At 44.1% G+C, this 144179-nt stretch overlaps 4 protein-coding genes across 4 annotated transcripts; 1 reads left to right on the forward strand and 3 right to left on the reverse strand.

Moving 5' to 3' along the window:
- Positions 1 to 11157: 11157 nt before the first annotated feature.
- CRADD (CARD and death domain containing adaptor protein) lies at positions 11158 to 80820 on the reverse strand (the record flags this gene model as incomplete). Its single annotated transcript, XM_079549250.1, has 2 exons — positions 11158 to 11453; positions 80523 to 80820. 2 exons carry the CDS (start codon positions 80818 to 80820, stop codon positions 11158 to 11160), a joined length of 594 nt encoding a protein of 197 aa, XP_079405376.1.
- A 13354-nt stretch (positions 80821 to 94174) lies between these two features.
- SOCS2 (suppressor of cytokine signaling 2) lies at positions 94175 to 95381 on the reverse strand (the record flags this gene model as incomplete). The annotated part of the gene is made up of 2 exons (XM_079537430.1): positions 94175 to 94623; positions 95228 to 95381. 2 exons carry the CDS (start codon positions 95379 to 95381, stop codon positions 94175 to 94177), a joined length of 603 nt encoding a protein of 200 aa, XP_079393556.1.
- A 14834-nt stretch (positions 95382 to 110215) lies between these two features.
- Positions 110216 to 115184, reverse strand: MRPL42 (mitochondrial ribosomal protein L42; the record flags this gene model as incomplete). Its single annotated transcript, XM_079549256.1, has 5 exons — positions 115067 to 115184; positions 113504 to 113567; positions 112453 to 112537; positions 111448 to 111611; positions 110216 to 110261 (listed from the first exon to the last, which is right to left on the reverse strand). The coding sequence occupies exons 1-5, from the start codon at positions 115146 to 115148 to the stop codon at positions 110216 to 110218; spliced, it is 441 nt and encodes a 146-aa protein (XP_079405382.1). The 5' UTR covers positions 115149 to 115184.
- A 12563-nt stretch (positions 115185 to 127747) lies between these two features.
- Positions 127748 to 142663, forward strand: UBE2N (ubiquitin conjugating enzyme E2 N; the record flags this gene model as incomplete). Its single annotated transcript, XM_079547972.1, has 4 exons — positions 127748 to 127777; positions 141449 to 141695; positions 141871 to 142011; positions 142623 to 142663. 4 exons carry the CDS (start codon positions 127748 to 127750, stop codon positions 142661 to 142663), a joined length of 459 nt encoding a protein of 152 aa, XP_079404098.1.
- Between the last annotated feature and the right edge of the window lie 1516 nt (positions 142664 to 144179).

Consider the following 144179-nt stretch of genomic DNA (forward strand, 5'->3'; position numbering starts at 1 on the left):
CTTCTGAAAAAATCAAAGCAGTTCACAAGGAGAAGGTACAGTCACTGCCCTAATTTACAGGTAAGCAGAGAGAGGTGTGAAGCTCACAGCTGTCAGGGAGCCCAGGCTATCGAGTTCAGACAAGAAGCTCCCCAAAGAGGACGCTGGCACTCAAAGCTGCTCACCCCAATAGAAACACAGGAAGCAATGGTGAATTTTAGCCCCAAACAGGGACTTTCCCCAGAGCTGAGGGCAGGTGTGAAATGACTATTTCATTTCAATGAAGCTCTTTCCAAGACAAAAGGAGAAAGTTGTAACCCTCCTGAGTAGAGAATGAGAACATGTCTTTATTTTTTATGAATAACTCCTATGAATAACCTCCAAAGCATGGGACTAGAGAGGACAACTCCCATAAACACCTTCTTATCACAGAATCATACAATCATAGAAAGGCCTGGGTTGAAAAGGACCACAATGATCATCCACTTTCAACCCCCTGCTCTGTGCAGGGTCGCCAACCAGCAGACCAGGCTGCCCAGAGCCACATCCAGCCTGGCCTTGAATGCCTCCAGGGATGGGGCATCCACAGCCTCCTTGGGCAACCTGTTCCAGTGCAGGTTGGAATGAGGGCTCCCTTCCTTTCTTCCCTTGCCCTTGCCTCTGTGGTTCCACTCATTACTGAAGATAACCCCAGGCACACACGTGCCATTGGCTTACTTCCATATTTCTCTAAATGGTGCTCACTGTGGCACACGCCTGCTATGTAACATGGACAGATCTGTGTGTTTTTTTTTTCAGATCTATGCCTTCTAGTTCTTTTTAGATACATTAATCAAAACCTTAAATCATCATTTGTTACTGAGTTAATTACTAGTTATGACCACGCAGCAAATATTTTAAAGAACTGACAGTAGGAAACACCCTGCCGTGTGGTGTACAAGAACAGCTCTTGAAAAAAAAACACCATACAACTCTACATTAAGAAAAGAATCATTCCTAGTGACTCTTTTAGGCATCCTTTCCTCTTAATGGGTAGGCATACAGAAAGATGTGCAAAAATCAAGCATTCATTCAGAAGAAGAAGAAGCTTCTCAGAAACTTCACATACTTTTCAGAGGTAGAAGGGAACAAGTCATATTTTCTTGAGTAGCTTCTCTGGCTGAGAAAGAAGTTTTAACCTAAAGTTCAAGACTGGACTTAGAACTGTATCTTTCAAATCATACAATGTTTATTTATAGAATGTGCTGTCCTTCCCTAAGCCTAAATTCCCTTCAACTCAGTGTCTTCTGATGGGCAGAGTCAGTGCTGCTTTGTCATTTTTTGTTGAGAGATGGGTTTTTTTTACAAGCTATTTAGAAATGTCTCTTCCATTTTACTTGCTTATATATCTCTCTGCTGTCTGGCCAGCTTGTGGCTGATAATCCTCAGTGACTCACAGATAAAACCTATTTAAAAAAACCCAAAGTAGTGACGCACCAGATGTGCAGTGAAATTTTAAAAACATGCTATGACTTTTTAGGAATACATGCAATTAATATTAAACAGATGCCTGAAGTTTCCTGCACAGCTGTTTCTCTATTACGTGTCATGACTTTTAATGGCACTGAGGTGAGACATACAGACATGAGGAAATGCAAGTCTATTCCAAATTCAAGCTTCTAAAATTCTAGCAACAAAGAGGAGGAAAAAAACAACCCAACAAATCCTACCAAACCTCTCGTGGCAGAAAGTGGAACATTTTTGCTCTGGTGCTTCACAAAGCAGATGATAAAATACGTCTGCAAAGGTAACATGTAAGATGTACTGTTTTGTATTTTATCAACTTTAGTAGGCACAATCATCTTTATTGGCTCCCTCTAGTATATTTCCTTTTGAAGCAGAGATCCACTCTGTGTTTGTGGATGGCTAAGAGTAGAACTGGATTACAGTGTTCCAGAATCCCTCTTGCTGTGTGTGAGCTGTTTATACAAACTGAGTAGGTCTTTTTCCAAGGAAGCTTGTCAACCAAGTTTCAATTTCCTTTTATTGGATCTACGAGCCCTTTATTACTCCTTGAAAGGCCTCCTTGAAACTGATGCTGTCAAGGCTCCCACGGACCTCCATGACAGGCGAAGTGGCAGCGCTACTGCAGGAGCCATCTGCTCCGGCAGCCAGAACTATTGGGAGCATTGGTTCCTGCTGGGGCATGCTCTCTCCAAGGATCGAGATTTTGGGACAGGATTCATTTAATCTGCCATGAAGGATGAGGTTTGTCTCAGTAAATGTACACACCTACAGCTGAGTCAAGCATCTGTTATAGTCAGTAGGGTATGAGTCCATTCATCCTAGAAATGAAAAGTAGATGCATTACTCCCAAAAGGGTCCCACTTCTCTCTCTTGACTATGAAAGGACACAATAAGGATCAGCTCTGATGTCAGTGTCTCTACTGTAGATGTCTAAAGTTAAATTGATCCTTCCCTGGCTTTCTAAAGCCAAGGGGCTGGTCAAAGCAACTCATCTAAGTGCCTTTGATAATCAGTGGAAGAGATCCCTCTGGAACATGTCACTTTGATCTGCAAAGTGGGCTAAGCTGACCACAGTGGTGCCATCGTTGCTCTGCTGGATATGGGAGAAGCCTGGGCCATGTGTCTGATCTTCAGATGGGGAAGGTCAGAGGGGAAGAAGCCAGGTTCCTGTTTCACAGGGTTACATTGCTTCAGGATCACACCCTCATATGTGTGTCCTCACCCATCATCTCAGTCAGGCTCATCTTTTGGCTGGCATGGTGCTTTCACATTTCTTGGATACCGTTTCTCAGGTAAAGCAGGTAAAATGACAAAGGAAAGCCCCCGTCTGATAAGAAACTCCTCCGCAGGAAATAGTCCTCACCTGGAAGGCACAGTCCCCCCTCCTAACCACTACATCTCAGGAAGATTTCCTGTGGCCCCAGGTGCCTCCAGCAGCAGTTGCTGTCACTCCCTGTGTCCTTTTGGAGGCTCATTATAGTTATGATATTTGCCCTCTCGCTATTCATTGTACCTTCTATGGGGAGTCACAGCCAGTTTATCAGCTACTAGGAGCATGCTTTGTGGGCTGAAAAGCAATTTCCTTTTCTCCTCTTGTTGCAGGATCCTAAGAAGGGTTTGATTTATGCCATCAGTTTTAGATTTAAAAATCTTCAACTTCACCTAGGTACATTTCCTGGAGATCGGCAATGCTTAGTAGAGTAAGCATTTAGTAATGCTTAACAGATGAGCAATTCTGTTATGGCATATGATTGTCTTCTGCAAACTAGGCCTAGGCTTTTCCTGCCATGTTAGTAATAGCCAATGTCAAATGATGCCGTTCCTCTTTTCCTCCTTCTCTTACAAAGCTGATGTCCCCAGCAGAGTTCATGGCAGCGAACATGGCAATCTTGCTTCTGATCAGCTGCACTGCTCGCTTACTTTTGTGCAGCACTCCCACTTAGTTGCTGTAATGGCCCTTAAAAACATTTGCCAACACGCTCAAGTACAGGAGAGCACAATGGCACTACTGGAGAAGTGCTGGCTTTTTGATGGAAAACTCTGCTGTTTGCTGGGGAACTGACATTCACCACTGCCTGATAACAGACTCAACAGGGAACAGTCTTTGTTATTTGATTTCTGCTGGCCTCATCAGAAGTGCACTACAGAATTGATTACTTTTGCCATGCCTACACTGTTGCCCGGGTACAGGTGCCTGCACCTGGGCATGTGCGCAGTGCCTCCAGATGCAGTTCCTATGTTGTTATGACCAGTGAAGCCCAGGCTGCCTGCAGAACTGATCTGGCCTGGCCACCTGCCTCATTTAAGTCCTCCCAGAGGACTTTTCTGCATGGTACTGTTGGGTAGTACTACCATGGGGTAAAGAGGACACGGGAGCAAGCAGGCTGAGGGCACTGCACATGTCTTCTGTGTCCAGGAGAGAGGGAATTCCGCACGGGCGAATGGTGAAGAACAGTACAGATTGAAATGTGTCACTATGGCCCACCATGAGGGTCTGTGCAAACCCACAGTGGAGTGCCCCCAGCAAGGGCAGGCAGGCACATGCACCAAGGGGTGCTCCCTGAGGAGCAAACAGGAGCACACGCCTATGCGTTGCACCCAGCACTCGTCCATTCCTATTCCCCATGCTTGAAATGTTTATTTTTATAACACTTAAGAGAACAACCTGCATTTCTTAGATGAGACACTCCAGAAGGGCTTTGAAACAGCCAAAGTTTCTGTTGACTTTTCGTTTCCCAAGGAACCAGCTATTTTGGGTGCGAGTTTCTCCAAGCCTGGCTGTGTATTGACTCACAGTCCCACACCAGAGTTGGGCGAGTCCCTCACAGCACTCACAGCAGCGGGGAGGTTGTGTCGTCCAGTGAAGTCCTCCAGCTCCATCAGAGCTGGATTCAATGGCTCAGGGTCAGAAAGGAGGTTAAACACGTCCCCAGACTGGGGCCAAAACTCAGCAGTTGGCCTTGGATGAGGTGGCCGGGGTGGCACATGTCCCTGTGTCCCAACACTGACCTAGTGCTCATGTCCTACACGCAGCGGTGGTGATTGCTGCGTGTCCCTCATGCGGTACTGGGTGGGTAACAGCCATGGCCAGGAGCGTTTGCTGCTGGCAGTGCGTGGCAGCGTGCCTGCTGGCACTTCTCTGGGATGACGGCTCTGCTTCAGTCATTCACAGCTTGTCATTTCGCCAGGATCTCTCGCCTCCTGGGATTATCTTTTGGAAATGGCAGCTGAATGCCCTGTGAGCAATGTCCCTTCTAGGAAAGCGTGTTAAACCTGGGCTGGTGAAATCTGATGTGTTGACTGTGTTCACCTAGTGAAAGAAAAAGAAGAAAAATAAAAATCCTACCTGCTGCGGTATCTGCTAAGGTCAAGATGGATATCTCCTGACATGGGGTCTCATGGTAGGGACAAAGAGGTACTGGGAAGCAGCCTTTGTCTCCAGAGCTCATTCCCTCCTCTCCTGCTCCTGTTAAATTTGTCCCCCTGCTCTCTGTTGCCACCATGCTGACCCACGTGTTCCTCTCTGCACTGTTTGCTTTTTCTGCTGTCCTTACCAGGAGCTCCAAGAGCTGACTCACCAGAGCACAGAGCCGCCACAGAGGCAGGGACTGACAGCCTGTGGCACAGAGCCTGCTCTGGGGCTGAAGCAAAACGAAATCATGGTCCTCAAATTCACAGCAAACTGTTCAGCCCGTCTCTGGGTTTCACTTCTAGTTTGGCTTTCTTCAGATGTATGCCATTGTTCTCACGTGCTTCTGTGATATGACTTTTGCTTTAGATGGATAGCTCCTGTCATTTTTTGTCCTTTGGGTCTGCGGGACCCAAAGACTGGGTGCTGGGTGAGAGGACCCTTGTGTGTCACAAGGGGAAAGCCCTATGCTCTGCCTCCTCACGGTGCTCTGCTGAGGCTTCTGTTGTACCCTGCTCCAAAGGCAAACGTACATGTGGCAAATAACCCAGGACTTGCTACCCGTGAGTTGGGCTCCTCTCACGGGAAGTCTGCATCATTCTGTGGGTTGCAGCCTGAAGTCGTTTCTCAAATTTTGCTAAGTCAGGGCCGGCAATGGAGAGGAAGAATATTTAATTATGGAGGCTCATTTTCACATACAGACATCCGACCCGAAGGCACAGAGAGCCCAGCATGAGGCAAATAAAATTCCATCAGAAGGCTTGATTTCCCAGGTCCATACGTGGCTGGCTTGTTAATGCTTTTTCTCAGAAATCTTTATTATGGAGCACAGGGGCGTGTGCTGATCACACGCTGCTTCTTGGAACTTGCTGGGAGGCGCCGCACTGGGAGGTAGCTCGGGACGGGACTCTGAACAAAAGGTGTTGCTTAAGCATTTTCCAGAATAATCAAGCACTTGTTATGCAGTCCGCTTAATAACCTGAAAGAAGGATCCTTATCAGGAGGCTCCACATGTTCTAGCTGTTAACTGCTTTCAGTATTCAAATAAAAGCTAGCAAACGTGTCCATAAAAATAAAATTACCTTATAGAAGACGGTATCACTGAGGTCTGCCTGCTCAATTAATTGGAAGTTGTATTGTTTCCTGTTAGTAGGCCTTTATATCTTTTTACAGGGCTGCTGTGTGCCCCTCAGAATTCAAAGGGTGGCAAACGGGCTGTGTGTGCTCAGTGCTGTTCCCACCAAGGTACTCTGAAGATGAATTGGGGTGGTTGGCTCGGCCATGCCAGCCTAGGCCCAACAGAAGCCCTTGGAAATTGGGGGCTGGGTTGTATGAGCTGGGAAGCACCGCGTTTCAGCAGGAAAGGTGTAAAGCAAAAAATACTTTCTGACTTTCTGGAGTGGGACATGACAGAATGTATTGCTGAAAAAACAAAATGAACGTTGTTGGAACGTAATAAGCTCCGTGTGCTGCTTCTTAGGGAATGATACTCAGCGTGCGTGCACAAAGAAACCACGCTGCCCTGTGAGAATAACTGAGTGACTCCCTTAAAAAACCCCAAACTAGCAGTGCAACAATTGAAGATTACAGTCAGTAACAATAACAGAATGATTGAGATGGCATTTAGCAGCAACATGCAGATGTCCCGGGTGCTAGGAAGCTGTGCATGTTTTAAAGTCAGAATGGCTAACTCTGGGGCCTAACTCAGAGCCTCGTGCCATGAGTCAGGCTGGCTCACATCTGCCAGGTGGCCGACAGCAAGGATCCTCACCATGGGACAAAATAAAAAGACACTGTTCATCAAAAAATAACCCTGACTCAGGCTCTGGTCATGGCCGGCGAGACGTGTGGCTGAGCTGTGCTCCCAGCTGAGGCCTTGTGCTGCCTGGCCCTTAGCCTGTTGGTGGCCATGGCCATGGGGAAGATATGTTTGGGGCTGGGCTCATGCTCTTCATCAAGGCTTACGACAGCACTCAAAGAGCAATGGCAGCCAGCAGCTGGGCAGCTGCATGCCCTCTCTGCTGAGCAAGCTTGCTGCTGGTTTGTGAGAGCTCTGGGTCAAGGGCTTGGCGTGTTCCATCCTCTGCCCTTTTCTGCTCCTCTTTTATTTTTCCTTTCTCACGACGCTGATTTTGAAGTGCAAAACAGCACTTGAGGCAAAGAGGACCCCATAACCCAGAATGCTTTCTGCACCCACAAAAACCCTTCGCATTTTATTGCCCCAAATTCATAAAGACTGCTTTTCAAAGGGAGGTAGTAAAAGTACCACGCTTCAGCAGGTTCCAATTAGAGACAGCCTAATCCAAAGCGCATTGAAGTCAATAAGAGACTTTTTGTCTCCTTTCTTTTGGGGCCTGGATCCAACATCAGTGTCAGAAATGGCATCTGCAGCACGTGCAGGCATTTTAATGCTGTCTCCATACAGAAGTACCAGGAGTCTTCCTGCACCATCAGCTCTTTGGTAACCGCTCCGCTCCACTGAGCATTCAGCCCTCCCCGACAGCTTCAAAGGAAAATTACCAATTCATCTGTCTCACAACTAAGATGCCAGGTTCAGAAGTGAATTCAGATAAAACACATCCTTATTTTTTTAATCTGGAAAGATGTTTTGAAATTCCAGCAATTTCCAGCAATTGTTCCTCTTTCTTAGCAAAGACACTATGTTCAGGCTAAAAAGAAGCCAAATCACTAGGTCTATTTTTAGGTCTACTTATCGGGTGATAGACACCTTGAAGGTCAATCTTTTTCTCATTTGGTGAAATCCGGACACCATTTGTAAATTCACCAAATAATAATAATGAAAAGAAAAAAAAAGATTGTAAATTATTGTAAATTATTGTAAATACACAAACCTTTTAGGAACTATCTTTTCAGCTCTACTTCTGCTATGCCTCAGGATTAGTTTGCAGCCATTCAGAATACAGAAGCTTATAAATAGTTTAGCTCTCAGAGCTTGTTTTTATTTCCAGTAAGAAACAAAATTGGCAGCATGACCATATTTAGAATAAGATCAGCATGCCTTTTATATTCTTTGAATATAATGTGACTTTTGTTTGTTTTTCCAGCCTTCAGCAACATGTTTTATTCCATAGATCGATGGCTGTCGTAATATATGAGTCAAGGCAGAAACTTCCCCCACATCATCTCGGAGAAGCAGTTCAAAGATGAATGCATTTTAGTTCTCCTCTACACTCCAGCCACTGTTTAGAGCAATGTGAAGCCTAATCCGTGTGGTCATGCGGTCCCTCCTTTGTCATAATCCACGTTGCTCTGTGCAGATGGGAAGTACTGCTCTTAGCCCTTTCCTATTGCTATGCTAAGAGTTTGCCTGTACTCTCCGAGTACAAAACAATTTTTTGTAAAGCCTACTTACCTCTGAAGAGTTAAATAGGATCTGAGTATCTCCTTTATAAGTCAAGGAAGAAAAGCAATGGCTGCTTATTCCAGGAGCTAGAAGTCAAGCCATTCCTTTCTGTAGAAGACCCAGGAGCCACCTTTGCTTTCCTCTCTCAGGGCACCTAAACACTGCTGCAAACAAGTACAGAGCAATCACACCAGTTGCGCTCAAAAGCCTTTTTTGGCTTCAGCTCAGAAACCAGAACACAGTTGAAAACACTTGAACTGCCACCAGGCGAGATGACCTCTGATGGGGGCTGTTCCCATCACCGTCCCTGGGGCAGGGAGCAGCCCCTACCAGCCCTGGATTGTCACCCAAAGTGTGAAGGCAGAGATGGGGACACTCGCTGATGGAGCTGCCTCCCCCTGAACAATGCTCGAGTGCAGGCTTGCCTCAGAGTGACATTTAAACAAGTAACATTTGCTCCCAAATTAGCCAGAGAAGAATAAACATTTTAAGATCTCTTGGCTGTGCTAAGAGAGAATAAGAGGCGTTGCTTTACATCTGAAGAATTAAATTGTCTTAATTACATCCTCGTGTAAAATAAAGCATTACATACAGAAGAAAAATATTTTTAAGTAGATGGAAAAATCCACTGGGTTAAAGGAATACTACTGTCAAGTTTAATGTGTCCCTGTATTTGTGTGGTGCAAAAACAAGCCTTAATAAAACTGAAGAGTCTAATAGAAACATTTCCATGAATTTAAAAATAACAGCAATGGAAAAAGTCTCATAAAACAAGTAAACCTCTCCCTTCAGTATTTGCAGCTCAAGTATTACAGCATTAATTTTGGGCCTGGGAACGTGAAAGCAGCTATAAATTATGAATTAGGTGCTTTGTCAGGATACCTGACTGGTTAGGAAGGCTTCTTTGGCATGAGACTTCGTACCTGTTCCAAGCTCTTTTCTTTAAAATGCTGTAAATATAGTTATGTATAATCTGACATTGGCCTTATAAAAGAAAAACGTAAAATCTAAAGTTCATGCGGAGAAGTAAGTAGCAGGACCCTGTGAGCGTGCCACCCATCCTACTGATTCACTGCAGGACTGTCTGCATTCAGGCTGGGCTAACTGGGGATGGCTCCCCACGCCACCAGTCTGTGTTCAGACTTGGCCCATGTCGGCTCAGAACAAGACAAGGTCCTTCCATTTATGTCAGTCGCACACGTCAGCTGCATTCCTCCTGTAAGCCATGCTTTCTGTACTTCGTCCAGCTCCACATCTCCCTCCAAGTTGCTGCCAGGGACGCCGCTCTGCCCCTCTTCCATGTCACACTGGTGCTCATCTCGTGGCAGAACAGGTTCACAGTCCTCACACTCCTTTCTTTGCACCGTGTCTATGTGAATTTGCCAAATGTCTTTGCATACCTCTCGGAGTTTTTCAACAAAAAGTTATGCTGGCATGAAAGCATCACAAACTAGTAAAATAAGTAACACGGCCTAAATCGATTTAAACTGTTTATTTCGGACTTGTTGATAGACTTAGAGTCTGTAAATAGCTGTGATAGGATATGATTAATTAAGATCCAAATGAGGTATAACAGGATCATGATTTACTGAAGGTGAAAACTGTATGCAGAAGACTACTACCAGATCACTTCAGGACCTGCAGGAATTGCCAGGACATGTTTTCTCTCTTCATGCTTCTGAAAAGCAAGGCAGACAATGTCTCCTGAAAATGTCTTCGTTCTTCCTAATTTCCCATCTTTGGGAAATGGCTTCAAAAATCAGAGTAGAGGAAGAATTAAAAAAGAAAAAAAGGCAATAAAGCTCATTCTTTCTCTAGTAAAGATTTCTGACAAGCCTGTTAAGCTGTTAAATTATATGGAGCAGATCCTGTAGGATGGGAAGTTATTTGGCAATGACTCTGTATAGATGAAATGGTCTACCAGAACCTGCTCATAAATAGACCTGGAAACCCTGCACTCAAACATTGTTCCTCATTTACAGTACAGTAAAGTGCCTATAAAGAATTAACATGTATTTAGCCTTTTGCCATCAGGTCTCTAAGAGCAGCTGGTTGCTTCTATTGCCTTTGCACACATGCTATAGTACAAAGACTCAGCAGACATCCGTTTGTCTTCCAGTTTTCTAGCTGAGACAAAGATGGGAAACTTAGAAGTCATCTCATTTCTCAGGCACCTTCCCTGCCTATCCTTTGGTCACTTTCCTGCTGCTTACCTTCCCAGAGAATTCCCCACCCACACTTACACAGTGTCTGCCTCCTTGGAGAAACCTACACCTATTAAACTATAATGGGAAAAGACCTCACGAGCACACCAGGTTCCTGTTACTCCCTCTTAGGGCCAGTTTAAAAGGTAGAGTAAGGTGGCAGCCATCTACCCGAGCAAGAAATGATACGTGCTAAGACTCTGACCCATGTGAAATGGGTCACCTGTAGTAACTGCTGTATAATCATTGCATTAGTAACAGTGATTATTCTCATTTCTTACTGGGATATTGGGGAATTAGCATGGAACAGCAGTAAAAAAGGTTCTTAGTCCATACTGCAGAAAACAGGTTAAATCAAGTGTTGCCTCCACAGTGAAATGGGAAACCTTGCTGAACTGACTGCAGGGCCTCCTGTGTGCAAGGACTTTAAGTGTCACCCTATATCCCCACTGGAATAGTACAAGAGCAAAGAAAGAGGAAAGAGTGATCCATTTTCTAATGCCTGCTAAAAAGAAACCTGGCATGAAAAGAATTACAAGTCACAAGGTGCCACAGAAAACTGAAATGTAGAAACTTAACAAAATCACAGTTCTCAACCCTGGTTTTGCCAGTTTGATGCGCCAGATCTTCGACTCGTCTCAGCGATGTACTTAATTTAGCAAAGTACTTGAAAGCTCCCAATGAATGGCAAGGCTTTACTCAAGCATGTGCTGCATCACAGAAGGATCCACTTCTTCTGCCATCAGACTGGCTTGCAGACTTTGGATTGTTGCATTTTTCCCAAAGCGCTGTCTCCACAGCACAAATGCAGCTACTATCTGTGACTGAACGTTGTGAGGGTGATTGACTTTACATCGATAGATGTCAGTATGGGACAAACCCAAGCACAGAACAATATGCTCCCATTCGGGTCCCAGTCTCTTCGCAAGCTTGTTCATCTGTTGATCTGTTGGTGAACTCTTCAAAATACATGGGGCAATTTCGGTTGCATCTGTAAAAAAAAGAAAGAAAATGCAAACACACGTCACTAGGCAATGCTGCAAATATTAATGCAGAACCTTGACAAGGAGAGAATAAGCAAAGCTGAGGTGAAATAATTTATTAATTAGAGAAACAGCAAGGACACTCAACCGGAAAAATGAATTACATAATCAAATACAAGATTAATTAGAGGAAAACTAATGCTCAATGGACCTTATTAGAGAGCCTGGAGCTTCTGAATGCCAATAATCCAGATATCAGAATTCTACTCTGAAGTCAGAACTTTCAAAAGTAATTATAGATTTTGGGAGAGTGAACAAGAAAGGTTTTAGAGGAACATGATTCCAGCAGTCAGCACATTCTGAAAATCAGCCTTGCTGTACAAGTATGACAACGACACATATAGGACCAATAATAACTTATCACTTCGGTCCTGTCTCTCTGTTGATACACATCAGAAATAACTGATTCCTTAGTTACCAGAAAGTCTTCAGTCTCCTAGGATGCTGCTCATTCTTTGTTTGCTGTCATATATAGCAAAATCATCTTTGGATGGCCAGCTTTTGGGGCTTTTCTTTTATTTGAATAAACCCTAACAGTGCTAGGATTAATTACTGCTGAGGAGAGAAATGGGCTCTTCTAGAATACAATTTGTATATTTGAAAGAAGATGTTTAAAATAGACTAGATGAATTACTCCTCTAAAAACGCACATTTCTCTCTGTTGACTATAATAGGAGCACTGAGTATAAGCTCACATGTTGACGTCGATGCTGTAAACGCGTAAGTGCTGGTGAAACAGTTCTCTGCCTATAAATTCAAACCACAGACCAGTTGCTTTGAAAAGGTGTATCTAGAAAAGCAGCATATCTGCAAAACATATTCACTGATACCTTTTGAGATCACAAGCTGTAATGAAGGGTCAATGCAAGCTGCAATTGCTACTCTACTCTTGTCACTGAAGATACTGCGTCAAAACAGAGCAAAAATAACCTCAGGAAAATGCTAATTATAGCCTGCCAATCTGAAACAGCAGCCTCCCTCCAGAAGAGCTGCTTTGCAAAATCTAATTTATAGCTCCAATACCCTGCTCACAGTCTCTGCCACAGCAGAACAGCAACACTAGAAAGCACTACTCCACTGTCTGAAAACAAAAATTGTTTTTGCACAGAATACACAGAGCCTGTGACCATTCGTACCGTTGAAGGCCAATCACACATGAGTGTTGTATGGAGCTGCTTTGAGTGAAGGCAAAATTGCTTTCTGGAGAGCACCTAGGTGTCACGGTTTTGGCTGGAATAGAGATTTTTTTTTTCCTAGATGTTCACATGATAATGTGTTTGGGATTTTTGATGAAAATAGTGTTGACAACACATGGATGTTTCCACTGCTGTGTAGCAGTGCATGCACAGAGCTAAGGACTTTTCAGCTCCTCGTGCTGCCCTGGCAGCAAGGGGTGGGAAGAGACAGAACCGGGACAGCTGACCCAGACTGATGAAAGGGATGTCCCATACCATACAGCATCATGGACAGCAATAAAAGCCAGGGGAATGAAGGAGGAAGGGGTAGTTTTTCAGAGTGATGGCGCTTGTCTTCCCAAGAAACTATTATGCATGATGAATCCTGCTTTCCTGGAAGTGGTTGAACACTGCCTGGTGATGGGAAGCAAGGAATGAGTTACTCGCTTTGCTTCACTTACGTACACGGCTTTTGTTTTACCCAGAAAACTGTCTTTATCTCAAGTCCACGGGTTTCTGCAGTTTTCCCTTTCCAGTTCTCCCCCCCATTCCACCTGGGGAGTGTGAGTGAGCGGCTGGGTGGTGCTGAGCTGCCTGCAGGGTTAAACCGCAGCACTAGGGCCTCTCATCTCCTGGCTGCCAAAGGAACTGGGACAGTGGCTGGTTTTTGGGTAGGACACAGGTCACACAGCTTTCTTGCACAGGCCCCAGCTACAATAGCAAAGGCTGAATGTCCAGACCACCTTTCAGCTTCAGCGGCTTCTGAGACAGAAGGGTTTGTGTCAGGTCAGTGGCTCCAGCCCTCATCACAGAGCTCAAGAACACCCAAGACAGAGCTCACCTCCTCCCAAGAACGCATCTGCAAAGACAAAGGCTCTGTGGCATGCAGGCTGTACATTTTGTTGTCGATGTCAGCAGTGGCAAAGGAGCCTCCGCGGCCTGTCACCCCAGCACAACTGTCCCGAAGAAGGAAGAGCAGCACCACCATTACACACAATGCCAGTTCCATGGGCACATCGAGACCACTGAGCGCGTGTCATGAACACAAAAGCGAATGCACATATTTGATAATAGGTACGATTTACAATAAAGACAGCTACCCTGCACTGCAGCAAACAGTATTTCTTGCTATTGAACCCACGTACTATCTCAGATACTAAGCAAGAACTCTGTGCCCAGGAGGAGGACCTGCCAGCCCAAGATTTTTGCTCTCACATTGAGATTTTTACATCTCGTGTTCACTAGCAGAATGATTTTATTGTACTGAAATGTGATCAAGCAGGGAGGCCTAACAACAATATATGTCAGCTTGTCCATCCAGCCTTTGATATCAGGCAGATTTTTTTACTACAACAAGTATCTTGCCTTCAGCCTGTTATCAGCCCTTTAATAAGAATAAGAATAAAACCCATCCAGGAAATCTTTTCATCTTGGGCTAGCATCTGATTCCAATATGGATGCAGGAAATTCTGGGACAGGAGCCAAACGTTAAATTTAATACAAAGGCCTGTTACTTTAGTCCCATTTTATTTTTTGTGATAGCTCTTTTTCAGCTCACTTCTCACTGAGAAAAAACCAAGACAAGTATTACATGACAGGCAACATTATTTAGAGGTATACAGAAATATTTAGTGAGATCATTTAGTTATGACAAATGTAAAATAATATAAAGGTTTGGATATGATCTACGATTAATAACACTCTTAATTTAATAAACACAAGGGCATTTCAGGTAAAAGGGAAATGCTTTTTCTGTCCGCAGCAACCAAGCTGCTTTGAACACATTGCAAAAACATTAAAGACAGCTTGTTTTGGTTATTTTTACTGCAGACCCCCGCTTACAATCTGCACTGGTCAGAACAGGCTGAACGAGGTAGCAAGATTACAGTATAAGTTCCAATTATGCAGATGCTCTGACTGCATTTGAAATATACATTCAGGAAACTAAGACCTAAATTTGCAAAGATATGAAGCTTTTCTAGGTTTAGGTGGATCCAATATGAAGATGTCTGTGTTTAAGATAGATACAGGCTTGTGAAATTCATACTGCATCATTGGAAATGGGGAGAAGTGGGACTTGTGGAGGGTGACCTGACTTGCACCCAAGGTGCCACTGGGCTGCTTGCTCATTATTTTGCTATAGTGGCGTGAGCTGTACTTCATAGGAGGACCTGGAAGGTGCTGATGGGTATTACAGAAAAGACCATTTGCGGTGTTTCTACCTCCAGAGAGCAGGCTAAGTGAAAGACCACAACAGCTGTGGACATAGTCTGTTCTGTGAAGTGTCATGGCTGCATGCTGTGGAGATTGAGTCCAACTTTCACTGCTCACACCGAAACCACCAAGCCCCTGAGAAATGGCAAGCTGACAGCTCTATGCTGGGGAGCACGTTGACTTGGGGCAGGGCTGCTCTAATGCCAGATTGCTGGAGCAGCACTGGGACCACAAAAATTCCTTTTCTCAGGGCTGAAAGCAGGGAGGATGCTCTCCACCCTGGATTTGGAGTTGGAACTGACCCAGAGAAAGAACTATGGCTCCTCCTGTTCAAAGCTGCAGCACAAAGGGAAGCGCTTCTCCCCTTCTCCACCTGCTCCTTGCCACTGGCTCTAGCTGGTCAAGGAAGATCATTTACCCTCAACCTTAATCCTAGCCATCCCAGCTGAAAACAGAAAGAAAACATTGACAACTACCAGCCTGCGTGCTTCTGGACCGTGGCTCAAAGTGGGAGACATAGCCACGCTAGTGAGTGTGGACAGGAAACAGATCTGGATATAAATAATAGAAATTATCACAGACAGGGACCAAACAAAACAGAGCAACCCAGATACCAAAAATATGTTTGGGGCAAAAGCATCCGGGTCCCACTTTGGCATTCAGTTTTCTTTAAGACATTCCCAGTTTCAAGCACAGAACTCCAGGATGCTGTAGCAATCAGGGAGATGGAAAAAGAAACTCACCCCAGCTCAGCCCCCCTTGGTAGAAGTGAGAGGATGTAACACAAAGTCCAGCAAAGTGAGCTTTGGATAAGGGAGCAAACAAGCTTGGTTCCAGCATGGGACACAGCAGTAATAAGCACTGAGGTGTTTTTGGGTGATCTGCAAAGTGCCCAGCTGATTCCTCAGAACCTAAAGTGCTTTTGTCTGAACGACTCTTTTCTGCGTAAATATGACTTCTCTGTATGTGACCAAAAAGCATCTGTTAAGAGTTTCAAAGATCCTTCTCCCTCATGCAGTCAATTCATTTTACTGGTTTTTGCTATCTGTTGTGTAAGAAGTACTTTGATGGAAATGATGTGCCTGAATCCAAAATGCTGAAAAAGTCCCAATCAGCTGCCACCTAATCCTGGAGGACAACTCCATAGGCAGTTAAGGACAGAGTTAGGGATAACTGGGCCCACCTGTTATCTATAACTGCTGGTTAAAGCTGCCCCTTGGGAAAGGATGTTCTGGGAACTGGTCTCTGCTTCCAGCACTGCCTCTGTGTTTTATCTGTTAAAATGGCCAAGTGCACTCACTGGATAAGAAAGCAGAAGCAGTCCTGGAAGAGACTGGAATCCAGGTCTCTCTGAGCTGCACATCCCAGTGCTGAGCAGCATGATAAAGCTCTACTTTGTTCTCTTTCTCTTGATTAATAATTCCGGTAAAAAATAGAAAATTTTCCCTGTGAAGGGTTAAGAACACTTCCCAGCCTCCAGAACAGAGGCTGGTGGAGAAAGAGAAAACTCCTGGGAAGAAAGGTATGCTTAGACACAATAAAATCAAATGCGAGATCCTTGGCTGAAAGTACTAGGCAAACACTCTTATTTTTGTATTATCACCTCACAAACAGGCAGGTGATTCTGGGCTTCAAATCTTGCACAGCTGGGAATGAGACTGCAGAAAGGAATAATTTCTTAGGCAGGCTTCTGGCCTCCACATCTCCTGTTGGTAGGCGCACAGTCCTTCAGTGATCTGAATCAACTGCCTAGCCCTTTTTATTCTCTTTACACGCTTACCAGATCCTACTCATAATATCTAAAGAGTTCAAAGCAAGCATTTCAGAGTCCTCTTTAATCGTCTTTTCTGGCATCTGGAGTACACTTCTTCCCCGAGAAGTGTTAAAGCTGGAGCAAGCAGTCCCACAAGCACAAACCGAAAAAAAGCCTTGCTTCCCCAGGTATGAGTCCCATAGCTGATTGACTCCTGCTTCAGCCAGTCCTCACAGGACCTCTCTGGAGGCTTATTGATGAAATCACCCTTCTCTACTGCTGCAAGTAGGCAGGTTTCTTCAAACTGGCCAACAGGTTCAGAAGGTACTAAGGGTAGACAAGCATACATATCAGCCCTCAGAAGAGAACAGCACAGCGTTGGTTAATAGGAAACTAAATTACAGAAGACGGGCACTCCCAGTGACAAGGGCACCATAGAAAACCAAAGCTCATGTGCCAGCAGCCAGACACGTGGAGCACTTCAGCTAAGGGCTGGGCTGGATAGGGCCCTGGGCAGCCTGATTTAGTGACAGCCATGCCCATGGCAGCAATATGGAACTAACTAAGGTCCCTTCCAAATCAACCCATTCTGTGGTTCTATGATTCTATGAAAACATACATAAGAAAGAACTAGTGGCAGTCGCTGCTTCCCTCCAGCCCCCTCCAAACGCAGTGCACTTGTTCAACTAGTCAGAACAGCCGACCCAGGACTGAGCAGGTCTGGTCATGGTTGCCAGACTGTGTGCTGTGTATTTTGGCAGGTGCCTTATGTTCCAGGAATCATTTAATGACTAAGTGTCATAATAGCAAAAAAACCTGTGTATAATCATGTCGATTTGCTTTAAAGTGTAATCACCTTGGGCCGAGCATAACAGCAGAACTGGATCGTGAAGCAGAACAACACTTACAGGATCAGGCTGGGACAAGCTTTCAAGAGCTTTGAGGAGGGGCTGCAGAACCTGAATGGAAGGTGAGAGTGTAAGGCTGCTGATAACAGAGGGATCTGAGATTCTGGAGAGCAGTAGCCCTTCATGAGCTATCAGAGACCTTGGGTGAAAGGGAAATAGAAATTATGAGTCCTGAGGGCTCCTAGCAAGTAATGTACTTCACAAAATCCAAGACCAGATGATGAAAGTGGTCATGGTGGGAAGGATGGAATAAAGAGGGTAACTGCTGGGTAACCACAGGGAGCGGGTTGGCTCAAATTGTAGAAAAGGGAATGGGAGGTGATAGTGGGCCTCCTTCTGTGGGGCTGCTCTTCTGCTTTCTTGTTCAGTTCTCTTTCATCCCTGTCCTAACAGGCAGAATGGAAGGCATATGCCTGCCCTCTTCTTACAGCATATCCTAATTCATGAGCATTAAGCAGCCTCTGGCAATGAATGACGGGAGTGCTGAATGGAATGTACCATGCAAGATTTATTTGGTGGGCTTGCATGGAGAATGAAGCACTTATGCTGTCCTGTGCGAATTAAAAATGTTGAGGAAGCACTATAAGATTATTTCGTTGCTGTGAACTGTAGAAGGCCTGATTCAAGACCCATTCAAACACAACAAAGCAGCTCAAAACACTGATGAGTAAAAAAAAAAGTACAAGCAGACTATCCAGAAACCAACTCATATTGCATAATTTGGGTGCTGATTTTTTCTTTTTGCTGTTGCAAATTATACATCAAACTGATTCAAAGGCTGGGAAGGGAACACAGTAAAATGCAATGGCTTCAAATAATCATGCTCCGTGGAATATGGAAAAATATTTATCTTCTATATATCACCATATAGGTATTTTTTGTATAAATCTGTAAATATGGATCATGCAGCCCATCCAGAAGAGACTCTTCAAACCACTGTGGTCTGCTTCCTGATGTCGGTGAGTTTCAAAAACTGTTGGACCGGGGAATGAGAAAAATGGAACCATACCTTGCAGTACCTGAACATGGAAATCTGACCCCATTACAGATATTTCTGTATATAAAATTAATACACCCAGATTAAAATAATCTACAAAGGAAGACTAAAATAGAAGATCATCAGAGAAGATGTACTGACTTCTGCTTTTAGCACATGCCCAGCTGTTTGTCATGGTGGGAGAGTGTGGTCGTTGTTCCATCTGCCAATGCCTGCTGCCTCCTCTGTAGCTTTCTGCTCATTACTGAGAGTCTCACCTACCTCTTTCAACCCATTTCACTGTATCAGGGGACATCATTTAATGATGACTGCCAAAAATGCGCTGATCTCCACTTGGAAACTCCCCCTTCTTCCATAGAGTTGTATCAACACAGGAAAACCCTGGTGATGACAACCCTGCAGCTTTGCAGGAAGAATAGGCCCAGTTACCTTCCTAAGAATGCCTGGATAAATCCAGAATAAATACTATCTTCTCTAATGTAATCAAAATGAAACCTTTTTCATTGAAATACTCTGACTAAACTACAGAATGGAGTCTGTACTATAAGCACATACAAGGGCAGAAAGCACTGACTATGCTACAGCAAAACAAATTTGACAGAGAATTTTATGTTCACCTGAGTATATGCTATAGGTAGGCTTCACAGATGCAGACTTTTAAAGTTTCTGCAAGAGGGTATTTTCTGATCTTATGAATACATGCAGTCATTAATATACAGAATGTGTATGATTAAAACCAACCTCAGCAATTAGAGATCGTAAAACACGCTTACCCTTAAGTGTACTTCTATTACGGTAATTTACGTTTCCACTTCTCATAATTAAATTATCAGACATTAATCAAAATGAAAGTAAATACACGTTACAAAGATTGGCTGCGTTCTTCCACATCATGCTGGTTTTTAAAACGCGCTGCATAACAGAAAGGTCTCTGTTGTTTTTTAAACAAATATGAACCCAAAACTCTGACAGTCAATGTGTAGAAAAAAATGCAGCCACGATTCTGTGATAATCCCAGCCACAGCAACTTTAAATAGTCTCCCTCAAGTAAGATCCTACCCACCCCTGGCACCAAATTCAACTCCTTCCCACTGAGATTATGCGTTTCTACAGTAATATAAAGGTACATATATCTTCATTCACTGGTGACCTCTTCATCTGCAAGCTCTGTAAAGCTTCGTGCTTTGTGACATTAAATAAACTTGTGATATTAGAGTAGGAAAAAAAGGTGGCATAAAATTTTGTAAATCTACAGGCAATTCCAGAATGCAGATGTTTCTATTATGGCTCAGTACCAGCAACTAATTCATGTTTTCTTTATCACTTACTAACGGATGCACAGTAGCTGTGGATGTGGTAGCAGACTAGTAAAACCTGAAACATAAACATTCATGACAAAAGGTTTCAATTGTTTTCTCACTATTCAGTTCCAGTAGCTGCATGGTTTTCCAGGATTTATTATTTGTAATGTGTCTAACATGTTTTTACCTCCATGGATTTCTGCAGACTGTTAGCCTTCAGTATTAGTCCTGTTTAATCCACGTTAAACAGATTGACAGGGAAGTCCCTAAATAAATCCATGCTTTCACCCTCTTCAGGCTGCAGGAAGCAATCCCTGGGTTTGAGGAGCTGAAGCTAATCTGTTTTTCACTTTTCAATTGCTTTCTATCAGGAAGAGCAGGGATGAAGTTTCAGCAGTTAATCCCCCCGATTTTGTTCTGTTTCATGTGAAAATTGAATAATTACAACCCTACCCAGTAATTCTCTGCTGTTGCACACTGAGAAATCACGTAATTGACTGTATAAATTAAATGACATACATCGATGCGTAAGAGGAAAAGAATTCCTGTGCAAAGAAAGCACAAACACAAAAGGTTGTAACGCCTGCTCCCTTTTCAAGCAGGATCACCTAAGCATTACAGACAGGACTGGACTGAATTATACTGTGTTTTATGATTTTTCAGTTTTAGCATTATACCTTACTGCTCTAGCACCTGAAGTGGAAATAACATTTGCTTGATATTTCCCATGGATTTACGTTTATTTATTATATGCATTTACATAGAACATTGTTGTACATAAATAAGCCACACACACAGTAGTGAAGCCACAGCATCCTTGCAGTGATACTTCAGCTAAACATTAGGAAAAATATCTTCTCTGAAAGAGTGGTGCTGCAGTGGCACAGGCTGCCCAGGGCAGGGCTGAGTCACCATGCCTGGAGGTGTTCAAGAACTGTGTGGATGGGGCACTGAGGGACACGGTCAGTGGGCACGGTGGGGATGGGCTGATGGTTGGACGAGATGTTCATAAAAGTCTTTTCCAGCCTTAATGACTCCATGATTCAATGACTCTTGATTCTATGATTCTATGACTCGATGAATTGCATTAACAAGTTCAGCATGCAGCACTAAGGAAAGAAGAAACAAACATCCCGCTAATGGGAAGATTCTGAGGAACACCTGAGCTTGGAAGAACTGCATAAATACAAATAGTCAGCATTCAGATCTTGGCCAAAGATTTTTCCAAATATGCCTTGGAAAGTTTCATGGAAAGAACAGGTAAGGCCATGCTTTTGGAAGCCAAGTACAACTATGTGCTAGTACAAAGCTATCTGATAGCCTGCCAGAACAAAGACAAGAGTCCCTGGTTTATATGCCATCAGTCACACCAAGAGTCAACTCTAGAAATAATGCTGAAAATCAAATTCTAAAGTATGTCTGCGAATTTCTGTTTAATTTTGAATGCTCGGCAGTTCTGAGTGAATTCAATGGACTTTGATAATACTCACAACACATTCAACCATTAATTATGGGTCTGAACCATGTAGAGCCATAATTTCTCTCAATCAAGTCTCTTCTGTGCACTATCACAAATAGTAATTAACAATCAGTGGCTGGTTGTACAAAGTCATGACGATCATAAGGCACATTTGTATCTGCAGCAGATTTCTCATGGTTCCATAGGAAACCAGTGTTTATCCAGGTGGGCAGGGCAGCACTGACAGAAGAACTCACCACTCTAAGTGCAAAACAAAGACAGCTGGAGCAATTAATGATTATTTTGTCAGTTATGTGACAAACTCACCATAGAATTTTTGTCGAGGGATTGGCACATAACTTCTTTTGACAGAAACTACCTGAATACTGACTTCAAATGTCTTTGAAGGAGCTGAGGCACGCATTAATTCTGTTGCTCCTCTGTGTGTAAGAGCCATAGGAGGACCCACGGGATGTTTATCTACCGATAACCACAATGAGTGAGTAAATTCTTTACCAGCAACTTTCCTTCACAGAAATATTTCTAAAGGCTGAGGCATTTCAAAGATAAAAACACGCACTTGGACTTTGCTATAGATGTTTCTCTCATGCAACAACAAAGCTAGCGCTGCCAACACGAAGGACTGTTATGTTATATAACACAACTAGTCACACATTTTTCCCTTACAGAACCTAAACAAAACAGGACAACAAGCCGTTATACTTAACCCTGATAAACTGCTCATTCCACCTAGAGATTTCTCATCAAGCTGGCTATTCTTTTTGCCTTGGCTTGAGTAATCAGAAATATCAGAATCAAAGATCTGTGCAACAGATGGAACTCCATTTAGAAGAATGCCTTTGGCTCATGAAGATCTTTGCCTGGCAGGTGTCAAACCAAAATTAATACTGCACATACTATGCTTTACTGAGTTTCAGATTTTAGCAAAGTGAGACTGCGTTCCTTCCTGACCACATATATTAATAGAACAAGCTGTGCAGAGCAAGCTAAAACAGTGCTATCATTATGCTGAATTCTCCACTGCTTGGCACTTCACTTAATCATTTACACCCATGCAAAGCAAGTAATCAAAACGCTACCAATGGGTCAGCTGAGCGTCTTTCTATAAACATTTTGCACAGGTGTGAAAGACTTCACCAACTGCCATAAGCAAGATGTACTTCGATCTTTCTGCTTCTTTTTTGCTCCTTTTCTTGCAACAGAACCTTTTCCCCTAAAGGCTTATGAACTTTTGTAGAGTTTTTGACATTTTAAAATCCCCAGGAAAACCAGTTACTGGTACTAAAACGCACTGCTCAGCTGTGGCCGGGTGCTCCATAGGTACCGGTGTTCCCAAAATAATGGGGCTCAGCACCACAGCCTGCTCAGGTGCCAAGTCACATAAAGATCTGCGAGAAATGAATCTGGAATCTCGTGACTTATTTGACACAGCTGGACTGAAAGCAATTCCAGCTGACTGATAGGACAGTAATTTTAAAGGGTCACAGTCAGAGGACTTTCATTTATCTCTACGGCAAGTGGGAGATCACATCTGCGGGTGTACACATTTGTGTGTGTATATATAGGTATATGAACATTTCCAACTTTTTATTAAAAAAAAAAAAAAGAAAAAAAAAGATGAAAGTCTGAGGTATCTGCAAGTCAAATTCATCCCTTTTTTGATTTAATTTCCGCAATTCACTTTAGAGAACTGGCAAGCCTCCCTTTGAGAAATAGAAGTAGGAGTGCAGGTATAGCCTGCTGCACAAACCACTCTGCACTACAAGTTCTTGCCTTTCTTTCCCCTCTGCCTCAGTGCTGATCTCACACCCGGCAGGATGTGCTTGCTGGCACACATTGTACCTGCCCTGGGATGCAGCACTCCGACCAACTGCGCTCATCGAGGGTCCCAGGACAGTACTGAAAGTAATGAGGTGACTCACAGCTGTAGCCATGCTCTTTCTCTCTTAGGAACAGTATTTTGCCAAAGCAACTGAAGCATATTCAAAATCAAACAGGCTATAAGCAAACACTCATTTTACTTAAGATATTTATATAAGATTTATGCCAGTATTAGTGGGATAATTCATATAGCAAACCTAAACATCCAAAAAAATCTTGTGCTTAAGCAATTAATTTTCATGTCTCGTGCATGCAGAGCAATGTTCTCCCTCACAGTTTCATAGTCTACTAGCTGTCAGATTTTGATTCAGAATCAAAATTTCAGTCATTTTGGCTGTTACGCACAGCAAATCAGAAATAAAAATGTCTTAACATCAGAAATGAAAAGGCTGGAAGATCAGACAGACCATAGAAGATTTATTTTACTTGGTTTGGGAATTTGACGCAGCTCTGCTAATCTTAGTGAGACTGAAACAAAACCGAAAGGCGAAACAAGAAACTAAACAACTCTGTTCTGTCACAGAGATGCAGAAATACAAACTATGCTTGTATCCCTGGGGGAGCCAAATCTGAAGCCATGCTAGGAACAAGCGAGAAGAGTTTCTTACTTGCTCAGCAGCTGAAAACAGCTGACATCACATCTACCTCCTAGAGGTAAAAATGGAAAAGCAATCTTAAAACATGGAAATAAAAATTTTTCTTAAGCAAACATCTCTCTAGTTAAACAAACTCATAAAGATATCAGGATTTTTTATAATGCTGTCAACTTTCATGCCAGAACAGTAAACCTGAACATTTTTCTCTTCCTCTCTTCTTCAGATCTAAGTGCTAGGTGTTGGTTGGACTTTAATAAACAAAATGCATGATGCAATGACCTTTCTAACTGACTGTGGAGTCAGACAAGGAGAAATAGTTTGAACCTCACACACTCCACACTCAGTTGTGTCTATGGGCTCCTCCCAGCTGCAGTGAGAACAACCAAACGTTTCTGAAATGCAAGGCTGACAAGTTCTGAGAAACTGTCTTCAGGTTTTGATTTGAGGAATATGACACACCACATCAACATGCGCAAACTGAACTTTGCTGCGTAACAAACCACACCAACAGAGCCCTGCTACCTAACCTGACCTTCCATTTGCACTTTAGTGTGTATCAATATGTTAATAACAAGCGCAGGGGGGTCATGTGCAAAGTTTACAGGTTCAAGTGCAGGAAACAGATGAAAATCTGGCTTTCATGCTTTGGTTTTCCTTCGTTTTGTAGATCACAGCTTTTTGAGGTGATTATAAAGCCTAGGAGTTCTGTCCTGAAGATGCAGGACTAAATTATTTAAACATCTCCATTCAGTTTTTTATGTTGAAAATGAGGCCTTCTTGTCTACTTGAAAGAGGTCAAGAAGAACATAAAAGTATTTCTGACTCAGGCTTTTCAAGACCTATTATTTAGTGGTATTTATACCGTATTTACATTGTTTGAGCACTTTAGGCATGTCATGAGAAGGTCTTGCTGTGCACATTTTACAGCCTAAAGATTTATGAAGGTACTTACTTCCAAAACTGTTGAGTGAGTTTGGATACTCAAGCTGAAAACTGCAAAGAGCCTGAGTGTTTTCAGGAAGTTCTGTACAGACGGATTGCGAAACTGCAGACAAGAGCTTCAGGATGAGCATGAGAAACCAAAGCCAGGTCCAAAGCATTTGACTCAACAGACCTCTCTCTTCTGTAAACCAAGCAAGGAAAGCACAAGCCATTTTTAATACCATTCTTTGTGTCATGCAATTGTTTCCACATGCAACTGGAGAAACTCAGTCAATAAACGATGCCTCCATCTGTATGTGCCACGGGAGCGTGCTGTCTGTAGGGAACAGAAGTGTCTTTGGAGCTACTGAACTGAATGCAGCAATCTCAAGCAATGTATCAAATTGTTTCAGATACACAACTGTAAAAAAAAATGTAGCCCTGTCACCCCACAAACTGCTATTCCAAAGACAGTTTCATTAAGAAACACAGCTTGAGAATATCTATCAGAAAAGATCAGAGCTACGTGCAGGGACAGCAGGAGGCAGCTGAAGCAATCTGCAGCACAGCCCTGGTGCTCATCCGTCTCTGACCCCAGGAAAAAGTCTAATTAATGCATGAATATACCTATGAGTCTAAAAGAGAAGACCTTGAAAAGACAAAACTCTGCCTGAAAGAGATGGTCAGAACTTCTCTGCTTTTATGCAAGAATCTACAGCTCTGTTTGTCCCAATCTGATACAGTTGGTTAGACTGACAGCACAGTTTTGACTTTTATTTGAAGTTCACATTTTTTCTATGGGAATCACTAGATGTGACACGCTTGTCCTGTTGCACAGAAAAGCAAGTCTGTTTCTACTTTTTATTCCTCTGAAGCATTAATTGTGCAACATTTGATTTAGAAACATATTTGAAGATGTTTTAGATATTAGCTCATTTGTACACCATCCCAGGCTTTCCAGGAACTCTAAACCAACAGCCTTCTAGTCTTATATCTGAACTACTGTATTTTGTGGCTTCCACACTGTACTGTCTGGAAACTCCCAGTGAGACTGGCCTCATTGTCTTTAATGAAGGAAGGACAGACAGACAGTTGGCAATCCCAGCTCCTGAAAAAGGCTCTGCGTGTCTCCATTTATGTATGCAGAGACTTCCTCAGAGAGTTCAAACAGCTCCAAAGAGCTGGGCCGAAACAGGCCAAACAGGAAAAGCATCCAAAGGGATCACAGATGAGGAGCAATCCTGCTCATCCATGCTGGATTTCCTGCTCGTGAAAGGTGCCTATATTTAGATGCTGATGGAGATCCGTTATGTCTCCGCAGTTTTAATCAGAGAGGTTAATTTACGAGGTGCTAGAAATGCAAACCAAAAATTGTCCCAAGCCATCGTAAGTACAGAACTGAAGTGCTGGAATGGTCACTCCCTGCTGCTCAGCCTTTGCAGCTCACTGGGGCTGAGTGGAGGTCGCTGATGTGGCTCACTCAGAGCACTGACACCCTGGTGGTTGGCCTACAGCAACTGTGGGCCTTTGGTGCCTTCTCTTTGTGAATGCAGGTGTCGTCATGACCATTTCTCAAAGGAACTGATGCTTTCACAAGCAAGTACCTCAAGCCCATGGCTGATCTTCTGCCACAGCTGTCTGTCACATATCCCACACCAGCCAACATGCAGTCCTTTGTCCAGATGGGTGGAAGCAGCTGTGCCAAAGGTGTGTTGCAAGCTTTTCTGTAATAAAAATCCCCTCCTACTTCTAGAAAATGCATTTTTTTCTTCTTTTTTCTTCCTCCTTTAATGCTTTCTTTCCTCCTCCCACTTTTTCTAGTGGGAAGGAAAGTGACAGGGAGAATAATGATTTCCTCAGCTTCTGTTGGGAAAAAAAAAAAAAAAAAAAAAAAACACAAAAAAATTTTCCACCAAGACAGATTTTTGTTCCTGGTTTTTCTTTTCTTTTTTTTTTTTTTTTTTTTTTTTTTTTTTTCCAGTGAAGTTCAGAATCCTGTTTTTATTAAAAATTTCCTACAGGAGTGTCCAGCTAATACAGGCAGTTGGGGTGGAAGGCAGCGCAGAGCCGGTAACTATTGACCTTGTTTTGTTTATCACAAAGCCCAGCTTTACGGGTAGCAAGAGGTCAGCTTGAATTTTTCTCTTCAACTGTGTCTTTAAGAAATGCTTGTTGGGATTTTGGAGGAAGAAATCACACCCCACAGCCCAGCGTAGAAGCGCAGTGTGTGATGCTTTCCTTCTGCCAGTTGGCTCCACACGCCCCAGAGTAATCCCCACTATTTCCGCATGGTAGGGGTGGAGGGAGGGAGCACCCTGAGCTACGAGACAGCCTTCCCACGTACGGAACGACAGAGAGAGGGGTGACCAGTGAAGAGCAAGACAAACTCCCCAAGGTCACAGACTTCAACATGGCTTTGACATGCAGAGGCTCGAGGGAGTTTGGATGGTGAGGAACAAGCGTACGTACACACTGCACGCTGTGTTTGTATTGAGGAGTCAACCTTGTTCAAGGCTTTGTCTTAGCAGATGGTAAGCGTGATGGCTGCTGGGTTAACATTTTTCTGCCAAACTAGCCCCAGGCTGTTTTCAAAAATAAAGAATGTTTCTCTCTTTACCAAAGCAAAAATAGCTGTCTCTCCAATTCTTTCCGTCAAACTATTATTTTATATGTTTCAGGAGTAAGTATCTAGCCAGACGACATAATTACCGTTACACAATTTTTAATTAACTACCTACAACAATCTTCCTGCTTCAACCATTGTTGTTTTGGTTTGTTTGAGGCCATACCATAAATCTGACTTCCCTACAGTTCAGAGCAGTGCCTACACCACCAGTTCAGACTGCGACCTGCCGCTCTGGTCATACCACATATAACACCCCAACATTATTACCACTAGCAAATACATAAGGCAGAACTGTACCAGAAAAGAGTGTCCGAACCATATATTAGTTTAGCTTATTCCTTCAGCAGCTTTTCTGTTTTTGGCCAGGAGCCTCCTTATAAGGCTTGGCTGTTAACCCACTGTGCACACTGCAGCAGTCCCCATGGCAGCAGCACCTTGGGGTTCCCTTCCTTCCTGCAGTGCAGCCAGACATCCCAACACCTCCAGGTGTGACCCAGTACCTCTCCACCCTGTGGGGCGTTGCTGCCTAATGCTTAACAGCTACCTACAAAACACAAACTAAGTGAAACTCCAGCGACCTTCGTTGGCACAAGTAAATTCCACACAAACCAACCGAAATAACAGCCCTTGGAAATATGACGAGTTCTGGGGACAAACAATTCTCACACTCTTTCCTCTACGACTGAATCTGCTTGCACCTGGAGGTATGAGAGCGGGAACCCCAACCACACACACACACACATGCAGCTTCTCAGCAGACCACCAGCAACTGCTGAGCCAGAAGATGCAGCTGGAGTCCAGCAACCCTCCACAAGCGATGGAGCACCAATGGGTCAGATTTTACGGTGTCAGCCCAAATTCAGTAACAACATCACAGACTGTATATCCATCAGCCAAGCCAGCTGTTCTCCCAAGTTCCAGCAAGGCTTTAGCTACACTGCATGGAATTGCTGCTCTCCACATGGAACATGTCGTTAAGAGCAAAGTTTGCCACAGCAACTGCAACAGCACTGCACATTTTTGGTGTGATAAGCTACAGTTAAGAGTTGAAAAGTACTGCTCTGTGAGCTGAAAAGCAAATCAAACAATGAACAGTACAGTCGGAAACTTCAGGCCAAGTGTTCTTAATACCTGATGTTGTTTCCCAAAACAAAAGATCGTGTATGCACACTGTAGACACCTCTGTGTGGAGCAGTGCTAACACGTGATCTCTTATGGGCACTGCATATGAAGTGTTCTGCACCCGCACGCACACGTGAGATGGCCTGAATCTGAATCCACGCTGCCTCCCAATACCTTTCTGTATGGACAGGAACAGAAAACAACAGAGTAACCAAGCAAGCTGTCCCATTATGCAACAGATGGTGAAACTATCTGTGCCAGTACGCTGTGGTTTTCATTCCTCTGAAGGCTGCTTTCCTCCAGGGGATTCCAGTAACGGGACTAACTGAAGTGTGTTTTGACAAGTTGTAACAGCACAGAAAACCCACCTATGAAATTACATCCTGGTAGCATCTTCCAAAGTAAACTGAAGATTTGGTATCACCACTCACTTGGAAAACTACTATGCCATAGCTTTCGTTTGTTATGAGCACATAGCTTGAGGTTTTTTTTTTAGACAACAAGTGTTGTTATAGGTATTGATTTCAATCCCCACCATCACTAGGTGCTTGTACCTGCATGGGCCTTGTATATACCATCTCCTGCAAGTGTAAAAATAATAAAATAATAAAAAGATGCAGTCTTAATTTATTTTCATCTACTTTCTTTCACTCTACATAATAACAGTAAGCACAAGGGTCACACTCTTTCTGTGTCATGTTCTTAGGTTGCTCCAAAAGATTTTGCCTCTGCCTGTTCTTGGAGACAGACCTTTGGTTGCCACTGCAGCAGCTTTAGGAGCAGATAATCCATGGCATCCGCAACTGTGCTTTCCCTGTCCTGACCAACATGTGCCAGCAGAACTGGAAACAGAGGGTAGACTGGGCAGAGCACAGCTGGATCTAAGCTAAATAGCCAGTCCAGTCCTCCTTGTTAAAATGGAGATTTTTGCACCATGACTGAGTTTAGGCTAGAACCTGCTTAATGCAGGGCAGTGCCTTATATTCAAGAGATTTAGATTCACAGGGCAGATGGCTCCAGTACCAGTAACCACCTCCTCTTCCCCAGACAAGCTTTAAAATGTTCTTCGTCAGAGCATTTTAGAAAGTGAGCTACCAGAAGTATGGATGCACTGACTCAGCTCCCGCTCCTGAGTTCAGCTGCGGCTTGGACCAGTGAGCACAGACCATCAGTATCTACCAGAAAGACAAAGGAGACAGCAGCAGTGAAAAGGAAGGAAGTCCCACACTAAAACATTTCATTTTTCCATATTTTTCTTCCCGAATATCCCAAAACATAAAGCAGACACATTTTTTGCAGCAGTGACTAGGCTTTATTAAAGACAGGATATTGATATGAAACATTCATGGCCCTCAACTTAGCAGTATTTCTTCTGGATGGGGTAATGAAGCGAATTTATTACACATCAGTGCCAAGAAGCTCATAATAAAAATACAGATTATGGTTCTCAGATTCATCAACTCAAACCAGATACATTTGAAAAAATCCACTACAGCAGCAGGAACTTGAGTTACCAAAGCTGCATATGAAATACATATTTTACCCAACAACAGGATACAAAGTAAATTATTAGATTTAAAAATTCCGGAACAAAGGCACTCTGTGAAGACATGAGAAAGAGACCCTTTCTCGTGTTATCCCAGGTGCAGGGCGTAAGGAGGAAGATATATAGTTGTGTTGGACATAAACAAAGCATGCAGATTTTATTGCATTTCAAGTTGCTGATTTTACGAGACTTGATATGAAATAATAAAGCACGGATGAAGCAAGACAGAGAAATACTGCCACTTCTCAGGAAGCCTGGTTTCGGAGAAGGTTCAGGCAGAGCACAGCCACGGCAAACCTTCCAACGATTCTATGCTGATCGCTTGGGCTGCTGTTCTTCTCCATTTCTGACCTTTGCTTCTTTCTTTGCTGTGTCACACCTACTGGGGAATCGGCCAAGGAGGAACCATTTATTAAATTCTTAATAGTGAGCTGTGAATACTTCATTATGCTTCTGCCACACTCTCTGTAAAAAAGGAAGATCCCTCTCCAAAATATTCCCAGAGCTTGCCTGCATTGCATCTGCACGGCCTACACAGCCTCAGGAAGATGCAACACGTGAGCATGCTGCAAAAGAATGAGCTCATACATTTTGAGGTGTGATCGAAGGCACTGTCACTATGGAAAGTTTCCATGCATCACAGTATAAGGGACCAACCAGGTAATGACTCCACACTCTTCAGTGCCAGACGTGCTACAAAGGGGAAAAATTTATTCTCATTTTAGTGCCAAGTACTTCCAGGGCTTCTAATTCCTCACTTCTTACAGCTCACCCTCAGGAAAAACAATGAAAAGCAAAGCAAAGCAAAGCAAAATAAAACAGACAAGCAAATACCATGGTGTTTCTAATTTCTCTTCAATAGAGAACATGCAAAAAAGCATTTAAAGCTGCTTTAGTTTTGGGAAATTACGAATCATGAGACCTCTAGTGCATGTCTCTGTTTAGCAGGGAATGTAATGGAAAAAAAAGAGAGCATCAGTGACTCTCCAAGAAAGATTTCATGAAAACAAGGTGGAAGGGAGTTTGTTTGGATTTAATGTTTCCCCAGCAGCATCTCTAATCCAAACATTACAACACAGGTCAAATGGAGGGAAGCCAGAAAATGAAAAGCATTAAAAATAGCCCTTAAAAAGGAAAGTGAAAGTGACCGATCTCTCTCCACCTTTTGTGACCATGAAATACAAATTCTGTGATTAAAAACAAAAAAAACCCACAAATTTGGGCTCTGGTATCAACACTGACTGTCAGTAAATACTGCAGCCTATGCATGGGAAATCCAAGAGAGAACTACACATCCAGCTGCTAAAGTTCTTTCAGACTTAAGAGTTCCAGGCTGGTACGACTACTTGTATGTAAACTTAGATTAAAATATTTCATTTGTTGTCTGGCAGTACTGACTTAAAAATCACATTATATCAAAAAGCTGCAAGGTACTTGTAGTTTTAACGCATCAACTTAGTCCTGCAAGTCAGCGCTACAAAACAGTGATGACAATTCCACCACATCTAAAATACAATGATCTGTCCTCAGCCCTTTGTCCCAGCACTTCCAAGCTGTCTCCTCACAGACAGAAGTTCAGCAAAGTTCTCTCACTATGACTGTCACCAAGATCAGAAAAACGGCATCTGGCAGCTGCCTTGGTAGTAATTTATAACCATAAGGTTAAGTCTTAACGGCTTCATACCCCAGCTAACAGCCTGGTTCACACATTGCAATACTCAAGTTTTCTTCTATATGTTCCTTTGAACTGAAGGAAATTAACCTTTTTAATGTTTGATAACACTCAGACTTCGCATCCTGATGCCGATGCAGGCTCCTTTCTCCTTTATTGCATGGGGCCTCAAAGTTTAAGGAGCTGAGGGAAAAGAGAGCATTGTGGCAATGGAAAGCATTGACATTGTCTCTAACAGATTCTCATAGACAGGCTTAGCCACAATACCCCTCAATGCCTCGTAAACTGGCAGTATTGCAAAATGTTCATATGGCAAATTTTCTCCCTCCTTCTGCTGCTCTTTGAGAACAAGGCATGCAGCATTCAACGGAGAACCAGAGGGTTAAGCATTAAATTGCCTGGAGACAAAGCACTTGAGGTCCAAGCAAGCAAAAGCCTTCATCAAAGAAATGGCAATTCCAAACCTCTTGTCAAGCACCATTGAGGGAAAGAAGTGATCTTACAGGAAGATGAAGCAACTTGAAGCAACAAAGTAAGAAATGTTCAATTTGGGAGAATAGATTTGGGAGGTGCATTTTTGGGGGACGCTGACAAAGCCTGAGACGTCAAGTCTCTCTGGAAGAAATGAGGCTGGAGAGAAACTACCTCAGAGGCTGGGCAGGGGGACTTCTGTCTATCCTGACATGTCATCCCGACAGAACAGCAGCAAAGGAGAAAAATGGAAAAACAGAGAAAATTAGAGAAAAATAACATGTTCTCTATTTTGGAATTCACCGGGAGAGGGAAACTTGTTCAAACGCTGCAAGCTGATCACTTCAGACTGCTGAAGGGAGCGAGGTCTGCATCTCTTGAAAGGAACAGGCACACGTATACAGCGCTCGGGGGAAAAGACGTTGATGAAAGGTATTGTGCTGTGTGCTTAAAATGGAAAGAGAGAACTGCTCCAAACAGCTACGGGCTCCGCAGAGACCTGAACAAAGGGAAAGTGGGAAGTGCAGACCTGAAGGATTTCAAAGACTGAATTTTGATGGGGCTTCACACGCCTTCCTGAACACTGAGACTCCCTCAGTGCCATGCATGTGGTGAGTTGGGCTTTGGACAACATGATCCATAATGGCTGGCAGACTGACCAACAACCTGCTTACTGAGATCAGAAGTGCCAAGCCATGCTCCTCCAGAGATCTAAAGCACCTAGCAGAGGGTTACCAGAAGTCTCTGGTCAGCGTTCTCAGTCCAGAATCTTCTTCCAGATCTGGACAAACCCTTAATTTCACAGGTGAACAATGCTACAGTACTCTCTCCTAACACCTGAGCACCAGTGCTGCTGCTGACCCATTTTGTCCAGTATCTCTGGGTCTGAAGGGTTTGAAGCTACACCTTTAGGTTCCCAAAGGCACTCTGCACTCCCCTCCCTGTCAATGAAGCTGTTCTGGCTGCTGGCTGGCATAGGAGCACACGTGGCCTTCTGGCCTCCCACCGAGGTGCTCGGAGCCTTCCCCCTCGGCTGGAGAGGATCCTGACCTGCCACACAACCCTCGCCAAGCTGCACAGTTTTAGGATGATAATAAAGTCAGTTCTGAAGTCTTACAGGGCAAACATTCCCTTCAGACCTGAGGTTTCTGGAGGGTTTGCAGTGACCAGAAAACCTCTGGGCCTGAGCTGCAGAAGGAGGTGAGTCTCACACAGAGCACCACGAAACTTCCTGTCACAGCGATCCCAGCGGAAGCCAGGGAGGAAATGGGAAAATTGAGTCAATTGAGTCAGCAGTCGTGGCCAGGAATGTCTTTGGTTTCTAAACTGCCTGATTGAAAAAGGGAAGAAAAAAAAAAAAGAAAAAAAAGGCTGTGGTAGAAAAAGCCCAGTCAATCAATTAGTCAGTCATTTCCAGTTCAAATATTTCCATAAGTGCTTGGCAGTGATTTCTATGCAAGGGATGTCTACTGCTGGTGAAAGATTTCTTAGATGGCAGAGAATTCCTCTTGATGACAAACTCTCCTCAGACAAACTCCAGTCTAGGCAATTTCCCTTTGGAAGCCCTCGCAGCTTGTTAATTTGTTCAAGGATTCTGCGCCTTCTTAAAAGAAAAGCCAGTTGGCTATCGGTGGCATTTGTAAACCTGATACACTGAGAGAGAGAGACAGTACTGAAGTGTAGGAAAATTCCTAAATTTAAGACACCAGCAGCATATTACGTATTTGACCTGAATACTGTGCCTTCAGAGAAAACATTTACACAAGTCCTTGATGTGTCCCAAACAGCTCTACAAACAAGCTGTGCTTAAGAATAATTTTGTCTATCACTGAAATTCTGCTGCATCTGAATTATAATCTGGCATCTTAAAGCTGGTAACTTAAATAAAAAAGCATCTTTTATGATGCTTTTTTTATCTTTTATACTCTGATAACCTAAGCTCCCCTTTAATTTCTAAAATCTAATTAATTTGAGATTTGGTAGTTGTTTGAATGTAGGCATCTCTTTCTTCAGAAAATATTGTGGGTTTTCCATCCATTCCATAAGCTCAGTACAAATTTACAAGATAAGGAGTTCATGATCTGGCTCTGTAAGCAGGCAGCAGCGATGTTCCGCTTATTAAAGCTATATTAAAACATATATGAGCATCATGGCAGTTCTGTCACCTTTTGCTGACAGGTGACGTCCTTTGATCACCTTCAAGGCTTGCTTCACTAATCAAATTGGTCTTGCAGGTTTGCTGAAAATCCAGAAGGCTTGCCAAGAATCTAGAAGCTGTTCTCTCTTATCCACATCTTCGTCACAGCCAGACAGCTGCCTTGCAAGTCAAGCAATATGCATACGAACAGAACACGCCTGAGTCCAAACTGGAGAGCAGGGCACAGCCAGGCTCTGATTATTAATCCCAGATAGGACCATACTCCCACAACGGGATGTAAACGACAGCAAGCACGCAAGTAGGATTATGAAAACTAATGACGCAAAGACAAATTTTAATTATGGCACGTAAGTGTTTCCATCAGGCAAAAATGTTTGAAAATGCATCCTCATTTATTCCTAAATTTCAAAAAGCATTCACAGTGCCAATAATGGAGGATCTGCAATTGCAGCACTTGGTGACTTTGTCTTATTTTTCTTAATTGCTTCTGCTGGCAAACTACATATGGGGAGAAATGATAAATATTCCACATCCTGAAGAATGCTCTAATGCTTTCTTTTAAAGAGATCTAAATGATGCCATTTCTCAGAGGTTTGAGGAGGGGGAGTCGAGGGGTTTTTTTTTAGCTCTGAGATGGGAAGTGAAGAGCTCATGAGCTGCAAAGTGCTACTTTAATATTACCCATGCAACAATTACCTCCGCAATAACCTTCATCATATTAAATTACATACTATCCTTCCTCAGCTGGAGAATAAAACAAGAAAAAAACAAAACAAAACAACACTGGAAATCCATTGCACAGCATAATGTCTGTATAATGAAGATGAAGATACTTGCTGCAAGGAAGCCATGTATCTCTTAAGATCTCCTTGCCTTTGGTCAAAGTCTTTGGTAAAACCTTAGTGATGTCACCTTACCTATTCCAATATTCACCTCACTGATGCAGTGTTACTGCTGAAAATATGTATTTATGGCAGCATAATTCAAGAATGTTACCATAACCAGTCATGAGGAGTTAAACAATGAGGACAATTTTGCCTTCTTAATTATTAATAATTCTTGTAGCAACCCAAATATTCTCATGAGGTCTTTTTCCATATAGAGCAGAGGTTTATTAGTTCCCTTACTTTCTCTGAATAACCAATAATGGTCTGTCTCTTTCTATTCCATTCTAAAAATACATCTGTCTGTACTTGCTAGCTTTTAGCAAACATGCATAGCTATTAAAACTTTGAGTTTTTAAAGTGCAATTTGCTCTGGAAAGTGCCTCATCAAAAATACATTACAATTCAGTACATTTTATGCATTGGCGACTTAAGGATAAAATTAATTCAATTCACAAGGAATTCATAGGCTTGGGGGGGATTTTTGGCAATGTCTTTTCTTCTCAGTCCCATTCACTACCTACAAGCTGAAAACTCAGCTGTACTCTTTGATGTTGATAAGAGCATCTATGGAGGATAAGATCTGCATTTAAGAGAACAGCAGCGTAAGCAAAAGCAGAAAGTGATAATTGAGAAACAAGTTAATTCAGTGACACTGTATATGGAATAGTTCATAACTGCACAAACTAACAGCATTCTGGGGAAGAAAAAAAAGAAGAAGAAGAAAAAAAGGAACTGGTAGGTTTCAAGATGTTGTGGGCAGGACACGTTCCTCATTGATGGGTAATTCTCTAGCAAGGCTCTAAGAAACCAGAGCACCAGTGGTGAGGGGAGGTCGAGAACACCTGTACAACAGAGGTGGACATTAACAGAGCTGACTGAAAAGCTGAAGGGTTCTGCTCTGAGATCTGTAGCCACAGAGAGCACGGATTGAATACAGAATTATGGGTCTCCATGCACATTTAGACTGGCAATGTGCTGTGCCAGAGAAGGTGGCTCGGCATCCAGCCTGTGATAGTTCCATGCCCCAAACCGAGCTCTGATCCAGGTGATGAATCTGGCCATAGCTTTGTGAAGGCCTCCCCCAGCTGGACCAGAAACAATGACCACGTGTGTAACCAGCATGTTCACTGAAAAGAATGTAGAACTGCTTACGCTCTTTGACATGTATTTACGCTGTAAAGGAAGTGCTAGCTGCTGACGTCCCAATAGAGAGAGGGTATTGCCACTTCTGTCCTGGCTAGTTTGGATCTCTGAAAGTGATCATGGCTTTCTTTCTTCAGCCTTTAGAAATCTTGCTGAAACCAGTTCCTGGCTGAGAAAGGAGACCACATGCAGCAAGATAGTGATCACTGTCTTCCATAACATCCTCACAGATAAGCTTTGGAAGTATGGGATAGATGAGCGGACCAGTGAGCTGGACTGAGACCTTACTGGCAGAAGCTCAGAGTGCTGTCATCACTGGTGCAGAGTACATTTGGAGGCCTGTAACTAGCAGCGTTCCCCAAGGGAAGGTACTGATCTTAATCAGCAACATGGATGAAGGGACAGAATGTGCTCTCAGCAATTCTGTTGATGACACAAGGCTGGGAGGAGTGGCTGGCACACCAGAAGGCTGTGCTCAGCAGCACACATCATTCAGCAAGATGTGGACAGGCTGGAGAGATGAGTGGAAAGAAACCTCATGAGGTTCAACAAGGGCAAATGTAGAGTCCTGTACCTGGGAAGGAATAACTGCATGCTTCACTACAAGTTAGGGGCTGACCTGCTGGAAAGGAGCTCTGCAGAGAAGGTCTCAGAGGTCCTAGTGGTCTACAGGTTGGCCATGAGCCAGCAGCGTGCCCTCTTACCCAAAGAGGCCAGTGGTATCCTGGGGTGCATGAAAAAGAGCATGGCCAGCAGGTTTCTGGTGAGGCCACATCAGGAGTACTAGATCAAGTTCTGGGCTCCTCAGTTCAAGAAAGAGAGGGAGCTTCTACAGAGTTTGGCATAGACCACGATGAGGGGCCTGAAGTATCTCCTTTTTGATGAAAGCCTGAGAGACCTGGGATGGTTCTGTCTCAAGAAGACCGCAAAGGGTTTTACTGATTTTATACGTATCTTAAGTGTGGAAATCAAATGGATGGGGCTGAGTTCTTTTCAGTTGCACCCAGTGACAGGGCACCAATTGCAACACAGGAAGTTCCATACAAACATGAGGAAGAATTTCTTGATTGTGAGGGTGGCAGAGCACTGGAACAGGCTGCCCAGAGAGGCTGTGCAATCTCCTTCTCTGGAGATATTCGAAATCTACCTGGACACTCCCCTGTGCAACCTATTGTAGAGAACGTGCTTCAGCAAAGGGGTTGGTCTTGATCATCTTCTGAAGTCCCTTCCAATCCCTGCAACACTGTGATTCTGCATCCTTGAATTCATGCTCCTGCAATTAAAATGCTGGCTTTGTCAACACCTTTGTCAGCAAAGAGATCAATCGGTACCGACTTCTCAAGAATTGCCCCGCTCTTCAAATTTACAAGTTTATCTTTACCTCCTGAAAGTGAAGTGCTAACAGAGATCTCAATACAGGTTGCATCATTTCAGGAGTTCAAGAGCTCTCAGGTTCTCAGAGAAATGATGAAGCGGAATGTACTTGTTTTTCATGTCAGGTGTCACAGAGATCACGTCCATCAGGTTCTCCACTGCAGACTATTGAGGAAAGTGTGAATACAATATCATAGTTACAGGCAAAAGTTCCAAAGCTTTCATGGATGTCATGTCTTCTAAGCACCATGTCTGGAAATTATACATTCAGTGAGGCTCCCCAAAACATTCTGAAACATATAGGATTTTTGCACACACAGGGAAGGTGCTCCAGCCCAGTCACTGTGGTGGGCCTACAGTGAATTCATGCCAGTTTATCAACATCCCTCCTGCACTCAAGGGGACAAAACCAACTGCAGTATCCAGGTGTGATCCAGTGACAGCTCAGGCAGAAAACTGTTTCCTTCCATCTACAGGCCCTGCTTTGCTTGATAGAACCCAGTCTGCTGTTGCCCCTTTGCTGCTGGGGTCTACTGCTGGCTCACACACATTCTGCTTGCTGTGTGTCACGATCCTTCCAGCACAGCTGCTCCCCAGCCAGGCGGTCCCCAGCCTGTAATGCTGCCAGGAATCTTTCTTCCCACATGCAGGACTTTGCATTTGTCCCCACTGAATTTCTTAAGGTTATCACCAACACATGCCTCTAGCCTGTCGAGGCACCTCTGAATGGCAGAGCTTTGTGCTTTACATACTGACTGGTTCTCCCAGTACCATGCCATCTGTAAACCTGCTGAACGTTCACCTGGCCTCCTCCCCCCCAGCACCTGGCTATTAATCAGGTCATACCCTACGACAGATCCTGTGCTACAGTGCTTGCCAGAGGTCCAAGGCTGAGCATAACTCATTAACCCTTGTCAGAGTCCATCCCTATCTCAAACCACCACAGAGCAAGAGACTGCATCACCTATGCAAAAATGAGTGCCCTCGCAGCAGCAGTATCACAAACTGCTTTGTGGCTTACCGTGTTTCAAAAGATCATAAAAAGTATGTGCTTATCTTACTTGGACTAATTGAGTCTGTGGGCACTAAAAAGCCACCATCTGTGCACAGAATACATAATCTTCTTGAAAAGATTATTTATCCTCATACTTCCCATTTGGTAATCATATTTTTATATTTAGTACCTATCACCATGTCAGCAACACTCACTGAATACAAAGGAACAGAAAGACAGATGCAAGCCACCCGTGAGCACAGGTGCTTACCAGGTTAACAGGTGGCTTGCACATAAAAAGCAGTAAGGAAACAATTAGCTTTTTTTTCCTCACCCTACAGTTTGCCAAACTCATAGACACAGGATGTTCTGGAAGTTAAACTAAAATAGGGTTCAAAACAGATTAGACAAATTCAGAGGACAAATAGTCTCCAAAATATAGTCATCCAAATGCTGCTTTGGACACACGTATGTCCTCTACATTATCAGTGCCTCCTACCAGCCTCTTACAGAGAGCAATACTGTGCAAGGTAGGGCTACTTTTCCAGGTCAGCGCATACCTTTTACTGGCCTTTCAAATACAGAGAAATGCTTAAAAGTAGAGCCTCCCACCAAAAATAAAAATAAATCCCATCAATGGCTTCGAAATTAGATTCTGAGCTCCAGCAGAAAGATCCTACCATTGAATGAGACTTCATGGTACTTCAAACTGGTGCTAAACCTCTAACAGGCTATCATGACATTAGATGCTATGGTACAAAAAAAGAAATGAATCAATCCAGAGAACCAAGTTCAAATAATCTGAATGCCTGGGAGCAATCACAAGAATGCTTTCAGAACTTCTTGGAATTGCTCTATTAATATTAACAGGTTATGTCAGCATCTTCTAATAGCATTCACTCCTACAGCAGCTGGCTAAACTTGAGAGAAAATCTGTAGTTTGCTTCAGAAAATCATCTTTCAACTCCTTCTCGAAAATTCTCCTTTGCTTTTTGCCTACAAAACCTCAGCAGTATTTCAAGCACTGAGTTCAGTACATACCAGCTTGGTGACAGCCATCATTCTGTTACGCGCAGTGGGCCATGGTGGGTTGTTTATTTGCTAAATAACCGCACTGGTGTGAATAAAGGTCAGGATTTCTGAGGGGCCCAGCAGACTAAGACCTCAACTGGTTGGCCTAAAAGACAAATCTTTTTCTTTTTTTTTCTGTAACTCAAAAGATGGAACTGCTTTCTTCAAATGTGGTAAGAGGCAATGGAATGCGGAAAAAGCTGACGGGCAGTTTGGACTGCATCGAGAAGGTGGGAAAGATGATGTGATGAAGGATGCTGAGAGTAATTGGGTAAGACACTTGAGAGGCGACGTGGAGATAAAAAGTTTTGGTAAGAAATTTGTAAGGTCATTGTGACACTGATTATATTCAAGATCTACAAGCAGGGTAAATATAATAAAAGCGAGGTGAATACAAAAAGAAAGCAAATCTGATGGTTTGATTTGTATGATTTTTAAAAGGCCATGTATTTCGAGCTTTCTCTTTATCTCAACAGTGCGAGATCTCAGACTGCTAGTGGAGTTACACATTTTAAGGATACCTCTGATTTTAGATCTTAGAAACAAAGCATGTTTCTCCTTAGTCTAGCTAAGAACTTCAGGTATCAAATGAGTTATTCCGTGCTAGGGTAATTTATGTAAAGTATGACAGAGCAGAACCATCTGTAGAACGAAGATGATACTCTGCATTTACATAATCATCCTTGGTTATTCCCTTAGCTCATAATAAAATGCCCTGCATAAAAATAACAGCAAAAATACAGTAATTAAAGCAATATCTCACAGTCCAAAATCATCTTACAACAAATACTGATTTCCCAACAATGCCTTACTTTCTACCATCTTCTCATTCCTCTGCAGAAGAATCAGAGCTATTGCCACGTTCTTAAAACAAGTCCCCAGGAACTGTAATCTACTGATTGCTGAAATGCATTATAAATGCTGTTCTTATTTTTAGGCCGCTTATTTGCATAAACAACCTTTCTCATAGTTGGAGTTCCTACAGGAGGGCCAGATAAAAGCAGCTAATCTGCCTGGCAATTCAGGCCAGAGATTTCCAGAGAAGACTAGCAGAGCCGACAGGAAGCAGAATCCTGATGCACAGACATGTGTTTCTAAGTTGCAGGCACAACAATCTGTTCTTCTAATTCATGGGACCATGGAAACGATTCAGCCAGATGTCGGACACTCTCATTGGTTTCAGTTGGAGGACCGAACGCAACGACAGAACTATGGCCTCTCTACAGGTGTCGCAACGTACTTTGTGTTGCCATGAGAAAATAATTTCACTCAATTATATGGGTTTATTAATTGCTCAACACATTATTAACTCATATCGGACTCATCTTTAAGGCCTTACGCATCCCTGTGATCACAAGAAAAATAAACATGTATTTGTGTACCTTCCATCCAAGGATCAGAAGGTACCCCACCACAGCGCTAAGCATTTGTCAATTAGCCAAATGTTTTCTCCGTTGTACACATGGATGTTGTGAGGTACAGCATGTTTGCTCCTTGCCATCATTTCCTTGCATCTCCTCTAGAAAAGTCTGACTGACTTCACCAGAAGTTAGGAGGTTCACAGAAGAGCTACCTGTGAGCTACTTGATACACTGCTATGTGAAGTGCAGGACAGAAAGTCAGGCTAAGCAAGACCTCACCTGCCAGCCTTGGTCTTAAAACGGCATCCACGGAATTCTTCTAATCTAAGCAGACGCAAAGCTGAACAAATGTGTGTCTTGGCATAAGAGGCTACCAGCCACCGGCTTCCCCAAAGTTATACCACTTTTTGCCCTGTCTCACAATGCAGTGTAACAGAGAGTGGATGAGGGCCACATATGACCTGGAGTTAGACAGGCTAACCCACCCCGTCCAGTCCAACCTTTTGCATCACCTCAAGCTCTTTTTTGTCAGACTGTTGCTCACACACTAAGTTCAGTAACTGCTTGAATACAGGACAAAATTATGTCCGACTATACTGCATCTTTAAGAATATCCTCTAGTCTTCTCTTGCAGATATGGAGAAATATTTAATTTGCCAGCCAGCAATTTCCTCCAAAGGTTAGCCACTTCTCTTATTAAAAATACGAACCCTGCTTCTCATTTGCAGTTTTCTGGCCTCAGCTTCCAGCCACTGATTCCTGATATGTCTTCTGCTCCTGTTAAAGTGACCTTTTAGTAACCCACTATTTTAGCATTCAGTATTTTCTCCCCACGAAAGTACCTACACAGTACAGATGACCCACCACTCTAGTTTCATTTTAACAGGAGAACTCAAACTGTTAAGTTTAACTCCCTCTTTAAGTAATTGAAGGTCATGTAAAAAAAAATGAAATCTTGTTTTCCCTCATTTCTTCACACTGTTAATTAGAGCAGAATGTTAGAAATATCCTCATAAAGACAGAAATAGGCAAGATATCCCTACTTGGCCTAGTTATGCAGCATGACTCAACAGTGGCCACAGACTCGCAGCACATTAAAACTTTTATAAAAAAAGAAAAAGCACTACTTATGCAGGCAGTGAGCCAAAGTTACTCCCTGTAAATCTAGTATAGTATTGAATACTTATAAATGATTAACTAGCACAGAAGTTAGAAAGTTAAACAAGAGGAAAAAAAGACCTAACATGAATTGCAACAGTACACAAAATTCCAAACCCCAGATTTCAATGTGATTTAGCTTCCAGTACAAAAGAATTTAGTCACATTTGAAAAGCCATAATAGGGTAGTCTTATGCAGCCTTCTTGCTTTTAATGCCTAATGAGCTCATCAGTCATGATTACCAATTTGCTTGATACAAAACTGAAGAATATTTTTGGTATTGATTTTATCCACGCTACTAGGATAAAAGAATAAAGAAGAGCTTTATTAATTATTTGTTAAAATACATTTTTTTTCCATCTTAAAAGTAGTCATCTTCAGGCTTAAAACTTCATCTGACTTTCACAGCCTGTTTAGAGACTTGAACTAGTAAATTCACTGGCTGAGAAAGGAATGCACCAGTATATTGCTGCTGCTTTTATCCTTACTTCCATCATGGCTGTAGTGTGACCAACCTCAAAGTCCTCTGTAATGAGAAGACTGCTGGGTAATGGAGGGAGAGCAGTGGTGTTGTTTGATGCCATCCCCAAGCCAATCTAGGAGACAACTGACTGGCTATAGTCCTGTGCTACCTGCCCTGTTAGACCCTGCTCGCAGCAAGGGGTTGGACCGCATGATGTCCTGGGGCCTCTGCTAATCTCAACCATTCTGTGATGCTGTGAATGTGCATGCTGAAATCCTTTTCACTGGGGATATTGTTTTGCCACTCAGAGGAGTCATTTGCCCCTAGCTGCAAACCAAATGTTTTGAAATGTTCATGTTCTGTAGATTTCTTTCCCTTGATCTTCTTGATAAACAATTTTTTTCTGTGCCTCATTCACTCTGTTAAGAATGAAATTCTTCCAGTCTGAAAGAATCTAATGTGTTTTGGGGATGAAAAAACAGGAAGAGGAAGATAATACAGGATGAATGGTCAAATATAACTTGTGTTAGCAGAAAATAAAACAGGCTATATTTAGAAAGGCCAGCAAATGGACTCTTGAAGATGACTTTGTCAACACCTATGATAAGTGAGACCATCCGTATGCTTGAAGTTAGGCTTGTGATTAAGTACTCCATTGAAAAAGGGCCAGAATATCAAACAAGGGACCTCCTCAAATCCTGCTCAGCATATGGACATGGTCTAGAGCAATACAATCAGCCAAACAAGCCAAAATTAAAAATTCTCGAGTGCAGCAGTATTCCTTATTGAGTTTTCCCTGATTTTCCTTCCTACTGAAGATACTAAAGCACAACATACTAATGGACTATATCCAGCAGCCCTTTAAGTTACACCTACTAATATACTTACTGGAGTTTTTATGCCACAGACACCAATTCACAATTAATTCAGTCTATGTTCATAACACTGAAAAGAAATTATTTCCATTTCAAACTCTGAAACACAACCTGTTGGAAAAAGACAGTAAGGCTCCTGAATATGGCCAGATAGCATGAATCTATAAAAATGGCAGAACAGTTTTGCTACCAGGAAAACAAGGTAATTCTCAAATAGACACATATATGTCTTGCAATGCAAATTATGCCAAGGCATCCGTTGAAGTTCACCATAGCCACAGTAAGGTTAGAACAGGCGATATATGTACAGTATGCCATCGAAAAAGTGTATCAGGTAGTTTTATTTGTTATAGGATCATTTTAGCCAAAACAGGGCACCAGGGGATCTCTAATCTCCACTGTGCTTTAACGTAAAATTGTCCCTTAAGGTCAAGAGATCCGAGGGAAGAAGGACAGGAAAGTTCTAACCGATTTCACTACTGCTCACTAGAAAATCAGCTTAGCAACTTGCCCACGTTTTGATGTAGGTACTCCGGGGGGAAAATAAAATGAAAATCTGGGGACAGAAAACTTCAGAATAGGTGGTGATGTTGTCTGGATGTACCCCTCTGCCTGCAGTTTGGTTTGGGGAGTTCTTTTTGTTTCTGTGCATGCGTGCTGCCTTCTTCTTTTTTTATAACTTTGAGAGAAGTACCTGAGAGCTGCGTGTTTTTGTGCTGCTCAGAAAATACCACTTCCTATGGGACTGGTGAACAAATACGCCCTAACCACACTCAAAGAGCTCTTTTTTATTATTACATGAATAAAAGAAACATGGAAGGAATCAGTTTTTCCCTTGCTTGTTTTCTCTCCTTCACATAAAATACAAGACAGCCCCCAAATGAATTTTACTGTTTAAGACGCAAATTCAAAAGTGCAGCTTTCCTAACTCTCAGGTTCCTTATCAAACACCATTAAATTTTCTAAAGAAAATACCAATCACATTCCCCACGTTCTGCAGATGTCAAAGCCTGCCATTTACTTCAAAGCCCCAAGGGGCCTCCAGTTCCCCTTTTACTCTCGTAAAAGCAAACCCAAGTTCAGAGAGGAAAAAAGAGAGATTGATTCAGTGGTTTGGCCTTGATATGCAGATTCTATTAAAACGAGCAAACAAACCTCAGGGAGAAAAGAATACCAGGAATGGGGGATGCTCTGAACACTCAAGCCACCTGCTGTAGTCTCTCTAACCTCAATGGCTGCACCTAAGTTTTCAAGGATTTCTTTGCTAATGCCAGCTTTATAAAGACTCCATTTATCGCGGACAAAAAGTACTTCAAGTCACTTTAGAAGCCTAACAGCAATTCAAAAACAGAAAACAAAGCACTGACCAAGCCTGGTAGTTCCTGGTTTCTGCAAACCCCTCTGCTATTTGTATCACTCCACCAATAAAACTCACACCAAATGGATATTTTGGCAGTGGTCCCAGACACACCAAGTCACAGGCAGCTCACTGTGACACTTCTCTTACTAATGAGAAGGAGAGAGCCACAGCAGCAGTTCCTCAACATTTTTCCCTCCCCACTCTCCTGGGGGACATTCCTCCTGCCTTCCCCGGCCAGTTTGAGAAGGAGGAGGCAGGAAGGGAGGGATGGGGAACAGCAAGCTGAGGCTGCTCTTGCATAGAAAATCACAGGGAAGGCAGCAAGGGGATGGCGGGAGGAGGCCCACAGAACAGCTCTCCCCAAGCCAGTGAAGGCTTTCCCAGCCCTGCACCGACACCTGGTCCCCGGTGTTCCCTAGGCTTACCTCTCACAGCATATGGTCCCTCCTGCCACCCTATACCATCCCTGCAAGACTGAGTGTGCCCCAGCCTGGCACAGCACCACGCAGCATTGCAGGGAGAGGAGAACAGCAAAACATTATGTGGTGTGAAAAGCTGTCCGGATGGCAGGGTAGGCAGCTGGTATGTGAAAGCAGGAAGATTCAGAAGGAAAAGCTGCTGAGCAAAGCCAAGCCCGGCTGAGACACTGAGCGGTAGGCACAGCAACAGCAGGAAAGAGAAAAAGTGAAGACAAAGATCTTCCTTCAAAAGAGCTGGAAAGGATTATGTAGGATGGTGACCACATCTTTCCTCAACCATTCAGGCCCGCCTTCCAGCTATGCAGAAAAAAGGAGAGCTCATTTTTTATGACATGCAAGGAAACTCCGGAAAGCTTCTTTCAAGAAGAACGTGTATTCTTCATTAAGAGGACAAGAAACAGATTTTTCTTTTGCAGATTGCTTCAAGCACTAAGACAACTTAGGCACCGGCTTCTTCCTGAAGCCTGGGGAGAGCCCCACCTGTGTATAAAGTGTTCATAAGCTTAAGAGTTAGTCCATTCCAGAATGCAATGGGAAGAAAGAACAAACAGATCCACTGCACTGTGACAGCATGTGTGCATGTGGGGTAGAAGACTGGGCACATTTGGGAGCAGTCAGAAACAGGAATGGGTGAGGAGAGAGGCCCTTGGCCACACACAGAGCCCAGAGATCTGATAGAATGGAATGAGGGTTTGGAGACCAGGGAGTGGAAGTATGCAAGGCCTGAGGTTTCTGAGAGGGAAATCAAGAGAATTGTGAATGGAAAAATTTGCTAGAATCGAAAGAGCTCTCTAGGGAAAACAATAAAACATATACCCTTCAAGTCAGCGTTACGAGATTTTGGATGGATTACCTTATCCAGCTCTGTGGTCAATGTTTCTGAAAGGGAGAATATATTAAAGTGTTGAAGAAAAAGAGGGCTTCAGTGGGAGGTTTACAAGCTAGAGACAGACTTGCGGGTGCCGACATAGGCACTGCATGCATAGGGTGGCAATCTGCTGCCTCTTCCTGGTCGGTGTGTGAGCCCAACAGGGTGATGGCAGCCAGCACAAAGCCCAGTACAAGGTGCTCGGAAGCAGCACAGGTTCCAGAGTCCAGCATGCCCCAACCTGGAAATGTGTTGTGCAGATTGCATCACATTTAACACATTTCATCACCAGAACACACACTCTCCTTTCTTGTTTTCAGTTATCTCCCAGTACATCATTTGAATGATTACATTCCAAGACAGCACAGGCATTTTTCACACCTAGTTTCAACACCTGCTCCTAGCAGCACAAATGCAGAGATGTTTTATAGACGGCTTTTCTATTTTTTCTAGTCATTTCTAGTATTTCTGCAGCCAGTGACTTCTGTCCAGCAGGATCACGATATGCAGAAAACTCTTACCATCTAAATAAAGTAATTAATTTTAAATGTTAGAAGATTAGTCCTTAAATGACGGGAAAAGTAAAGTGCGGTGAAGAGCAGAATGGTCAGATTTAACACAGCTGGTAGCAACGCTGTGAGTGAGTCCGTGCTAAAAGGCCTACTGCTGCTCCTAGACGGGGAAAGATCTGCAGGCTGGGGAGAAAGCGTTCCTTGCAAATACAGAGCTTTGCTCCAAATTACCTGCTGCAAGGAGGTGAGGAAATGGATGTCACCCTGTCACCAGCAAGTACTAAAGAGTAAACCGAAGGCCAGTCTCCACCCACGGGTACAAGTGCCAACATGTCTAGCAAAAGTATATTTATCGACAAGAACATAGTTTTCTCGGTACTGAGAAAGCTATAATTTAATTTACCACAGTTGGCATAAAGCAAACACCAGCTATCAGTAAGGAAACTCATTTTCCTTTTCCTCTTCCAAGAGAAGAAAAAGCTCATAACCAGGAAAACGGAAATGAAGAAAATGAAATGCAAGGCAATGTTCACACCGGAAGAAAGCAGAGAGATCGACTATCTGCCCCAGCAACCTAAAAGAGCAGCATGAAATCCCCAAATGGATAACCACATATCTGGTTCTAAAAGTCCCCTCAGCACCTGACAGAAATGCAGCTGGCACGTCCTCCCAGCTGATGCCTTCCTTGGGTGACACCACACCGCCAGCAAATGCTGCGGGACTGGCTCTCAAACAGGTGAAGCGAGGAACGTGTCCAAAGACACACAGCAGGACAAGGAGGAAGGACGTGTGCTGCTCTGCCAGGTGGCACGTCTGAGCTGCTGGGCCTCTACTGAGCTGGTTTGAGGGAGGTGAGGCGCAGGCTCAGGTGAGTGGTAATGATGTTGCTGAGCCCTAGTTGGAAGGAAGGGCTATGGTCAGCCCTCCGTGAAGCTCTGGAGCACCTGCAAAGAGGCAAAGCACAGGTAGAAACAACAGAACGCTTCTGCTCAGAAGGCCAAGATGGCAGGTCCAGCCCTGCAAACTGGCCCCCACTGAGCAAGCAGTTTGTTGCGTGTGAGGTGAAGTAATGGAGAGCAGAGAAAGCATCAGCACGAGTCCTGAGAGCTGAGTCAGGTTTAACAACAAACCTGATGACCAAACTTCAAAAATCACTCACATTTCTCACGAGTAAGTGGTGGCAACTGGCTTTGCTACCGGTTGTCTGCTTCAGATCGGCTTTCACTCACAGAGCATTGGAAAGCACACGTCAGTAATACTTATTCATAAAATAAACTTGGGCTGTGATAACTAATGCATGTGTCACTGTCCAATGGCCGACTACTTGTGTTTTCAGCTGACAACTCAATTAAGCTAAGCGCAGGGTTTTCCACCAAAGGCTTTATTCACTTCCCTCAAATGGCAGAAACTGCTGTAATCCCAAGCAGGATTAGTGGAGCTGTATCGATTTACACCATGTGGGAACCGGCCTGTTTACCTTAAAATGCGTTTAACTTCATAGACTACTTATTTCATCTCTTCCCAGGAGTGATTATTGTTATACTGAAAAGAGAACGAGGTGAGCTACGATGGATATTAAAAATAAAACAGGAGAGGTCTGGCAGCTGAGAGAAACACTGCAATAGCAGGGCAAGTGAATTCCTGTTCCTAAAAACAAGCTGAAACTCTGCTGATATGGTGCCTGCTTGTGTTTTGCAATTACTAGCCTAGAGATTCTTTCCCTCTCCTCTCATATTTTTTCACTTAAAATAAAATGAAGCGGGAGCATTGATAATCAGTTTCAGTTTGCAGCATCTGGTGTGGGTGACTAAGGGATTGATGTCTTCTTCTATTCCTCACTAAGAATAGGACCGGACCCACCAGCTTAAGAAAAAGACTGTTGTGGTTTCCTCTGAGGTACTGAGCATCATTGGAGCTGGGCCCTGTGAAATGAAGAATGAGGGTAGAGAAATAAAAGAGGCAGAAAAGGACTAAAGATAGAATGCTTCCGAGGAAAACAGCTGGAAAAGAAAGAAAATAAAGGAAGAGAAAGTTCAAATTTTGGCATCTTTAATGTGAAAAACAAATTAACAGGAGAACGGTAGGAAAGAAGGAGCTTACTACTTTCAAAGAAGCCAGAAAGAACAAAAGACAGATAAGTTTAATTCAAGTGCAGGGGAGAAGGTCAACAAGCTATTACATAATTTCTGTACTTCTAAAAACTTCATTATTTAGTTACGTATCCCTTCCTTCCTTTCTTGCTACTGAAGTACTCTCTCTTGGTGAATGATGTTTGTTTAACATTGCAGGAATCTATCTGCAATTACTGTTTGTGGGTTTCTTTGCTCCATGAAGTGCAATTAAATTATATTAAACGTGTTTACAAGATAGTACATAGAGTAACAAATTAGAAACCTCTATTTCACTGGTCTTCCAAACTTAAAAACAAACTCCCTGAATTGAAGGCTTTATGTTTTCAAATTCTAAGTAGAACATTTCTTAGTTCCAGAATTCCTGGAAAACAGTAAGAGTAACTGAGAAAAAAAAATAGGAACAGCAAAAGCTCAACAAATAGCAACTGTAACTTAATTAAAATTTACTTAATTTCTTAGTCAGCTACAGGAGACATCTGCAAATGGAATAGAAATTCTGGTCTCTTATTCAACTATCAGACTGGAATAAGTAATCAACCTGATGCATTTTAATGTAGTTTTAATGCAGGTTTTGCTGAACAGGAAGGATCATCTATTAATTTTTCAAAAGCTTTAAACCATGCTGTTCTGTAGAAAAAAAAATCCTCAGTCCTGAGAAAGAGTGAACATGTAATGCTCTGTGACTCCACCAACAAGCTTTACTAAGTAATGATTTAATAATGCCCCAATTACTGCAAATGATTTGTATGAACGATAAGAAATTATTCTCAACATTGTTTGCATTTTTTTCAGGCTCAAACATATGATGAGAATTAATGTTATTAGAATAAGCCGTACTAGAGAAATACATTTCCTTAGGCTGTCAGGCTTTTATACAGCTTCAACTAGGGAAAAGTTAATTTACAGAAGCATCTTTTTTTTTTTTTTTTTTTCTTTTCCAGGAAAAGAAAACATTATTTGAAACCTTAACTTTAAAGTATTAATGCTAATACATACAGTTCAACATTAAAAGGCTTTCCTGCAAAGCTGCTGCGTTAGTTTGTTGGTATGTATTATAGTCAGACGGTTCTTTAATACAGTAACAAGCTATATTAAATTCATCAACTTTTACTACACTGCACACAGTTCCTCGATGTAAGTCCTTCTATTAAGCAATTCACCAAGTGATTACGGTATGTATTTTCTTGAGAAAGAAGCCAGTAAGAATGGAACAGAGCCAGCAGCCTTGGAACCAGTGACAGAAAGCAGAAAAGAGGGCAGTGTTCAGGAGTTTGGAAGAGGAAGGTTTTTTCTTATTGTTTTTGGTGTTATAAATGTAAGGCAATGATGAGAAAACAGTGATGATGGCAGTGGTGGGGCAGACCCAAATAATTACAAAGACACCAAAATGACTGGATATTGAAAATGAGACACCCCTTATCCTCAACTGGGTACACAACGGGTGCTTTTTATGCAGGAAGAGTACTGGTACAGCCCAATAATGTGACAGTCTTGGCACACAGATCTGCAAACCAAACTAAATGAAAACAAAAAGAAGCCCCTAGATCAGGAGACCTGCCAGCGGTGGAGAAAAGCAGCATTACAAGAAAGGAAAAGGACAGCAACACTGAGGGACGGGGCACCGAGGAACAGGCTGACAGCGCTCAGGAGGCTGAGGCTTACTTGGGAAGTAGGGTGATCCATGGACAGAAGAAATGGAAGAGAAAGGAGTCAGATATGTACTCACACTGGGAACAGGAAAAAGACATTTTATAGATGAAGGGAGATTGTCGTTAAGACGATCTGCAAAATGTGTCATACGATTAGGTCTAGGAAAAAAAGAATAGTGTGCACCCAATGCTTACGGGATATGGAGTTAAGAATGATCCTGAAAAATCTTCTGTTTTAATGTATGACAATGGACAAAGGAATGTCAGCAAGGGAAAGGAAAGACAAAAATAAGAAAACAGATTCGGTACTGCAGAGAGCAGTAATTGAAAGGAAACACAGGATTATACCTAATTCGGTGAGGGAAATGGATGTGGTTAGCGAGAAACAAGTGAAATGTTTGTGTACTAATAATACTTAGGCCATGGACCAGAAAAGGAAAAGAGGAATTTTAATTGCTGGTGCAAAATGTGAAGCAATACTTCGAAGGAATAACAGAAAATTCAATCAAGATGGGAACACAACTATGTTTAGGAGAAATAAAAATACAAGTGAAAATGATGGGAAAGAATTGAACATTAATAATGTCAGTAGCAGTGTGATAGCAAGGAATACCTCTGACAACACAAAATCTGCTTAGGGGAAGATGAGCTCTGCAGCAGACTAGGTTCCTCTGCAGCAAATATTTTTCCCTCTTTCCACCAAATAAATTTTTCATTGAGATTCAAAAAGCAGAATTCCTAGCAGAAAATAAGACTTTAATTCAGGAGACACAGATAGTAGAACACATGGGACAGCAGGAGAGAGGAGATTTCTGAATCTGAGATCCCATTTATCTCTTTACCAACAACTGCTTTAACAGCTGTAAACTCAGGGTTGATTTTTGAAGGAGTAGAGATATCTGTAATAAGAATGGATTAAGAAAATAATTACAAGTTGAGGGAGCATTATTTACATTTGTTCTAGTTAAACAGATAAGCTAAACGCCTGTCATAAAAGTTCAGGATTTCAAAGGGCAAGTTTGATAAATTAAAAGAGATCAGTTATTAAAGAATCACCTGTACTGAGGAGATACCAAGTAGGAGGAGCTAACCGACCTGCAAAGTATAGCTACAGAAATGAAACTGAAAAAGCTGAACAAAGCCAAACAAACTGAAAAAGATGAACAAAAGGACTAAAAGCAAAAAACTCTGCCATAAACTGGAAACTCATCACCTGGAAACTTCAAAGGCAATCCATAAAATCACACAGATAATCACCCTGAAATAATCATGAAAGGTAAAGGTAACTTCAGAACTGTTTCAGATAGGCTTCTGTAAGATACAAATCATTGCCATTCTGCAGAGTTTTGGCAAAAAAAAGACCTCACCTCCAGCACTGAGCAAAGGTTTTACTGCTCGTATTTTACTGCTTGAGGAAACTGGACTCAAACTGGTGCAGAGCAGGGTGATTAGAACGGTGAGAGGAACAGAGCAGCTTCTGAGGAGCTTGGCTTGATCAGTCTCAGAAGGAGTAGGCTGAGAAAGCTCTAAGATTTGTCTCTATAAATGTATCACAGAGGATGTAAAAGATTTACTTAAGCAAAATGACAATGTTAAGAACAAGTGGATATAAACAAGCCACAATGAAATTTCGGTTGAAGTTAGGGGAAGGCCTCTAGCCTGACCACACTGAGGTTTTGAAGCATGTTTTTAATAACAGTAGGAAGACAAAGAACTTAACGGGATTTTGATCACTTTGCAAATGGAACAGCAGGAGGAGATTGCCTGGAACAGTGAGAGAATGAATGCTAGGTTCAGGAAATCTTTTCCATTCCTAATTTAAATAAAAATTTGTTCACTGAAACTTGGCAGAAGTTATTTAATACTGTCTTTTAATAGATGTCTTTGTTACTTCGTGAAATGTACTTAAAAAGATTGTTAAAAAGAAAACCTGTCTGTTGAAAGACAGCGTTGTATTTTTATGATATACAAACAGTAAGTATGCTGGAAGCCTAATGAGTACGTTGAAAGCCATTAACATCAGTTGCAGCAAATTCATTATTAGCAGTGATAACTATAAAAATGAGGAATTACTGAAACAACTCAAAGCTCATGCATTCTAGAGTTATGTATTTTGGTAAAATTCCCCACATCCAATTCCAGACACCACGTGAAAATTCAGTGCAAATAATCTGATACCTATTCTTTATGCCTACTGGAAGCCAATGTTCAGACATGCACAGCTGCGCTGCAGAAGAGGCTCTCTCTTTTTAACACATTCATCTCTGTGCTGTCTGATCTCCAGAGCAGGACTACACTCCCACATTCACAAGGAGGGAAGCAAGAATGATAGGAAAAAGTATTTAGAGCTAAGACAGGGTTGCAATATTTCAGGAATTTAAAGAATTATTTCACTGGGTTTTCTAGAAAACATGTCTAATCGTGACTTTGAACTGCTGGTTCAAGTAATATTCTGCAGAGGAACACACAGTTTCTCACTCTCGGGGGACTGCAGAAGGATTCAAAGATGAGCTAGTAGGTGATTTTATCCTCAGAAGTTAAATTACTGCAAATAAAGTAAAGCAGGTACTATCTTACTATTTAAGTAAATATTTCACTGTTTAATTAACATAGGTGCTAGACCTTAAAATACTCACAGGTGAAGATGGGCAGTACTCATGAAAAAAGCTTCGACAGATTTAAAATTACTTCATCTAATTGACAATAGGAAAAACTGTCTGCAGTTAGGACAGTGGACTGGGACTTAATAGTTCAGTTCCTGAGTTTGCCATAAACTCTGGGGAAACTATCCATTCTACTGCTCCACTCGCTAGCTGTAAAATTAAAATAATTATCTTTTTCCCTTGCCCTGTGTCCGGAAACCTCCACACCTGGAGACAGTGACTGATGCAAACAACAGGGCCTGTTCTCATTTTACCTTTCTCACACTATTGGGACAAGCAGGTGTATATCACAGGACAACGTTGGTTCTGCTGGCTTATTCCCAGTGTGTCAGCCTCTGGAGACTGACCAGGCTGAGCCATAAAGCAAAATCACACAACAACCTGCTGAGCCCCCCGCAATCAGCCAGACCCCCTCCATGCTGTTCCCAGTCCCAAGAGCATTGCCACTCTGGATGGAACCTCACCACCACTCCTCCACAGCAGGTTTCAGTGCTGGACAAGTGTCCTGAGCTCCCAATCACAGGCTGATCTGTGTCGGTCAGGAGCAATGTGAGAGATCAAAACTTTTGCTTGTAAATGGAATATGTGTAAATGGAGGAGCAAGTAATTACAACTACACTCCATGCAGTATAAAAGTGCAGTCACAAACACATTAATAGGACATAGACTCCAGGTTCCAAGGTCATAGTTAGTCATATTGTCACTACTTAAATAAAAACATATATTTTAACATCATTTCAAACATCTTTTCTCTTTACAGAACATATACTACATGTCAGAGTCTCTCTGAATCCACCAGTTTTATTCACTATCTCCCAGCAGCATAACAAAAAGAAACAGCACAGAAAACAATATTGTCATTGTGAGCGGGTCTGAAGAAATTTCTGTGAAAGCAAGGATTACCATATTTGCATAAAAGCTGAGTTGTTTTAATCCGTATTTTGTAATGTGAGGCCTTTCATAACTTTCTTGCTGATTATTACTCCTACAACCTATACTGCAATGCAGAAATCCATCTGACCTCCTATGAACTTCACTCTTCATTTAAAAACACAGCAGCTACGAATTACTAAGCACAATTATTACGGCATGGGACAAATTCTATCTGCCTTGTGTCCAGAGAGCACTTTTTTATTATCTTCCTTCTGTCTGCCAAGGAACTCAGCTCAGTGTCAAAGCAACAGAATAGATGGAGAGGTTCTTTCCATAGGTCTGGAAGATGATCAGTTTGAACCAACTTCCACATCACAGGACATACAATTTCACACGACTGCCGAGCGACTACACACATAGCTGCAGATTAACCCTACACAGGAAAGAAATAATCACCACCAAACACTGTGCCTGCCATCATGCAGCCACCAGCCACAACATTGCCGTGGGCTATTTTCTGCGGGGGACGCAGACCACAGGCACTGCCTTTTGGTGAATGGAGCTGCTCTACCATACCTCACACACCAACAAAAAAATGCTCTGGCTTTTTGTGCAAGGCTTTACGTAAATAACATCAAACTGACACCCCAACACTGTAATGTGCCAGTATTTTTTATCGGAAGCACTCCTTGGGTGAAAACAGTCTCAGTGGCTGACCTCAGAGGCCAACCATGAAAGTCTCCTGAGCCTACACCGACCCCTGGTGAGCTGCTCTTTCTCCTTCAAGTGAGAGGTGCTTTGGGAACAAAAATGCATCTCACGCAGCAGAACAGGAATGGGCCAAAAGTTAAATCTTTCACAATCTCCAGACATGGGTGCCAGATTTCAACACGCACCTTCTTGAGTTAAGGCTGAGAAAAGTCCACGAAAGGCCACAAAACAGTGAGGGACAAACTCAGCTCGGGAAGCCTCTGAGCATCAGACCACAGCATGAGTACAGCCTACACGCACAGCCTCCTCATGCAGCTTTCCCTCAGCCACCGGACTACTGACTGCACCTGGAAACAGGTTGACAGGACAGATGGACTTGACTCTGGCCTGGTTTGGCAATCCTTAGGTTAATTTTTACGTTCTGGTTTTCTCCAAGTCTGTTCATGGAAATGCCACGCACACAATGCCGCTTCAAAGAGCTAGAGCAACCTAGAAGAAATGAGTGATATAACACTGCCAGTCCTGAACAGTTCATGCACAAGGAAGACAAAACAAAAGAAAAATCTGGAAATGGCAGAGAGAGGAAGTTTATTTTGCAAATTCTTGGCTCGGTAGTCAATTTGTTTTTCAAAGTGTGTTTCCAAAATTGGTAGGGACAACACTTCTGCATTACCAAGAATTCTTCACAGGATTCAGAAAATGAGAATGACATAAGAAGCTCTATAACTGTAATAGCTACGTGAATACCCTCTAAAATCATAACTTTGTTGTTTTTTTTTCCTCTCCCAGTACACCTCATTATTAGTTTTTCTAATACACAGTGTAAGCATAAACCGAACCTGCTGACGAAACTGGTGAAGTGCTCTCCCTCCCGTATAAAACCCTGGAAAGACAATTTGAGAAGAAAGGGTGGTGCTTTAGCTACCACACATGAGGTTTCTCATCCTCTGCATGTGTGGGAGTAACAGCTGTCCCTCAAGAAGATTCTAAAGATACTTCTTTAGATGAGATCTTGGGTAATCTCACGAATGCCACGATATCCCACTCTGGTGTTGATTCCAGGAACTAACAATTTCACAACCGTAAGCTTAAACACAGAACGTGCCCCTGAAGGAGCTGCACCTTCCCTGGCCTGGCAGCAGGATTCTCGGTGTTACACTTAGGACTTTTTGCTGAATTTTCTTTCCCAAGCTGTATGGCACTGGAGGTGGGGCCAAGACTAGGAACGTATGATTTAGTGCAAAACTCTTCCCTCCTGCCAAATTTCTACTCCCTTCGTTTGAATCCAAGATCCTTTTGGCCTTCCCAGGACCTGGGAGAGGATACAGCTGAGCCTTTGATATTCTCCCTGCCTGTACACAGTAATGAAAAAATCAATGACCAGAGGGAAAGAATCAGTCCATCAGGATGTTCTGTATCACAGCAAGAACAAAGCTTCTGAAAATCTCCTCCCAGGCCAGCCAAGCTGCAGCTGAAGACAGGAGAGGCTGCTGCTTACAAAGCACGCTAAGTTTTGCTTTTCCCTTCCTGTGGTGGGCAGAGCTGTTCCAGCTCTAATTTTAATTTCACTTAGTTTGTTACTAATTAACACGAAATTTTAATTATTGATTCAGATACAAAGGGGAAAGAAAAAGACAGGAACAATTAAATGCTCTGGGAAACACCTTTCTTCCTCCATCCGTGAGCTCCAGCAGCCCTTCTTCCCCCTTCCCTCTCCCACCCCCCACTCCCCACATATTGCACGCCTTGTGAAGACAGGCCATGCTGCGGCTGGCAATGCAGGGCCCTCCCTGCTCAGCCTCCCTCCCACCGCCTCTCTTCCAGCTCCCTGCTGTTTGCTCTCCTCCACCAGGGCATGCATCACCCACAGCTGGAGCCCTCGGAGCCATGTCCCCTGCCGCGTCCCCTTCCCAGCGCCTCTTCCCATGGTCAGCTATTGCTCTTCCCCAGGCAGGTGTGGGACAGGCGCTGGGGCTGGCAGGGCTCCGGCAGGTTGTGGGTAAGCCTCACAACCCCCACTGCCCAAAACCTATGATTTATGCCCAATACACCCCCCGCCAACCACACCGCAGAAGCCAGAGCTGTTGTAAGTTCAGACTTCACTGTGCAAAACCTTTTTCTGAACAAGCAAAATGAGGAAAAGAAACAGAGGCCAAAACATGCATTGCCCCAGCATCTCCTAAAGCTGCTGCAACAGGAAGACTACAAATAAGCACGCAGCTGACGTCAGCTAGACTGTTTTTGCAAGCAACTCACTCTATTTTTTTCCAGACAAAATGAGTTTTCTCTGCAAAATCCAGTTTTCCAGGTGGGTGTCTCCAGTTTGCGGGAAGAGAAGAACAGGAAAAGTGCACAGCCAGGGCTTGGGAAGGGGCAGCAAGTGCATCTTCCAGGGTTGTAGCTGGCACGGCTGCATCGGCAGGAGTGTAAATTTTGGGCCAGCAAAACTTTCAGGGCAGTGCTTCAAAAGCATTAGCTGTAAATGTTTATCTTCAGTGCTTAACAATCCTCTTGCACAGAACTACTAGATGCTGAGACATGCACTGAAGGGACACGAGAAGGGGAGAAGAGTCAGTGCCTGCAAGGTTGCCTGCTACACCCCTTCTAAGGTAAACTTTTTCTAGTATCAGAGCAAGAAAACATTAGCTTTAGAGAAAACACACATTGGCGTGTTTTGTTTTCTCAAAGAAGTGTGGAATTTGAAGCCAGGTCCTTTGGCTTATCTGTTGTAAACCATGACTGCTTCTCAGCGCCACACCACTCAGTATTTCCTAGAGAAGGGATTCTGAGAAAAAGAAAGAGCCCCAGTTCCCTAGAAGCATTAAATTAACACAAGGGATCTGTAAACGAAACAGCAGAGGTTTGAAAGCCTTACCCTTTACTGTTTCCTGCTTTCTTGGAAAAATCTCAGTATTAAAACAGATTGGATTACATTACAGGACTAGTTGCTGCTGAAGAATTTTATTTTGGGTTATAAAACACAATGTTTGCTGTTTTTCTAATTCAATTTGCTTTTACCTTCATTATGTCACACTGTTACTAAGGTTCCTGTGAGAAAATGCAGGTTATTATTGCCTGCAAACTACCCCAATTATCATCTGCTCTCTCTTTGCTAAGTAACCATGGGTAGAAACTATGTAGTAAGTATAACGCTGACCTAAAGAAGTATGTCATACTTTCAGATCCGTTCAGAGCTTTTGCTCTGGGCATATAAAAATTATATTGAGAACTCCTTCTCCCCAAAATTTAAAAGTCCAGCATCTCCCCGAATTAAAGCAAACTTTGAGCAGATCACTGTCAACCGGTTCACATCGCCGAATTACAAAACATAAACAAGCGATCGGAACCCATCTTGAGAACTTTCCTTTCAGGAGTGTGTGCCGTTGTAGTTAAGCTTGCAGTTAGAGGAGCAGCACCGGCAGCCTCACATGGGCTCCGAATAATTTCCTCACGAAGGGCTGACTGCAGCTGCGGACCTCCTCCTGCAGCCCTGACACAAGGGAGACTCGCTTTCATGCAGTGGGAATTTCTGCTAGGTGATAGCCACAGGATCAAGCTTCCTGGGTAGAATAAAATCTGAAGCAAATTTTATATTCACATTTAAAAGTTTTAAGTAGGTGAAGTGAAAATTCTTGGCACTCCCAAATGACATCAAAGATCCAGGGAGGAAAAAAACAGAAGATTCTTGGTAGCAATATATTTAGCACCTTTCTTGGAATGTAATTGTTACTGGAAACTTTGGGGGTGTATCCATATGCATTAACCACTCTTGTACAGTAAAGTCTGGTCTCTGAACTCATGAAGCTATTACATGAAATTCTAACTACCTCATAAGGCCTGATAATAATCATAAAATCACAACGCTCTACAGTAATCCTAAAGATAAAGAGAATAATTAATTTGAAGCTGGAAAAAATAGGCAGCTCCAGATGTTACTGCAGCAACAATTTTTCTGCATGCTGCAGTGATGCTTCTCACACAGCAAGTGAGAACAGAGTTAAAAATATAACAGTAGCGGGCCCAGACAAGTAATTGACTCTGCCAAATTTATACATGCATGTGAAAAATTGATTTAACAATGTTTTCTCCAAGCATCCATTGGTTATATGAAAAATCAGGAGGAGGTGGGTTGTTTACACCGAAAACAAGTGATGCAGGTCAGAAATAGACTGTGTTTCCTGTCGTCTTTTAGTAATGTTCTTTTGTTTGGTTTAATCTTCCTACTGCCACCTGTATGCTAAAACATGGGGGTTTTAATGCAGAGCATTTTGTGATACTATAATGCTTGCAAGCAATATTAGCTCTTGCAGAGCCATAGCACAGGACTATCAGTTCTGGGAAAAAAAGAACTAGGGGACTACAATTCTACAGCCACTGCCCAGCCTGTGTGCTCGTCCATCAGTTCGGAGGCATTTTTCTTTACAGATAAGAGAACAACAGGACTGCACATGAAAATCGCATACAGATTCCCCCTGGCACGTCTTTCACAATCAGCATCTTTATATTTAGAGAAGATGTGCATTGACTCAAAACCAGACTGCAGAGCCCCTTTTAAGCCAAACACGAGAGAAACGGAAATGACAAGAAGTAATGAAATTGACACCAGAGTCCTTCCAATTTCCAAATCATTTACTCTTTTCTATTTTACATATTAATGTAGTTTCTAATACTTTGAGCAAAAAATATCGATATCAAAAATATAGTTATTACAATATTAAGCAAATACCAAGATTGTAAAATATTCTGCAGTTCAAATTGAAATGTTTAGGATTTGGACTTTTATATTTATTTGTTCAGAAAGTTCAATATTAAAATTATGGCTCAGACCTGCCTACAATTTGCAGGCAACTTAAAATGACTGAACAAGAAAAGAAATTAAGATACTATTCACTCAGATGAATTTGTATTGAACATTCAGATCTAACAGCAATGAAGATGCTAGCTCAAATTATCCTGAATTTTAAATCTGTAATTTTAAAAACTCAGTCACAGAGTTCTAGCAATTTTGACAGCACGAGGAATAAAATTATGTTTCCTACCGAAGCATTTTGTCTACCAACTTCACACGTACCTATTAAGCTATAATAAGGCAAAAGGATACTTGCTAAAAGAAAGAAAAAAAAAATTGTTTTTGTTGTTCCACACACAATATTCCTGCTTGGCTCTCAACACTTCCAGAAGGATTTTCTTATAGCTCATCTCTTTCTGAGCACATTCACTACTGACTATCAGATTTTTCTGAGTGCTACCACTGTCTGCCTCTGGACACGAGGGGTGCTCCTTTAGCAATTAAACTTCGGCTAAATAAAAAAGACACACAAAACATTAGTAAACTGAAAATATTCTAGGCTGTCATAACCAATACATTTCCATATCTAAATGTTTTTCAAGCAAGCTGATGTTAAATCTAGGTGCTCCGTGCGAGCCACAAATGTACCCAATACAGTGCAATTCAAGTAGAAAGAAAACAGACTGAATTCTTCTCTCTTCTGCAGTGCAACCCCTACCAACCTCTGAGAAATTTCTGATTTCAGCAAAAGCAGACCAATGTTAAAAGAGTACACTGAATTTTAAGGAAGTGTGCATTAAAACTCTCTGTGAGGTTCTGTGCCCATTTCTTCTTTATATATGCATCTCTGTGTGAGTACCTATTTTATACACATGCATATACCTGACTTTTTCAAAAGTCCTAAATATTGATCAAACATTGAGTGATAATCATAAAGTGCTAATCTACCCACAGCCAACAACAATGACAAATCTATTCTCTGAAAAGATTTTTCTTAGGCTCTGAAATACTTGCACAAACAGCTCGATATTATTACTATTTATAACTAAAAATTATTCCACTAGCAGATTTGTGTAAAAAAAATACAAGCATAGTCAATATTTGGTACAGGTCTTCAGAATAAATATAATTAGTGAATGTATAGTATCAGGTCTTTATTCAGGTTTTGAGTCTGCTACACTTATTTTTTGAAGAGGCTGTGCTAGCTTTTAAGAACTCACTGAATGTACCAAATGTATTTATCATGAAAATTATATGCTTGGGAGACTACATTCATGATTTAAATGTATATGAAATGACAAAGTATTTGCTTCAAGGAGAGGGAGGAACAGATTAGACAAGCAAAGTCATGCTGTCATAAATATTTAACCAATTTAGTGAACTTCCTACTCTGGATCCTATTCATGATATTCAATACGAAAACAATATATAGCTTGAATATAGCTTGACAATAAAACCAGAGGTCGTGCTGTAATCAGCAGCCTTTGGTGCAAATTAGTAACTTGCTTAAATGTAGGATGTGGGAGAGGTTGTTGGTTGATGGTCCACTGACTTAGCTCCGTGGAGCTAAACAAACCCAAGGGCTACCCAACCTTTCTGTGGTTCAAACAATACCACATCACCCCTGCTTCAGGGAGAAAAGGAGGACAAGGTTTCTAATGGATGCTGAATACCACCACCTGAGTTTGTGTTTTTCTTTATTTCTAAAATAGGCAGAACTCTAACAGTCAATAATAATATCATACTGTAGACGTGGGACTGAAGTCAATAAGACACAGTAAATTCAGTTATGGGAAACAGCTTTGAATGGTTTTAATTATATTTTCCTAGAAAGGCTTATAGAATGTTATTGATATTTGACCTGGATAGTTCTGTTTTCTATTACAAAGTACATTATATCAATACAACACCATATACGTCTGCATTCAGCAGTCCTTAACCCTTTGCAGACCCCACGTGAAAGGGAAGGCAGGTGGATTTTTTAATTTTTTATCTCAGAAAAGCAGATGCCACCAAACCTGTCACCTGTCAAAAAGCATTAAACCTCTTCAGAGTAAAGAGCTGGCGAGGTCTGACACACCACCATGCTCCAGCAGGATGAAGACAGAGATCAGACTATTCATTTTGAGCATGGTATTTGTATGTTAACTACATTAGACATCTTTTATTTTACTGTTGCCTCATTCTTTCTCTCTGCTAAAGCCGGCTCGTGCATCTGGCCTCCTCCTGGAAGCCTCTGCTGTGTGCTGCTTTCAGAAGTGCTCATTCCAGCTGATCGAATCCTTTATTAAATTAGGTACCCCCATCTTGAGGTTAAAAAAAAAAAACAACAGAAAACACACACACACACACACACACACACACACACAAAACCCCAGCCCTGCAGAACGAACAAAGGACTTCAGTTTCTCAGAACTATAAATTTCAAATCCATCTGGCCTGGGAGGGGACAACTCAAACAGGCAGCAGGCGGCTCGGAGGTGCTCACCATGCCACAGCAGCGTGCCACCATGCCCCGCACCTCGGCCGACGGTCCCTGAGATGCAAAGGGAATGCCACCACCTCCTGTGAGCAGACGGCGAGGCAGACCGACAGCCGCCTGCCCGAGGCCACACTTTAAATCAGGGGCAGAACTGGGAATAAAATTCCCAAATCACTCTGCTTTCCTGGTTCAGGCACGATTCAGAAGATTGCAGCACAAAACCAAACAGGCATACAGACAAAATTAACAGCTCGGTGCAGAGGGGAAAGTACTGCAAGAGGGGAGCTTTGTGACAAGGAGAACAGCTGCTGAGTGACGTGCATCTGGGCTCGGTCTGAGCACCCACCTGAAACATGAGGGCTGCTAAACCTCAAAGAAAAGTGGGTAGTCTGAACAGGTTTGGACATTATCGGCTCACCAGTTCAGGAAAAAAGCAGGATTTTAACACACTGGGAAAACAGCAACCACCCCATTACTGCCAGTAAACAAATGCATGTGTCCACAGAGACACAGAAGCAGCCTTCTGTCCTAATTCAGTAAGGTCAGAAGCAAAACGGGCCGTACAGCACTTGACACGAAAATAGAAATGAGCAGAAACAGCAAAGTTCAGATGCCTGCCTGAATCAGAAATCATATAGTGCAGAGAATCTGAGCTGCAAGTTTGACAGCAAATATAGGTTAGAAATACACGGGAGAGATGGGTGGAATAGGCCAGGAGAGTTGTTTCAAAGCCCTGGCATGCTGCTTGGAATGATCTTTAAAACCCATTTAAAAGAGAATATAGAGTGAAAAGGCTGCAAATGTTTAAAGAAAACAACCTTCTGCCCAGCGAACGCGCTGCGGGGCTGTGCTCTGCACTAACACCAAACCAAACCGAAACCAAGGGGGCACCAGCACACAGAGCAATTTTTTTTTCTTCTTTATTTTGTTTCAAATACCCAAACAAGCGTTCTTCTGCTCTGCAACTTAAATGCAACCATTAACCCCAAGAAGGAAGGGATGGAATTTTTCACAGAGGCTTTTTTTCACAGCTCAGTAATACGAGGATCCTTTCAACTTTCTCAGAAAGCTCTGAAGCCAAGCAGCCCAACGCTGCCCGGATGGATGGCACAGCTGGGAGCGCTTTGAGAAGCCATCTACTGAAACGTAAGCAAAAGGCTCTTAAGGAAGACTTTCAAGAGACCATATAGAGTATAATGGTAGGAAATAAATACAGCTGTTGAAAGGGGGAAGGGAGCCTACTGCCCCAATTCAGACGTGACAGATCTTGGGAAGCACAAGATGTATGGCATTTGGGGAAGGGCACCGATCGCACCAGAAAGTACAATCAGTATCCATCAGACCACACAAGGGGCTTAGAGGCGAGCTGACAGCAGCACGTTAGAAAACGGTCTGTGACCTACAAGACAGGCCACAAAAGGGAACAGTTAAGCCTGAGAGAGTAAGCTGAGAATTACGAATGCCTGAGAGCTACCAAAGTGTTCTTCAAAGAATAAAAACCCCGCTCACTGCCAGAAGAGAACCACGATCTGTGCGTCAGGCAGGGCATGTGCTGAAAGGTCCCCTGAGCAGCACTGATGGGCAAGCCTCCCTCCATGGCACCCAGCCTGCCCTCACCTCTGCCGCCCAGCCAGCACCGCTCCCAAGGGACGCTATCTGCTGCTTGGTCTAAGTGCCTGGATCACAGAGACATTTTACCAGACCCACCGTTCTTAGCTGTCATGAAAAGTATATGTACATATACATTCTTTATGATGATGGGGGAGGACTCAGGAACGTTAACCCTTGAGGCGTAGGAATGGAAGCCAAGCACTACGCGCTCCTCCGTGCCCATGGCCTGGGTTGGTCTGAGGGTCAGTGGGGATCTCAGCAGGGGCCTTGTGGGGACCTTGGTTTGGCATCCAGACAACTCCAGCCACGGTGCAGCTGGAGAGCAGAGCCCCCATTGGAATCCCACTTCTGCAGGCCCAACTGTGCGCAAACAAACTTCTGAAACCCATTTTCCCTGGTAACATTGTTTTAAGCAGGAGAACAATAAGATGGCCCGAGTAACGCAGCCACCCATGGGAGCGCAGCACACAGTTACACTGACTTTTTTTTAACATCAGTTTTATTATGAGTTAAAAGGAGAAATTTCTTTTCCAAATATTTTTATGGTAGTCAGCAGGGAGATTAAAATATACGTAAGGCAAATTACAGAATGGTTTAAGGAGTTCCAGAGCCATAAATTAGTTGGATCAGAAATTCTGAAACAGAGTGAAGCAGCAGTGGTACCTACTGATGGAGGAAACCAAACTATTTAAAAGAGGAGCTATTCCTGAAAAGCCAATTAAGTGATGCCATCTTTCAGAACAGTCAAGTCAAGGCAGTTCCAGAGGAGCAGTGTGAGACAAAAGCACCAGGATAAGGATAGTATCACGCAGTCAAATCAGAACAGGTTAACTACAGGAAAATCGAGGTTTGCACAGACACCAAAAGCACGAGCTCTGCTGAATGACTATGCATATTTCAGACCAGTTTTCACTTCTCTTCTAAATGCAATACGAGCTGCTGATCACAATCTGCTGAAAAGCTAGAGAAACAGAGATCTAGCTAATGAGGATGTCTCCTGTGGCAAGTTATGAACACCTGGCACATCCAGACTTCACTCTGGTGTTTAACTCCCCTGCAGCACTGAACAGAGCCTTGCAAGAAAAGTGTGAATCTTTGAGAAGTGTGAATCTTTGAAAAGTGTGTCTTCTGACATCAGACCCCTGGGCTTAAAGGGTTCTCAGCATTACACCCATCAACCGTATCTTCTATGAGTTTTAAACATAAAGTAAAAGTTTTAAGGCTTAAGAATATAATTCCTATGGAAGATCAAGCCTTACAAGAACTTTTGTTTTGTTTTATAAACTTCTGAAGAAAAATCACTGCTGGCCTTCAAGAAGTCTGGAAGTTTTGTTTCTATTAACAGAAGTTCTTTTACTAGTGCTTGTGCCTAATAGGAATACAGGATGTCACCCAACACTGGCTCCACTTATACAAAGGCTGCTCTGAAAGTACTGCCTCCTATTTTATTATGTTGGCTCAAGACATCAGAGGCAGATGTCATTGGTATAGCAGTAGAGGTTGAACCCTCTCACCAATATTCCATTTCATTTTGTTGCCATGCAACAGATGGAAGCAGAAGGGGCAGTGTGACAGAATGGCATCTGACATGGAAGTATGTATGAAGCAAAAGTGTATCACTGGATTCTTCCACGGGGAAAAAATGGCACCCATTGATATCCATTGATGCTTGCTGAATGTTGACAGAGACCAAACAGCGGATGTGAGCACAATGAGGCAATAGCTGGTGCATTTCAGCAGTGGTGACACTGACATGAAAGACAAGCCCTGTTCCAGGCGGCCATACATAGCTGTCACACCACAAAATGAAGAGCATCTCCATCAGCTCCTCTCTGCTGATTAGCAGATTATGACCAGTGAACTGCATACACAGCTGAATAGCAACTTCAATGCTTTGAAGATGATGGTGGCAATGTTGCAATATTGCAAAGTTTGCACCAGGTAGGTCCCACAAATATTCACGCACAACCAGAAAGAATACTGTACGCAAGCTTGTGAATTCTCCATCAAAGAACAAATTCAAGATGCAGCCCTCTGGGGATAAAGTGATGTGCACTGTCTTTTGGAATAAGAAAGGAGTGATCCTTCTGGGTTTCCAGGAACCTGGACAAGACATGAACTCTGACTGCTACGCTGCACCACAGACTAAGCTGAAGGTTTGAATTTCCAGAGTCAGTCCAGAAAAAAAAGACAACTTTTCTCTTGCAATACAATAATACCAGTTTGAAGACTGTGGAGCACACTGCCAACTTGGGCTGGACTGTCTTACCACACCTACCATACAGTCTGGATTCGGAACTTTCTGACTGCTTTGATCAATGAAGGATGGACTGACTGAAGGGGCAAAACTTTCCTAGCAACAGTGCTGTCATAGCAGTTGTGAAATGGTGGATCACCTACGCTGATGCAGATTTTTCTAAGTGCAGCATGCAGGCTCTTGTTCATCATTGGCGAAAATGCACAGCTAATGGAAGTGACTATGTTGGAAAATAGTGCTTTGCAGCTGAGAATTTGCTCTATCAAATGGTGTTGTTGTGCTCTTTGCATCTATTGTAGTTTCCATGGAAATAAGTAGAAGACATTACTTCTAGAGCAACCTACATACTAAGAAATATGATGAGAAAACACAAAGTGGACAGGACTGCATACATCAAGCGCACGTCCTCATTGTTTTTTCTTGATATTAAAAGAAGTGTTCGGTGTTCAGAACAAAACAAAATAAAAAGCAATCCAAAACTTCAACTTACAATAAAAAGAGCTACAACAGGCTTCACCTCAAAATAGGAGCGATCTTCTAAAGCTCGATTTCAAGACTTTGTAATGAAACTAAACCAATTATAAGGCTTTGTTGATTTATGGAAACTACAAGACAACTGTAGACAAAAAGGAAATTTCAGCTTTTCACCTGGCTCTAGTCACAAAGAAAACTAACCTGAAATTAAGCGTTGGTGTATTTTACAGTGTAAATATAACACACACACTTTCTGTACAGGGACAAATCTCCAGCTGCTAAGTACTGCTTGTTCAAAGTGCTAGAAGTTTTTCTGAGAAGACTGCTCAGCTGGGTGCTGCCTACAGCACAACACATCCGAAAGAAAAAAGTAAATGATTTAAAACAATTCTTCTGTACTAAACATAATTCAATCATTTCCCGCATAAGAAAACATCAAAGAACAGCATCAGATTCCACTGTTTTTCCTCCCAATACCAAACATCTAACAGTCAGTCTGCATACATTATAAAGTAAGAGAATTGTGGTCTGCTAGTAGCACCAATTCCCTGAAACAAATTATTTTCATCTACTTAAGCACATTTGATTTCTCATGGGAAATAAATTACTTGTATGTACGTATACCCTGAATTCAAGCTACCAAGAAAGGGTGACCCTCTAAAAGCTGAGAACAGCTCTCAAAACTATCTTGTAGCTTGTAGGCAAAAAAAAACAACAACCCAAGCAGTTATTCTGACAAATAACTGCATCTTCTTTGGCATTCCTGAAGCACCAACTGTCTTTGTGGTCTGATGCCAATCCTTATTTTATAAGCCTGGAATGATGGGGGAAGTTTATCTGATAATACATTTCCCCTATCTGAATCTTAAATCACACTTCGTTTAAAATGACTCCATTCTGCTTCTACCTCTGAGGTAATTCATCTCCGTGTTCCAGACATAGCATACGCATTTTATTCAGGTATGTCTTGCACTACCACTTCACATGAAAATAATTACGACTGTGGGGTTAAAAAATAGATTAGACTAGCTTCTCCCACAGCCACTGACAGTGAGTTTCTTGGCTCAATGGACATACTGAGCAAGACAGATCCAGCATAGTTGTCCTATCATCTTCCTTCCTCCTCCTTCCATCCTCTTATTCCAGAGGCTGTATCATGGAAATAGAGATCAAAACCCCAGGCATCCCTCCTTTAACAGCTAAGACTTGATGGGCAAGGAAGCTTTCTTAGCAACTACAAGACTACGATACTAAAAGGAATATTTCTAGAAGCAAAACAGAAAGTTGGAAAACAATCATTTCAAAGTTTATATGCCTGTACAGCTCTGAGGCAAGGCAAAGATTTATCCAATACGAATACTGAGTAGGTCATAATGTGTGCTATGCAAGGATAAGACAGGATTATGATTAAGGCTTGATAAAGCTCCTTTTTTTTTTTTTTTTTCTTTTTCAAAACCAAGGTGAGGAATTCAATAAAATGTACTATGAAATGTAAGCCCATCATCGGTGAGTGTCTACTGCACAGCTGCAATGATTTAAGGACAAAGTAGGAGCCACAAGTGTTCTTCAGTCTTTACAGCACATACACAATATCCTGGAAAAGACAGAAGACCATGATGGCAAGCATTAATGTTACCACTGCAAAAGAAGGACAAGCAACTGTTGTATTAGCAGAACACTTCAAGGTCCACTTTGGTGTGGACTGCTTTTAACCAGAAAAGAAATGATTTTAAAAAAATAAAATAAAATGTAATAGTCTATTTTGGTGCAATGAAGAAAGCAAACACAGAGGTAACTCATGGCTGTTTCCTATGGTGATACAAAGCTAATTCTTGATTCTTTCTCTGTATATTCTATATGCCAATGAAATTCCGTTTGTAATTTTGTGATGGCATTGGACTTGGAAGCTGATAAGAATAAGAAATAATAATGTACTTACTCCACATCTGTTGACAAAGGCGGAGCATTTAATCCTAGCAAAAGGTCCTAGTACCTTCACTTTTAGATCTTCAAAGAAGATGCAATACAGTGATGTTCAGTTTGTTCACAGAAATGCTATTAAACTCTTCATTGATATGTATGACCAATGTGCTTCGCGTCTCAGAACTAAGTCAGCTATATGCCATAATGCTAATGTATCTGAGAAAGGGTTATACAAGTGGAAACAGTAAACTGAGAGGGAAAAAGCTATCCAAATGAGGAAAAGCACAACTGCTGTGGCTCCCAGATGACTGGTACCAAATAAGGACTGTCAAGGAGTCATTTAGAACCAGATCCAGGCGGCAATGATGTAGGAACACAAGTGATGTTCCAGATTTTATACCATGCTCACTAACTCAATGATTCACTAACTCAATAAACCAAAGGACTTAATCTTTTCAGAGGGTAACTCTTCATTAATAATATAGTATAGTAAAGACTTTTCTTGATGCACAAGATTAAATCAGCAATCTGAGTAATTAAAAGGTCGTAGCACTACAGGAGGAAAAAAGGGCTACTGCAACAACTTGTACACTTGATAGGAACTGAGTGCTAGTGAAAGCTAAAAGCCACACTTACGGCATAGAACAGGAGAAAAGGGATTTGTTTATCAGTGCAAAGCCTATAAGCATGTAAACATCAGCTAGTGCCAAATCAGAAAGCTAATTAATTCTGGCAGTACAGAATCTCTTACACCCAGGAATATGAATGCTTTGTGACTGCCTGCTTATCTGATGCTCCAGGATTAACACTACCAGGTGTCCAAATCCAGGTCTTCTGTTTAGTGCAGTGGTGTTTTCCAGCATTCCTGAACCATTTGTGGGAGGAGTCCACAAACATCTCACAGACAGAAATGTAAGACAGTGATAAAGTCTTAAGAGCTCCAGTCTCGTCCATATATGCTGCTGACATTACAACAATGTTGCTGACATGATAATGGATTCCCAGAATGAATCTCCAAGGAAAGGACAGCAAATACCAAAACAAGCAGCGTCCATCTTTACATAAACTGGGGGGTTTGCAATTTTACTTGGGCAGTATGCTATTTAGTACATGAAACTAGTAATGCTGTACACTGCACAAATAATTCACAGTCATTCCTCAATCTGTACCGTGAGGAATCAGCTGTCTGAGAACCAGCATTAAGAGACGGACATCTCATATATTTCCTTAGTTTAGACCTCTGAAATTTTATGGACAAAAATACCTGATACTTGATAGAATTCAGCTAAGCACTTACAATGAAAAACAAAACTGGACATGCATACAGTGGTGAACTTCATCTTGAGGGACAAAACCAGAAGGGAAGGGCACTGACAACACAATGTAATGCTTAAAGCCCATGTAAAAGGTCTATGAACAAATACAAAAGGCTAGTTATACCTTCCCTTACTTTTACGGATGACTGCAGAAGACATGCAGAGAATCTGAAGATAATACGATTGCTCACATTATCAGAATTGATTTTAAAAATATATACATCCCAAATTTCTTTCAGCACTTGTCAAAAAAGGTTTTGAATAGGAAGCAGTAGTGTATTTGGGCAGGCAGAACAATTGGAGAAAAGTTCAGCACACTGTCTTCTTAATCAGAACACAATCTTTGTCAACAAAAATATTCAGTGATATGGAAGGAAGGTTACCAAGTGCACGGGCTGCTGAGCAGGGGAAGTAAAGGCTGTTCAATCGTACATTCAAGGCTGTAAATCACGGATTCCTTCTTATCTGGCTTCACAAAATAAGCAGGGAGAAATTTTCTAAACTAGAGCCTGGGGTGCCGAGAATGTTCTGAGAGGGTAACATACCAGAGGCAAAATGAACACTGCAGTGGACATATAATCACATTAGGAATGCCTCTGATCAGCGTTAGTCATGAAAACACCTTGTCATGTAACAGACTAGTGCATGAAAGCCAAATGAACAACAGCAGCTTTACCTTCCATATTCCTAATATTAGGGAAAGTACTGCACTACTGAGATTCTTTTCTTTTCTTTTTTACACTATAGTAGATCACAAACTGATAAAAACAAAAAGCCTAACAAAATCCACACATGACACATACTACATTCAGCATGCATCTTTCAGTCCCGCTTGTTTTCAGTGGCAGCTGAAAAATCCCTAGCATATGTAACAGCTATTGACAGTCAAGTGAAGTGTGTGTACTTATACTTTGCATGGGAAAGACCATGTACTTACATGAACAATTTAAACATGCAATGATATTGCTATGTAAGAAAACTAGAGAAACAAAAAAAAATACAAACAAATAGTGATAAATTCAATGAGACTCACAATCACAGCATCAGTTCCTCTGAGGTCAGGTGTAAAGCAGAAGCACAGCACTATCACTTCCAGGACAGGTCTGAATTATTTCACTAAAATCCGGGCACAGTTTCTGGGGAAAGTTAGGTGCATTAAGAATAGGATTCACAAAGGGCAGCATGCCAACTGAGTAGCTGACTAAATTAGCCCGCAGGAAACAAGGATGAGAGGATCTTGAGCCCTGTCTTATGTCTTCCTGGGGTTTAGGCATGTTTCTTTCAATGGCCAGAAAGCACTGCGTAGCTCTCCTGGAGAGCTTCCGCTACTCCAGATTTGCTAAAGACAGTTGAAGGGGCCAGTGGCCACATACACATCTACCAGTGGTGCACACCCCAGGGAAGTGCCTAAGAGGCAAAGCACCAAGGAGCATCTACCTGTCACATGGCTGGGCCACATCAATGCCAAATGTTCTGCACAAAGGGCTGCGGCATCAGGGACTGAGAGCCCTCTCCTATAAAGCTAGCAGGCCCTTCAGCACAGGATCCACCATCCATGCAGCAACATGGGACAAAATGGAAGTGCAGACTCCTTGCCCTGCTGCTGGCAGAGGTTGCCCAAGCCCTCTAGCAGCGTCGAGAATGTCCACTGGATTAGGCGACACAGACAGATGGCTGGAGAAATGCCTGACCTTGCTGCCAAGAGGCAGATAGCCTTGGGACATGTCCTGGGTGACAAGGGACGTGGGGAGCAAAAGCTGCAAGGCCTAGAGGCCTGGATGCAGCACGTTCAGCTGCTCCCTGGGGAATGATTTAAGGCTTCCCCTCTGGGATCAGAGTGTCTGCAAGGGCAACGTCGCCGTAATCCCCAGTTAACTTCTATGACAAACAGCCAGCCAGCACTTCTAGCTATAACCTTGAGTTGCTTCTAAAATGTGGGCATTGCAGATAAACTTGTCAGATGCCGCATGAGCACACAAAACAAGGAGATCAGGAGTGTCCTGCAATCATGACTGCAGCAGTCACTGCTCTTAGACACCAAGAAAAAGCTCATCTCTTGTGGGATGTGACAGAACTGGATCACAGAGAAACACATGACTTCTTAATTAAGCAGAAGAGGAGTAGGAATGAAATGTCTCTTCAAAAAGCTGAGTGAACACAGCCATCAGCTGCAGTAAATAAAAACATATTGGAAGAATTACATTTTTTACCCAGAAATACTAGGAAGTACTGATTTTCCTTTTGGTCCAGCTGTCCCTTCTCAGCAGTTACTTTGCTGAGGATTCGCATACCCCTGCATAAAGGCGGAATCTGCTGCCTATTTTGGAAGCCCAGGGGCTGGCAAGGGGCTCTGTTAACCCTTTACCTGTTTGAACTCGCACAAAGCCCCTTCACTCAATCGTAGCCCATGTATTAGACAGGTCCAAAGACTGAAACAAGCTGTTCGTTAAAGAGCTCAACACATCATTAACCACAAATGAAAGGTAAGATTTTCAAAAGCATCAGCGCAGGACTAAAATTGCCTTCTTTAAAGCCCAGGGAGCTTACCCTTGACCTTGAAGGGTGGAGGGTTGGGTTAACTCTGAGTACTTTGCAAATCCCAGGCAAGGTGGTGAAACACTAAGATTAAGAAGGCTGCCAGAAGAAATGGTGCACTAATGGCAATTTATTCCCCTTGACCTGATGCATTAATGCTTATTTCCCGCACACACAAACTGTGTAGTATAAATCAAATCAGCTCCTTCTCTAAATGTGGATTGGAAGAAACGGTAAAGTTTTAGTTCACAGCATTGTGAAACTGAAATGTTTATCAAAACACGTGTACAACTCCTCATCAATACATCAGTCTATAACGGAACACAAATCTATTCACAGGCAAGGCAAGAGCAGGAAGAAAACTTTAAGAAAACCTGACAGTACAGTGGAACAAGGTTTAATGGCTTAATAAAGCAACAAAACTGGTTTTCTGTTTACACAGACAATTGCCAAATATATAAAAATTGCCTTTAAAGTTCTGTATACAAAATCTTAAGTCTAAAAAGATAAACTGAAGCAGCATCCCCCTGAGGTTACAACCAATTCTGTTCGTTTTCTCATTTATGTAAACATATATGATCAAAAGCAAATAAACAAATCTGGAAGGAAAGTCTAGTTGAGCATAGCAAAGCAGGGAGGCTTCTCACATATAATAACCATAAATAACTACCTGGATCTCAGAGAAACTTCCTGATCTTTGTCATACTCATGACATTTCCCAGTCAGAGGGAATTCTGACACTGCTAATCTTCTCAGTCAACAAGCAAAATGCCACAGCACGGGCAGTCTGAACTAAATAGCTTTTCAGCTGCAGAAAAGATGTTGCTTTGAAGGTCAAGACACAGTGCCCTGTCAGTGTAGGGAAGACAGCAGTGCATCCTTTCCCCACTGGAAGGAACATTTCAGTTATCAGTGCCAAGACCTTCAGCATCCTTGATCATCAAGTTACCAGTGGTCCTGCTCTAGCCAACAGCATCCTGTGACTTCAGCAAAGTCAGGTTTTTACTGTAACACATCAGACAACATTTTTACTGACTCTGGATAGCTGTGCAGCCTCCACAACACATGCAAACTAAGGTGGTTGTGGTTTGTTGATTAATTTCTTTTTAAAAATAGCATTCACAGTCTTAATTTATAAAAGACAATGGATTTTTCCACACAGTGGGAATACAAGCATTAAACAAACTTTTTCAGATGAAGCTCCAACGCAGTTCTGGAGGTGGTAAAAAAAAATTGCCGGCCAGCTCTGAAAGAAAATATCCATTAAGAAAAATTTTGTGAAAAGAGATCTTAAAAGACTTAAATAGGAATTGATCTCAGTTCCTCAGGAGTGATTATTAGTGTGTGCATATTGGCCCCAAGAGTCATTAATCAGTATCAACAGAATGTCAGTGCAGGTATATAACATAATGCAAAAATAACAACTGCATCTTTTTTTAAGTTTACAACTGGCTTTATCAAGCTGTAGGTACTTAGCAGAACATTTCTCCTCTGTTTCAGAAAACAATGATTATTGTCTGCACAAAGCATTTTCAGTGGTTCCCATGCCACATTCTGAGACAAGGCCAACAGTGGGAAGCTGGCAACAATTAACTAAAGATCTTAAGGATCACAGAGGACTGCAATTATGCATGGTTTTGGACATAAAAAACACTGGCATGATTTTATATTATGATACAAGCTAAGGAGCAAAACAGACAAAGAATTAATTAATTAACCATTGACCACCATCCTTTGAGCCTGATGGTCCAGCTTTTTTTTTTTTTTTCCACCTACCACGCAGTCCATGTATTAAGTCCATACTTCCATAGCTAGAATACAAAGAGAAACTGTGCTGAAAGTCCTAAGGTAAACAAAATCTACTCCTGTCATCCAGAAAAGTAGTCATTCTATCGTAAGTTCAGTTGGAAGCTCCTCTTACAGTCAAACTGGCTTCCTGTAATTCCTTTTTCTGCACACAGGAATGGACTCCTTTGGTGATATGAAGTTTTCCTTGATAATCAATCACGTCCCCTGGGTGTTTTTGTCTTTCAGAACTGTCCCTTACAGTGCCCCATCAACCAGTTTCACAAACAAGCTGAAGTCCATAATCTTTGCTCGCCATTTGCCTTCCTCACTTCTTTCATGATCTGAAACTGAAGTACTGCATGGTACCTGCAGCCAAGACTGACTTCAACTACCACATCCCTAAACTGTTGCTCCTTATCCGGAGAAGCAAGGCCAGCTGACCGCAGATGCTACCACAGTGTTTTGTACTGAGCTCCCCATCTGATCCTCACCCATAGCTCTTGACCAGCCTGCTGCCCAGACTCCAATAGCACCCCTGTCCGAGAGCAACTGTGTGAACCTCCCACCGTGTCTCTGCAAATTCAAATGCAAAAATGACATCATTGCACCATGTAAAAGCCACTTCTTTCCAGCTTGCCTGCTGGTAAAGACACTTTTGCCCCATACTATTCAGTTGATACCACTGGTCCCTAGCAATCCCCACTTCTTGAAAAGGATCCTGTGGCCATACAGTCCTGTATGACCGTGCCACCAGGTACACAGAAAAGTGTGAGAACACAGGATGCATCCACTCCTGCCCAGGATGGAGAACATTTCTTCATCTCTTCACTCTGGGTCACTGAGCCCTGCAGTCATCCTCAACCTGTGAAGTATTACTAGCGCCTACATGAAAGAGTAGCAAAGTCTGATGATTGGCCTTCACAACCTCCATGATGTCCTGGATCCAGTCCATGGGAAAGCAGCAAGCCTCGGAAGTCATTAGGTCTGGTCAGCAGATGGATGTTCCCATTCCTTGTACTAGGGAATGTTCAATCCCTGTTACCCATTGCTTCCTACAAACCACTGGCACTGCTTATGAGTAGTTGACCAGACAGAGTTGGCCCACTTTTCTTGCCAGAACTCACTCCTCTCCTGTTCCCAGAGCACTAAACATTCTACTAAGTCTCTAGTTACCATTAGTCCCACATACCTGTGTTACTAAGGATGATACCTATTACAAATGAATATGACTGTAAAGAAACTGCTTGAGAGCTGATGGGGAATGTTACAGTTTTCATTAGTGATGCCTATGATTAAGGCTTCTCAATGTGAAAAATGTAAACAGCAAAAACATGGCTGCTTATTAACAGGGGGAAAAAAAAAAAAAAAGCAATAAAAATATTCCTTAAACTGTAAAAAATAATAATAAAAAAAAATTACAGTCATATGCACATTCAAACTAAAATACATACACAGAACGCTGAGGAGAACCAGGGAAGTTGATTACTTGTCCATATCACGATGTATGCTGTTTATTGAGTGTGTGCACAGACCTTTAATGCCAGATCTCACTGCGGTCAGGAGCAAAGCCAAAGCCGTAAATGTAACACCCGATTTTCAGGGGAGATGGGAATATGGAAAAGAGTTTGGGAAATTCTCCTACAAAGATGGATTTGAATCTCTCCAGAGAACTAAAGTACTTTTTCTACAGCCTTCAGGCATTGGGATGTGGCATAAGGGCATTCCTTCATCCAGGTCAATTCAGTGCAGCCAAAACTGCTAAGCCCATCCCTTTCCTCTATGGGAGGAAACTCCCCCTTCTGTCACTGGGCTATACAAGAGAGGGGAGGGAAAGAGAAGAAAGAAAAAAAACACCCCTTTCTGTCCACCATTTTAGGGAAAGAAAAGAAATGAAATACCTCAGCTGCTCTCCTATCTCACATCCAAATGGAAAAGGCAGAAACCAGCTTGTTTCCTCGCTGCATTAGAGGTGAGAGGAAGCAGGATAGGAAGAGGGCAGGAAGCAGCCAAGAAAGGTAAGAAGAGATGTTAAACTTCCCCATGTCCTAATGCTGCTGCATTTGAATCAAAACTCTTATAAATCTACAACCCAGCTGTGGAAAAGAACTTTGGTAAAGCTGGGGTGGAGGGAAGGATGGCTTTCTCAGTAAAAGTACTTGTTTTGCTTTGTATTTGCATGCTTCATCCAAAGTGTTACACAACATGGAGTTTTATAGAGCTATACAAAAACATGCACTTCACACAGGTCCAGGGAAAAACCCCAACTCCACTAAAATCTGTTTAAAACATAAAGCCTCACCTGAGTCTAATAGGACCCTAGTGCAGACCGCTCAGTAGGTACCGCAAAAAGAACAACAACAAAGAAAAAGAAATCATACATCAGAAAATATTCCTGGCTTAGATATGACAAAACAGCTTTCCCAAGATGATTGTGTGTAACTCAATGCCCCAGATTCACTAACATTTGCCAGGATAGCAACGGCTGCTGCAGAATTCCACTGGCAAACACTGTATCTCACATTTTTCTCTTTCTCAATATGCTGTGATTTCCTGAGGAGTGGAGAAATAATCTATACTACAAAGAGGTGCAGGACTAACACTTTTTGAAGTAAATAATTTTACAGCAGCCTACAGTATATATAGAAATATAATACTTGGGTAGAGAAATTCCTGAGCAGAGAGAGAGTAGAAAGGCACTTTGATAAACAAACGCCTTCAAAGCTTATGTTATTTTCCTCAGAGCAAAAAATATTGGGTAACTGTGTGCTGTTCCTAGAAAGAATGGAATTTTGTTGCCAACAGCTGTAGCTTTTCAGAGGATTTATAATACTATATTGAAGATTTATGCTCCTGACAAAGGCTTAAAGCTATCCAAACTAGGGCAGAAAAAAACAATCGTCTTCTAAAAGACCTGTGCTATTTCTGTTAACTCTCATTACAGCAGAAGTTATGACCTTCAAAAACAGACACCCACAACTGGGGTTGATCTTTATAACGATTCGTAGGTCAAGCACTGACACCGCACTGGGTCAGCTACTCTATCTCAGGTTCTTAAAAAAACAAGAAGTACATCCTAATCATCTTGAAATCGATCAAAGTCCTGAGTGTTTACCTCCAAAGCACATGACTTGAAGTTTTCTTCCTGATCCTTTTGGGCTTACACTTATGTTTTTCCTACCTTAAGAAAGGTTTCCCCAAGGTGCAGCCACCTGGCAGAACTGTACAGGATAGGAGAAAAGCTACCTTAGACAAAAGGTTGTCCTCCGCATAAACAAGCAAAGGGATGCAATCTCAGCTCTCTTTGTTGGACTTATATAGATGCAAGTGGCCCTACCTGCAGTCAGTCTCCTGATGCCAACAGAAACTGTTCCTTGAGCTCTGCAGGATTAGGGTCTTCTGTGCTCTGTGTAACTACAGCAGCTCACCGTATCCGAAACTACCACTTTAAAGCTAAACTGATACTAAACAATGAAACTCAGGATGTCACAGCTTTTAAGGCTCATTTATTTGCAAGCAGCCAAGCAGCACACTCTGGGTTCAATCCCGGGCCAATTTGCAGTTACAATCTATGCCGCTCCATGAACATTACACTGAGTTCCACAAATTGACAAATGCATTGCCTTGGAAAAATCTGCCCAAAGCTCACGATGAGTCAGTAGAAGTGTCTTGTTTATGTCTCACACTCTGGCTTCCATCTCGTAGCTGCTCAGTCCACCAGATCATAACTACAGAGCATCACCAAAAGTGTTCTTATTTCTGTCCTTCTAAAATTCCTGTTTAATTTGGGTTTGGGTTTTTTTGGGTTGTTTTTTTTTTTGGTTTTTTTTTTTTTTTTTGGTTTTTTGTTTGTTTTGTTTTGCTTTTACAAGGAGAACAAAATAAATTAAAAGCTTCTTAACATTTACAGTTGTGATTTTTTTTTTTTGAAGCGGTAACCAACAAACTATTTCTCAGCTGATCCATAGAAGAGATCAGAAAGCCTGATCTCTTCAAGCAAAATGCACAACAGTCTGAAGCCCTAAATAGAAAAATCACTGTGCATGTGCCAGAGTTTTCACCTACAGATAAAGTAATAGTGTACCTGCATTAACTTTTAAAAAACCCTGCGTGCAGTTTTAGTTTGTAAGAAGTGAAGGACTACAAAATAAAGCCTTCCTCCAAGAAACAACTTGCCACCAGTCCTTAATCCTGCAAAAGATCTGCAAAAACTGAGGATATTTTGCTTGAGGAAACAGAATTTTAATTGAGCATAAACAAGTGAACAGCAGGCATGCCATTTCCATAAGTATGCATGATTCCAAGGAATAAAGATTTTAAAATCTGAGACCACGAAACAGATTTCAATTTTAAAGGTCTTACAGTTTTAAAAAACATAAGATGTATGTAGGAGGCTCTTTTCACTAGAAGTAGATTCTTTAAAACAATTTGCCAGTGACAAATCATCATTTATATGAACTGTTTCCAGTAAGGTAGAAGTTATCTAGCGTGGCACTGAAGAACACATTCAATTTTAAGCATGCTTACAGTTTTATTAGAGGCAGTGGCTTTTTCCATGCTTAAAGCCAAGCATATGCTCAAGTACTCTGCTGAGACAAAAGCTTACAAGTTTGTTGTTCTGAATGCAAAGTGAGGCTTTTTATCCCAAACCACATTTTCTTGCATGTAATCAGCCCTGATGATGTCACCATAGTTTCCAATTCACTGCAGGATGCGCTCATCATTTATTAGGGTCCAGATGGTGCTCTTTCTTTGGCTACTAAAGAACATGCCCAAATATTAAAGCTTACCCTTTTCTTACACTCCGGATTGCCACAGTACAAAATGACAGTAACCTTTGATCTAATCTGGAAATCTTTTCTTTATACATGAGATTTGGCAATATCAAGTACAATCAGCCCACTCGAAACCAAAGAACCTGATATGCATGAATACATTATGTTAGTCACAATGGAAACGAGCAATCCACAGAACAGCCAAAAGAATAAAAATCAGAGAGCATTTTTCTAGTAAAAAAAATATGGGACCTTGCCTGTACTTGATAGCTGCGTGTGTTTTTGAAGAACTCTGAGGATTACTCAATAGCTTAACCAGTAATCAGCAAACAGACACACGCTCTCATTTGTAAGGCAAGTAAGGAGCACGAGCATGACAGGATCTGTCATAACAGCACCGTCTTTTCCAACACTTTCAACACCACGAGTCTGCACCATGCTGAGAACTCACAGTGCTTTCACCCATGGGCAGCACATGATATTTAATCTCTAAAAAGTTCTGAAAATTATTTACTATTTCCGCAGCTGTGGAGCAAGCATAAAGCAGGTCTCCACAGAGACCCAGCAGAAAGATAAGCTGTCGTGACATTTCATTAAAAACATCCTAAGGTAAGATAATGCCATATTTGTCCAGCAGATCTTGACAAAACGTTCTCCAGCATGCAGCTAATTCAGATGCAGGTGCACATGATGTTCAACAGTCCTGAGTCACACATCTTCACAAGCTTAGAGCCTCACGCAAAGCACACTGACACTGGAAAGATCACACATCATAATATGACCAAATCTGAAAGGGGGGAGGCTAGGGGAGGGAAGGAAGGAAAGTTAATCCAACTGCTCAGAAAAAGATGTTCCCAAATGAGAACTACTTCACTATTTAACTATTATTACCTACAACTAACTATTTAACAACTAACACATGTTGCAAGAAACTAGGGCAAGGAAATGTATTCTAAGCGATCTTCCTGACTTCAAAACAGCTTAGTAATTGCATACACGTATTGGTAGAGAAATGGTTTCAGAATAAACATCAAATCCAGAAAACTTGTTTTAGAAGTATGCTTAAATGTCAGAAAAACAGAGGTTCAACAAGATTACGTAACGTACACTACATCAGTTAACTCCTAAACTCTTTTTAAAACTAAGCAGCAGCTAGTAATTTTGGTGGCAATAATCCCAGATATCTGCACTCCAAAAAACATGATAAACCATGTAATTCTAAATTAGCATATGCTACTAAATTAAAATGACATTAAAATAATTGAGTTACATAAATAAAAATTCTGTCAATCCAGAAACAAAATACCAGACAACATACATAGAATACACATTAATCAGGTATGGGTAGCGAAGAGGCCATTATTCAGCTAGGGAAAACTACTTTTTATCCCTTTCAAGTAAAGGAGTCTGGGTCTTTTTACATCTCCCAGCTCTCCAAAGGCAGCCTCAGTTGAGCTGCTGTCTCCCCATACCCAGAAACTCAGCCTTGCTCACACCCTTGGCAATGCTTCCTGGCACTGGTCTGGCTTCCAGGAAATTCGGGCCGTACCCTATGTTGCTATCGTGCTCTGTATCTACATGATGCATAACTTGAAATTACTGGTATGTTCAACACTTTCAAAACTACAGCTGAGAACAAGCTTCAAAATATCAGCAACAACAACCCTGGCCTTACCTGCAGGATCTTGTACTGTCATTTCCTTACGCTTCACCTTCAACTTGTCCTTAACCCATGGGAACTCCTGTAAGGAATCCAGGAACACATCAAAAGCCTTGGGTCCTCTAGTAGGAAGAATATCAAGGAGCATCATGGTTTTCCTTTGGCTGGTGGTTTGGGATTTTATTTCTTGAACATGACTGTCAGTGAGAATGCCTTCTTGATAGAGATACTGAATAACCAGTCCATCCACCAGCACCTCCGTGCAGAGCTCCAGGCGCAGGGAGCGCAAAAGCTGCTTGTCTCTGGCATCCATTTGGCTACCTAGAACATAAGGAAGGGATTGGGGAAATGCAAGATTAAAACACGAACCATTAACACCCCCAAGTGATGTTTGATGCCCAACATTCTTCAGAAAGAACTCCATTCTCAAAATCATCAGCCTAGGAAAAGTACTAACGATCTCCACCACCTCCTTTCTGCCCAAATCATACAGTCTCACAAGCTAAAACACAGCCATTTCTGGGAAATATTAGACAGGAAGAGAACTTTTGGCATTGTGAATACCAGTGCGTAGATGGAATGACAACCATGCCAAAGTACCTGGCTCACTAACTGGCCAAAGTCCACCCCTGAAGCAGCTGGAGCATTTGCCAGTCCATGAGAGACTCTACCCCCAAAAAGTTAACCCAGTGTCACACCTAACCTCTGGTCTCAACACCTGAGACATGAGGGCTGCTGCACTGCTGCCAGCCAGCAAGTGGTCCTGGCAATCCAACACATTCTAATTTCAGCAGGGGTGGAAACGTACCACAGGCACCAGGTTGTCCTCTCCCCCAGTCCATCCTGGACGGCTCTTTTAGGACTTGACTGACCCAGTGATGAGAAATTTTCCTCAAATTTCCATCTTAAATTCATTCACCTTCTATTTATAGGCATTTTTTCTGCCAATATCATTCTTTAGCCTAGACAGCTCCTTTCCCTCCCTGGTATTCACCCTTCTAATGTGTTTATAGGAAGCAATTGGGTGCTGCCTGCCAGCTTCCATTTCACTCAACTAACGCTCCAACTAGACAAAAGCTGGAAAAGATGCATTTTATAGCCGTTCTGAGAAAGACGAATCGAGGTCCAGAGAGACCAGGCAACTTATCCAAGATCAAATCAAGAGCCAGTGCCAGAGCTAGGAACTAAATCAAGATGTCTAGTCTAGTCCCTAATGACAAACATATCCCCAGGACCATTAATGGCACTTGCAAAGGAAAATGACTTAGTAATACAATTAAATACTTTCTTGTGATTAAATCATGAAGCCAAAAAACTGTAGCAGGTGTTGAATGTGATTACCAGGAGAATTTCTAGTAATTAAATTAGAAGTTGCTGTTATAACAGCTTGACTGTACAGGAATTATATTTCATTTAGCTCGAAGACACAGAGAGACCAAGATTTTTAAGAGCTCTGCTTAAGTTTTTCTACTGTCAGAGATGCCCATTAACTCTCCATTAAAGACATGCCTATGTGGCCTAATTGTTGACATTCAGGGCAGTTAATTAGCAGAATATACAAGCATACAAATGATGTTCTGCACAGAATGCAAGAGCCAAAAGGGAGGGACTGGAAAACTCCATCTGCGACACCCTCTGACAAAGCAGCTTTCTGAAAACACTCTCCCTGTGTGCTGAATGCAGCACTAATGGCACCTGCCCAGGAGGTTACCCTGAATCTTGAGGTGCCCACCTTCTGCTTTGGGCCATCTCGGAGCTGAGCAGCTCCCCCCGGCACTTGTTTTTTACAAGGCCTGATTTGAGGGGTGCAACCTAAACACTGAACCCCATGGAGTGTGGTGATAGCGAGAGACAGGAGGCAGACAAACAGTGTCTGGTGTTAGGATGCTCATAAGGGATCAGTGAAACTCAACATTCTGGTCTCTAGATGCTTTTATACATGTGGGAGCAGCCCAAGAATCAGAAAGCAGATCCCTGCAATTTCTTGCTTTCCAGATTACCTACTGACCTGTGAGCTCATGACGTGCTTGCAGAGCCTAAAACAGGCACCTCTGAGAACCTTGCACTGAACCCAAGCAGAAAGCTCTTCCTGATGCCACAAAACCCTCCTGCTTCCTCCTGTGCATGGGTATTAGTAGCCTCATGGGCCTCCCCCACACACTGAACAATGGAAACAGAGGCCTCCAGTCACCATGGATGGAACACGTGCCCCATTCCTTGTTCTCATGACCAAGTTGGTCAGTGCTTCCCACAAATAAACCCTTCCCAAACCATGTTTGCACCTTTGTGCACTGGGAAATGCTGACTAGATTATGAAGTGGCAGTGGCAATGCCTGCTGAAGGATGTGCCCAGCCCACAAACTCAGGGGTGAGCACGATGGAGGTTTCACAGCCTGCGGGGCCACTCACCACCAAGGTCAGCAGCCCAGCAACTGCCAGGCTAGTGCTTATTGATATTTAGGGTCTTTTTATGGATTAGTGTTTCTTTAAGGGTGTTTACCACTTTTGATTAAGGAGCCAGGCAGACAGATACAGAGGTGTTATCAGGATTTTGATGCAGGCAAGTACAGGACCAAAGTTTAATGCAACAGGGAAACATCTTCAATTAATTCTAATTAATCTGTACCTAGAGGTCCATGGTGAGCTCTAAAGTAAACTGTCCTTGTAAGGCTGCTGCTGAAACGAAACTAACAGATGCGACTCCAGGTTAGCTGCAGGATGGCACTGTTCAGTCCTTCCCAGACACTCCTAAATGTACATCTTTCCTCTGCAGAGCCAAACTTAGGAACCGCACCTCCACATCCCACGATCCCTGACTCATCCCCACACCTGCAGGCACAGATCTGGGCTTTTCTGGACCTAAGTGACCCGTCCACTAAGGCAGACGAACCTTCTGTTCCCAAAACGCACACTGCCCCGGTCACAGGCTGGCATTTCCCAGCCCCAAACGCTCCGTGCCGCCCGCGATGCCACTGAGCGGCCCCGCGCCCACTGACAGGTCGCGGCCCACCCAGCCCCCGGCCCCGTCCTTCCCCGGCCCTACGCACTCGGGTTTCGCACGCGGCGGAGCGCCGAGCCCGGCGGGCAGCGCACGGCCCAGTCCTGCCCCGCTCCGTTCCGGGGGCGGCGTCGCGGCGGCCCCTACCGCAGGCCCCGGCCCGCCCCGCGGAAGCCCGGCCCCGGCCCCGGCCCCGGCCCCGCAGCGCGGGGGGCCGCAGCCAAGCGCCCCGCGGCGTCGCCGGCAGCCGGCTCGGCCGCTCTTCCGCCCCCGGAACCGGGGGATCGCGGCCCGCGGCGGCGGTTCCCCGGCGAGCCGAACCCCGGAGCGGGCCGGGAGCGGACAGCGCTGGGCGTGGGAGCCCTCCGCCCGCTCCCCGTACTTACAGAGGGAACCGGGGAACTACACGCGGCGCCCCGGCACCCGCGGACCCGGCGCGGAAAGCACCATCTTTGTTGAGGGCTCCGCCGGAAGCCGCCGCCCGGCCGCGGGCCGCCCGGGGGAGCGCCGCCACCGGCCCCGCTGACGGCGAGGGCGGGGGGTGCCGCCATGTCACTTGTGGGCAGCGGGGGCGGCGCGGCGGGGGGCGGGGGCCGCGGGGACCGCGGGGGCGGCTCTGTCCCTGAACGGGGCGGGTGGGTCGCCGCCGAGGCGAACGAGAGCCGCGGGAAGGGGGACGTCGCGACCCGGCTCCGGTCGGCCTCCCCGCTCTCCTCCGAGCGGCCCGCAGCGAAGAGCGTTCGCCTGCGGGAACCCGATCCCCCTTCCGCCCCCCCGCTCTCGGTCGGTACGCGGAAGCCGCGCATCGCCGGGGGGGACACGATGCGCGCAGCGGGCGCGGAGGGCCGTCTGGGCGCGGGGCGCGCTGCCTCTGACAGACGCGAGTGGTGGTTGTGCGGCCGGCACTTTCGCACACAGCGCTGTACGAGGCGGCTTGAAAACAATGCTTTGGGTCGCTCGGCGTACGCGTGTCGGTGTGGGTTGGCGGGCAGATGATAATAAATTCGACGCAAGGGGTTGGAATTGCTTTTAAATAACTGGTAGGTGATGCTGCATTTCGGCACGTCCGTCAAACCGCGGTAAATGCTTTGTCTCAGGCACACCTCAGCCTTCTAGGAACGGGGGCGGGACAGCCTACATGCGCTGTGACCTTAGCTGCAAACCGCACGGGGAGGCGCCGTCAGCCGCTGAGTGACGAGGAGCCGGCTGCCCTGTAGCCGCAATACGGCTGTCACGTTTCTGTGTCTCGGGCCGTCCGTAGTACTGCGGTGCGAAAACGCATCCGTAAGCGATTCAGAGTGGCATCGGGGAGCGGAGGACGCCACAATCAATGGATAAGATCATCCCTCGCACACAGCCGTCTGACTGCTGAAAGTTTCTTAACTTCCTGTACCTCTGCTTGCCAATGTTTGCTTTGCTTTGTTTTTCAGTTCTAGTCACCATGGAAGGGACTGTATTGTGTTTAGAGGGACCAAACCTGGGGACTTCCATTACCACCCCACTGCCATCCTGGCGGCTGCTTTCCGTGCAAACAATGAGCCCACGTCTTAGCCCAGAGAAGGGACACAAGCAGTTCGTTAGATAGCTTGCATTCTTTCTGCCAGTTGAAGCAATTGTGATTATTTATTTTATACTGTCCAAGAATATCTTAGAAAGTTAGCAAAACATATGGATGTGTGCAGAGCAGCTCCGGTTCCCTCTCTAATAAATAGCAGCAGCCTCGTTGTCTTAAGCACAGCCAGCACTGGTCACGTCGCTGCTTACAGCCTAAACATGCAGAGAAGGAGAGTGGTGGGAGGAAGGAGATAAGCCTCGGAAGGAAGAGGGGAACAGCAGAGGTCCAGGCTTGATTAAAGGGAAAATCTGGTGTTTCCTGTTCTTTCCAATGGTTTGTAAGCAGTGTCGTAAATTCACCGGTAGAAGCTTCAAGTGCTATGAATTGTTCAGGTCCATCGGCAGTGACACAAACAAAGCAGTGACTGCACTCCACGCTCACCCTGCTGCCACAGAACAGCACAGGGAGAGAAGCCCTCACACTTAGCAGTTCTGCTTAGGTTCAGCTCTGACTGTGGTTCTTCCAGGTCTGATCCAACTTCAACAAAACTGCAGAAGAACAGTTCAGTTCCATCCCAGTTTTAGGGGAAAAAAACCACCACATGATCCAGTTTGGGTTTGGCTCATTTCTCTGCTATCTGCTCGGGTCTGAATGCTCTGACCTTGGTTAAACACATAGATCAAAACAGTATCTCCCGGTCTGTGTAGGTCAGTGCACCACGATCAATCCCACACATCAGCATTTAGGACATTTGACCTAAAACCTTGCTCACTGTGGTTCTGTGGGATTGGGAATGGCTACTGGTCTTCAGGCCATGCTGCTGAGGACTACTGAGATCAGGGCAGCAAGTCCAACTCTGAGAGCCAAGTCCAATTCCATAGGAACCAAGCTACGCAGCATCTCTTCTGACGGGGCTATTCCCTTTTACATGTCTGCTATTGCAGATGAGAATGTCAGATTTTTAAATGTACTGTAGACATTTTAAAAAATCCTGAATCTTTTTAGAAAGTCTACAAGTATAGTAAGTCCATCAAAAAGCATATGTATCTTCTGAGAGGATCCTCTCTGCTAATTAGAGCTGAGTTCCATCCTAGCGTGGATGTATTTTCTTTGTTTTCTACATACTAATTTGTTTCTGCTGATAACGAGAGCCAAACTGTGTTTTTAAAACTCGTGCAACCAGATTTAATCTATTAGGACTATGCTGTTTTCAATTGTCTTTAGGACAGCATTCCAACTTTAGGGACAAAAGAAAAGAAATATGAGCCTCAATATTTGTTTATTAAAAACACATCTAATTGGTTAAATCTCTCACAAAACCTCCAAAATGAAGATGGAAAAAAGAAGCATGTATTATAGGGCTGCCTGTCATTTTTAGACAGACGAGCGCAGAGAACATTTCTGTTAAAATAGGAGCCAGGGTGGCCCAAATGCTGTGGCCTGAGGAGCAGATGAGGGTCCTGCGAATCATCCCTTCCTTCTCACCCTCTCCTCAGCCTCCCCTTGCTATGCTGCCTTCGGCAAGCCTGGCTGTCATTCACGCCAAAACCTGGTGCTGCTGCAAAGGCTGGCTGGTGCCAGAGAGGCTCTGAGGGCAGTGGGCAGCCCCGACAACCCTATTCTTTCCGGCTGTGGGGAGATTGTACACGGTGGGGTGGGAGGGAGCCAGCCCCCAGCCTGCACGTTGGGCTATTCTGATGCTTCCTGAGGCTCCCCCCCCCCCCCCCCCCACACACACACACTTTAACGATAAGGGCTTGGAGTTAAGTGCACTTCAAAGAGAGCAAAGGGTGTAAAATGTAGGTGACACGTCATCAACATTTGTAAACGTGTTGTTTTATTTAAAGGCATGGGTAGTGTGTAGGTAAAGCACTGTCTCAAAGCATCAAACCTCTGGGGTTTGCAGTGACCCCGCAGCATCTGTGCTTTTACATTTGTTTCAGTAATAAAATGAAGTAAATAAATATTAGCAGTGCTGTGAGGAATTGATTCTTAGTGCTGTTTACTTTGGTGCTAATGATCTCAGCCAAAATTCAGACATAGAAGAGTCCTAAGAAAAGGAGCAGGCATCGAATGTGAAACTGGCACGTTCATTCCAGAGAAAAAGAATCTCTGCAGCGAATTGTAATAAAAAACCTGCAATGCATATTTGCAAAATGTGACTCAATATTTCTCCTACGAGGAATTTGTAGTCCATTTTCCTTAAGCATATGAATTAATGCTTTCCTCTGTTTTGAAGTTCAATTTAAAGATGCTTTCAGGAAAGAGATGAAATTCTGAAAGCCTTGAAATATTCTTGACTTTGGAAACTTTTTTTTTTTCTAAGGCAAAGCAACCATTTTACTAATGGGAGAGTAAAGAAGTATCACGAATTAGCCTGAAAATTGCATACTTAGAAATAAGGGAAAAGAATTTCAGATTCAGGTCTAAAACCCTGTCCCAGAATAAACTGCTTTTATTTGCAAGTTCCAGAGCAGGAACTGCCTGCCTAGTACTCCATACAGAGCGCAGGATTTATTTGGGAGGAGAATAACCACTGATTTTTGTCATCTTCAGTTCCTTTCTCGGGCTTTGAGCTGCACAAACTCACATACAGTGCATCTCTTTTTAAAGGCTCTTGCTTTCAGGTTAAGTTTTTCAGGAGCTGGTAATGACTCATGGAAAGTTTTTGCAGGTAGCCTAGCTGGAGCTGTGCTTATACTTCTTCCATATGTCCTGTTCTCCAATAAAAAATATCCTTCAATTCACAGTCCTCAGGCTCGATTTTGTTCTTTTGCAAAATGAAACCTGTGTGGTTCATGGCTGCAGGGCGCTGGCTCAGCAGCCTCGAGTGGGCACTGCATCTGCCAACGAGGGACTCAAAGGAAACTGATGATTTCCAGAAGCTGCTATCTCCTCGCAGTGCTTCTGTGTGTAGCACTCAGCTCACAGAGGAGCTGCGATGCCCTGGCACTGCAATGGAGGCAGACAAGCAGCATACTTCCCCTACTTATTTTCTGCTCTCTGCAGAGCAAAGCAGCTGCTCGGGCAGATCACCATTGTTGTAGAGTAAATGCTAATTGAAAAATAAGCCATTTTTCACCCACACTAAAAAACTAGGAAATATGAAGTCGATCTCCTGCCCTACAGATATGGAAACTGCAGCTAGTAAGGGCTCGGTTACATTTAATATTGCTTTTCTGAAAAGAAAATGTGGCAGCAAAAAGTTCCACGAACAACCACAGCTGAGCCACAGCTTCCTCTGCCTTGTGTCAGTGAGCAGCACGGTAGGTGAGAGAGAAGCAACTGGCAGACGAGTGACAGAGGTGTCCGGAGGAAGCCCTCCGGCTGGGGCATTCCCACTGAGACAGGCTGGGTGTGGGGACAGAGGCTGAGCTGAACGAATCCTGTTTTGGGACCGCAGCCTAAAGAGGCACAATTAAATTTTAACAAAGCATTTTGAAAAGTGAGGTTAGAGCTTTGAAATGTCCATCCCACAGCTGTTTCTAGTTTATTTCTTGTTATTGAGCCCGATCTAAAGTCTGATAAATAATAACTCCAGGAAAGTAGAAAGAAGAATTTGCTCAGGGCTTTAAATCTTTCCCACATTTACCGTTTCTCTGCCTTTACCATTTGTTAGCTGACAGAGCACCGAATTACAGTCTTCGGCTATGAAACATCAATTATGTAACAATTTGTCTGAAAACAAAAGGATTCACTTACATAAACCCTGCCTGCCAATGAAAGAGAAATTAAGACAGGCACATTTAATTGGGGGATTTTTTTCATGTATTTTGTTCTGTACAGCACGCAGCACGGAACTTGTCCCCAGTCCTATCCATTTGAACTCCTTCCTGGTAAAACCCAGCTTAGTTCTTATGCTAGTTTAAGGAGGTTTTGCTCCTGCACTTTTTTTCCTCCTTTGTGCCATAAAAAATAATGATATCATTTTGATGTTTCAGTCCCTGGATAGTTTTAGCAGCTCCAACTCTGAGAAAAACAACAACAACAAAAAAACCCCAAAAAGAGTAACTGTAAAAAAACAAAACAGGTGCAGTCCTTCTTTCAGTGGGATTTAAGTAGAATAAAATCCAGTTTATCAAGGAGATTAAGCACCATAATTGCGGTGCTATGTTTTTACATTCCCATAGACTTTCTCAGAGAACTGGCTACTTCCAACCCTTATAGACACCTGATGAATAAACATGGCTAATCCCTCATCCCCTTGGCAACCCTGGGACCAGGACAGACTGGTTTTGCTGTAAGCTGATTTTTTTTCCCGAAGTTCAGTTTTCTGACAGACTTGGTGTGCAGTTCACAGTTGTGTGCAGATATTTGTCCCCCCCCTCCCTTGACTTTGGGGTTCCCCCGATGCGCCTTTCCCATAGCCCTGCAGCTGTGCCGGCCGTGCCGTGTCCTTCCCTGCTGTCCCTGCCACAGTGAAGCCAGCCCTCCTCGGACACCAGGCGGGTCATTCCCTGTGCAATGAGCAGAGCAGCTCTCACCGGCTCCCCGCGTGCTGTGCCTTACCGAGAATGCAGCTGCCCTCCGTCTTGAGGGTGTTTGGCACCGATGACCTTTCCAGCCCCGCTAACAGCGACGCCGCCTTCTCACTCCTTTGGCTGATCTTCAGCCCTTTGTGGAAATTAGCCCATTTGAGCAATACCGTGGCAAATCGCCATGGCGTTGTGAAGTGAGCTCAGGTCTGGGTGATCTGAAGGGATGTGTCGGTGAAATGCTGTTTCCAGGCATTCTCAGTCGTATTGAAGTTAGCACTGAGGAAGCAGTTTCCAGGGGCTGTGCTGAGTGAGCTTTGTCATCCCCCACGCTTTTGTGCGTAGCCCTAACTAGCTGCATCTTTTAAGTAACATCCTAGTTATTTTATTTGGAAATTTCATTTTTTTATCTGCTACAAGTTTCCCGTATTTCTGTAGTTGTTTAATTGCCCCTCTGACAGAGAAGTTCCTTACAATCCCTGAGAACCAGTAATACAAGTTTCAGAGCCCCTCGACCCGTTATTTCCTCCAGCAGTCAGTACGACACACAGATTTATTTCAGTAATAGCAAAGTCAGCTGAGGTTTTGTTTTACTTTATTTCAAATGACTGTCAGACACAACATCCACGTCTCCACCCATACCCATCGTGTGCTTTGGGTGAAGAACAAAGCAATACACTGCCCGACAAGCAAAAATCCATAGGAATTGTACCAGGAATACAAGGAAAAACTCTTGAATAGAATATGTGAGTAAATAAAGCTTTTCTACACTCTGCAACAAGATCATTTTTCCAGAGAAACACTTTTCGAAGACACAAGAGGCAACATATACCAACATATACAAATTCATGCAGCTACACAGCACTGTCTTTCCTATTGTAATTAGATTTTTTTTTTCTTAAGGGGGTGAAATTCAGTAAGGGTTTTAGATTTCAAAACTCCACAGCTTATAGCGAGGTGCAAGTGGCAGATTGTTCTGAGATTAAAAATAAACAACTCCCACCTCATATTCCAGTGCACCATTCTCCTGCTCACCAATAATTACATATTGTACATCTAGAACGTGGTTACATAAATTGCAATTAGGACGATGCTGATGAGATCAGAGGGAAATAAAATTAATTGGAATGCAATGAATGCAGCTGTTTGGTTATGCTCCCACTCTGCCCACCCATCCTGTACTGAACCATTTTCTGTCTCTGGTGCTAACGCTGGTGGCAGAGGAATGCCCAAACAGCTGAAATGAAACCATATCTCACATTTGTGTTGGCATTAGCGCTCAGCTATATCCCGGCACAATTCTACTTTCACCATCCATCTCACAAAAAAAAAAAAAAAAAAAATTAGGTTTTACAATTTACTTTTACAGTCGTGGGTTTCTCACCTTTCATTTATCAAAGCAAAGGCATTTTCAGAGACTAACATTCAGGTGCAGGCTGAAAAATCTGGAGCCTCAAGACTGAAAAATGAAAAATGAGAGGAAAAGAAACTTGTGATTAAAGTCCTGATGATGATTTTTGGTCGACTCAGAGGTGTTAAATCTGTGAGACTGCCTTCACCAAACACTCTGTGGTTGCAATTCAGGTTGACATTTGTCAGTTAGAAGTCATTTTGGGGATCTGAAGGGCCAGCAGTTAAAGTAATACTAAATTTAAGAAGCAATGGGTCTTTCTTTAAAATGTTTGGGCAAATGATCGTGCCTGAAAAATCGAGGAGTCTTCATGCAAGATTTTTTCACCACTGTGATCTGAATCATGTGCTATCTTTGTATTTTTTATTCCAGAGCAAGTCCTTCCCCTGCGCTGCACTAGGATGGAGAAGAGCTTGCAGCAAGCCAAGCAAAGTTTAGCTGTGTGAGTGCATCAGCCCTAGGGCTGGCATCCTAATGAGGACAAGAGCTCTGCTCTCATACAAAGAGGTCTAGTTCCCCCTCCAGTCTGTTCAAAATATTGTTCATTGCTTCCAGCACAGCACTGCTGCAGACCCTGCTCCCTCCTCCCAGCATCCAATACCGAGGAGAGGAAGTACCTGTCGGGGTGCTGCGCGTTTTGCAATGTGACTGTGCAGCACGGGGACCTCTGCCACTTAATTACGACCGTCGCCACCTTTCCCCCTCTTCACCCCTCGCCCTCAGCCCGTATGCCTCGTGGAGCGGTGCCGAACACCCGAGAGCTGCGCAGCCTCTGCCCTCTCATGCCTCAGCCTGGCATCGCTGGGCAGGACAGGGCAGGGCCTGGCAGGCTTCCACGGCTGGCACCGGGCACCGGGCCCTTCCAGCTGCCCCCCACTGTTCCCCATACCTCACTAGCCTCTCTCAGCTGCTCTCTGTTTCAGATCGCTAAGCCAGGGGCTGTCCGGAGGGAACCGGTTGTAAGGGTGCTGAATGCACCGTGCTCACACCGAGTCCCACAGTGCCGTGGCGGGCGCCATCTTGGCGGCGTGTGCCCATAAACGGGCAGTGAGCATGGCAGTGGGCCAGGGCATCTCCTCACCCTGACAGGCGCTGCTTATTCCACACAGCAGCCACCTCAACTCTGGGTTAGGGTTCGGCAAGAGCTGTAAAAAATGCACATTTACTGGAATGAAAAGTGTTTCTGCTGACCACAGCAGTTGCTCCTCGTGCTGAGATGACAGGTGCCAGTCAGCCAGGTGACAAGGACAGGGCAGGCAGGTTGCAATGATACGTCCCTGCGGTGCCACATTTCTGCTGGGGTGGGACGCAGAGGGTGGAAACCTTCCAGCACTGCTGCATCTTGGCAGGGCATGGGGAAAAAAATTACGTAACAAAATCTTTTGTTTTGTTTTCCAGGAGAAGACTGCCCCCAGCCCATCTCGACATGAAATTCGGGCAGAGAATGCAAGCTGAGTGAAGGAGAGAAGTCACCTTTCCACAGAGGAAACAACGGCACACTGAGCACTCGTGGTGCTCAGGGAACATCCCCTCAGCCTTGTTGGTCTCCCATGCCCATGTGCTTGTTGGAATCGCAGTGCCTGGCATGAGAAGTCTGGGTGCAATGCCATGAGCTGGTCAGTTCCCCCTTATTTACTCAGTTATGCTCAGTAGCGCTGCAGAGCAGCTAAGGCACAGGGAAAACAAAGTTGTTTTCTGTTGTTTCTGTTTCAGCCTGGGCAGGGCTAGACTGCAGCAAGTCTTGACAACTCTCCTTGTTCAAACACAAGTCTTTTTGCTTTAATTAAGTTAAGCTAGGAAAAGAGTTAAAACTGTGAAACTGTTAATGAGAATAAATCTATGCTCTAGTTTCCCTCTTCACTGATCCCATATTACTCCCAAATTGGAATGTTTCTTCTGTTAAATGCTTTACATTTAGAGAGAGGAAAGGATACTGAGGGTCTTAGCCCCATCTTCCCATTCGGAGGACTGCCGTAATACACAAATCAAAGTCCTATGCTAATATTCAACTTAATTAACTATAGGAATTCAGCAGGCAGCTTATAAGGCAGTAATCTGAAGACCAGGCAGCTGTACCGGTGAGCAGCACCACAGAGGCAAAGCGAGGGTACTCATCATCACTGATACATGTCCACTTATGTAGGTATTAGATGGGAAATGCTAGGGGTTCTTAGTGTCACTCTTTCCTGAAGAGTAGCAGATCCATACATACAGAGATGAAGATAAATGTGCAATCTGTTTGATTTTATTGAGTAATAGTCTGAGAGCTACATTCGTGAATTAGAAGAAAAACAAAACAAAACAAAACCACAAAAACCATTCCCCTCAAAAAAAAAAAAAAAAAATCCAAATATCCCCATATTTTGGGAAAAAAGCTGAAGAAAACATTCTACACTGTAGAAGACAGCCGTATCTGCTGATATCCATGTTCTGACATCGGAACTGAGCGGCTGCAGCTCTGCAGCGTGGAGTCCTAAAGCCTCGACCAAAAGAGGCTTAATAGTAACAACATGGATATATTCACCACCGGGAAGATGTTAACATGTTAACAAAGACTCTGGGATACCAATCTGGTATAATCAGCAACATACTGGGTTCCTATGAAAGATGTGGCATTTGCTCCTTAACATCAACTTTTAGAGAACTTTGAAAAACAAGGTTTAAAACTGCTTACAGTTCACCTTTCCTTGCAGAAATGCACAAAAATCAGAGTTCAATAAAAACTGAATAGATGATCACTCTTTTGACTGGATTTGATTAGTTGCATAACTTTGGCAAGATTATCACAGTGTGATACAATTAAACTTTCAGGATTGTATGAACACCGGCACCACATGAATCTCAGAATTAGACAGCTGAGCTCCTCATGCACTCCTGCACATCTCTGACACTCCGCAGCCTCTCCCCATCCCGCTCAGTCAGCGTTCTGTCCTTACACGGTACTAAGTTACCCCACTGACAAAGCAATGCCATGCAGACAGCCTCCTGGCTCTGCTCCCCCTGCAGGGACAGCGTGTCACCTTGTCCAACCCCAGGGATGCAAGCGGGGATAATTCTACATAAAGTCTCCCTTTGTGGCATCTGAAATAAAAACCTTTTCCCCAGAACTGCCACTGTTTTGATAGTGAATTCCACGCTGAGTTGTACAACTGGTTACTCAGTTCTTTGGCTGAATTTAAGAATTGCATTTAAAAGTTACTCTACGTTAGAGGCATTTAGAAAAGACATTTATACCTGGTACCGGTACTCTTTCAAGTACTCTTTTAGCCTTGTTGGCAACGGCAGCTCCCAGATCTGGTTCGTACATTTGTTTATAGTTATTCTGCAGCGGTGTTGCAGAGACGGGGCTGACGTGTACAGGGGTTTGTTCAAGTAGAGGTGGACCGTCCCATTCGAAGGTGTTTCGGTTCTGTCCTTGCACATCAGAACGTAGTACTCGATCAAGTGCACGACGCTGTTGAACTGCTTGAGCCTCGATCTGACGCAGGTGATGGAGTCCAGCCTGAACTTGCCATCCTGGTACTCGATGCGCAGGTTGGTCGGTCCCGCCGAGGTTTTGACCGAGATGGTCAGCAGATACTCGGAATGCGAACTGTCCCTAACCAAAAAAGTCCCTTCGGGGGCATCCTGCAACCTCTCCTTGGCTTCGGCAACGCTCATGTTGCCCCAGTACCACCCTGGTAAAGGAGGGGAGAAAGCACAGATCGATTTGCTGCTGGCTGTCTGTTTAACAGCCTGCTCCTTGCCCGACAGATCTGCACTAACCCACTTCTTGCGCTGCTCGCAAGCTGGAGTCCTGCAGGCATCGTAAAGTTTTATTTGCCATAGAAAATAATTTGCCTTACGACGCGTTTCCTTTTATCGCGCCCCTCGGGCCGGCGGCTGTTGCCAGACAGTGCGTGCACGACCCCCGGACCCCCCACCCGCGTCCCGTGGAGTCCCTCCGTTCGGCGACACGCGGGAACGGCCCCGCACCGCGTGCCCGCGATGCCCGAGCGGCTCCTCCTGGGGAGAGGGGAGCGAGAGGGCGGATCGCAGGGGCGCTCCCGTCCCGCACCGCGCACCCCTCGGGGCGGCGGGCACGGCTCCGGGGATGCCGCCGCTGCCCGCTCCCCGTCGCCGGACCGCCCGGCGATCCGGGCTCCCGCCGGGGCGCGGCGCTGCCGCCGCTTTCGCTTCGGGCGCTCGGAGCCGCCTCCGCGGGGCCGCCGCCGCGCAGCGCCCCGCGCCCGCCCGCCGCTCCCGGCGGCACCTCCGTGCTCCCCTAGCCGCCCCGCTTACCTGCGCGCCGCAGTTCCTCCATGGCCGCCAATAGCTGAGCCGCCTCCCGGCACTCCTCTGCGGCGGGCGCGGCCGCCTCCGCCGCCCCGGGGCTCCCCCAGCGCGGCCCGGCGCTCCCCGCGCTCCGCAGGGACTCGGCGGAGCGCAGGGTCATGGGGGGCGGCGGCGGGTCGGGGACTCAGCGCCGCGCCGGGGGCATGGCCCCGGCCCCGCGGCCGCCGCCGCCTGTGAGCGGAGAAAAGCGCGGTTATAGCGGCGGCCCCGCGGGAGGCGCACCCGGAGCGGTTCCGCGCGGCGCTTCGGGACCGCCCCGCGTTCACAGAGGGACCGGGGAGAGCGGGGTCTCGGCCTGGGCAGCGCCGAGGGTGGGGGGGATCGGGGGCTCACGCGGGTCTGCGCCCGGAGACCGCCCCGGATTGAGGCGACGCCGGGCACGGTGAGACCTCGAGGAACGGGACTGGGAGCGGCGCGGGGCAGCGCTCGGCTGCTCCCGAACACGCGAGTCGCGGCGCGCCGGGGGCGGGGACGCGGCGCTTTCCCCGCTCCATTAAATTGGGATATCGGAAAAGAAAAATCGCCTTCCCGTCCGCCCGGCTGTAGGGACGGAAAAGCCGCGAGCGACCGCTGCACCGCTGTCACCTCGCGGCCGAGCCGGGGCCGGGCGGTGCCGGCGGGGAGAGGGCGGCGGGTGCTGCGGGGGCTGCGGTGCAGAGCGCAGTGGATCCCTCCCGCCGCACGGCCCGCGGCGAAGCTCCGAAACTTTTCCCGGAGCTGACTTCGCGGCGCCCGGCACTCGCAGGTGTCGCGGGGCCGCAGGCGCAGGTGGGGAACCTCGGGAAGGAGACGCGAAGGGGACGGAGCGGTCGCGAGCCCCCCCTGCCCCGCGCCCGCTGTCGAGGAACGCGCGGCCCCGCGGCGGGCGCTCGGGGTCGGCACTCACCCGGGCTCGGCGGGACGGGGCCGCCCGCGGGCGGGGCGCGGCGCTCGCTCGGCTCCCGGCGGCGTCAGGGGGCCGGCGGCATGGCGGGGCGCGGCGGTGCGGGCGGTGCGGGCGCACGGCGGAGCGCGTTCCCTCCCGCAGCCGGACGGACACAGACAGAGAGGCGGGCGGCTACCGCCGCGAAAGGAGGAGGAGGAGGAGGAGGAGGAGGAGGAGGAAGAGGAGGAGGATCGCGCTCCGGGGGAAGCACCCCCCGCCCGCCCCCTTCCCCGGGAGCGGGCAGGAGCGAGCGCTCCGCGCGCCTTTGATGAAGAGGCGCGGGCATCCTCCCCCCGCCCGGCTCCATACAAAGGCCGCTTTCCAGGAACTTTCCAGGAACCGCATCATGTGACAGGACCCGCTCCGAGCCGCACCGCTCCCGGGCCGCGCCGCTCCGCCGCACCGCCGCGCAACCCCCCTCTCCGCACGGGCCGCCGCTTCGCACCGCGCCGCACGGATCGCGCGGAGACGCAAGGCCGCCGCCGCCGCAGGTCAGCGCCCGCCGGGGAGGGAGGGGGGGGGGGGGGGGGGAGGCGGGCAGCGGGAGCTCCGCGGCCGCGGCACCTGAGAGCGAGTGGGGGGGGGCGCGGCCTCGGGGCAGGGAGAACCCGGAGGGGGGCGGGGGAGGGGGGCGGTGCGGGCGCGGTGCCGCGGAGCGGCCGCGCGGTGCGGGGTGCGGGGGGGTCTGACGGGGAAACAAAAGGGAGCGAAGAGACAGCGGCCGCGGCTGTGCCGGGCTCGTCCCTGGCGAAGGGTGGGGATCGCCCTCAAATTAACCGCGGTGTTGGGAAGGAGATAATTTTCGGGTCTGAAAGAGGATGGAATCGGGGTTGCATTGGGCCATTAGGTTTGCTGTAGGCCGGTATCGGTCACAGCAAAATCAGATCTACAAATAGTGCGTGTGTGTGTGGTGGTCTGGTGGGGGGGGGGAGGGGTGTGCAGAGGACCCTTCGTCGGCGGAACGCGGCGCAGAAGGCCGCGGCCGGGACCGCCCCGACGGTGCGCGGGGGCTCCGCTGAGCCCCAACCGGGGCCCGCGCCGTCCCTGCGCCGGGAACTGAGCTCCGGCAACGCCGGGATCGGGGGGAGCCGCTTCGAGCTGTTCAAGAGTTTTAAAAGCGCTTCTGCGGGGTGTGAGCGAGGAGCGTTGGGGTTAATCATTCTCCCTTAAAAAAAAAAAAAAAAAAGAAATAAAATAATAAAAATTAGCCACAAGCGGTGCGTTTAGCAATTAAAGCGATTCGTGTGAAAGAATAACGGTTGTTAAGCGAGGTGGTCGGCGTGGCTCCGCGTGTGTGCGATGTGCGGGCACTTCGCTCGTTGGGCTTTTCGGAAAGGCGGCCGTGCTACGTACGCGCTGCCCGCGGACCGTCGGTGCCCCTCCGGTCCCCCGCCTCGGCCGCGCTCCCAGCTGTGCTGGAGGGTGGGCGAGTGGGGAGGCGGCGGGAGGGGGGGCAGCCTGTGCAGAGCCCGACTTACTGCTTCACATCGGCTGCAGTACGTCCAGAAAACTACATTTAAAAAAACAAGAAAGCAATATTCTCCGTTCTTCTTCCTAAAATAATTCCCTATATGCAGATACAGAGCTTTTGCTCACGATTATATTGTTCGGCTACGAGATATATTTTTGCAGTGATATATATTTTGCGACGCTACTTATTTTTGCTGCGGTATCTATATTATTATTATAGCATTGCAGTCGGAGCTCTCCCCTTGCCGTTCAGGAGCTCCCCGTGGGGCGGTGCATCCCGCCTCGAGCCGGGGCTGTGCTGTGCCGCTTTGCCGCACTTCCGTCCCCCCGCGTTATTTGTCGGTGGCACTTTTAGGAGTACCGCTTCTCGGCGCTCCCCTCCCCGCCGCCGCCGCTCTCTCGGCCGCTCGGAGCCGTACGGGAACCGCTCCCGGAGAGCGGAGGGGAGCGCCGCGATTCATGAGCCGGGGGCGGAACGGGAACGGCCGAATGCAATGAACGGGCGTTACTACCGGCTCCGGCCATTGTTACGAGAAAAGCTGCGATAAAACTCCAGCGGGGGCTTTTCTCAACGTGGTCCCGTTCAACTTTTCACGAGAAGTCAATGTTGTTTAAAAGCAGCGCTGAAGATCCGAGGCAGCGACGTGACCGCGGCGTTCCCTCTCGGAGCGGAGCGGTGCGGGGACGCTCGGTGGGACCCCCCCGGGCGGGGCGGGGGACAGGAGGGACCTCGGGCTCCGCTCCTCGCAGCCCCCCCACCCCCATCCCGCCTCGGGGTGAGACTCCCGCACGGTCACAGGGAGGAAAAAACCATTCGGTGGTGGAAGAAAAGGCGATTAAATTAAATTACTTTGGGGATTACGGGCCACATGCGGTGTATTAAAGTACTTTAAGCTACTTTGTAGCTTCTTTGGCATTAGGGCGTTTAATACGGGCTCGGTCGGTCTGCACGAGTGCTTTGCTGGATGAGAAAGTGCGTGGTGGGAGAGAGATGGGATGCAGAGGAAAAGCAGACGGGAGAGGCACAGAAATCTCGGGCTCTGAGAGCTTTGCTTTGCTCCATGTAAACAAAATCCGGCTTTAATTTGCCGTGCTATAAACAATAATTTTCTAATCGGGGATACTGATACGAAAGGAAAATGACCGTCTGTAAGCAGGGATCTGAAATGGGTAATGCCGCCCGGGCAGCGTGCTTTATATATTGCCGGTGAGGCTCGGGGACAGCCGCTGCCAACACCCGGCATGCAGTGTCCGGCCGGGACGAGGGCACAAACGTCGGAGGTTTGAGGCTGAGGAATGAGAAAGTTCGATTCCTTTCCCAGATCTTTTCCCCTGCACATGAGCAGTTCAGTCGGGCAGTGCGTCGGCCGTCGGTAGAAGTGTGAGATGGAAGTTCGGATCCGCAGCAGAGTGGGGAGCTCCTGGAATCATGGAGCGTGTGTCGCATTTCTCACTTGGTTCTGGATGTACCCAGAGAGAAAGGTCGGCGAGTGCGGGGGGTGGGGGGGGAACGGGAGGACGAGGAGGTTCTCTGCTTATTTTTCCCTGAGGCAAATATCTCTTCCATGATCGAGGGAAGAGGCAGCAATGTTTTTGCAGTGGTGCAAAGTGTGACTGTTGCTAGAAATGCTTCTCACTTTGTTCCTGAAAAGTGTGCCAGATGCACTGGAGAGCTCGCACCGCTTTATTTATGTAATGCGATGTGAGGAGGAACGGGGGGAGTTCTCCGTCCCTGGTGCAGCCGATTTGGCTAAATTTGCAGTGCTGTGCTGCAAAAGTTACGTGCTCATTTATCCCACTGGCCAGAACAGAGGGGCCTCTCCTTGCTGCTGCATCCCTGCTCCCCGAGGATGCTGCTCAGAAAGCCCACTGCCCTCAGCGTGCCCTGTGCTCAGCTCAACCTGCGTTAGCCAAAGGGCTGGGGGCTTCGTGTCCCACGCTAAGGGATCAACCACACACTGCTGGGCTCATACAGATTGCAGCAAGAGCTCCCTGCTCTGCCACATCCCAGCCCCAGGCACAAAGATGGGAGCATGGAGCCCTCACTGTGAGCAGATGAGGGTGAGTTAATGGGGTGCACCCCGCAGGCAGGGGCTGGGGAACTTCTCGCCCTGCAGTCAGGTTTTTGCTTCTGTTACAAAGAGCTCCCAAAACATAATAAATAGAGTAGAGAGAAAACAAGCGTTTCCCTAAGTGGGACCACGCTGCTCTTCCCAGCTGCCCGAGAAACAGAATGTTTTGATGAAATCAATGATGATGTATAAGAAACAATTTTACTCTTAACCAGCTGCCACCTTATTTCCTACCATGTTGATCTATTCAGACACAAACACTTTTTCTTCCTTAAGAATATATATTTGCTCGAGGAGAGACATCAAAAACCGGGTGGATAATTCCTATGATCCAGTGCTGTCCTAAGAGAAAGCAGCGCTCGGAATCAGAAAGCAAACAGTGTGGAGACAGTGCTGGGAGGACTGCAGTGCTGTCCTGCTGGTTTCCCCCCGAAAGGGCTGGTCGGTCCCCCTGCTCTCGCTGTACATGCAGCACATGGCAGGCACAGATCTCGGCCCCTGGAAAGGGGCATCGGGACCCTCTGCCCTCTCCCCGTGTGCCCTCTCCTCTGTAGAAACTCCTGGTGGCACACAGAGGCCTCTGCTGCACCGAGCGAGATTCACACACTCTTGGGAGCTTTAATTAGAACCATGCTGCATGCAGTACTTTCATAGCTTCTCCAATTTATTATTTATGATTTAAAGCAACGACAAAACAACATGAAAATATTTGCTTCTTAAGGAAAAAAAGACATGTGGTGGCATAGGGCAATAAGCATTTAAAAAAATAATAAATAAGAGAATTTCCATAGCAGTGCCCACCTGGTGCAGTACCTGGCAGTTGCCTACCTGGTTTGTAGGGTCGCAGTGTGCTCAGAGCCCCATCTGCTGGATCACTGCCATCACATGGAGGTGCCGCGTCCCCAGCTGGGATGGGGAAAGCACCGCACAGAGAGGTACGGGGAGTTTCACGGGCAGATACTGGTGCTCTGACAGCGTTTTCTTCCCCGTTAGTCCTTCCTTTCATCAGCACGGCAGAAAAAGAGACTGCTGCAAGCCCCACATTGACAGTGGTCATTCAAACTGCTGCTGGGAGAGTGTGACGGGCTGTAGCTGTAGCGTTCAGGCTGTAGCAGACGGTGCCGTGGCCGTGCTGTTTGTTCAGCTTGTTTCCCGGCTGAGAGGCGCACACCCAGCCGCACGCCGACGGCTCCGCTGGTCACACTTGCGCTCTTTGAAGTTCGGGTGTTTGTCGGCACTCGCACCCCCGGCTTTGCTTCTTAAAGCCCACCGAGATAGCGGCTGGGAGTGCTGTGCAGTGCTGCCTTCTCCTCCCGGCCGCTGCCAGAAACAACACGGCCGCTCTGAGCGAGGACGGGTCGGTGTCTGCGCCGTGAGGGGCAGCCCGTGCTGTGCGGCTGCCTTCCCCCAGCGGGCAGGAGGCTCTCCGGGGTGCTGTGTGCGTTAGTACAGAACCTTGGTTGGTAGGGGCAGCCCTGAAACTAAGAGGGAAAATTAAAATAGGTGCAGCTGTGGCTGGCTCTGACTGAGAGGGTTCGGAGCGCAAAGTGAAACGGGGATGCAGCAGAAACTGGGTTACGTGGCTCTGAGTAAATGCTCTCCCGTCAGAGCAGGATTTATTTTACATCACTGCTCTAGTTCTTGTCCTGAGGATGTTTAACTCACTCGGAGCTGTTTGGTCTCCAGGATGGATTCCTACAATTAAGTGTTTGTGATTGCGAGCACTGCCACGGGAAGCAGCAGGAGGATATCATTTTGGGAGTGCTGGGAGGCACGGAGGGAGCTGGAGAGCCTTCTCCTGGGCTTCAGCCACTGCTACACTTCGGAGGGAGGCTGCAGTGCACTTCGGGCCTGACGTGCTTCTGCACTTAGCAGCTTGAATAACAGGGCATCAGATGGGTATTACAGCATCGCTGTAACTTTAAACTTCTTCCACACAGTGACAGTGTGCAGTTTGGGGCTGTGCGCAGTGCTCACCTCAGGCGTGTTTTCAGAGCGCTCACAGCAGGCAACAAACACGGCCTGCCCGAGGCCCCGTGGCTGCAGGCCTGCAGGGCTGGGCATGGCCTCGCACAGCCCCACACGCTGCACAACCTCAGTGAGCTGCCCAGCGCCCGCCTGCTGCCCAAGGATGCTCGGAGCACCTCGGTCACACGCCGCGGTGTGGAGCCTGGGGGGACGCCCGGCTGTGGGAGCCCCGGCTGGGACGAGCTGTGACCGAGGCCGGATCGTGGGCATCTATCTCAGCTATCTGCCTGAGCCCCGTGCCAGATGTGGCTCGAAATCCTCAGATGCCCTCTGCTGCCATGGACCAGAATTAACAGATGGCCCCGTGTAAACGGGTTTAGATTTGCTGAAGTTTTTGCTATTATTTCTGCTTTTGTAAATGGATGGGGGAGGGGAAATAATATCTGGGATTATTACAAAACAGGCAGAGCTTTTTAAAAAGTGTTAAGTCTGGGGCTGGGTCCCTTCTGACTGTGAATGCCATTGTCCCATATTTCAAAATGTTAACACTATTTTTAGCTTTCTCTTCAGAGCTCCCTCCCCTGATAGCTTATCCCTCTGGGTATGAGTTTGGCCCAGCGAGCCGCCTAGGGCACGGCACACTTTGCCCCAGCATTTTGGGCCCCATTGTGTCTGATGGAACCAGCTCTGCTGTCGTGGCCCAGCTCTGCTCGGCCACATACATTCAGCTGCCCGATGTCCCTCTGCTGGCTGGCTTGTGGGGGGTCTGTATCTGAAGTGGGACAGGTGGCACCTATGTCCAACACATGTGCCTGCATCAGTTCTGTGTGCAGTGATACACACAGCAGCCCTGGAACACAACAGATCCTGGAGGGGACCCCATGGCAAGAATTGAGTGGCTTTGCTGTGCCTGAGCTTTCGCTCTGCCTGAGCTTTTGCTATTTCTCACAGCAGCTCCTATGAGGAAAAGCCAACCAAACCTCCCCACCTAAGCTCCCAACCTGATTCCCAATGGAGAGTACCAAGGTGGTCTGTGTCCCCTTTCTGTACAGTGCCATAGCCACCTCATGTCCTGGGGCCAGCTGCTTGCTGGGACAGGATGGGATGGGATGGGCATTCCCAGCCATCCACCACTTTTAGCTACACAGTTCTATGCTGCTTGCATTGTTCTAAAGTTTGCTTTGTTTTCTTTCTTTTTTTTTTTGTTTTTTTTATTTCTCTTCTAGAACATAATCTTGAATTTACAGAAGTCCATGGCAAAATCTGGTTGTGAAGGGGGCTGTTTTCTGCAAGACTATTTGTGAAGACTCCTGGCTCTCTGCCTTTGTATACAAGGCTGACACATGGCCCATGCATCCTCACTGTGCCCAGCAGCATGCCCACTCCTTCCACTGCTTTATTGCAGGGATGCACGTAGCCCTCCAGTGGATGGGCTGTATCCCATCACTGTGGCAACCTGTGGAGCTGTGATAGCTTATAAAACTTGACAGCATGGTCCATTGCATGTATTTTTTCTAAATCCATATTTTTCCAATTTTTTTTTCCTGTAGTGGCAAGTTTTTTTCTATCCATCTGGGAGCAGAATCCTGTGCTCAGCGTATGTAAATAACAGCTGTTTCCACTCAATTGCATTTATGTACTTAACACTTCAAAATAGTTTTTTTTCTAGAAGTTTCACAATCTAGTCACCATCCATGCTTAAACAGAGGTACTGGGGAGAGGTTAATGAAACCCCTCTGGACTAGCTGACAAAAGTATACAGCTGCAGCTCTGGAATCCCCACACAGGACGGATTGCTGATGCTGACGGCCATGCTCCGATGCACTGTGGAAGCAACTTCATTCCTGAGGCAGCCTCAGCTCTGGCTTCTGGGGCTGCTGCGGGGGTAGCAGGGTGCCAAGTGAGGAGAGGAACTGTGCTGGTAGTGCCTTCCAGGCAAAGTTAATTTGTCTTGTAGAGCAGCTGAACAGGGGGAAAAATGGCAAGTAATTTAGAGGGAAAAGCTTATCTGCCAGTGTCGCAGATTTTTAAATGCATTAACCTATCGCATCCTGAGAAGAAAGGGAGCTCTTTAATGCTCTGATATATCTTTTGTTGTAATGTCACTAGCTCTGAAATGAAAATACAGCCTTTTTATTTTAAAATGCCTCAATGAAGATTTCAAGAAATTAATGTTCAATTATTATTTTTGTCCAGAATAATGCCTCATTATTTTCCCAAATGCCTCAACCTGAGCTATTTCATTAGACTTTTGGATCCTCTGAAGGCCCAGGATTACAGAACATTGATATTTAGTTACCCTTCATTCACTCCATTTACTCTGATGCAGACCACTGAGAGCTGTGTGTTCCTAAATCCGGGCTGTTTTTTATGTTACTGTATTTTTTATTTTGCTTATTCAGAAGAAAAATACTTTGATGTTTACTGCCGTCTCAACTGGAACACCTGTGAACTGGGCAGGACCATGCTGAGGACTCAAGCTGTGCGGAGCGAGCAATAACTGCATGCGAGCTGTTGCTCTCACACATCCCGACGTGTCTGTGCCACAGTGTTTATAAGAGGAGCAAAGAGGACCTGAGCTTGGGTTGTCTGTGAGAACAGCCACCTGCTCCCACAGGGCATGTCTGTACTTCTGGATAAGAACATTCCTGATGTTACCGCCGTGCCAACGTGGCTCCTCCTGGGCTCCTCCTGCTTCCCCACTCCACAGCACTCCCTGCACTCTGGTGCTGTGTGGGTCCAATGTGGAATGATGCCTTTTTGCGTTTCTTTCAGTTCAGAATGCCTGAAATGAGGTGAAACAGCTCTGCAGCCTCTGAGAACAGTGCTTCCCTAGTGTGAACATGAGGTACACGTGTGTTTTCGGGCGTGGTAATGTCTGAGGGTGAGCAGCCATCTTGGGTTGCTCTGGGCAGAGGCACAAGAAGGCCTGCCCTCGGGAGCAGGCTCTTCACTGCTGGGGGGTCCAGCTGGGAGAGGCTGGGAGAGGGCTGAGGGGTATATGGTGAAGCAGTGTAGGTGCTTAGCAGCCCCAAGCTTGAGCTCGGTGCTCAGGCTCAGGGGGGCCAGCCCGACTGCCTGCTGCTGGGCCGAGCTGGCTGGGCGCGAGTGGCACTGTGCAGGTGGTGTGCTTCACTCCTAAGGAAGCACAGGGCTTCTAAGGGGTCATTTCCTCAAGTCACGAGTTAAAGCCTCAGCCACGTTGAAGCAACACAGCCAGCAGCTCGAGGGCCAGGACCAGCCAAGCAGTGTGGGGGTGCTCACCACTGCCACCTGCCTCAGGGCTGCCCACACCCTCCCTCCTTCACAGCCACCGTCACCGCGTCGCCTTTCAGCCACCATTGGCCTCTTTGAGCTTCATTTCAAGTCTTTTTTTTTTTTTTTTTTAATTAAACAAATACAGCTGTATAAAGTCAATGAATTTTAACCCACAGGGCCAACACAACACACGTGGAGTGTTTTGTTGCAGTAGGTTTGAACATACAAATTCACGCTCTAGGAAGAGAAGTGCTGGGCCATTTTTCTTATTCTCCGTGTATGGCGAGCACTTTGCTGGCACTGTGTGTGCCTTCCCCCTTGATCAGAAATCCTTTTTCTTAACCAATTTCTAAAATCCATAGAACTCGTTGCCACGGCCAGTTTCCCCATCACTAAATGCAAGATTTTAACGGCATAAAAAATGGGATGGGAGTAAGACAGTTTTATAAAGATGTAAGGTATTCATAGAAAACAACAAGCAAATCCTGACATCAAAGTGGGGACATGATTTAGTGATGAAATTCTGGTGGTAGCGGGATGGTTGGACTGGATGATCTTGGAGGTCTTTTCCAACCTCGGTGATTCTATGATTCTAAGTCAGGACTAAAAAATATAGAATAACCAAAAAATTGAGAGGGAACATGAACTTTTATATTACCATAAACAAATGTAAACAAACAGACCTTTTTTTTTCCTGGAATTACTTTATTGACTGGAAGCCTCAGAGTGCCTTAACGAAAGCAGAAGAGCATGTCTGCAGCACAGCCATTTAGTTATTTGTTGTGTTTGTCTTGTGTAGCTACCCGGAGGTAACAGAGAGAACCATGGGCTCATCAGAAGAGGGAGTATAGAGATGCATAAAATAAGCACCTCTTGTTTATTCAGAATAAATAGAATGAAAGAAAAAAAGATTAACAGCTTCACTACTAACTTTTAGTATTGGAGAGCTGATGAAACAAAAGGAGGTGAGAGATTAAAATCCTATACACTGTTATTAAGCATGTGCATTACTGCATGCAGAGAACAAAAACCAGGAAGTTAGAAAGCTGTTGCAGTGAAGGCAAAACACATTGCTTCATTTGCTTAGCAAGAGAAAACTGCTTAGTCTTTAAAATATTTTGCTGACTTTCTCATCTCTTCATTCAGGACTTCTGTATATGGACTACATGCTACTAAAGCTTAGCAGGAACAGCAAAAAAGAAGTCTTCACCTTTAAGCAGAGTACTTCTATATTTCTGTCTCTGCTCACAAACTGCTGCCCTACCCTCCCAACTCAACCAACCAAAAAATAATTCCCAAACACAATAAAACTACCTTTATTTGCTATGAAATAGATACCTAAATCTCTACTAAGCTTCTCCTCCCTTCACAGAAGAGAGAAAAGCACCTCCAGAAAACAATGTGTGGCTTATTCCAACCTTTTTTTTTTTTTTAATGGGATTTACTGCCTTGTTGAGGTACTTTGTATGCGTGCCTATTGACTATAAGGTGAGTCTATGACAGGTAACTCAGATTTACATGTCTAATTAGTAGTTGCCTCAGTGTTAGGAAACAAATCTAGCTCTTACATATTGTAGGTATACAATTAGTCTGAACTTCGTTCTTGTGAAAACTGGGCTCTAAGTCAATTTATTCTACAGTAGTAATAAAGTGAGACACACATCCTCCATCACAGGAGAGGAAAGCAGCCTGCACAGCCTATGTCTGCTTGTTCATGTAATTTTGTACTATTTTTCAGGATGGAATGAGCACGTGGGAAATTGTAACAGTGCACCATGAAAACTGGAATAACTGAGAAAGCGCTGACATCAAACATAAATTCCTATTGTGATACATTATAGAGCTGCAGCAGAGATGTAGTGGAGGCACAGTAGAATTTGAAGATGTCAGGTGAAATCCAGGCCCTCCCAACAGCCAGCTTTTCCACAGGGCTGAATAGGGGTAGGGGGATGGGGTGGCTAACCACTCCCTCCATTCTTGTCCCGAGGAGCTTGAGCACACAGACATGAAACTCGTCAAATGGGCCCGTTTGGCAGTGCTGTACTATTGACTCAGTTTTTCAAAACCACAAGGGTTGGGTGTTTTTTTTTTGTTGTTGTTTAATATGTATGAAGAAAGATACAACTCTGATACATTAGAAAAGTCAAATAGTTCAAAGCAAACAAGAAAGTGCTAGAAAAGAACCTTTGACCCTTTGAATCCAAGCACTTTCAGACCTCCCAGGAAATCTCTTATTCGTCAGTACTTGCAAATTTAATTTAGTAACAGCTGGCGTGTGTCTCTCACAGTGTTAAGTCCCACCATCTATGGCTTCGAACAAATCCAGGAGAGCCACTGTGCAAGGTTGCCTCCCGGTGGTGGTACCACGAACCTGCAGAATGACAGAATCTGCACACAGAAAAGGCAAAAAAACAGTTTGAAAGGAACGCTTCCTTTTTGAGTTCAGGTCTACGTAGAGTAAGTGAAAAATTTCAGTGTGATTTTAACGGGCTGAATTGAGGACAAACCTTTTGATACGCGACTGAAGCAGAGCTTTCTAGTGGAATAGCATACTAACAAGGAAAGCTCAGAGACTTTCAGTACGTGAAAAAAAGCTAAAAATCAGTAAGCTGTACCCAATTGCACACTATCCACAGCAGTGAGCCTCCTGAAGTCTGAAACAATAGCTATTAAGCACAAGGCAAATGGCTGAGTGCCTTAAGTTGGATCCAAAAGCACTACAGCAGATTTCCCATTCTACCAATTCTATGTAACTCAGATTTTCAATTACAAAGTTAGCAACAAGAGGAGAAAAGACAACAGAAAGTCCCAAACTACCTTTCAAATTGATTATTCTTTTAGGTAAAAGCAGGAAAAGACTCCAGCAGATGGATTTCCAATTCCAAGTCTTCAAGTAAAGAGAAACACACAGTTAAAGACAGCTTTATGTAGCTGTTCAAGATGATGAAAGCCAGGAGGACAACTTGAAATGACTGTGGGAATAGGAGTTTAGTTGGGTCACGCTTCAGATGACCCAGACGAAAGATTTAGTGTAAGAAAACAGAAATATTGGCAGCGTAGTGCAGGGAAGGATTTTAAAACACCCATTTTATGGATTAACGTAACAACAAATTGGCAGAGGGTACATGCAGTGAGTGTGTTTCAGACTCATTCAGTTCCCAGTAACTGCTCAGAAGAGGAAGTACTTTAAATCAGATAGCAGTCCCACACACAACAGATTTTTAGTGCTCCAAATACCTAAGGAGTGTTCAGAAACATTTGGGAAAAGTGAGAAATGTAACAACATTTCTGCAGCGACTGCAGATGATGAAGCGTCAAGTTTGACAGACAAGGACAGACAAACGCAGTGGTACTGTGATGACAAAAGGCATCTGCAAAGGAAAATGTCTTAACAGCATTATGCAGGCATAAGCAAGAATTTGTTTGGGGGGGGGGATAAATATTTGAAAGCTGAACCCAAGAAAGAACATCTTGTTTTAAATTGGAATGAAACCAAGCAGACAATTTAGGTCTCAGCTTTCCGAAAATAATGGTGGTTCAGTTTTACATGGTGGATTATAACAAAACAATGAACGATAGATAGATAGATAGATAGATAGATAGATAGATAGATAGATAGATAGATAGATAGATAGATAGATAGATGTAAGCCTCTCACCTATGGACCTGTGTCAGTAACCGTCACCACAAACTGATGCAAATAATAAAATTTGTTTTATTACTAACATTTTTTTTAGTAATTACTATTACTAAATTTTTTTAATTCCTAAAACCCTTCAAAAAAGTCGTACTATGGGCAGAAAAATTACTTTTGTTCAACTGGATTTGCAGAGTAAGCAGACATCCTTTCCATAAACACAACAAACATTCCTTCATGACAGTGTGCTTGATGACACACTGTATCACACAAAGCCAGAATTGCTGTGCTGAGGTAGGATTACACATGGCATCAGCTTAACATACAAGCGTAGCAGAGCTATCCCAGGATAAATCATGATGGGCTAACTGGCCTTACATGTTAAAAATAACTCCCATCAAATACTCAGACTAGCCTGACGCATCTGACATTAACTTCACACAAAGTGTTCAGGAAAAACAAACTGTTTAGAAAAAAGCAGATGCACTTTACACTGAAATGACCAGAATTAGAGACTTTATACAGTACTCACCTTGTAGCAAGACATACAGATGACACAAACTGGCAAAATGACACCAGATGAATGGAAGAAACAAGTACCTTCCTGCTTTAACCAAGTTGCCTTGGAAAGGAAGTATGATCAAAATGTATGACGTTTGGGATTTTTCCCCCATCATTATTTATTTAGATGTGCAAAGATAACAGTAATGTTAGTGGATCTCTGTGGGGGCACAACGTCCCAAGATGGCACTTTCTGTCAGAAGGCTGATGCCTAAAACTGAAGGCTGGAGAAAATAATTCCACATTTCTGAGAAAAATGGTAGGTGACAATATTTTATTAGCAGAAACATTTAAGCACTGCAAGGTGCTACGAAGCAGATTAAAATCACATTTCTTGAATTTAAAGCATCTGAAGGACCAGTCCTTCCCCCTTGGTAAGCTGGAAAGAGTCGGTATCTTCACTAAATGATTGCTGGGCTAAAGCAAAGAACTATTCCTCCCTGAGCTACACCTATTTATAGGAACATACATAGCATCCTCACCGAACAAGTTAGGATGAATTTAAAATCAAAAATAACAACAGAAGTGTACACAAATATCTCAAATATTTGCAAATGCCAAATGATTAAAGAGTGAGTGATGTCTCGGAAGCTGAAGTTTAACCGAGTCGTCCAGCTTTCAGTATAAGAAAAGAGCCTTAAATTCTTTAAACCTCAGTATTCAAAGCTCATCTGCATTCTAAGTATTAGATTTCTAAAATAAGAAACCACAGCACGTGCAGTTCTAGAACTCCCACTCTGAAATACTGCTTCTATGTGTTGACTTTACAATAAGCCTCTGACCTAGTTTAATCAGAGCACTCCATCATCTGCTACATCCAGATCTAAGGCCGGCACATTCTTTGACTCTACAGGCACAATATTCTTCAGAGCCTTTATGTCATCAGTGCACTTCTGTTGTTTTTCTATTATTAACTAACTGAAACAGGACAAATCAAATTTAATTAAAACACACACATGTGGAACAGAAAAACATTTCTATATTTTTTTTTATTTCAAATAAAGATCAATAACAACATGCTCATGAGCAAGAAGTCATCTTAATTATCTCTCTTTAGGAGGATTAGGATTCTTCCGTCTTCTCTGATACCTAGAAGATAAAAAAAAGCTGCTGTGAATGTAAGTTTTGGAAAAATCTTTGACTTTCCTGACCTTCTTCCCTCCAGAAGCAGTTTGGAGGTTACGCAAGTAAGCAAAATGTAATACACACAAACACAGCCCATGACCATTCATTAGATGCCATCTCTGTTGTTCGTGAAGTTACACAACACTGCTCATTTCTGCTGTACATCTGCTACAAGCATGCAATAATCCATTCAGCTGTAGAGCCGACTGTAGATACAAAGGCTGCTTTTTACTCTTAATCCTTTGTGTGAGATTAATTTCACTGTATCGTCAGGGCTTCCTCTGACCAAAATGACTGCTACAGAATAATCAGGGGTACAAGAAGGAGTTATGTCAGACCTTACTTTAAATAGTGCAATATTCTGCAGTCATATCATTCAAAAAAATTCTTCACAACAAAGAAAGATAAACTGCATCCCTACTTTCTTAATTAGCCACCCTTAAACAAGGCAAATACAGTACAACACTCATTAAGTGACAACTACCCTCTGGCCATATGGAGCTCTACCATTTGTTTTCTTCACTTGTTCACAAAACATAACAATTAAAAAGGTTTGCAGTGTATCAAGTTTCCACAGCTATGAAATCAGCAATTACCGTAAAATGTAATAACACAGACTGGAGTGGAGCTGCACAAACTAAAATGCTACTTGTTTCCAGTGGTGTACCTCAACACACAGAGTTTCTCTTTAAGCTCAGTCAGACATGTTACATCTCTTCTCCTTGCAGCTTTCTGAATACAAAGTGCACCAAGGTACACTTCTCATCATTTCAAATGAAAAACTACTTTCTTTTTTTTTTTTAAGTCTGATAATTATATGGTTTCAAGCTGTATTGGCTACATTCACTGACAGTGTGATTTCACTTATGCAATTTTAGCAAATCACGTGGAGCAGCAGCTAATTACACAATATGAGAAATTTCTACTCCATGGTATTTTACCAATCAAGTTGCAAAGGCAATGGAAGGGGCAGAATTTTTAAAAAACAAGATAATACAGTCTTCCATTTACACGACATTGCATTTAGAACTGTATGTAGTAGCCCACGTGCTAAGAGTATTTCATAGGATGAGTTTGGACAAATTACAATCATGCCTGTGTTTCTCTTTATGCCCAAAAGGAACACACACTGAAAAAAAAGAAAACTTACTGTCCCACAGGGTACCACCGATGTTTTGTAGTGTAAAACATTTTGCTGAGCTGTTCAATTCTAAGTCCTCTATCATTCTTTAGCTCTTCTTCATTCAATCTGGATTTTAAAATTTGATCTAGAGTTTCTTCTTTGTTATTCACCGGATCTGGTCGCGGCACAGGCTACAAAAACAAGAACGTAAATTTCCTCTTTAGGAAGAACAAAAAGTCAAGCCGCACTGATAACATTACTGTTTACTCTTTAAAGCTGAGAACAAAAGAACTAAAAAAAGAAAGCATCATAAAAGGCTCCGTCCCTTCTCAATCAAAACCACATCACTCTGGGGAGGAATTCTAGAAACATCTCATTACTGCAGGTGCTACGGCTGATTACTGTGTCCCACTGTCAGTGCTACTGCTGAGCTCTCATCCTTACAATCCACTAGCTGAATCATAAGCATCTATTTACTAACATAAAATACTCATATTATTGCTATTACATTTGTTCATACTGACGACCACCATTTTATCATACTAAGTTTTTAAGTTTTTATTGAAAGTTTTCCTGTGAAGTTTATGAACACACAGTTGAATGGAGTTTAAAATAAGAGCACTTCTTCATGTCCCCCATACTGCTGCAACTGAACACAGCAGGATGTACGAGCTATCGCCCGGATTTCCAACATCTTCTCTGAGGAGCATGCTCTTAGACAAACACTGCTTTTCTCTGTAGTGCACAGCTATTTGAGTACCTCATTTAATTCACTTTGAGCAATGCTGTAAGAATCTGAGCATTTATTTGCCTGTAGCTTTCTCTCACTTCAGCTAAAAGTCCTCCTTAGAGCAGCAGCTATATTCATCACTCACTTCATCACAGCACTATATTCATCACATCACACAGATACGCTGCTCATGTAAAGAACAGTACCTCTGTCTTTCAAACTGCAAGAAAAAACAGTTGTCCTGAAGACTCAGAACTTCCTATGCTTTTACACGACTAAGCAATGTGTACCGTTGGACATACTTGTGTGTGCTCGTATGGAATCTCGAGTGAAGGGTGGTAGCAGACAATTGTCTTCGAATCTGATGTCAAGGCAAGTTCCACTTTGCTATGAAAATAAAAAGTGACATTATTACAATCCCTTACAATTTCCAGAAATGTTGACTGACTGAGCAGCCCAATTTCCAAAGAAAACCCCATTTCATCCTCTATTTATGAATTCTTTGTAAATCTTCTATCAAATAAAACCTGAAAAAATAAGGCTCACAAGTACTCGATCTGAACTTCTTTCTTCCCCCAACTATTTCATGTTTCTTCTTTCTCCTTTTTCTTTTTTTCTTTTTTTTTTTTTTTGATGGAAGAGAACAAAGGGATAAAATGGAGCTGTACAGACAGCTGGAAATGTGGCTTGGAAAATCCATAGGACACTGAAGAATCACATTAAATCTAACAGCAGGTAATGAATGTCAGCGATATCTACATCGTGCCTTTATAAGAAGTGTGGTACCAATAAGAGAAAGAATAGGAAATAAAGCTCCAGGTTCTATCATTTGACAAATGATGGTAAGCACGATAAACAAGCTCTACTGACAAGTTCCTTGAGGGAGTACAGCTTTTCTCACCTTATTTCCCTGCTAACTTCTGTGACACATTAGCTTCCAAAAAACTTCTGCAGTGCAGATGTTGCAATTCTCATTATATTTTTATCATCTTTTCCAGTTTCTACTGCAGTCTACAAACCAGCACAAAATTACCTGGGCTTTGTCTTAACAATAAGTATCTGTGAAAGTGAGTGCTCTTTCTTTAGCTCTTCCACAATTAAAACCGTAGTGCTCCTGGGCTCATCATCACAATTTAGAATGAGTCATGCATGACTGCTCATTCTGCTCATTTTTGAAACAGCAGCCTCACAATCATTATGACTGGAAACAGTACTTCACTTTAAATTATTATGCATCTATATCCAAAAGTGGCACAAGGTGTGTTTGATACCATCAGATGACAACTTGATGGCAGAGCCAGTAACATGCAACATACATCACATGAGAAGGCCACACAGGGCACGCTGACGTACCAGTTGTAGTCTTCAGGGAGCACTGAGTACGTCGATTTACGACAAGCACGACATACAGCTCCAACTGCAAGGAAAGAAAATACAAACAAGTATAAAACACTGTCTAAATAGAAGCTCACTTTACATGAAGATTTCTAGTGCTATCAAAAATGCAGCATTTACGTAGCTATGTCCTACTTTTGTATTTCCATTGTACTGTATTCCTAAGGAAAAAAACACAGCTTGAACAAAACACAAATGTCACTGTTACACCTTTATAAATACATTAACAAAATAGACCCACTTTGAGGTCATATAGTACTGAAAGGGCAAAGAACATCATCATATGATTTACAGGGAAGATTATCTGATTTTTCCTTTAATTCATAGTAACAGTCACTGTTAAAATGAATTTGTACTTTGCTGAAGAGTGGTATATATGCTATGCAAAACTACAATGCTTTGGCTGCTCTAACACTAGAGAACTCAATTCCTTCCACAAGTTCCTGTTACTCCAAGGAAAGCAATCACAAGAATTACAAGTAGTAAAGGCCACCAGCATACTGGACTATATTAGCAAACAGACCAACGGAAGAGATTCTCACCCTGCACTCAGCACTCACAGCACTCACATCTTGATATCGTGGCCGCTTTGGGCCCCTTCAGTAAAAGTGAAATGGAATAAATGCTGTGAATGCCCACCACAATGGCTTTTAGCTGCAACATCTGCCCTGTGAGGAGAGACTGAGGGACCAAGGCTGTTTCAACATTTAAGCCACAGTTCTGGAGAGACCTGACAACAAACCCCAGAGGTCATAAAGGTTCGAGTGAGTGAGCAGGGGGAGCCAGGCTGCTTAGAGCACTATGTGGTGGGAGGACAAAAAACACTGAAGTTGAAACAAGAGAGGCTCTGACTAGACAGAGAAAAAACTTTTCCCCTTGAAGGTAATCAGGGAACAGGGAGGTTAGTGCTGTCTTTCATCTGGGCAGATTTGTCCCAGAAGGACAGAGTCCTGAGCATCCTGGAGTCGATGCACAGCTGAGCCTACATTGAGCAGAAGGTTTGACCCGAGGAAATCACCCGAGGACCCCTCCAAATGAGCTTTCCCATGATTCCACTGCATAAGGTGATAAACAGCAACAGTCCTTTTTATAGGAACTGTACCATAGGCATCTTGCTTTCTACAAGCCATAAATGGTATTCTTAGCAGCCCAAGATGGATGTGGAGACAAATTCAGTGCAGTAAAGCTGGGAAGATTCAAAGAACCAAGGGGAAACTTTTCTGCAGGTGTTTTCCTTTTAGAAGTACTTTCATGTGTTAAATTCTAAAATTCAAACACAAGTTTATCTAGAAATTGAGATACATTTCAGATTTTAAAATTCTACATTTATATTTTGATCAGCACCATCATGCTTCAGTTTTCCCAAATAAACTGATCTTTACTTTTAAAGATGTCAAACCTTTATAACACAGATCTTTAAAGCCCCTTTCAACCTAAGCCACTCTATGATTCTACAGAGTATAATAAAGAAGCTCTCAAAGAATAAATGCTAATACAGGATTTCAATTCCATATCCCTTACCTCGTAGTGGGACTTGCTTACAAGTAGCTACTGAACGCATCCAGAGACAGCTGGACCACACAGCCCTAAGTGATGTTGCCATGCTGAGAGCAGATGGGAAACCAGTCCTGGACAAGATGGAACTGGAACAGACACAGTATCTTTTCGGTTCCAGAACACCCTCTGAAAAAGACCAGTTTCATAACTGTTTGGGTTACAGAGATAGACAATTTCGTTTCCTAGCTTAAGAACAAACAGAATTTGTTCAGTATGTTACTTGTTGTCAGTTTTTGGTAAGTCTTCATGATTTAAGATAAAGGCATCTGTCTCTGAAAAAGTCAAATATGGGACAAAACTTCATTAGTAGGAAGTTCTCTCTTAAGTAGCTTCACTTACTGAACACCCTCACTCATCCCAGAAAAACAACTTTCCAAGCTTGGGTCCTTCCTCAGCTCAGTTTTGCTGCTAGTGCCCACACATGCACCACTTTTGTATCCTTCACAGAATCACAGAATGGCCAGGGTTGGAAGGGACCTCAAGGATCATGAATCTCAACCCTCCTGCCACATGCAGGGCCACCAACCTCCCCATTTAATACTAGACCAGGCTGCCCAGGGCCCCATCCAACCTGGCCTTGAACACCTCCAGGGACAGGGCATCTACGACCTCTCTGGGCAGCCTGTTCCAGCACCTCAACACTCTCACACTAAAGAACTTCCCCCTGATATCTAACCTAAATACTCCCTCCCTCCGCTTAAAACTATTTTTCCTTGTCCTGCAGTTGTCAACCCTTTCAAAGAGTTGATTCCCCTTCTGTCTGTAGGCTCCCTTTGGGTACTGAAAGGCTGCAGTGAGGTCACCCCGCAGCCTTCTTTTCTCCAGGCTGAACAAGCCCAGCTCCCTCAGCCTGTCTTCACAGGGGAGGTGCTTCAGTCCCCTGATCACCTTTGTGGCCCTCCTCTGGACCCTCTCCAACAGTGACTTCCTCTTTTTTCTGCAAGCTCCATGGAACTATTCCTGACAGGTGATTTTCCTTTCACAACATACACAAGCCTGTTCCAAAAGTAATGCCTCCTATTCTATTATGTTGGCCCATAACATCAAAAGTAAATGCTGATGGTGTGTCAGTAGTGGTTGAACCTTCCCAGCAGCATTCTGTTACATTTTGTTGCCTTGTGACAAATGGCAGCAGAGGGGCAGTATGACAGAATGGTGTCTGACATGGAAGTGCACATGAAGCAAAGGTGCATCAACGAATTCCTCCATGGAGAAAAAACTGCACTCACTGACATTCATTAATATGTGCTGAATGTTGATGGAGATCAAACAGCAGATGTGAGTACAGTGAGAAGGTGGGTGGTGTATTTCATCAGGGGTGACTGAGACAAGAAAGACAAGCCATATTTTGGACACCCATGCAGATTTTTACAAGTGTGGGTAAGCAGGTTTTTATTCAGTGTTAGCAAAAATGCACTACTAATGGTGGTGATTGCATTGTCATAGCTGAGAATCTGCTCTATCAAACAAAATCATTGAAACCGTTGTAGTTTCCACAGAAAAAGGTTAGGAAGCATTACGTTCAGTGTGACTCTTAAGTAACTCTTGGAGTTAACAAACTGCCTAGATGCAAAACATAACTGGGGACAGCAAAACGACATGCTAGTTAACAGAAAAAAATATATATAAATAAATAAACAACAACAACAAAAAAATCATTCAGCGCTTCAGAACGCCTCCACAGCGTGCGGTCGGCAGCCCCTACCCGCTTCCCACCCGTTTACCCACCAGGAGTGCCGCTGCCGCAAAGCCCCATGCACCTCTCGTGCCCCGCTCTGGCCGCTACCAGGGAAGAGTCGAGACGCTGCTAGAGGCCCCCGCGCACACAGCCCGGGACAAAGAACGTCTATCTACAGATATAACGTGCTTATCAACAGAAAGTATTGATCTGAAAGAAAATCAGTCCCTAATCCATCACGGCAAACAAGAGTGCCCGTTGTAAAAGCCGACCTGCAGAGCACTACATACCAACGGAACGCTTTCATCCCTCAGTACGCAGCTCCGGCCGCGAAGACAAGCACTGCACCAATACGAACTCCCTTCTCCTTCAGCACTGACAGCAGCGCCCTTCCGCTTCCGGCGCCCCTCTGCTTCCGGTGTCCTTACACTTCCGGTGTGCCCCCTCCCGCTTCCGGTGTACTTCCTCTTCCGGTGCACGCCCCGCGGCCCGCTGGGAGGTGTAGTCCGGTTGTTCCCTGGTGCTTTCGAGTCTCTGGCTACGGTGTACAAGTTTCACGTAGCAACCAGTGGAAGCCTCCCAGTTTCAGCAACATCTCGCTTTGTCCTGCAGTTGTGGAGCAGGTGGTGACACTGACAGCTTTCTGGAGTCCAGCAGGAGCAGAGCCAAGAGCTGAGCATTCCCACCGATCGTTCCCATTAGCAGTGGCAAACATTCATTTTCAGATGTTTTCCATGTCAGTTTCCCCTCTGCTCAGCTCTTGTGAGGCCCCATCTGCAGTACTGTGTCCAGGCCTGGGGCCTCCCCTACAGGAAGGATGTGGAGCTCTTGGAGTGGGTCTGGAGGAGGGCACTAAGATGATCAGAGGGCTGGAGCACCTCTCCTAAGAGGAAAGGTTGAGGGAACTGGGCTTGTTTAGCTTGGAGAAGAGAAGGCTCCAGGGAGACCTCATTGTGGCCTTCCAGTACTTGAAGGGAGTGTATAAACAGGAGGCGGAACGGCTGTTTACGAGAGTGGATAGTGATAGAAGAAGGGGGAATGGTTTTAAACTGAGACAGGGGAGGTTTAGGTTAGATATTAGGAGGAAGTTTTTCACACAGGATAGTGACGCACTGGAACAGGTTGCCCAAGGAGGTTGTGGATGCCCCATCTCTGGAGGCATTCAAGGCCAGGCTGGATGTGGCTCTGGGCAGCCTGGTCTGGTGGTTGGCGACCCTGCACATAGCAGGGGGTTGAAACTAGATGATCGTTGTGATCCTTATCAACCCAGGCCATTCTGTGTTTCTATTATTCTAAAAAGGAAGTCATCCATTCTGGGCCTTCGTGGAGCACTGCAGTCAGTGAGCTGCAGAGGTGGCAGAAGGGTGACTTAGAATCATAGAGGTTGCAGAAGGCCTCTAAGATCATCCAGTCCAACCATCCCCACCATGCCCACTGGCCATGTCCCTCAGTGCCACATCTACGCATTTCTTGAAAGCCTCCAGGGACGTGACTCCACCACCTCCCTGGGCAGCCTGTGCCAATGCAGCACCATACTTTATGTACTACTCAGAGATGCAATCAAGAAGAAAGCTGCATTTCCACTGCAAGGCTCCTGCACGCTCTCCTCATCACTCCCATCAAGCTTCTGTGCACAGCTTCTGTTCTGCACTCAAGCACTGAACAGAAGCAATGCAGCTCAGTGTATCTCCTGTGCCAACTCATTGTTCTCACAAGGAAGTTGTTGTGCTGGGATGAGGTCAGCTTTCAGATGAAGAACAATCTTTTGGGCTTAGTACAAGCAAGAGAGTGGTTGCACTGACAGACAAAGAAAACATGTTGAGAATTTTAAGCTCAAGGATGGTGCTGACAAAAATAAATGATTATAAACTGCCTGAAACAAATGTGATCTGGAAATGAAAAGAAAGAATTTAAACTGTTTAAGAAATAACTTACGGAAAACCTTGTCTGTAGGTGGAGTGGAGACAAACTGGTCTACTTCAAACTGCATCTTGCCAAGTTTATGAGCAGGTTGTGACCAGGGGCAACAACTCAGGATTCTTACTAGGATTTTGCAGGTGGTGCAGCCTGCCCCCACAGTTGGCTAATTCCATCCATCATTTAGAAGTACATCACTTCTTACAGCAACAAAGCTGTCACTTTCTTGACACCTTCATCTGACTGGCAGACTGTCCCATTTCAGCAAACATCAACTGGCCAAGTTGATGTTTTTAGCTGGCCAAGTTACCCTTGCCTTTATCCTGAACTGCATCACTGTGATCCAGCACCAAGGAAATGCATCCTATGAGGCCCCTCAATGCAGAATATGATTAGGTGTGTGGTTCTGTGTGAAATTTTGACATAAGCACAGGAGGCCTTGTTCTAGTTTCCTGGAGAATATTCAGTAAAATTAAGTTATCTCTGACTTATCTTGAAGATGTTCATGACTTAGTTGTCATAACTTCTTTAAAAATTTGCTGAATTCAATAATGACACCTGAGGTGGCTGACACCTCAGACATTCAAATTCCTTCTCAAAGGATACTGTTCATTCATGCTGCAGATAAAATCCTTCTGTAGGCCAGTCTGAGACTGAAATAAACTCCCTTCACAGTTGGACACCACTGCAAATCTCACTGTTTTTTTTTCCCCCACTGTTAGACTTTTATTAATTATCTCCTCTTTATTGAGTAGTATCTGACTAATAAAAATTGTTAAGACATTCTCAGTAGCTCCTTAGAAATCTACCTTATCCATAAAAAATACTAGGTCGTATATACTCAATATACTTATTTATATTAGTAATCATCGTATGTGCTGTCTGCTATCTAACAGATAGCATCATTGCTATCAGTTACATAGTACTAGCACATCTGCAGTCCTGTCACATCACTACAGTGGCATATCACTTACAGGGTTAATTAGAAACTGGCAGCAATCTTCTGTGCTTTGTATAAACTCACTGGGAATACTTGGCAGTCCTGTTGAATTTTGATTCACAAAATAGCCTCCAATAGGTTGGAGATTCCCTTATTTTATAACCTCATAGCATAATTAGTTTTAAATAAGAGGCAATCAGTAGGTATTTCTTATTCTGGAAACGTGTCCCTTTAAAAGATCAGTTCTAAAAGGTTGCAGTGGAAGACACTGCAAAATGTTATTTATATTTTTACAAACTAAACCACGTTCCCTGATAAGTTTCCAGACTATTTTTAGATGGCTTCTGTTAAAAGATTTTAGGAGACAGTATATGAGGTCTGCCCCCTCTCTGACACTTCATGTTCTGAGAGTTTATTCTTGGAAGCATGTTCTGACAGATTACAGCTTTCTGGTAGCAAGACAGGAATTGCTTAAGGACACTCAGAAGCATGACTACACACTTCTCAAGTATGTCTGGAGATGGGGCTATTAATAACTGCCAACAGCCTTGCTTGCTTCAGCATACTGTGAATAACAAAATTGCTCACTCCATATTGGCTAAACAGAAAGTAGGTTTTTTTGTCCATTAACTACAGAGATACTGAGAAGGCACTAATGGTAATTCCACGAGCCGCGGATCTCTGGGCCTCTGTGTTTCTGAAAACCTGGAAAGTGTAGTTTCTAAGTTGCTCTCTTGCTGAAGATAAAGCATCACCTGATCACCAAGCAGTCACTTATGAATTTCTGATTGAACAACTGACTTACAGTTATGTAACAAATGGGATGTGGTAATGAGGGCAGGAACGTGCCTGTTGGCTTTGCCAACAAATTCATAAATCAGAGCTGGTATCTGGATTTTTGTGGGGTTGTTGTTGTTGAAGCTGTATTTTCCCTCTCTCCCCCATCATCTTATGAGAAACAGAAAATTAGGCATTGGCTATTCTAGCTCTCTTGCATACTTATTCCTGAACATGCATATGACACATTTAGGAAATCGTTTCTTAGTAAATTAATTCAGGCACCTTATTAGCAAAAATGAATACAGTAAGTATTTTTCTTTTTCTTTTTCTTTTTTTTTTCTCTCCATAGAAATCAATGCTTCAGAGTCCTCCAGGAATGAGCATTTGGTTTGCATGGGCTTGTTGTATTGCAAGGTGGCAGACAAGTCTTACTCCTGAAAGAAAGCGTCTTAGTCTTTGTGAGGTTATTCTCCAAATTTAGAGCACAGCAGTTGAGTGGAGGTGTTAATTCTCAAATCGTCTCAAGTTGCACTGTAGCCATGGGTGTTTCTATATTTTAAGTCATTCTGTAAACACACAGAATAAACTCCAACACTCATGTCAATAGACTATTTCATTCGTTAGTAAATTCCATGCCATCCTGTCACCTGTTCATTGGGTTACCATTAAAGATTCAAGCTGCATCTTAATTGCCTGTAAGGTCCTATACAACCTAAATAATTTGTGCTGATGTTGATTATTGATTTTCAAGTAGGTAACATTATGCCTATATTCAAGCAGTTACTTAAATAAATAATAACAATCAAAAGCATTTCCTACAGTTTTGGCTTCTACTTACAGCATCCCATTCTGATGTCTTATGCAGGTAAAGCATCCAAGTGGTGGCTCTTCTTGGTACGGTTTCAGCCAGTGGTGCCTGTTAGAATCATTCTGAATTTGCTCCATGACAGCTCTGACTACTGCTAAGTGCAAAACTGTACTTCTATACCTCAGTTTCCCCATTTGTGTGTAAGGACAACAATAGTTCCCTGGGCTTTACGGATAAACATTTCCAATGTAAAATCTAGATGTTACTGTGGGAATCCAATCAGTGTATATATATCTTTTTCCTAAGTATCCAGTTGAACAGACTCTGCAAGATGTAATAAAAATATCAAAATGTTCTTATGTAAAATAAAGAATCCAGGTTTTGAAAGTTTTGTGATTGCAGTAAGACCTATTATAAGATTGCAAAGAGGGTAGGAGGAGGAAGTAAGATTAGTCAGCCACAGGCTCGGATGGTCTAGATCCACCCAGTGAGTAACTAGATGACAGCAAAAGCTGTCACAGGAAGATGGTAAGCAGCTGTGTTGCCTTGTCCTGGGACTATTAAGTGTATGTATGACTGCAATCCTTTGCTAACGTTTTCTATTTGCAGTAACACCCCAGTTACACTTATTTAACCTTATTGTTAAATAAGGTGGTTGTTTAATTTTGTTCTCAGAACTGCTATAATTCTAGAGGTGGTGTGACATGACTGTTATGGACCTGTGCACGAAAAATATGCTTCCCATCCTGGTTTTCATATAGGTGCAGTGGGACATGAGAGGCTAAGTCAACAGAATGGGTCACTGCTGCTGGAAGGTTTAATCTTACATTCACCACATCTTACTCTGTTTACTATTGTTTCTCTTGCGCCAGCTTAGATTTCCCAGTGAGCTGGTCAGAAGGGTAAACAAACCAAGAAAAACTCCTTGCTCCTCCCATTTCCTAAGCAGATAAGCAGCTATGGAAAGGGAGGGAGGTTCAGAAATAGATGGCAGAATGCAGGCAAAGGAAGTAGGAGTTTGGTGTTGCCTGCAGCTTCTCAAAAATGGTAAGAGACCAATGGTGGAATTGGTGTCTCTAACGAACACTAACAGTGAAAACTTCACTCTTATTCCTGTTGTGTACCTTTGGTTGTCTCTGGTGTGTGCTAGATCCTACTGTAAGCCAAGTCAATTCACCCTTCCAAAAGAAAGCTGGAATACATGGCTGTGTTTCTGCCAAATTAGTGAACAGAATCTGTAAGAAGACAGTAGAATCTGGCAGGCCATAGAAGTGAACTGCAGGGGAAAAGCTGTGGATGAAAAAAGGGTAGGAGGAGTGAGGTGGGAAGAGGAAATAAGATCTCCTTTTGACAAGCTGACTCAGCTCTGTGATGTCATTTGAGCCCAAAGCACAGTTTCACCCAATTCAGCCAACTACAGGCTGTTACCTTCTCATACCCTGAGGTGTTCCTGCCCCCTTTCTAGTGCAAGATCTACACAGATGCATGACTGCAAGTCATGTAAGCCCACTGATCATCCAGGAACTATTCACGAGCCCTCTGCGAGATCAGTGAGTTGAAGGAGCAGCAGCTTGTGGCAGAGGAAGGAGGACAAGATTCTTCTCATCAGCAATGCAAATGCAAAGTAGTGTAACTCTGACAGGAAACAACACCCTAAATAACCACTGTTAAGGCAGGCCTTGGTAGAGCTGTGGTGTAGGAATGAACTCTGATTTGAATGCGGACCAGAGGTGACAACAGTCTTAACAAACACTGCACTTGAATTTGCTTTGAAATGCCTGCGTTTGTAGCCCTTGATAAAAACTGATCAACAGCAACAGTAGCTAGGCAAGATTGCTTTTCAAGAGTGAACCTTCAGCTTCAAGCAGCCTGAATTCAGCAGCAAGGTAGCAGAAGCAGCACTGTTTCCTGCGGGCAGGTGAACGGGGAACTGAGGGCACTCCAGTGTGACCCCTCCAGTGGGAGGCAGTCCTACTGCTCCCAAAGCAGGTGAGCAGGGCAGTCTGGTTACCACAGCAGGCCCTATCAGTCATCCAGGGTTGATCTGGCCTGGCCTGAGGTCACTCCAGGAAATCCACTATCAACTCAGGAGCAGGGGACAGGTCGGCAAGCTAGGGTGTAGCTCAGGAAGGGACTCAGTGTCCTGGTTCCTAGAGGATGAGGGTGGAGGCCCCAGCTGAAACCCCAACACAGCAATTAAGGCTTACTTGTGCACCCGGGGCCTTGACAGTAAGCTGTGGAGTGAAAATACCATTTACCCAAAGTCTTTACTGATCTAAGGGCAGTACAATCATCACATTCTACCTATGCGGGGTTTATTTCAAGGATATTAGGAAAGCAAACAGTTAGCAATTGCTAAGAGATTATCAGACAGAACTCCAGGCAATGGTTCTAATGAAAAGTTTCAATCTAATTTAAACAAAAGTATCAATCTAAACGGCTGCCTAACACATAACTTCTTTATCTTTCAATCTACCAAAAGAAAAACGCCAGGCTGAGACAGGGAAGGCAACTGTCTAAATGAAGATGCATGACTTCATTAACTATACTATTTGGGGTGAAAACAGAACTTTTGTTTTCCCTTGAACAAATTTTGATTTAACAAAAAAGAAAAAAAAAAAACAACAAAAAAAGGATTACTGAAACACTTTGCAGGTTTTTGACAAATTACATGTGTAGTGTTATGAAAACCTAGTTTTCCAGATCTACTTTTCCTTCTCTGTTTCTTCTCCCTGCTCCCCCTCGCATGCCCTTTAGAAACTTGTACATTTCTCCAGGTTGTTTTAATGATATTGCTATACAGTACTTTGGAAAAGGAATGTCTGAGCCATATTGCTCAAAATAAGAAGAGAATAAGAAAAATAAACACATTTTAGTGGCAACCTTGAACTGGGAGTAGGAGTCCTAAAGAACTATTTGACCAATGGAAATGGAAAGCAGGACCATACTGGGCCGGTTCACCAGTGGCTCTTCTCAAAAAAGCCTTACAAGAGATACGCCAAAGTGAGGGTGAGCACACACTGCTATGTAGGCTGTAGTCTAGAACTCAGCTACAGTGGCAATAATTTCAGAATGCAAAATTCTAAAGTATTTTCCTTCCAGAGTGGATGCTGGAAGGTCACTGGGGGGTGGAACAGCACCCAGAAATTGCCAGAACACCCATAGGGTGGGGCTAGCTGAGAAGACAAAGCTCCCTTGGCACTTAATTGTCTTGTTCCAGGTCTGATTCAGAGGATTAAGTTGCATTCTTTGGGAATTTTAGAATGCATAAAAGAACATTTTTCTCTATAGCTTCTACTGGAAGACATCCCTTGTACAGATGCAGTTCAAGGAAGCAAACTATAAAGCTAAGATCCTAGAGTAGCCAGCATGAATGGCTTTCCCAGCACTCATATGGATGCTTAGGGATCTCAGCAGTAGTCCTTCTAAGAGGTAGCACGACTTAGAGGAACGACCTACAACTTTGTAGGTTGAGAACAGAAAACAGTGTTTTTGTTCACTGCCCCTTGTGGAGCAAGTGGACTACAAAAGCCTCTTCCCAGAAGAAGCCAGAAAGGGAGGCATTGTGAAAAATGCAGTTTTCACAGGATGTAGCAAGCCACTTGCTGAGCAATAAAAACAATTAAAATATAACAGCTTGCCATACGGACTTGCTGCAACCCTAGACAGAAGCGGGATTCTGTCTAGAACCCTTGTAAGAACACTAAACACAGCATTCATCAGCACTGAGTCAATCACGCACTGCTGTTGTTCATCTAGCACATATGGGGCAAGGTTCACAGAGCAGAAGTTCCAGTGCTTTCAAGAAATTGTGGCCTCTTAATCACACTGAGCCTACAACATTCTTGGCTCATAGTTTCCTTCACTTAGATCAGTCCTTCAATGGTCAGGATTTCAGAAGAAGGGTAAAGGAAAACGAATAAACAAACAAAGGAGAAGGCAGAAACAAGGAAAAAGAAGTAAGCAGTGCACAAAAGGAGAATTTTGTTATAATTGCTTAGAAGATAGGGACCACTGAAAATAATTCTTTGATACTAGTTAATGCAGAAGTCATGGAGTCTTCCTCTCACTACCAACACTACTCTATCTTTCATCTGTTTTTGTTTGTTTGTTTGTTTGTTTGTTTGTTTTTGTTTTTTGGTTAAAATTCATAAGGAATTGATGTCTTTAACTCCTCCTGCTACATCTTGACATTTGTTTGATGCTGGCAAATGCTTACAGGGGTTACTGGCAGAGGACAGAAGAGTGATATGGGACCATTTGCTCCCTTAGCAATCTATCATATTATGTGAAATTTACACAACATGGAAAGAAGAACGTTACAAACAACAGAAACCTATGCATTCTGCATACTTGCTAATTCAGAATGAAGACTCCTAGTTATTACTGGGTGTCATAGCAACATGATTACAAATACGTGCAGTTATTCATGAAGCTGCAAGATTATATGAATACTAATGCACTCTTTTCACTAACCTGTCCTTGGTTTTCTCTCCTGACTCCCTAAGCAAAGTTTGCTAAATCCCATTCATCAAAAGCAAATAAATGCTCTAACCCATTTTCTGGAGGTTTTCAAGAAAAGGGTAGATGTCATACTGAGTGACGTGGGTTAGAGGGCATGATGGAGATGGATTGATGGTTGGACTAGATGATCTTAGTTGTCTTTTGCAATCTTAGTGATTCTATGATTCTATGCTGCTCAGTGGTAAGCATTTAGTTATATACAGATCAGCCATACATAGCATTCACCACCTAATTGTGTTAATTCATTTACACCAAAACCATTGTTCTCCCAAGTGACAAAACAAACAAACGAGCAAACAAACAAAAATCAAAACCAACATCAGTAAGGTACTGTGTATACAAAAGCATATAGTTGGTCCCGTTTAGCATTCACAAGTTGTAATAATGAAGTAAAAAGGAAAATCCATGATTACAGAATAGGTGTAGGTCTAACTAGTATGACCAGGTTTTGCTGAAGGACCACATCTAAGCACAGTGATTTCACAAGCTCAATAATGAATGCAAATGAACTCATCCTTCACCGAGGCAAGATGAGGGAATGTTACTGATGAACCCTTTATGATCCAATTCTGCAAATGTTGTTTGATGCATTTTTCTTGCCACATGTCAATACATTGATTTAATCGACTTCCACAGAAAGTTACATCCATGATGTTAGGAGAACAATTTAGTGCTTAAAGGGCCAAACACGTATACAAGAATGCACAGAGATGGTGCTTTTCATGAATTTATATGAAAAGTTTGGAATTGCTGGTGTATTCAATAGCTAAGGAGATCAAGTAGTGTAGAACAATTATATGTCTTTTAGTAGCCTTCTCAAGAGATGGAGAAGGAAAATTTGGTAAGTTTTTGGGAAGTACTGCGTGGAGGCTGAGGGGAGGCCTGATGGAGCTGCAGCTCCTCACAAGGAGCAGAGGGGCAGCGCTGAGCTCTGCTCTATGGGTACCCGAGTGACAGGGCCCGAGGAACGGCGTGGAGCCATGTCAGGGGAGGGTCCAGTTGGGGGTTAGGAAATTCTTCAAGAGTACGGTGGGCACTGGCACAAGAACATTTGGACTATATTTTCAGACACAGGGCTTGAATTTTGGGTGGTCTTGTGTGGAGCCAGCAGTTGATAATCCTTGTGTGTCCCTTCTGATTCAGAATATTCTGTTTCCTTGATGATAAGGAGGGAGACACACCACTTCTGACATGCCTCATGTTATCGTAGCCACCATGTGTTGACGTGAATTTTTATATTTTAGGACACAAAACAAGCTTGTAGTATTTATGACAGGAGCGTGTCAGCAATTACACAGTCCAGATTTACCAGTTTCAGAACTTTCCATTCTACCAGTGTACAAAAATGGTGTAGCTGACCTAAAAGTCTTGTTTCTGAATCGGGAGGAAGCACTTGATGGGGTTGCAGGGTCTTGCTCCAGGCAGTGCTCTGGCAAACTGCTTCATCTTTCTGTGCTTTCATTTCCAATCTGTGCAGCAACAGTGCCGACGCAGAGGGCTGGATGCTACTGTCGCTACGTAGCTGCAGCAGGGAGCCATAGGATGCTGCAGAGATAACGATATCTATGTAAACGAGCTCATCATCTACAACATTTCTCTTCCTGCCAAGAAGGCAGAGAACCGACCGACGAGACTTTAGCGGCACAAAGGTGAGATGTGCCGAGACGTCTCACTGACCGTTCGCCGACACACGTCGTACCATCGCGGTGTGTCAGACACGTTGATGAAACCAGAGCTCTGACAGCGCAGAGCGCTGCCCTCACGCCGGTATTCGGGCAGGCCTCGCCCCCGCACGCAGCGGTCGCGCACGGCGGCAACTCGGCGCGCTGCCGCCCAGCAGCGGGAGGAGCGCGGAGGCCGGAGGGGCGGGCGCGGCCTACATTGCCCGACGTGCCGCGCCGAGGGCGGCACCACCGGAAGCGCGGAGCGGGCGACTTCCGGTTGTGCGCGAGCCCCGAGCGGAGGCGAGCCCGCGATCCTGCACCCCGACGAGACAAGATGGCCGGGCTGCCCCGCAGGATCATCAAGGTACCGACGCGCCGCGCCCCGCGAGGACGGAGGTGCGCCGGCCCGCGCCCGGTTCTCGCGGCGGGCAGGGCCGGGCCGGCGCCGCTTCCGGTGCGCGGGACGCGGGGCCGCGCGGGGCAGGGCCGCTCCCGGGCCTCCCTCATCCCTCGGCTGGCGCGGAGCCGCCGCCGGGCACGGCCGCCGGGGGGTTGAATGAGAGCGGGGCGCTGGGCCGGGCCCGGCCTTTCCCGCCGCTCCCTCCTTGGGCCGGCGGCCCGTGCGGGCGAAGGGGAAGCGACCGGGGCCTCCCGGTGGGCCGTGGGCGGCCGGCGAGAGCGAGGCCGCTCCCGTCGCGGTCCCCGCCCGGGCGGCGTCCCGCGGCCATTCCCGCTTCGGGGCTCGGGCCGCGCCGGGCGCAGCCCCCTTCCACCGTGCTGCCGGCTCCTCGCAGGAACGGCCCGCGGGGCCCGCTGGAAAGACACGCGGTGTCCTGCCTGTGCGGGCTGCGCCAGTCCGAGGCTGCTACGTGCGCCCCGAGCTGCCGGCTCGCGTGGCCTCGGTGTGCCGATGCTGGCGGCTCGGCGATGCGCTTCGAGTTCTGTCTGCCAAGCTCTGCTTTTGGCTTCGAGTGCTTTCAGCTACACCTCGGAGGGAATTGAAGCCAGGCTCGAACGCGTGGAGTCACTCGGCACAGGCGCAGGGAGCTGCGTTGCAATGCAGTTTGTCTTGCTGATGGTTTGGTCCTGTAGCTGGTGTGGATGCTTCCTGGGCTGGCATCCTCTCTTCTGCTCAGTTTGCAGTGATGTGGCTTGCAATCTCACAATCTCAAATCCATGGTCACTGACTGCTTTTGTGAAAGTTACTAAACGATATTGGTAAGGTTCATTGGTAGTTATGTGGTAGCACTTGTTTCGTTTCCACCTGAGTGCATGTCACTATTTCTGATAATGCTGCAAAGCTCCTCTTGGTTGAGCATGCAAAGTTGGCAACCATTGTAAACACAAAACCACAGAATGTTAAATAGTTGATGCAAAAAATAAATCTGGATTTTTTTTTTTGTAAGTCAGTACATATCTATAACAGGTGATAGAGGAGATGGGGTGAAAATTCGGGATTAGCATTTTTTTTTTTTGTGTATGAATGTGTATGTGTATGATTGATGCTCTGAAATACAGGCAGTCAAAATAATGTGTAAATCTTACAGAAGTGAGTTTGCTCACCCTGTTGCCTTGGTGCAAAACATACAGTAGTGAATATATTTCAGGTCTGAGGAAATCTCATGATGTAGCAGAACTGGTATTTGTTGCAGAGATGTGGTGAGAGCTCAGTTGTGAAACTGATGTCCGTGTTAGATTTTGCTGTAGATTTTCTCAGCTCTCCTGAGAGCAGCCAAGAAGTGCACCCACTTATAAGCTAGTACATAAATTTCCTTCTTAGCACCCTTGTTTTTCTTTCTTAGCTTCTTTTAGGGAAAACATATAGCAGTGCACACAGCTTATTTCCAAGGTAGGGGATGGTATGAGAATGTTTTTTCTTGTCTCTGGGGATAGATAGATGGATACCCCAACTAAAGTCCTAGAAGCTCTAGATTTTCTCCAGAGGAGTTTTGCTTGGAATATTTCAGAGTGCTGTATGTTACAGGGTGGTTTATATTGTGGGTTGTCTACTTTCAGGTATGCACTGTGGGCTGTCTACAATTTAGAGCATTTGGGTTTTGAACTGGTTGCACTGAATGACCGTTTCTGTAGCTCCTGTGCTGTGCATGCATCAGGTCATCAGCAGTATGGATGGTCTAAGACTTGAATTTGACTAGTATTACAATCTTGAATGTGGAAGGTAATATTTGAAAGTATCCCAGCTGCAGAGTTGCAGAAGCAGGAGTGAGTGCTTCAGTCTTCAGGAGTCTTGAACGAGGGTTGTTTTGATGCTTGCTATTCAACTGATCTTAATGTTGGAGTTAAGTATCCTATTGCTGCTTGCCTTAGTTGGAGGGGAGTAAGTGAACTCTCTTGCTAGTGAGAATTTGAAAGATGAGGAAATAGAAGAGAGAAAGATACATCGGATGACAGAAAAGAGCTGTAGAAGGATGAAATAATTCTAGTAACAAGGCTCAAATTTGATAAATAAGTTTTTAGGCTGCTGCCTGGAGAAGACCTTTTCCCTTTGATCCACGTGTGGCCTTTGTGTGGTCATCTGAGGGAAGCACAGCAATAGTTGTTCGGGTATAGCAGCACACGGCGTATGCACCGTAATGAAATACAGAATCTAGCTAAGGGCTCAAAATGCAGTTGGCGTTCCTCATCTTGATGGACTGCTGGCAGATGGCCTGGCTCTCAGGTTGACTAGCGGTCTGTGCTCTCCAGCTTGGTTCTTAGCTCTGTGCAAACTGTCATCCAGCCCAGCAGGAGAGCTCTGACTTTCCTTGTCTCAGCAGAGAGCTCTATTTATATTTTCGGTGCTTCTCCACACTCATTTAAAAGGTGTCAGTATAGATGTTGCAAAGCATTTTTGTACAGGAGATAAAGGATTACTCCTGGCTCACCGTCCTCAGATTACTTCGAAGGACAGGCTTTAAGCAAGTGGGGTGAATGATCTGTAAGCTCAGGAGATGACTCGCTTTAGAAGTATGGCTTATGGTGTTAGCACATCACAGATGTTGAGTAGGAAATGTTATAGCTGTGAATCCTTAAATCAAATGTATAATTGGAATTGGAGACGTTTTTATCTCTGAATAGAGAGAAGGTGTTTTTATTCAGTAGCCTAACACCAGTGGTCCTCTGAGAGGCACTTTGTCAAGAAAATCTCATAATGTAAGAAAATAAGAAGGCAGTATGGTACACTTGCATAGATTTGTGGTTTTGATACTGTGAACTCTTTTGCTACTGCACATATTTAAAAAGAGAATCTTCACAATGTACACAGTAAACCCAGCGACTTTTATTTTCAAATGTTTGTTAAACCAATTATTTCCTGTGTTGCAAAGTCACGTAGCTCCAGGAGAGTAGGGAGTTGAATTGTATCTTTTTTTTTTTTTTTTTCCTTTCCTTTGGCTGACATTCAAAACCACCTCATTGCTGTGTCAAATGCAGTGAATGTATCTGAATCGGGTAGGCAATGTTGCCTTGTGTCATCCTTTAGAGTTTTTTTGTTTTTTTTTTTTGGTTTTTTTTTTTTTTCAGTTTTCATTGCTGCAGTGATCTCATCATTCATGGTTTGGTGTCCAGGTCTGTGTGTCATCTGTGTGACTTGTTGTTAATGGCACTTTTGTTATAATTGCTGCAGCTGCTCATCTCGTGAAACAAAACATCTCAAGCAGTGTATGAGATTCTTCAAACTTTTTGTGAATGAATTTATCAGCGTGAAGATATTAAGGCTCTGGTTTCTGTAGTCGTTTGTACAGTCTTTTCTATTAAAGGCTTTTTCTAGTATTTTTGGCTTTCTTTGAATGATGGTGAGGTGTAGAAGCTTTTGGTTTTGGTCAGTGCAGTTCCTTGGCGTCTGTCAAAGGAACTGCATGTTCGGACTTTGTAATGTGTTGTCCCATGTGTGCTGTTTGAATCTTGTGGATAGCTTCAGATTTGACAGAAGAATCAAAATTTCTGATTTTCTGTTGGTTTTTTTTTTTTTGTGTGTGTGTTTGCTTTTTTTGCCCCTCCCCAAAAATGTGGAAATACGGTGAATTTCAGTGTTTTGTGACCTTCTTAATACCATCTTGTCAGTCCTCGAGTGTAACCTGTGTTGGCTGTGGCCAGCAATACCATGGGTGCAGGGGCAGGTGCTGGAAGCCCTGAGTTTGGCAGGATGGGTGGATTTTGTGGAGTCGATGGAAGGAGATTGAGGAGACTCAGGCACAGAGGGTAAGAAGCCTGTAAAATTAGACCAAGGAGCCAGTCTTGGAAGAAAGGCATGGAGTCTTAATGAAAGATCTTAGAGGACACTGATGGCTTTCCGTGGCCTCTTGCAGTAGACACCAGAATATAGAATTGGAGAAAGAAGAGCAAAATAGTCCAGTAAGAGGCAAACGTTTTGTTTGGAGTACCTTCTTATGTAATACTTGCACACCACTGAAATCTGAACTTTCTTAATATCAATGTATGACTTTGCACACAGTTGTTTTATATGCACTTGTCTGGTAGTGAAAGCCAGGAGAAACGTCACCAATATATTTTTGTTGTTATATGTGACTGGGGGGTTAGTAATGACAGTGAGTGGCAAATCTTGCTGCAAATGGCATTTGGACAAGAGCTCTACATTAATTATTTGCTTTAATCACGCTTTGATAGTTGACTCTACAGTAGGTATTAACACAAGGCTCTAATGCAAACATGCTCCCTAATGTAACTGCAGGAATGGTTTATGCTGTTAGCTTACTGAATTTAGTCACCCTCACTTTTTATGGTGCATCTCCAGCTCTAATAAAGCTTGATCTGTGCTAGTACATAGATTATCCTCTAGGAATTTGCATAACATCCCAGCTTCACAATTTCAAAATCCTGTAATCTGCTATGGAAAATCTGAGAATGTGGTCATTCGCAGGGGAGAGCGATGCTGCCTTAAAAATGCCCTCTTCACGTTGCTGCTGTTTGGTAACAAAGTCATCCTCCAAGTCTGTTTTCCTCTGTAAAAGCACTGTTACCTGGAGCGCGCTCGTCTTCATCTTGCTGTCAGTACTCTGCTGTTGTTGGAATTTGTGGTGTGGTGATGGGAGCTGGAGAGCTTGGAGTGCACAAGGGAGAGCTGTGATGGATGCAGAATTCACCGTGCCCGTTCAGCAGAGCTCCAGCTTCAGATTGCTGGGTGTTTATTCACAGATTGAAGTACTGTTGAATAGTTTCTACATCACCTGTACTGCTGATACGCTCTACAGGAGGTGCATCTGGCATGCTGATATGCTGAATGTTGTTCTGCTTTGGTTCTTTGGATTGGTGCAGTCAGGGTGATGAGGTATAGAAAGCTGCAGGCAGGAGGACTGCTGGAAGCCATTAATTAGCCCAGTAAGGATCCCAGGAAACAGGGGCATGCAGAATGCTCACACTCAGGGATTATATGGCAAGGAATCGAGGAATTGAGGAGGCTGGCTACTGGAAACCACAAGTACAGCCTTCTGCTTATGATGTTTGACCTCTGCGTTAAAATTTAATGGACTTTATCGGTAATTCTTTTTTTTCCTCAAAGAAGATAGTATTTTGTGAAGACTTTCTCCAGTGTAGTCATTTTACAGTGATAAAGTTTTAATCCAAGCATTTTGAGATCTCACTGGCAATACAACGTTTGCTTGAGTAACGTTTATTTTCAGTAATGCTGATTCTAGTCAGATATTTTCTTTGTTGCAGCTAATGAAATGATAGGATCTGTGTCCTGGAAGAATCTGTGCTGGGATGTGGTATGCCATTATAGAAAGTTACTGGATGAAGTCTTTGTGGTTTTCTGATGCTGCTTTATCCATATATGAAGAAAAAGGTCTTCAATGTGCTTCAGTTTCTCCTACCGCCTTCCTCTCAGAAATCAAAGCAAAAACATGCTTGCAGTTTACCTTCTTGTGTCTTGACGTATCAGTACTGAAAGTGTGATCTTCTTCCTTATCCCAAACTGACAGATCATGAAAGAATTGCCATTCAACAAGTAATTACAACTTGTCTGTGTGCCAGTTTGCTGCTGAGTTCAGTCCTATGCAGCTAAAAAAGTTAGTTTCCATTTCATATTAAAAAAAAAAAAAAAAAAAAAAAAATCCAAGCTGTTCACAGTAGTTGGAACATATTGGTGCTGGTAGTTGGTGAGGATTTTCCATGATCAGAATAAAAATATGAAACAAACATATACTGTATGTGCTTCAAATCAACATGCTGAAGGTGTAGTTATAGTTCTACAGTTTCTGTAGATTACTGGCACCAGGTGGAGAAGTTGCCCCCTAGTTAAGTTGGATGAACCAGAGTTTGTCAAGGTGATTAGCCTGTGGTCCATGCTGGCCAGCCTTACTGTGTAAACTGTTACAGCCTGGGCTGTGCTGGCACGGAGGACTTTATGCTGCTACAGTGAGCTTGGTCTGAGGGACTGGTTTGGCTCAGAACTCTGCAGTGAAGGTTATTTCTTAAGCCAGATCAGTTTTGATCTTACTTATTGTTGGACATTGTGGACACGATGAATGGGGTGCGTTGAACTGTACAAATTAGCACTGCTACTGAGAAGCTGCAGTTTCCCTCGTGGACAAACCCTTGTATGTTGTGAGGTGGGCATGCAGTTGTAGACATGAGTTGAATTGATCAAGAAGGACTAGAAGTCAGGCTGAAATAGTGGGGAGGTAGGCAGTTTGACTGCATTCTGAAGTCAGCATTTGGAGCTGATGAGAAATGAGATGAAGGATTTGCGCTGATTTCTAGTAATTAGAGCGAGACATAGGTCTAAATTTGAGAGGAGGAAAAACACAAAACAAGCTTGGCTTTTTGATATTCAATTTTCATTTGCTTTAGAAACCTTTCTGTGGAACTTGACAGCAAAGGTGCAATCTTCTGTGAAGCAAATACTGAAAATGACTGATCAGCAATCGTTTGAACTGAAAGTTATATTTTCTTCATCATGTTGTCTTCTACAGGATGTCTACCTGTTACGTGTAGTGCCCTCCAAGTGCTATCTCAGCTGTACCAGAAATGCAGCTAGTGGTTTTTTTTTCCCTTTTTTTTTTTCCACAGAATCACCAAGGTTGGAAAAGACCCACAGGATCACCCAGTCCAACCATCCACCCATCACCAATAGTTCTCACTAAACCGTGTCCCTCAGCACAAGGTCCAAACATTCCTTGAACACCTGCAGGGTCTGTGACTCCACCACCTCCCTGGGCAGCCCATTCCACTGCCTGACCACTCTTTCAGAGAAGTAGTATTTCCTAATGTCCAGCCTAAATCTCCCCTGGCACAGCTTGAAGCCATTCCCTCTAGTTCTATCTATCTTTCCTTTTTTTTTTTTTTTTTTTTTTTGCCTTGAAGAACTCAAATCCTACAGACGAGGCTGCAAGTTAAAATTCTGTCTCATATCCTCTCTAAAAATGCTTTTGGATGTCGAGGTTTAAGCAGGTTGCAGATCAGTAATTGCTCTGTGACTTGTGTTGGATGTCTGCTGTGCTCTCTCCAGAGCTGCATGGGGATGTCTCTTCCTCCTCTGACCTTGGCATTTGCAGTGGTTTTGCTCATGCTTTTTTTCCCTTGCCCTTGCTGTTATCTTTATGTGGTGTTTTTTGTTTCCTAAATTGTCTTTCCCAGAGGGGCCCCCACCTTGGCTGCAGGGCTGTTGGAACTTGGAGGAACCAGCCATATCTGGCATGGGGCAGACCTGGCCTCACCTTGTGGGGGCTAAATACAAATTCTGTGTCCCAGAGAAGGGGAGGAGGCTGATATGCTTCTGTTTCACTCCGTGTACCTCTCTTGTTTATCAGTAACTTTCTTTAAAGCTAGTTTGGGGTTGTTCGTGCAATATTGCATGCCGTTGGTCCTGCTGTACATGGCCAGTGCTATGGAGGAAGTTTGTAGCCAGCTATCTGGAGATTTTTGCTGGTAGAGGGCATATGGAGAGGCAGTCCATTAAGAGATGAGCATATTTCTGTACTTCATGCTGGTGGGAGGATTTTATCTGCAGCCCCTAGTGCCAGCTGCTTGCTGGGGATTGCTGTCTTCTGCTAGAGGGCAGCAGAGTTTGTGTTGCCTAAAATTGGGGCTTAGAAATGTAGTTGAGAGAGCCCAGCTAAAATTTTCGGGATTGAGTTAGGCATGCTGGCAGGATTTCCTCCTGGGTGGGTTGGAGTGATGGCTGCCTCTGGCAAGGGGGCAGCATTGGGCACTGGGATTGAATGGGGGCTGTGACAGGTGGCCTTTTGCTGTGACAGATAGTGATCCATCCCTGCTCTCTGATCTGATGAAGCCATTTTGGCTAGTTGAACTTACAGCTAAAGGTGGATATGAGCTAAAATACTTCACTGTCTGAAGCAGATGAGGGCTCTTTTAGCTTCCCTTGGCCTGAAAAGTTTTTAGGGATGAAACCTCCATTGTAGCTGCTGGTGGTAGAGGTAAATTGCCTGACTGCTTTCGAGAGAGTTGTGTAGCAGTGATGACAGAGAGCTGACGACAGTATAGGAAAGAATAATTAATCTGAGACTTGGTGTCAGGGTGTGATATTATAGCATTGTAAAAACTTGAGTGTTTAATACCTTTACTAATTACAGTGCTTTTTTTCTTTGGCTAAGAGAGGCCTTGTTAATGCTTTCAGTTCTGAAGTTTCAGTGTAACTTTATCACAGCTATGCTGAATCTGAGAGCTTAACCGTAGGTGCCAGCATAAAGCTGCTGGCCCTAAGGATTCTTTTTCTGTAGCAATCTCTGGTAGCGCAGTTGCTAGATAACCATTTATAACAAGTAAGAAGATGCAGAGTCTTCATCCATCTATGAAGCCTTAAATACCAAATACTTTAATTTAGCAATTCACCATCTGTTACTGAAATTAGCAGTCCTGGTAGTTAAGGCTCTTCCTTTGGAATGAGGAGGAAGCCTCTGTGCTTCCTTTTTAGGCTGCTTGCAGAGGGTGATCTGTTACGCTCGCATCTTGCTGTGATGCTTGCCACAGCCTGAGCCCATAAAACAGCCCTTCTGTCAGAGTGGCTCTGTTCTCCCAGCACTCTGACAGCATGTTTGCCCTCTCCTTTTTGTCGGCACAGCTGTTTGCACGGGCATGTGGTGGGCTGGATCAAGGACTGTTTCACCGTGAGGTCAAAAGATCAGCACGCAGGCAGAAGTGCTGGTGCTGAAGTGGAAGGCCCCGCAGCCTTTCTTCCTTCCTTCCCCTCCTTCTGGCCTCTCACTTATCAACTGGTTCAGGCTCTTCAAAGCGTTGGGATTTCTCAAAATTCCCTTTGTTCTAATGCACTTTATGGATTTCACAGTTGATATTAGAGGACTGTGTAGAGGAAGAACTGTGGTAGATTGTGTCCAATGTGTATTCCTTCAGTTGTAACTGCTGAAGTTGCAGCTTCAAGACTAGAGTGTTTAGCTTGTGTGCTTGTTTTGGTTGGTGAGCTGTGTAGCAGTAATAGTGGATGTGAAATACGAAAAAGGAAAGCAAATTTGGCTGAAAGCACAGGGTTTGGATTTCTTCATAGTATCATAGAATCATTCAGGTTGGAAAAGACCTTAAAGGTCATCGAGTCCACCCATGACCTGACCACACTATCCTAACTCTGACAACCCTCTGCTAAATCTCGTCCCTGAGCACCACATCCCAACGGATTTCAAATGCATCCAGGGATGGTGACTCAACCAGCTCCCTGGGGAGCCCATTCCAGTGCTTAACCATCCTTTATGTAAAGAAGTTTTTCCTGATAACCAACCTAAACTTACCCTGGAGCAGCTTGAGGCCATTTCCCCTCCTCCTGTCACCAGTGAGAAGAGACCAACCCTGCTGTCATTGAGCTAGTTTGCTTGGCAAGTCAGCACAAGCATCTTTTTTTTTTTTTTTTTTTTTTTTTTTTTTTTTTTTTTTTTTTACATTCTAGAAGTCTTCATACAACAGCCTTAAAGATTACAAAGAAAGTTTAAAAATTGTGTAATCCCATGCAGTAATTTCTTCCTTCATTGCTGGTATGGTCTTTATCAGACAAGTGGAGCTTTAAAGGTTTCAATTCAACTGCAGTGGCTGTGCTTTGTAGTGAGTATTTTTTTCCCCAAATGCCTGCATATGTGAGCCTTCTGGTTATAATTATTTTCCAGTGTGCCATTGTTTGATATTGCTATAGTGTTGATAGCAAGTAAGGCTTCTGAAGTCTATTACAGTAGCTTTTGTTTTACGGAGTGGTGGAACACATATTCTGTAGTAGTTGATGTTTTGACTGAGGTGTTAGCAACTTGAGGCTTTTATAAAGACTATTGGACGACTAGAACTGATTAAAATAAAGGTATATTTCTAGTGGACTCCTTCTTTATATTCCTATGTCCATGTATCTCCACATGCTCTAACAATTGATTTTTCATGCCTGTCTGTATGGAAGCATCCTCTTTTGTTCATTTTGCTTCCCTAAAGAAGATCTCTATCATACACACAGAGCAAGAAGAAGTATCCTGGTGACTGTGTTTCAATATTTATTTTTTCTTCCTCTGAAAGCAGCATAATAAAGCCAAGTGCTCAAAGACTGAAACACACCCCACTGGTGATTGATATTTTGCTTGTGAGACTTCTCTGCCTCGGCAGCCTGAACCATCCTTGCTCCCACCTCCTCTGCTGACCTCCTCTAAACATCACAGACTTTGTTGTAGGCTGCCTTGGCCTCACAGGTTGCCATATAAACAGGTTGAAGGTTTTTCCCCCACAGGTAAATTTCATCTTCAGTGAAATGTCTTCATAAAAGAATAGCTACAGAGAATGTCAGTTGCGCCATATGTCCCTTCTGTATCATCTGTCACTCTACTTCAGGCCACCTGTATTACTAAGAAAAGCTTTGGCTCATCAAAAAACATTCAGTGCTTCTGTATTTCTTGTAACCACTTAATTAAAAACAAGAAAGGAAACTGTAGAGAGGTGTAACAAATTCTGAATGATAGCAGTGTGTTTCGGTGTTTTTTTTATTCCTTGAAGTATTGGCTGGCATGTATCTTCATTTGCTATCTAATCATTTTCATTAATTCATGAAAGCTGTGAAATTAGCTTGAAATTGAGGAAAAGTGAAGTCAAATGAGAAGGAAAAGAGTTCTCATTTTCTAAACTTGACGTGTGACAAATAGAAATAAAGTGCCTGTGGATGCAAAGGATGTAGCTCACTAAATGCTTAGAGCTCAAAGTATGTCCTGAAGTGTTTCCTGTGACACTCAGTTCAGTATGGTAGAGGAGAGCTAGTAAGAAACACCATGAAGTGTTTTTTTTCTGGTACAGGTTAGATTGAAATTAGTATTCCTGTGCAGACAAAATTAGTTACTGTGTAGTAAAGTGAAGTATTGCATATGCTTGAGCTTCCTGAATTATCTAATTAAATCTAGCAAGTTAAATTTAATTGGAAGGGATTTTCTTTGGTATCTTTTTCACTGGATAACTGTCCTCTGGGGAAGGTAATAGATAATTAGATTCACATACGAAAGGAAATTAAACACTTCCTTTTTGTAGATTGAGTGCACATCTACAGACTTCTTTTGTAGGTGCCTGTATTGGAGGGGATGGGAAGGGGGAACGGGTGCAACATATTTGTAAAAATTCTTACAGCAGGCTCAGCGTCGTGAGGTGGTGCTGTGTTGTCCTGTGTACCAACAGCTGCTTGTCTCCAATGGAGCTTATTGCTCCGAGCCTCACGACAGGTGGAATGGATTTCAGGATCAGTGTGTCTTTAGCTGGCTGTCTGACTTTGTAGTGTGGAAGCTGAGTTTCCAATTCTGCCTTGGTACTTACTGGCCTATGTATGTTTAAGCATCTTGATAAGCTGTGGCCTTAAAACACAACTTCTTGATTCGTTTTCGCTTTCCTACTCCTTTTCATAGAATCACAGAATGGTTTGGGTTGGAAGGGACCGTTAAGATCATGTAGTTCCGACCCTCCTGCTATAGACAGGGACACCTCCCACTAGACCAGGGTTCTCTATCATGCTGAACTTGCTCATTGCCCCCTCCAGCCTGGCCTTGAATGCTTCCAGGGAGGGAGGGCACATCCGCAGCCACACTGGGTGACTGTTCCAGTGTCTCATCATCCTTGCACTCCGTAGACGTATAGGTGTCCTGCCCGGGTTCTGAGGAGCCTGAGAAGCAATGTAAATGTATGTAACATTATATGCTTTTTTTGGCTCTCATCTCTTTTGTTATTTTATAGCAGGATAAGTGTCTGTATAACATAGGGCATAAAGGTCTATGTGAACATGATGACATTCCAGCAGTGATAAAGCCCTCAATGTGATGATGCTGTACCTTATCAATAGAATGATTTTTCTTGTATGCAGGCTCGCCCATTGTTTACTGACAAATGGCTTTAGTGGCAGTATGTGCAGCTCCCAGCCTGACACTGCTCCCTTGGATGCACTGGCAGGTGGAAATGCTGATGCTGCTGCCATGGAACTGCTGATTCTGGATTGTTTTAAGCCAGGATTGGCTCTGTGGTATGGGTACAGTCAGCACACTGGCATGGCTAGGGAGGCAGTGTTTGGGTCAGCGGGACAGAGCTGGGGCTGGGGATGGTACAGAAATCCTGAATGTGTTGCAAATTCATTTGTATCCTTTGAAATATATTTGCATGAGTGAGCGTAGGAAGCTTAGAGCAGATTGGATGTCCTTACGGTGTGGCATATAAATGGCACTGGCAGCTAACGCCTGTGCAGATAAGTCCGACAAGAAGTTGGGCCACATAAATTTATTGTGGTGTGTTTATGAAGATAACGTCAATATTATGAGCTGTAGGAACTTGATGCATTTGCTATGAATGGTTGGATTGGAATGTTAATTACTATGGCTTCAGTGCTTCAAATGTTTCATTCACTTGCTAAAGTGAGATGTTAACTGCATCAAGGCAGTCACTTCAACGCTGTGTGAGTTATTTTAATGAAGTGCATGTATTGTAACAGCCCGCTTATATTTGAAGAACTTTAAGCCATGTGCAACTATTGTGTTTATATTACTGCTATTGTAGACACACAGAGTAAATATGCCATAAAACTAGGGTAATAAATTAGTATGGTAACCCACAGGTTACCACTTGCTGCAGTAGAAATAAAATTTCTCTTTGTGTAAGTCAACACGGGAAGGTGGTGATAAAATTAACTGCAAGCAGTGAAAACAAGCAGGACGAAAAGCAGGAAATGAGGCTAAAATTACCTGAGGAAATGAGGCTTCTGCAGAACTCCTTGTCCCTGCCTAATGTCCTTTTTCCAGTGTCAGCCTCTTCTTTTTTTGGGGGTGGAATGGTGCCTTCGAGACTTGCGAAGGCCGGCAGTAGAGGAGAGAGAAGTCTGCACGGAGCTCTAGTGGGATGGTGGCCAGAATGGGCAGCTCCTCAGTGTAGCCACCTCATGGTGCCTGGGGCAGGGTTACTGCTGGAGGAAGAGCAACAAATCTGGGTAGAAAAAGCAGGCTTCCCTAATTCTAACGTGTACAGAACAACTTGCTTGTCTCCTTCTGTTTAGAGTAGCTTGAAGTGTACTTATTATGTAATCTGGATGTGCTTGAGCAAAGGCTATTCACACATACGGATGTTTTATATATTTATACATACAGCAACATCTTTAACTGGAGCTGAGTAGTACTTTCAGTTCTTCAGAGTTGATTCTGATTCCAGGACAGGCATTCGTTTTAAAACCAGTGCCCTCGTGTTAGAGTAAGTCTTCAATGCTTTCTGTGAGTGATCGGTTGTTTCGTTTTTCACTTGTGGACTTCTGTGTTTAAGGTAGAATGGGAAATGCTGATGTTATTACTGTGATACTCTTTAGATTGCTTCTGTTTATACTGAATTAGAAGTAAAGCTGTCCTTAACAAATCTCTTGATTGTTAGCCATTACCTTGTGCTGTGGAGGCACATTATTATAGCAGCTGAGTGATTTGGAAGGAGATCCACACCAGGTCACCACATGGTGTTCTTTGATACTCGTTTGGTATCGTAGTTTCAGTGGGCGTAATCAATTAAAATAGTTTGTGCAGAGCTGCTTATGTTAAACAGTTTGTATTTATTACATTGCCTCTTCTTCTCCTTCTAGGAAACCCAGCGCTTGCTGGCAGAGCCAGTCCCTGGGATAAAAGCAGAACCAGATGAAAGCAACGCACGTTATTTTCACGTGGTCATTGCAGGTCCACAGGATTCCCCCTTTGAGGGTGGGACATTTAAACTTGAACTATTCCTTCCAGAAGAATATCCAATGGCAGCTCCTAAAGTACGTTTCATGACCAAAATCTATCACCCTAATGTAGACAAGCTGGGAAGAATATGTTTAGATATTTTGAAAGGTAAGTGCAACCTTGTTTTCTTATTATCTTACCACATACGGAAGCTTGGAGATTCTCTCTGAAAGAGATTTCTTTATAAGGATATCTTATTTATCCTTTAATCTGGGAGTGGGAAACTTGTTATTTCAGTAGACTGTGAATGTGGTATTTCATGCTTTCATAAATGTCTCTTCAGATAAATGGTCCCCAGCTTTGCAGATTCGTACAGTTCTGCTATCAATCCAGGCTTTGTTAAGCGCTCCCAATCCAGATGATCCACTAGCAAATGATGTAGCTGAGCAATGGAAGACCAATGAAGCCCAAGCCATAGAAACAGGTGATGTATCTGATGCTTTTCTTCTAGTTTTAGGAAATATGATGAGCTGATGGCTAATTGGTTGGGGAATTGAAATCCTGGCCTCCTATTTTGTGCCTGCAACTTGCAGAAGTAATTACTGCATGCAGTTGTTGTCCAGGTTTCCTGCATATGCCTGCAGTGGTCTACTCAAGTGTGTAAATGCAACCTGCTAGAAAGAAAACTTAGTGGTTTTCTCTTGAGCTTTTACATTCCTAAATCGCAGGGATGTCCAGTGTGGAGACATGGTAAAGTAGAAGTGTGCACTTGTGTTTTACCTGTGATGCTTAAGAAATGGGTTATTTAGTTTCAGAAGGTATTTCTTCCATAGCTGCTTTTGTTTCAGGTGTGGAAAGAATTATTGCATTGTGTCACTTCTGGCCTCGCTGTGATTGGGCTGCTTCCTCAGATCTCTGTTTTTGTGTATTACATATTGTGTATTATAGGAGGTCAAAATTGTGCTTGTTTCACAACTGATACGTTTTGTGTCTTTGCAGCAGTGTAAAAGTAATGTTTAAAAAACAAAATAACTTGAATAAAGCTTGAGAAATACTTTTCTTTTTTCTTAAATGTGTTTTTTTCTTCCTTTACAGCCAGAGCATGGACTAGGCTATATGCCATGAATAATATTTAAATGCGCTTTGAACATCAAGTGTGCATCACTTCTCCTGTTCTGCCAAGACCTCTTCCTTTTTTGTTTGCATTTAATGGACACAGTCTTAGAAACATTACAGAATAAAAGCCCAGACATCTTCAGTCTTTTGGTGATTAAATGCACATTAGCAAATCTGTGTCTTGTCCTAATTCACTATTGTAACGCATGAGCAGAGGCTAGAAGTATCATCTGGATTGTTGTGAAACTGTTTAAAAGCAGCAGCACATCTCTGCTTTTAATCCCATCATGGTTTAAGCATAAGCACTGTGAATGAAGGTAGGCAGGGTTAGCTGCGGGGCTTTTCGTTTTAATTTTGTGGGCTCCTCCTCCCTTTTTATGGTGATGCTAATTGCATTGATAAAAGCAGCTAACCAGTTATACTTTAGAATATACCCTCTAGCCCAGTCTAACTTAGACGCTGTAGATGGACAAGCTTCATTGTTTGAACAAAAAAATGGGAACATTAAACATCCATCACCTTCACTAATAATATTGTGATTCTGCTGTCAAGTGTAGAAAAATCCCTCAGAGAAAAAGCTTGTGACCATTTTGTATGGCTTGTCTGGAAAATCTCCTGTAAATCTTATGTTTTAGTAAAATATTTTTTGTTATTCTACTTTGCCTTTGTACAGTTTATTTTGCTGTGTTTTCATTTCTCTAATGTGACAATCGTATTTAAAAAGAAAAAACAAAAAAACATGGAAACCAGAATTGACAATTTGTCTGCTAGTCTGAGAGATTAAAAGAGTAAAGAGGTGGAATTTACAAGATGTTTTGCTTCTGTACGCTGACTTTTTTCATTAGCTTGTGTTATGTGGGTGACCTTACCTGTCCAATTTAATACAAAGTTACATTTGGAGTGACTTGAGGGGAGAGGGAAAAAAATCTGTTACAATTATAATCATCATTTGGATAATGCGTTGATATGCATTGTCACGGAGATGGAGTGTAATCAAGTAGGAGGCTGAGAGCAAAGGTAGCAGTAATTGTGAGTATCTGCATAACTTGTCTTTGATTATCATCAGTTGTTACACCTTTCTAACTCCAATTCCTGTCCTCTGTAAACGTGAGACATACAATGCACAGAAACAGTTGCAGCTAGCTTATATATCAACAGGTTTGCTAACCATGTCTAGCTAGCACCTCTTGCCACTGGTTTTATCTACTGGCCTTATGCCTTATTAAGCTGTTTGCTTAAACAACCAGTCTGCGTCAATAGTAGCAATGCTTCTGACTTGGAGGGAAGGGAATTTCAGTGCGATGCTTCCTTCTTGTCCTTGTGTTTGATGCGTGTGTCGTGTCTGGGAATCCAGCAGCTTTTCTGGGAACCCATCTTATTACTTCCTATAACTTCTTGTATCTCTATTCTCTTCCCATGTTAGCTGCAACCTCCCAAATACAGTTGTAAAAGCTTTTGGTGAGGCTGACCTGAAGTTTATGAGTGACAACTAGCTGTGGTTGCAGTGGGGAGTGCTGTTGTGCAATTTGGATTATG

This window comes from Tetrao urogallus, assembly GCF_951394365.1.
Source record: "Tetrao urogallus genome assembly, chromosome: 1".
Classification (NCBI taxonomy): Eukaryota; Metazoa; Chordata; class Aves; order Galliformes; family Phasianidae; genus Tetrao; species Tetrao urogallus.